Source organism: Protomyctophum bolini (assembly GCF_963924005.1).
Source record: "Protomyctophum bolini genome assembly, chromosome: 10".
Classification (NCBI taxonomy): Eukaryota; Metazoa; Chordata; class Actinopteri; order Myctophiformes; family Myctophidae; genus Protomyctophum; species Protomyctophum bolini.
Genome location: NC_137871.1, coordinates 4837962 through 4982140, shown reverse-complemented (window position 1 = coordinate 4982140; position 144179 = coordinate 4837962). Strand labels below are relative to the sequence as shown.

The 144179-nt window shown below is 43.8% G+C and overlaps 2 protein-coding genes across 2 annotated transcripts; one reads left to right on the top strand and one right to left on the bottom strand.

Annotated features, from left to right (window-relative positions):
• Nucleotides 1–85652: 85652 nt before the first annotated feature.
• Nucleotides 85653–102351, top strand: LOC308322121 (guanylate-binding protein 1-like; the record flags this gene model as incomplete). Its single annotated transcript, XM_080773316.1, has 12 exons — nt 85653–85681; nt 85857–86053; nt 90339–90466; nt 90825–90934; nt 91592–91776; nt 91902–92135; nt 92613–92890; nt 94123–94335; nt 94570–94672; nt 95045–95226; nt 95547–95644; nt 102252–102351. The coding sequence occupies 12 exons, from the start codon at nt 85653–85655 to the stop codon at nt 102349–102351; spliced, it is 1857 nt and encodes a 618-aa protein (XP_080629442.1).
• A 4980-nt stretch (nt 102352–107331) lies between these two features.
• Nucleotides 107332–130819, bottom strand: LOC308322120 (solute carrier organic anion transporter family member 2A1-like; the record flags this gene model as incomplete). The annotated part of the gene is made up of 14 exons (XM_080773315.1): nt 107332–107805; nt 114588–114712; nt 114856–114920; nt 115289–115446; nt 119383–119524; nt 119741–119927; nt 120310–120474; nt 121021–121108; nt 121248–121378; nt 123628–123726; nt 124774–124983; nt 125276–125438; nt 128583–128720; nt 130757–130819. The coding sequence occupies 14 exons, from the start codon at nt 130817–130819 to the stop codon at nt 107332–107334; spliced, it is 2208 nt and encodes a 735-aa protein (XP_080629441.1).
• Nucleotides 130820–144179: the final 13360 nt, after the last annotated feature.

The window sequence follows — 144179 nt, the reverse complement described above, 5'->3', positions numbered from 1 at the left end:
CCCCCCCCCCCCCCCCCCACCCAAACTTCCCTTCCCCCATCCATCGCCACACTCGTGGCTGCGCTGATCCAGGCCTTCCCACAGGCCCCCCCTCCCCCCCTCATGGCTTCTCCTGCCGAGGTCCCCCCCGCCCCCCTCATGGCTTCTCCTGCCGAGGTCCCCCCCGCCCCCCTCATGGCTTCTCCTGCCGAGGTCCCCCCCGCCCCCTTCATGGCTTCTCCAGCCGAGGCTCCTCCCACCTTCCCTCTGGCATATCCGGCCTTCCCACAGGCTCTCCCCGCCTACCCGCACCTCCCGGCCGCCCACCACCCCACACTGAACCTCCCCAGCGTCCTCTCCGACCCCTCCTACCCTCTCCCCCCCCGTCCTCCCAACTTCTCTCTCTCCACAGCAACCCCAGCAGTCGTCCCGCCCAAAGCCCCAGCAAGTAACCCCCAGAACATTGGCGCCGCACTCCGGAACCAGATCCTCCAAGGTAATGACATCGACCTGGCCACCCTCCTCCGCCCCTCCACCACCAACTCCGAGTCCCGCATCATCGAATGCGGAGACCTCTCCATACAACTCCGCAACACCACCCCTTCACGCTCTGCCATCCTCACCGTCGCCGAGTTCGGCCTGGCTTTCTCACTCTACAGGGACGTCATCTGCTCAACCTACCCAGCCCGGCGCCAGGAACTGGACGACTATTTCACCACCATCCTGGACCTAGCAGTGAGGTTTGGCGGCTCCTTGTTCCTCGAGTATCACCGCCAGTTTTCCGCCACCGCCGCAGCAAGGCTAAATCAACTCAACACAGCAACATACTGGGGCCAACTGGACTTGGAGCTCTACTGCCGGATATTTGCAGGAAGACTAGCCATCGCCTGCAACCTTTGCGGCAACCCCACCCACCCCGCCAGCCAGTGCGTCCACGCCGCCCCCCGCACCTCTGCCACCAGCCAGCACCCAGCCACCAACCAGTATGCCCACGCCGCCGCCAAACCCACCACCAAACCCACCACCAAACCCACCACCAGACCAGCTTCCAGTATTCCCCCCCTCTTCGCCATCACCGCCGCCCCGCCCCCACAACGACCCCCCCAATACCCAGCTTCCAAGCAATCTACCGACGTTCGTGGCCGCCCAGTCCTCTACTGCGGCACCGAAGCCATTTGCAACAATTTCAACAGCCTAGGGTGCTCCGCATCCATCTGCAAGATGTTCCATGTTTGCACCCACTGCGGGGGCGCCCATGCCCGCATCACCTGCCCCCAACACCCCACCAATCCGTCAAAACCCAGCTGACTATCCCGGCACCTCTCCACACCCATTAACATCCCCGCCCTAGCCGCCGCTCTTTCACGCCACCCAGACCCCGCAACCGCCTGCTTCCTCCTCGGAGGCCTGAACTACGGCTTCTCCCCCGGCCTCATCACCCTCCCCACCAACAGCCACACCTGCCAAAACCTCCAGTCCGCCATCACTGACCCCGACTCCGTCACCATCCTGCTCACAAAAGAAGTCGGCAACGGCTTCATGATCGGCCCATTTTCCACCCCACCATTCCCCACCTACCGCATCAGCCCCCTCGGCATCGCCACCCGCAAATATTCTGGAAAAAAGAGGATCATCCTCGACCTCTCCTCCCCCCACGGCACCTCCACCACCAGCATCAACAGCCTCATCCCCAGCCCCCCATACTCCATGCAGTACGCCACCATCGATGGCGCCATAAAACGTATCCGCCTCGCCGGCCAAGGCGCCCAGCTGGCCAAAGCCGACGTCACCGCAGCTTTTAAAGTACTCCCCCTCCACCCCGACAGCTGGAATCTCTTTGGGGTCTTCTGGAAGGACGCATATTATTTCGCCGTCCGCCTCACTTTCGGCTGCAGGAGCAGCCCAAAGCTGTTCGACACGCTCGCTGAAGCCCTATGCTGGATCCTACTCAATAACCACAAGCTCCCCTACGTCACCCACCTAGACTTCCTCATCGTCACTCCCCCTCACGCACCCCCAGCTTCCGGCCTCACCACCCTCACCTCCGTTTTCAACAACCTCGGCGTCCCCCTCGCCCTAGAGAAGACCGAGGGTCCTTCCACCTCCCTCGAGTTCCTAGGCATCACTCTGGACACCGTCGCACTCCAAGCTTCCCTGCCCCCCGACAAGCTCAACCGCATCATCCTCCTCCTCTCCAACTACATGAACCTCCCCCAGTGCAGCAAGCAACAGCTCCTCTCCCTACTCGGCCACCTCAACTACGCCATGCGCATCATCCTCCAAGGCCGCTCCTTCATCTCCAACCTCCTCCACCTCTCCACCTCAGTCCCTTCCCTTCACCACCAAGTCACGCTCGACTCCCCCTGCCAAATGGAGCTGCGCCTCTGGCACCTCCTTTCAAATTGGAACGGCATCACTTTCTTCTACAATGATTTAATCTCCTCCCCCGAAGACCTCCAACTGTACACAGACGCGGCCCCCTCAGCAGGCTTCGGCGGTTACTACGCAGGAAGGTGGTTCTCCTCCCCCTGGCCCAGCAAAATCCACCTCCTCGACCCCGACCATACCCAATCCTCTACCCTCTACGAACTATACGCCATCGTCGTCGCCGCAGCCCTGTGGGGCACCGAGTGGACCAGCAAAAGCGTCCTCATCCACACTGACAACCAGGCCGTCGTACAAATAATCAACAAAGGCCGCTGCTCCTCTCTCCCCGTCATGTCCCTCCTGCGCCGCCTAACCTGGCTCTCAGTCACCCACCAGTTCCTCCTCCGCGCTGCCCACGTCCCCGGCCACCACAACGCCATCGCTGACTCCCTCTCTCGTCTTCTCTTACAGAAATTCAAGACCTTGGCACCACACTCCGATCCCCTTCCGGTCCCGTTCCCTCCATTTTCCGACATCACCTTCCCATAGAGCATCCTCTCCACCACCTCATCCTCCAGTCCCAGCAATCTATTCTGCTGAGCATAGCAGACTCCACCCTCTCATCCTACCGGACAGCCTGGAACAACTTCCAATCCTTCCACCTCCGCCACAACCTACCCTTCCCTTCCCTCGATCTCCTCTCCCTCTCCGCCTACATCAGCCCTCTTCACCCGTTCCTCCACAATCCGAGTCTACCTCTGCGGGATCAGTTTCTTTACCAAACTACTAACCGGTTCACCCCATCCCTTCACTCAGCACCCCCAAATCCTTCTCCAACTCAAAGGCCTACAGCGCGGTGAACCACAGCTCCCCCTCGGCGCCTCCCCCTCACCATAGAGATCCTGGCCTCCTGCATCCATACCATCCGATCCGGCTACGCCAACCAAACCCTCAACTCCACCCTCGAGTCCATGTTCCTACTCGCCTTCTACGGCTTCCTCCGCTGCTCGGAGTTCACGGCCGCCAACCGAAACTTCGACCCCGCAATCCACCCCTGCCTCTCCGACATAACCTCCCACGACCACGACACACTGGTCTTCACCCTAAAACGAAGCAAGACCTCCCAGCATCGCCCAATTCCCATCTACCTCTTCCGCCTCAACTCTCCCACCAGTCCCTTCGAATCCCTGGCCAACCACGTCCGCCTCAGACAATCTCAGCACGCTCTCCCCCCGGACCCCCTCTTCACCGATGAACACGGAACCGTCGCCACCCGCAGCTGGTTCCTCCTCCACCTCCGCCAAATCCTCACCATCTCAGGCTACCCCACGGAAAACTTTTCCGGCCACTCCTTCCGCATCGGCGCTGCCTCCACAGCCGCCAGCCGAGGCCTCCAGGACCACACCGTCCGCCTGTTAGGTAGATGGTCTTCCCAGGCATACCTGACCTACATCCGCTCCTCCCTCCACGACATCAAGCAGGCCCACAACTCCCTAGCCTAGTGGTCGCCCCCGTAGTCCTTTTGGGGATCACGCCTCCAAGCGTACCGCGGGCTGACCGCCACGCGGCCACGCCCCCACGTGTACCGCGGGATGACCGCCACACGACCCCCTCCCCAAAGACTTCAGGGTCGGCGACCCCCCCGGAACCCACGCCTCGCTCTCCTCCTCATCATCACTCTTCTCCTCATCACTCCATTCTCTCATTCAATAAAACCTTTAAACCTTTCCACAATGGTGTGTTTATTCCTACTAGTGAAATGAAGTTGGAACAACTGATGTTCAGGAGGCGGAGAAACACACCATGACCATACCTTCACGCCATCCTCCGCCCTCCATGACAATCTACCTGAGCCTACTTATACCCGCCTCAGACAACCCAGCATCCTCTATGCTTTTCGTATCCCGCCACCATCCCCATCACCACCTCAAGACCAGCAGCATCTCCACTGCTCCATCTCCTCCATCTCTCCTCACAGTTCCCACGGGGGGATCACGCCTCCAAGCGTACCGCGGGCTGACCGCCACGCGGCCACGCCCCCACGTGTACCGCGGGATGACCGCCACACGACCCCCTCCCCAAAGACTTCAGGGTCGGCGACCCCCCCCGGAACCCATGCCTCGCTCTCCTCATCATCACTCTTCTCCTCATCACTCCATTCTCTCATTCAATAAAACCTTTAAACCTTTTCACAATGGTGTGTTTATTCCAACTAGTGAAAATACAAAATGTTGAAGGCTAAATATTGTTCTCCACATACTACAGAGTACAGACAGATCCATCCAGCATTTTAGCTGCTGGGAGGGTAGATCACACAACAGGTCACAGGTGTGTATTTGTATTTCTTTTGTATTTATTTATTCAGCACAGTATAAAAACAACACAGTGAACATATAAATATGAGAAGGGTAAGGTGCTAGGCTGAGGCAAAAAAGCCCAAGGGGCTTATACGAGGCCTCTACCTATATGAATTATAATGAAACATTGTACATGAGAATATCCAGAAAACATGATTTCAGTATATAAAACATAAACAAAACAACAAAACAAAAACACAACAAGAACATGATTAGAATTTCTGGTTATTTACATGATTAGAGAAAATAATAGATGATACAAAGAAATATAATTAGGTGATCTGGTCAATTAAGTGGGTCCTAAACTTATTTTTGAATTTTTTTAATTAAGTAGAATTTGATGAGATTGTTCCATAGCTGGGCCCCCCTGTATCTGATGGAGAACTGACACAGACCAGTACGGAACTTTGGGAGATGTAAATGATTTGACTGTCTCATATTGAAGTGGTGCACATCACTGTTGAACTGGAAAAAGTATTTACATGGCAAAGGAAATGAAACTGGCTGGAACAATACTTTGAAAATAAAGTTGCAGGTTTGGTATGTATTTAAATTAAAGATTGGTAAAATATTGAGTTGTTTAAAAAGAGGGGCAGAATGAGCAGACCAATCACTGTATGTGGCAATCCTGCAGAATCTTTTTTTGCAAAATGTGGGTTTTGTGAAGATGTGTATTATAAGTAGCTCCCCAAATGATATTGCAATATATAAGATATGGATAAATTAAGCTATAATAAAGAGTTGGGAGACAGTTTTGATTAACCAGACTACGGAATTTGCCAATAATGGATTTTGATATTTTCTTACAGACATGGCTAATGTGGTTTGTCCAGCTTAGTCTTTCATGGATAATTTCACCAAGGAAGGTTGTAACCTGAGAAATTGGATCATCTCCTATAGACAGACAGGTGTTAGAATTACAATACTTTTTATTTTTGATGTACATGTAAATATAATAAAATTAAAAATAATTATGTTCAGTGATAATTTGTTTAATTTAAACCATTTTGAAATATTTTCAAGATCGTGATTAGCCTTTGCCATTAGAGCTGAGAAATCAGTATGTGAAATAAATAAATTAGTATCATCCGCAAAAAGTACAGGAAACAAGAAGGACAAAGCTGCGGCCAAATCATTAATATAAATCAGAAATAAGAGTGGTCCTAGTATAGACCCCTGGGGGACCCCACATTTTAAGGTTGCACTCTCTGATGATTTACCGTTGATGATAACAAATTGTTGACCGTTATGAATATAATTTAAAAACAATGTATGAGTGATTCCAGCAAATCCATAGTGTAGTAACTTTTGAAGAAGAATATCATAGTTAACAGTATCAAATGCTTTAGATAAGTCGAGAAAAATTCCCAAAGCGTATTCATTATTATTGAATGCATTAGCCTATGAATTTTATCAACTAATTGAAGAATAGCCATTTCTGTAAAATGATTTTTCCTAAATCCATATTGGTGTTTGTACCGTTGTAACGGTCAGATATTTCTATCACTGCTACTAATTATTTAAATCACGGGTTGTGGATGACCTCCTCTTAGGACACAATTGATAAAGGGAATGTAATGAAAATAGCCTAAATAAACAAACATAAAACGCAGTCAGAAGCAAAGCTCACGTCAACCTTTTATCTATATGGAATCAACAGTTATACAGAGTGGAATGAAATGAATGAGTGAATGAATGAATGAAAACGAGTGTCCGTGTCTCACTCACGCACGCCCGCGCTTATTGTTTCGTATAGTTCCGTGGTTGTTTACAAACAGTCTGTTCCTCCAAGAGTTCTTTCTCTCACGTAACTCCCTCCAAAGCAAAATTATCCAAACGAAACTTAATCCATCCCCGTAGCGAACGTAATCCAAACTGGTGTACTCCAAAGGAAGAACAAAAAAGCGGATCCTCGCGGGATGTCAAAATAAATAAATAAACGATCTCACCAGGTACTTGAAGAATGTCTCGAGTCTCTTCCTACTGTGAGCATAATCGTTCCTGTGGCTAGCTTATTTAACGAGATATTAATGAACAAACTTATCCAGGTCCCTCGTAGACTCCCTATTCGGTTTGTCTCTCTCGTCCGGTTCCCCTGACAGGCCGGTAACCTCCGCCTACTTTATGGGCGTCAGTCCAACTCAGACCCATGTCACTCAAAAGATATCAAATCATAAACGTAGTCTTTAAAACCCCCCAAATAATAACAAAACTACACAATAGATAGCACAGAATTTATAGGACCTTACCCTTGAAAGATGGCGTTAATTAGAAATATAAAATAATACACTTTTAAATGATGATATTATTAATGATGATATTATTAATGATATTATTAATGATATTAAAATAAATCATCATTAACTTGTGTGGCAGTTGCTACACAGTATGTTATGGTCCTGCAGATGTTCGATCATTCTGTTAAAGACTAATTACTCCAGAATCTTTGAGAAACATGGGAGGACAGAAATATGGTGGTAGTTACTAAATACACTATGATCTCCAGATTTGTAGACAGGAACTACTTTGGCAATTTTTGATCGTGTGGTCACACCCAAAGGAAAATAATTAGACTTTGAGCTTGGCGTGACAAAAACCTGTTGTCAATCAATCTAACTATAAATGCACCACATCTGTCTGCCTGTACGGTCTTGAGTCTGTGGGATACACTATTTTCCAGAAACACCACAAAAGGCTCTAGGCAGTCTCTGCCAGTGGATTTAATGAGACCAAGTCCCCTCACCTGTAGAATTCCCAGCCTCAGCCAATTGATTTTCATGGCAACCCCACACCTGCCATTTGATTACTTACAGTCCAGTCAGTTTGCACTCTTCAGACACAGGCAGACAGATACAGAGATCTGAGGCCTCATTCACACATAGACTAAGGTGCTATTTACACGAGGATGGTGTTCATATAAAACGTAAAAATAAAGTATCGCTTGCGGCTGTCATGTAGACGAGAACCGTGTTCTCAGGAGGTGAAAACGCAACAAAGTGAAACCACCTTCCAGAGTGGAAATCTTTGAGAACGCCGTTTTATCCCTTCTCCGTGTAAACAGGCAAAACGGTGAATCCGCAAAACTTATGACATCATGGCTCACGTTCGCTCACAGCGCATATGTTTATTACATGCATGATGGTGAATGTAAAACCATGATGTAAATAAAAAGCCTTGTGATAGGCGGCAGCCGCGGCAGCAGCGTTTATGTAGCCTAATGTATTATAAAATATATAACCATCCCGTGGTGCGCTTTGCCTGTGTCGTATAATTCTATAAATGAACCAGCGAATTTGAAAGTGCTATCTTCAACAAGAGACAGTCATTTAAATCACACCTGAATCCCAGGCCATTGTCCTAAACCGTTTGAAGCTCTCCCTCCTGGGGGGAAGAGTCTAGAATTTTCCATTGTGTACTCTTGGTTACTACACTGAGTAAACTATTCAGTGAAACTTAAGGAAACTACTTTTAAACTAGTCTCCCTATTAGATAGTTATAGTCATATATAGTTAAATACGCTATAACTATTAATAGGGAGTGCAATTGATGCTGAGTTGAAAATATATTATGTATTGTGTGGCGTCTCGCGGCGGGACCGTGCGCCACAGCAGCGCCGCCCCGGAGAGAGAGAGAGCGAGCGAGGCGGAGCGAAGCGCCGAGGGCTGGGCAACGTAGTCGAAGGCAGGTACGTCCCAAATTACCTGAGCGAATCGTTTAGATGAACAACACCTGTGCAGCCTCACAAACAAATATAAGGACTCCGTCTCGCTGCTCTGCTCTCGGTGACAGCTCTCTCCGGTGATGGTGGCGTGCGGTTCTAGCGGTAAGCGAGTACACTTTTCCTAAATAACATTATACTGTCATATCGCACTAGACTGACTATGTGTTTCCTACCTCGTAGGCTGGGCTACGAGGATCTGACGCTCGGATGCCGCTGGGCTCGGATGGATAAGAGGCGTGCAAGAAAAGCTTGGTTTTCTAAAGACTGTCAGACTTATAATATAACGGCGGACCCGGGGAAGGACCCTATCCCCCCCCCCCCCCCCCCCCTGGTTATGAGAAAGCCCTGAGAGGGAGAACATTTGAGTTGATTCCTATGGAAGATTATTTAGTTAATGTTTGCCCCTGCCCAGCTGACTGATTTATGACATTATTGTTTCTTGACTGTTTAACAAAACCTCTGTTTAAATAAACGGGTGCCATATTTTGGGCTCAAACCCTGGTTCTGTTGGCCTCAATCCTCACAATATGCAAAGGGAAGAATTACTTCTGTCCGTGACAATAATCAATGCTACAGTTTGAATTCTGTACACACGCACACATAGAGCAAAAAATATGAAATATGAAAACTTGTTGAAGTACAACGCATGAGTCAAGTAGCTGCTTTTGTATCAAACCCTTTCCTCTTTACTGAGCCTACTGTCATTGAACTGCTGTCCGATAAAATGCAGGATGTGTTTGCATAACTTCAGATATTTAAATGGAGATTATTGGATTAGTAAGTGACTGTCACCTGCAGGTCAGAGCTAAAAGAGAAGGAATTTTGGTCTCTTGTGAGCAGAGAAGTATCCCCTGATTGTGTCGTGTGCACTCAAGCCTACTTTGGTTCCACGTACTTATGTGAAATGGCCTTTTTACAAATGAAAATAATAAAATCCAAGTTTAGAACTCGTATGACTGACTCACATCTTAATGACACCCTCAGACTGGCAATCACTAAATATTAACCAGATTTCAAAACGCTTGCAGATAAAGTGCAGTCACAGCAGTCTCATTAAAGGTGGGCTGACCCTGAGAGTATGTCACCATATCTGTGCAAATATATGGTCATGTTATGCCTATGTCATTTGAACATCTGCCAATGTGAATATTCATTGAAATGAGAAAAAAATTATTTCTAATACTAATTATTTCTAATTTGTCTTAATATTATTTGACATTGATAATATAATTGACTATAAGTATTTATTCTAATTTAAGCTTTAGTCTTTGTGTGGATGTGTGCACATGCATTGAGCCTGTCAGAAATAGCAAAAAAACAAGTGTTTTTTCTAACACGTTTTAGTGGTAGATCTTGGCTTACAATTGGGGATAAAATGGGCTCTTGGGCTTGAAAAGGTTGGTTACCACTGCTCTAGGGGTTCCTCCTGCCTCCCTCATTAAGCGGGAGGTTCTTTACCAGTTACTACAATAGCTTAGACACCCACACATACCGTTTGGCTGCATTTTTCACTCGCTGAGTCGCTGAGCAATAAACACATACAATACAAACCCATACAATGACTCATCTTCTTACACACATTCAATACAAAATACCTCACTGACAAAGGGGGGGGGGGGAATAGGGCCCTGAAAAAACAATACCTTAGATAAATGAGGACATGCTAATTATAAAATTGATGTTAAGTAACACTTCATCATGGAGCCCTTCTAGGTGAAGGGTTTGTAGAGTATGGATCCAATATGCTTCATGCTGTTTGAGTAACAGATCATGGTTCCCACTTCTTCTGGGCAGACGGAAATGGACAGCAATAGGATAATCACGGTCGCTTCTCCGAATGAAGCTCTTATGTTCACTGATTTGTTGCTGAGTGTGTAAAACCACGTACCAGACAGCTCAACTGTCTGGTACGTGGTTTTGCACAGGCCAGTCCACATGGGCAACGATTCAACGAATCATATAAACCACATGTGTGGAAACACAAGTAATGATGCTGAACTTCTTGCCTGTATGGGGATGAAATAAACACCTTAAAGTATTGATGCACTGAGCACAATTGCCCACAGGGATAATTGCCCTTGGGCAAGGGACTCAGGAGGGTCTGTGTGACCTTATAGGAGACTGAAAGTCAGCATGCACAATCTCCAGTTTTTTTTAATCACTCCGAGATAGCCCATGGTCTCGGACGGCTAGCTCTGATTCATAACCTTCTACTGCTTCTACGATTCTGCCATGCAGTACAAGGCTATGGGACTTTCAATTTTAAATCTCAAATCGAAATCAGACCAGCCTCTCCTCTTTGGCGAAAATAAAAAGAACGTTTTTGCTACTCACCAAAACAAAGGCGGGTTGTGTCATTAGAAAGACTACTTTCCTTAGTGGACGCACTCTGAGCCCCCCACCACACGTATAAACGGTACTTTTTGGCCAAAAAGGGATTTTTTTTCACCGGAGGAAAAATATTCTCTATGAGGCAGTTCTCTGGGCAATATCAGTAGAGGGCGCAGCGGAGTAACTAAAAATGTTTTTTTTCCGGTGGAAACAAAATCCCTTTTTGCCCAAAAAGTACAGTTTATACGTGTGGTGGGGGGCTCAGAGTGCTTCCACTAAGGAAAGTAGTCTTTCTATTGACACAACCCGCCTTTGTTTTGGTGAGTAGCAAAAACGTTCTTTTTATTTACACTAAAGAGTAGAGGCTGGTCTGCATTCATGCGAGCGGCGGACGTTGAGAGTAACATAGCTCTAATGCACGCATTAGAGCTATGGACCAGAGTTATCGGACGGCATACTATAGCATGCCGTTTTTCATCATTTTGAGGATTTGAAAAAAAGTTTGAAAATTCGAGACCATGATTTTCGTCTTTTTTTCAAATCCTCAGCATTTCATCCTTTTTGAGGATTTTTTTTTACAGTAAGCTGATTTATAAAATAGTGTGAATGGAGTTTCTAGGTGTGCCAATATCTGCCATTGAGACCCATTATACATTCAAATTTGAAAGCACTATATTTCTAATTCTAAACCGCAAGATTAACCTAAATAGGTTTGAATGGGGTTTCTATATGTATAGGACTAGTAGCATGCCAAAGTTTGTTGCCATTGAGAATGCATTGGGCGTTTAAGTTAAATAACTCATGTAGCAGGGGGGACTTTTGAGGGAATAATAATAAAATATACTTAATGCCTACTATACTACGCCACCTTTTTCTAGAGGGAAGGTCCTCTTTAACAATAGAAAGCACAGGTTCGTGTGACAGAAACTACAAAACATTAAAATGTGCAGCATGTGTGGCCACAGTAAGCTGAATTATAAAAATCACACCGGTGTGAACTGAGTGGTGCAACTCCCCTGTCTCCCCCCTCCCCCCCTCCTCTGTCTGTCTCTCTCTCTCTCTCTCTCTCTCTCTCTCATATTAGCAGGCAACAGTACAGCACTATCTCTCTCTCTGTTTTACTACTGGTACTAATAGTCATAATCATTAACGTCACATACATAGGCGGACACATAGGTGAACAACACGGACATTGCTGTTCCTTGGAGTGGTTGCACCACTCAAAAAGTGTGAATGGAGTTTCTTGGTGAAAGTGATTTTTTTGACGTGCCAACATCTCAAACATCTTCACGTGAAGGACACCCAAATGATATATATTATTAGATAGGCCACAGACGCCCATCTATGATTCATATAGATATATACAGTCTTGTCTGGATTTAATCATCAATGTATAATGTTCTCCAATCATTTCTAATCAGCCTTTATTTATACCTCATCTCTAACTCCCGCTCAGTGTGGCTATAGACGTGTGACACATATGGACAGAGTCCGTTAAATACACCCTGCTTCAAACTCCACTGAACTATAATGGCTGATTCACTGTGGTTTACCACATGTGCAAAGAATTTAGCTCTGCAAATGCACTTCCTTTTGCCCAGACTACACTGTCAAACAGTCGTTAGGCTGTTTCAAATTTCATGGTCGCCTTATTTACGTGCATTTTACTGATCATTGTTTCTATTACCTGGTATACACTGACACGGAGCAAGACAGGAACGCCCAAAAACGTCACATCCGTTTTTTTACCCTGGGCAGAATTTTCTATGGCTGCCAATGCAACTTTTTCCAATCCTTAATCACATACGGACAAACATCTATGCCGATAATATCTAACTTGCGGAGGTAACGTGCCTTGTCCACGGGCAACAGATCTTTCAACGTATGACATTGCAAATACGTTTGATAATCGCTACTCTGTGCAATATTGTTTTGGAAATGCCGCAAATTGCATTGCAGTGAACGAGAGCAAATCACAACTTACCCTGGGGGTGGTGACTCCACCCTGAATACGCGTTGTCGTGTCAGTGTATGACCTTAACCCATTCTGGGCGGGAACCCCTCTTGGTGTTTCAAGCATTATGTTATACTTTAGCTATTGAAAAATAGCAGATCTACAAGCTCAAAGCTTGTAGATAGCTTGTAGGTCTGCTATTTTTGAACAAATCGTGAAAATGTGACACACAAGTAATTAATACAGAGAACTACCAGTAAGACGCGCAAACGCAGCTGAGACCCTGCAGATCATGTCTGTCTGTCTGTCTGTCTGTCTGTGTGTCTGTCCCGCTGTTACTGTATATGTGGACCTGGCCCCTTTTGTGCCCATATATGGAGCTGAGTGATTTGTTTGTGATTGATGCAACGCACTCCATATTTGGACGTACACTCCATATTTGGACGTACACTCCATATTTGGACGTATAGCGGGACAGACAGACACACAGACAGACATGATCTGCTAGATCTCATAGTAAGTGCTCACTGGTTCGCAAAAAGTCAGCAGTACAACTTCTGTATTCTCAAGTGTGAGCGAGCAGGAAGGAAGGGAGCGAATTAACATATTGGTTTTAACCTCCACTTCTCTGTTTAGTTGGTGTGTGTTGTTGATCTGTTCTCAGTAGTGTCTAGATGACTGTTAATGTAGACACACTGGACTGGACAGACGATCTCTAGACAAGTGAGTATTTCTGAATTATACCTCACCGTAACGTGGCAGCAATGATACTTTAGCTGATATAATCACTGACAGGATTGTATCTTATACTGATACATGTTTGACAAACTAAATTAAAAAGACTAAGATAGTTCCTACCATGTCCTGCCATGTCATTCCTGCATCCGTCACACTGGCACTATATGACTTTCTTTATGTACGTTGTTTTTGGCAGCACATTTTGATTTTAGTTGTAGTCATATTATAGTCTCTTGAATAGTTTGCATTTAGTTTTAGTCACATGAACTAAACGTGACCAAACATCATAAGATTTTAGTCGACTAAATCTACAGTTTATTTAGTCGAACAAAATGCATTTTGGCGGGCCTTGATGCCGTCGTAACTGATCTACTGATGCCGTCGTAGCTGAACTACAAGGTCACAACTCGTCGCAGCGTGCGTTGTGAGCTTGTACATCGGCTATTTTCAGCATGCAACTAATTGTAAAATGACTTATAGGCCTATACTGGATCTCTTGTCCACTAGTCCCTTCCTAACATTTTAGTCTACTGTAGTTTTTATTTGCTGACAAAATTGTCAGTATATTTAGTCTTAGTTTTAGTCATCATAGCTTAGTTTTTATTTAGTTTTCGTGAGTGGAAAAAGGTGGTCGACGAACATTTTCCGTCTTAGTTTTAGTCAACGAAATCAACACTGTATGACATTTATTCTCCATTCACATGTTATACAATCCATTGATAATCTGCTGCTAAGTGATGTCTCTTACTTGCACAAGAGACTGAGCTAGTCTACATTATTTCTTATTTATTTATTTATAACATGTTATAGTAAATGCTATATTGCTTGGCTATTTGACATGTAGCCTACTGTACCATTTCACTAGCATTGGTGAGAATTGGTAAAATATGTATTATTTACTATCTTATATCTTATTACAGAACAGAGAGTACAGTAGTTTAACAGTAACATTACTAGTTGGTTGTTTTCATTGCAGTTTGATGCTGTGGGTCAGTTTTCACATCAAGATACCATGATGTTTCTAAAGAAATTCAGTGTGATCCTGGACATTCTGCTCTTGGTACCTGGTGAGGACAGTTTGAAATGGTTTCAACACATACGTACAGATAAATGTATGAAATATTGAGTTAAAAAACATATATTACCTGAAATTATGGAGAAAAAAAATCACACCTGTGTGAACTGAGTGGTGCAACTCCCCTCTCCCCCTGCCCCCACCACCCCCCACCCTCTCTGTAATTAGCAGGCAACAGTGCAACACTCTCTCTCTCTCTCTCTCTGTTTCTGGCACAACAGTGCCACCTTTGCCCCTACTGGTACTCTAAACATTGGGACATACTGTAGTCAGTCACATAGCCATATGTTAGGACATTGCTGTTCCTTGGAGTGGTTGCACCACTCAAACAAGAACAATCACAATATTTACCAGGGTTTATATTGTTGTCTTGTACAGGTGTCTGTAGTGGTCAGTGACCTTCACCAGTCCACCTCCATGTGTCCTCAGAGGATCATCAATAAATATTGGATGTTCATATGACTACCCAGATGATCAGGCTGTCACTGATACAAGGTGGTACAAGAACAAGAACAAAGTATTGCTTCTCCGTGGCTCTGAAACTCGAGGTCGTTTTCAATACATTGGTGATAACCGCCACGATTGCACCCTGAGGATCAATAACATAAAAGACAGTGATATGCAAAGTTATTACTTCAGGTTTAAGACAACAAAAGATGCGTACGGGACCAGTGGCAAGACTAGCTACACCAGGGGTGCCCATTACGTCGATCGCGGTCGACCAGTCGATCGCAAGCGCTGCGCAGGTAGACCGGCGCTTGTCCCTGACATGAAAAAAAAAAAAAAAAAAACAATCCTCGCCGCGGGCAGGCGGCGGCTTTAAAACCCCCCACAATGCAGTGCCTTGTTTTCAAGTGTGGGGAACGTCGGGTGTGTTCTGTTGTTAAACAAACAAATTTAAAGGATATTTATCCATCATTGTTCATAATTATAGCAAGATGCGCGCGGCAAAGAAGCCTAAAACATATCACTTCCATGCAGAGTGGGAAGAAGATTATTTTTTCACGATGTCACATTCCAAGTCCAACTGCGTTTGCCTTACTCGAGCCCATCGCTACATTCATGTGCTTCCCATTCAGAAGCTGATGTTGATTACATTGCCTCGAAAATAGCAACACTTTTTAACATGAACTCTTCTGCGTTGGAGAATGAGATCATGGCACTGCAGGCTGACATACAGTTAAAGTTGCGCGCCCGCGATGGAGAGTTTTGGAACTTACTCGTGGAGGAAAAGTATCCAAACATCAGGACTTGTGCAGCCTCGCTCACAGCGTTATTTGGCTCCACATATTTATGTGAATCAGCATTTTCCCACATGAAGATAATTAAGTCCAAATAACGTTCCACGTTGACGGACGATCATTTGGAGGCCTGTTTAAGACTAGCTGTCTGCAGTGACTGTCCGGATTACGCAGCGCTGACGGACTCCAATCAGTACAAGGCTGCAAGCAGTCATCTGATTAAAGGGATAGTTCAGATTTCTTTAATTTAAATTGTATGAAATACTTTCCATTAATATAGTGGTTGCAACTGTATTAATTGATTGCCAGAGTCCTGTGGTGGGAGTTCTGCTCTGGTTGAGTTGAGTGCATTATTCCTTCATGTGATTGTGTATGCTTTTTATGTGTGATACTTTTAATATTTGTAACATTTTATGAGCAATTATGTTATTACAAATTGAAATTGACATTATTACAAAGAGTAACTTTAACAAAAAATCTCTTCTTTGCAATGTGGGGTAACTGAAAAGGTGAATTGATTTTGAAACAGTCCTAATGCCTTAATGTTATTTATTTTGAGTATTTTAAGCAATGGGATAATATTTTTTTGGTTGGTAGATCACCTTGAGCTGGCAATTTTAAAAGTAGACCTCAAGTAAAAAAAGTGTGGGCACCCCTGAGCTACACACTATCTCTGTCTCTGTCCGGTAAATAACAGTACCGTTTTAAGCTTTCATGAAATCAAAATCAAATCTTTCCTGACAATCTCACCAACTGATGTCCATCTTGTTTTTATTCTTCTGATCAGGACTGACTGCAACACTGCAGACTGGGAACACTGTGTCAGAGGGGGGAGAGGTGATACTCTACTGTGACATATCTTGTAAACCACGTCCCACAATTGTCTGGTTTAAAGATGGACAACAAATACCCAGCCCACAATTCCCTGCCAAAATCCAGGATGCTGGGGGTTACCAGTGTGCTGTTAAAGGACAAGAGACATGGAAGTCTGCCGCTGTGAGGTTGGATGTGCAGTGTGAGTTTATATGAGTTGATTCTGTTTCTCTCTGTTCCATTGTTTCAGTCAGACAACTCAAGGAGGATGTAATATATATATTTATTGAATATAAGATAATCAATGCAATATATTTATTATGGTTTGGCGATGTATTGGATCTGCTTTTTAGGTACTCAGGATCAAGCGCATCAGTCCCGACCATAGGGACTCTGAATCCCCCTGTACCTAAAACAGTAGATCCAAAATGACAGGTGGTAGCTGGGGTGGAGGTGGGTGCGCACTTGTATACCGCAGCGTAGAGTATACAATAGAAAGCAGCAAGCAGAATTGAGCGCAGCCAGCAAGACGGCAAAGGATGTACAGCAGCACGCTGATACACCGGCAGTGGGCAAGCAAGAAGGCAGAGGAATGCAAACCTCTGGTTCAAGTAGCCGGTATGAGAGATGGGGTGAGCTGTGATTGGCTAAGTGCATCATGCGGATGATGCTGCGGTGGCCCAATTAACGGCCGGCGCGCTGACTGAGGTTCCCTGACTGAACTTGCTCTGCGCATGTCTACGACAGGCACAAATGCTCATTTCAGTCAGACAACTCAAGGAGGATGTAATATATATATTTATTGAATATAAGATAATCAATGCAATATATTTATTATGGTTTGGCGATGTATTGGATCTGCTTTTTAGGTACTCAGGATCAAGCGCATCAGTCCCGACCATAGGGACTCTGAATCCCCCAACAGCGCAAAACATCCGAATCCCCCAAAAAGCAGATCATCCAACACCAAACTTTAAGCTATGTGTACAACAGAGCACCTGTTGTTTCCTGAAACAGGAAAACCATACCGATATCCTTCCACAGGGAAAAGTGTGGGCTTGGATCAGACATAGGTCATGCTAGAATTATGTGATGACTAGTCAATGTGTTCAACAGTACAGCGCCTGTTGATCCCTGAAATTCATTATTCAGGAGTCCTAAATGGTGTCCTGGTTTGCTTGCTGCAATGCAATACCAACTGTACAGATGCCACCTGTACTATACCAACCCAACCAGGACATACCGAAAAGGACATGCTAGAATTATGTGATGACTATAGTCAATGTGTACAACCAGAGCACCTGTTGTTTCCTGAAACAGGACAACCATACCGATATCCTTCCACAGGGAAAAGTGAGGGCTTGGATCAGACATAGGTCATGCTAGAATTATGTGATGACTAGTCAATGTGTTCAACAGTACAGCGCCTGTTGATCCCTGAAATTCATTATTCAGGAGTCCTAAATGGTGTCCTGGTTTGCTTGCTGCAATGCAATACCAACTGTACAGATGCCACCTGTACTATACCAACCCAACCAGGACATACCGAAAAGGACATGCTAGAATTATGTGATGACTATAGTCAATGTGTACAACCAGAGCACCTGTTGTTTCCTGAAACAGGACAACCATACCGATATCCTTCCACAGGGAAAAGTGAGGGCTTGGATCAGACATAGGTCATGCTAGAATTATGTGATGACTAGTCAATGTGTTCAACAGTACAGCGCCTGTTGATCCCTGAAATTCATTATTCAGGAGTCCTAAATGGTGTCCTGGTTTGCTTGCTGCAATGCAATACCAACTGTACAGATGCCACCTGTACTATACCAACCCAACCAGGACATACCGAAAAGGACATTCTATCATTATCATTAATATCTGAAATCAGTACCCAGTAGTCTACCACCTGGAGCTTTTAGCTGCAACATGATCGCATGCATGATCATGATGCGGCAACGCTGCTGCTGCAAGTTCTGCCACAGTGCATTTTCTTTTTTTTTTTTACCAACGTAATTCAGAGCTCATTAGTTCTGAGCCTGAAAAATGCATCCGAGTTTAGCAGAGCATAGCTTTCATCAGCTGCAGAGGACCACCGGCCTGAGAACAGAAAGAACATACAGAAAACAGTTTTAAGAGTATTGATAATATCCTGCAGCAAAAGAGCAAAAATGAATATATGTAGCAGCAGCAAGGTAACCAACATAATTCAGAGCTCATTAGTTCCGAGCCTGAAAAAATGCATCCGAGTTTAGCAGAGCGTAGCTTCCAACAGCTGCAGAAGACCACCGGCCCAGAGCTTGTAGAGTGTAGCATTTGGAACTTTTGGTGCTGCTGTGCCGATCCTAAAGAGTGTGACGTGTAGCGATTAGGAGGCAGCCCACAGCCTTGACACAGAAGGAGCAGCTTTTGCAGGACCAAGAACTGGCCGATGCTTCCGGAATCCGCCGTGAATAGGGGCTCATGACATTTGCGGATGGACAGCATGGCAGAAAACGAGGCATGGAAGAGAAAGGACAAAGACCAGAGTTAGTTGCTGTCACAGATATACCTTAATGAAATTAGTTGTTTTGAGTGATTTTATGGTGGGCAACCAAGCAAAGTCAGAAGTGGAAATATCATGCATAGGATTTACCACATAGAAAGTACGAAACACAATTATAGGATTGCCAGTAGATTACTCACTGAAGGATCTGGAGTGCAGCTGAACGCCAGTTATAATGCCTTTGAGATTTAAAACAGTTAACTAAAAGCACTACTATGATAGGATACACAGAAGCACTTAGAAGATGAATAGGACCCTGCAGAGTTGTAGGTTTTAAGACGATTTGGCAAACCAAAAACACTACTTAAGTGGCTGAGCGACTGCATGTGAATATAGAATTAAGAACTTAAAGAAACAAATGCAGCCTAGGTGAAGATGCAGATTGATTAACTGAGGACCTGCCTCGTGGTTTCAGTAGCAGCAGATCCACGTATGCCACCAATGTGAGCGTATCCGATAATGGCTGCAGCTGCGATGAAGACTATGTGACTATGCGGCAAACCACAGGGAGGACCTTCCCAGCATCCAAGGTTCATCTCGTCAGTATGATCACTATGAAGGGCTGTCGCTCAGGAAATGGAGACAGAAGCAGTATGAGAACAGGCTGTGAATCGCTTTAAAATGACATGGATATAGCTAAAGTTGACGTTTAAGCGAGTTAGCTTCAGTCACATTATAGTATCATCTAAGCCATACGCTGATATAATTCAAATCAATCATTTAGCAGCAGTGTTAGCAACGCAGTAACACCATACCTATTTCCTGGGCTGAGCATAGGAGAAACACCACGCCTCTGTTCCTGGGCTAAGCATGCAGAAATATTAGCAATGAGCCAATGCCTATCTTTAAAGACAGACTGTGCGTTTTATTTAATGTTAAACACTTCCCTGGCGCACCATAAGTACTTACCTGTAAAACAGACCCATAGAGTAAGACAGAGTTACGAAAACTCTGTTCACTTCATGGGGCCAGTTCAATGGCGCGGCTCTTCTTCTACAAATGGGTAGAAGGACAGAAGTAGGCAGAAATGCATGGACCCAGGCAACAGCCCAGCTTTAGTATTCTTAAATCCATTATTTTAGATTGTTTGCAGTAATCGTACGACAAACACATTACAGAGACTTTAGTAGTCACTGAATAATACTTTTAAAACATTTGTCATGTTGCACACATGCCTAAATAGCTCTTATTTGCACCGCCCTCGTTGAAAACAATGTATTCAAACTCCACATCGAGTCGGGCGTGCTTGAGGCCTGAAGCACCCATTGACACAATGGGCACGTTCGGAAATAGCGCACTGAGCGCACTGTGCTGTCATAATAGGCCTACCAATTAAAATAATTGATGAGATTCCTGAATGTGCAAGCATCCACCTTATAGCCGGGTAAATCATTTATTTAAACAGCAGGATCAATTAGTTTATAGATAGTTAGCATGAATCAATTGACATGATATTGATTCCTCCAGCCAAAAATAAATATCCAGCATAGCTCTGCCCAACACTAGATGCATGATACGGTACAATTCACCCTGAAATATTCCTTGGGACCCAGGTGCCATGTGGGCCTATGCAACCAAGAGCAACCTCACTGCTCCCTCAGTTGCTCTGGTCAACTCCATTTAATTCTGACTGATGCTGCATTGGACGTTTCATTTCTGATCAGATAACTTGTGTTGCCATATTGGAAGAGACAAGCAGCCAGGTCCGCGAAAACAAGCCACAAAATCTATCTTGAATCATTATGAAAACAAGCCAACAACGTCAAATAAGTTTATCATCATTAAACTGAGGGTGCTTCAAATGAACCGCGGGTTTAAACAACAACGTTCACCTGGCAAGTGACTTAAATAACAAGCCCAAGACGCTTATAATGTGCAGACGTGGCAACATGCCTGACAGACGCGATGCGGACATAATCTCAGAGCAATCTAGTAATGGTGGCGACACTATAGTGTTTGACTCCCTTGCAACAATGGAATGCGGAAGTGCTAGTTCTATCTCAATGGGATAGTTCCGGCCAGGAACAATGTTTGGAACTATACAAGCGTGTCACCACTCTCCTACTCTACACTGTGGACAAACTAGTCGCAGTGTATACTTTTAATCCTGCTGCCTTGACTCTATATTACGTCCACATATTGACAGTAGCCTACTACTACGCAGCCAAAACAAGAATGCGCACCAAGCGTGACCACTGTCATAAACTGATTATAAAACTTGGCCTGGATTTACATGAGAAGAACGGCGGAGAGCAGGGCGGACGGCAGGTAAACTGCTTCCTTGACTAGTGTTGTGAGCAGAGGACCCGACGTGAAATTCATTGCTAACAAAAGCGATCTCGGTGTGATCGAGGCACGACGATAGAATGTCAACAGAAGAGAACATTTAAGCAGCAGCTTCAACTTGATCTAGGTTATTTCCGTCGATGAACAAAGCAGTGCACGTTCTTCCAAACAATTAAACTCACTGACTTACCAGGATTGTAATAAAAACGTGAAAGCAACGCTTAGTGCATAATCGCCCAGACGGCGAGACTGCATGGTGGCATTAGCAGCAGTAGAATTGCGCACTTGTATACCGCAGCGTAGAGTATACAATAGAAAGCAGCAAGCAGAATTGAGCGCAGCCAGCAAGACGGCAAAGGATGTACAGCAGCACGCTGATACACCGGCAGTGGGCAAGCAAGAAGGCAGAGGAATGCAAACCTCTGGTTCAAGTAGCCGGTATGAGAGATGGGGTGAGCTGTGATTGGCTAAGTGCATCATGCGGATGATGCTGCGGTGGCCCAATTAACGGCCGGCGCGCTGACTGAGGTTCCCTGACTGAACTTGCTCTGCGCATGTCTACGACAGGCACAAATGCTCATGTCTTTAATGCATTCAATTAATTAATACAACAGCACATTCAAAGAATAATCATATTCAATGAAAGCTGTGTCCCCTCATTCGTACCTTTATCCACAACAGGATGCATAGTATCCACTATGCTGTTTCTTCACAGCAACATGATTCCAAACATAGTTTGTAAAAGTACAACTTACAGGCCATTCTAGCTATGACTATGGTTCATGATGCCAGTAGTTGGTATTATAACTTTAACGAAATGTTGACACTAATGTCTAGTTGCATGTGGTAATCTAGTTACAAAGTATCCCCTGTTTCTTGACAAAATGTGGAAAATGATACAAACTCACAAGTTTGATCGCTTTTCATTATTTCAGTATTTTATTTACACTGGGGTTAGTTTGAAATGGATCTGATTATCCTCTCTATTATATTCTTCCTCCAACAGATGCTCCCCAGAATGTGGTTTTGTCAGTAAGTCCACAAGGAGATGTTGTCAAAGGAAACTCAGTCACTTTGAGCTGCAGCAGCAGTGGATCAAGTCCACGCATCCAGAGTTACATCCTTCTCAAAAACGACAACACTGTAGTGGCTCAGAAGAGGATGTTTACCATCTCTAACATCCAACCCAGTGACAGTGGAACATACTCCTGTCAGGCAAAGAACAACATCGCTAGAGTCACTTCACCTGGAGTCACTCTGAATGTTCACTGTGAGGTTTTCATTTCATTAAGATCAAAATGATATGGCATTATTTGCTTGATTCAAAAGCATTCATTATTATTGTCATTGCTCATATCAGGAACATAAAATATTGTAACGTATATTTGTGTAAACAGAGCTTAATATTCCTCCACAGTGACAGACCCTCCAGAAAATGGATCTGATTGGATCTGATTATGGATCTGATTATCCTCTTAATAATAGGTGTACTTTTACACAAACTCCTATTCTTTCTCCAACAGATGGTCCCCAGAATGTGGTTTTGTCAGTAAGTCCACAAGGAGATGTTGTCAAAGGAAACTCAGTCACTTTGAGCTGCAGCAGCAGTGGATCAAGTCCACGCATCCAGAGTTACATCCTTCTCAAAAACGACAACACTGTAGTGGCTCAGAAGAGGATGTTTACCATCTCTAACATCCAACCCAGTGACAGTGGAACATACTCCTGTCAGGCAAAGAACAACATCGCTAGAGTCACTTCACCTGGAGTCACTCTGAATGTTCACTGTGAGGTTTTCATTTCATTAAGATCAAAATGATATGGCATGATATGGACAAAAAACGAAATTCGTGACGTGACTTCCGGTGGCATGCACTGATTTGTTTGACCCGCACATGTCGCTCCTCAAATTCGTAAAATAAGTCAAGTCTGGCGGCATCAAAGTTACATTCATGCAGCGCAATATTTACTACAGTGTAGGCACTAAGCAAGTGTAAAGAAAAAGAAGGGGAAAAAAAAGACGTTACTGAAGAGGACTCCATGGCACCGCCGACGCGCAACACACCCGTGCCAACAATGGATGCAGAGACAATCAGCAAACTAATCAGAGACGTTGTCCGTGCAGAATTTATTATTGCACTAAAACCCATTTAGACAAGTTTGAACCGTCGTTGGAACAACGTAAGAATCCTTGGGCTGGAAAGCGGAGTTGAAGAAGGCAAACCAACAGCGTTTGTGCAGAAACTACTTTATAATCTGTTTGGAGAGGAGACGCTGGGTCCACCCCCCCTCGTAAGCATAGCACACCGCACCGGGCCAAAAGACAAAGGGAACCGCTGCATGATTGTTAGAATGCACAGCACGGAAACCAAGATGATAATACAACGCCTGGCAACAAGAAATGTAGGAAAACTCAACTACAATCACAAAAAGCTGAGTATATTTCCAGACATACCCGCAGAGCTGCGCGAACAACAAGCCAAATTCAACGAAATCCGAGGCTTGCTACGCAACACCACCTTAAGATACGGGGTAGTACACCCCGCAAAACTACTCATCACCTTGAACGAGGAGACCCACAGCTTCCTTAAAGCAGAGGACGCCATGAAGTTCTACATGGAAAGGATTAAACCAACGCTGGAACCAGCCGAAGGACGCGACGAAAATATACCTGCGGAGGAGGAGCGGTCCGACCATGCAGACGAGAAGCAAGCCAGCGCTGGAGAGGAAAAACAAGCCGAGGCTGGAGCACCCGCGGACGGAGGCGACGGCACCTAGACCCGTGGACGCGGAGGTCGGTAGGCTATCATTGTGTGGAGAAACTACGTTTAAGATTATTGCAAGATATAGGCAACCTACACCGCTACTCCATGATCAACGAATGTTGGACAGACAGAGTGTGTGGCGTTACCTTAGAACATACACTCAATTACTTTATCATACAGTACACGCTGCGTGACAGAAAGAATGAACTTGAATTACTGCAGAGAATGCTGCCAGATGAACTTTAAACAATTATATAATGTCGAAAAAGGAGTGCAACAGGTGAGAGTAATTTGTCTGTTGCTGCCCCAGCTCCACTAAATAGTGTGGAGAGATGGGAGTTAAAGAAGGGATGTATAAGTTATGTTTAAAGATTATTGTGACCTATTTATTTATTTCCTTTTTGGGGGTTGAGGGAGGTGGGGGGGAGAGGGGAGGGAGGGCAAGGTTCCATGAAGGGTGCGACAAGATAGACAATGGTATAATTTATAAAATGATGAAGAAAGAAAAACAAAATAAAATGAAACTTTATTCTACTTATAGTTGGTTTAAGAATTGCGGCTGGACTTATCAATGGCTAAGCTAATTATTTTCTCATGGAATGTGCGGGGCCTTAATACAGCAGTAAAGATCTCTAGTTGCTTAGACGTTATTCATAGAAAGGGGGCAGATGTTGCATTACTTCAAGAAACACATGTTATGGAACAAGATATATCTAGAATTGAAAACTCTAATTACAATGTGGTTTCTTACTCATCAGCCAACAACAAATCAAAAGGGGTTATCATAATTGCACGTAAAGGCCTTAAATTGAATATTTTGGATAAGGGTGGAGACCAAGAGGGTAGAATAACATATGTAAAAGGAACCTTTGGTGGTCAGAAAATTGCGTTGGTGAATGTGTATGCCCCAAACTCTTATGAACCTCTATTTTATGAATCATTATCCAATTATATGGTAGACATGACAGGTTACCAAATTATTCTCGGTTCAGACTTCAATGCTGTATTTAATTATAGGTGGGACAGATCCAACAACACTACCAATAATTCACTCTCCAATACAGCACTTTGCAATCTAGCTCAACATTTTAATCTAACAGATGTTTGGAGATCTAAAAACCCTGGTAAAAAAGATTATACATATTTTTCGGCAAGACACCAGACGTTTAGTAGGATCGATGTCATTTTAGTATCCTCAGGTCTACTACATTTTGTAAAAAGCGTTAGAATCATACATATGTCTCTTTCAGATCACCACGCTAATAAATGTGAATTTAAATTCCCGACCAACTCACCTAAAAGGGCACCCCGGTGGAGACTTAATGAAACATTATTACAAAGCCCTCAGTTCTGTGAACAATTTAAACAGGGACTAGCAGAATTTGTAGAGATAAATAGAAACTCGGTCACAGATATAAGATACGTTTGGAATGCCATCAAAGGGTTCATTAGGAATAAATCTATAGCATTTTCATCAGGGGTGAATAGAAGACAATTAAAAACTATATCAGACTTGGAACATATTCAGTCAAAATTAATTGAGGAACAACAGAATAACTTTAATAGAGAAAGAGAACGACAATTAGTTAAGACTACATCTGAATTAAATACATTAATTACAAAACGCTCAGAATTTCTGGTGCATAGAGCTAAACATTATTTGGATGGAAGCAAACCAAGCTTTCTACTCGCTTCGGTATAATGAAGGATTAGCTGATATAAATGAAATTTTTAATGAAACTGGCACACTGTTAAATGACCCCGCTCTTATAAATGCCGAATTTCAAAAGTTCTACAAGAAGCTATATACATCCAACACTACCAACACAATAGAAATGGAAACCTTTTTCACAGGACTAGAACTTCCTCATCTATCCCTCACCGAGGTAGAATGTTTAGAAGCCCCTATAACACTGAATGAAATTTATGACGCACTGAAATCGATGAATTCCGGAAAATCCCCTGGTTTAGACGGCATCCCTCCAGAGTTATACCAGACGTTCTGGCCTGAAATCGGACCTATACTACTAGAAATGTTTCAAAAAGCTACTAGGGAAGGAAATTTCCACAGAGATGTAAATACTGCCATTATATCTTTACTACATAAGAAAGGGAAAGACCCTAACCATTGTTCCAACTATAGAGCAATATCATTATTAAATTCAGACGTGAAATTGTACGCTAAGGTCATATCAAGACGACTAGAGACTGTACTTCAGACTTTGGTAAATCCGGATCAGACAGGGTTTGTAAAAAATAGATTAGCTTCAGACAACATACGTAGATTACTTCACATTATACATCTTGCGCCAAATATAATATCTCCATGTGCCATACTTTCAATTGACTGTGAAAAAGCATTTGATAGTTTACAGTGGCCATATTTATGGTATACATTTAAAAAAATGGGCTTTGGAGATGGGTTTATAGGCATGCTACAGACACTCTATAATAACCCAACTGCAATTGTCCTTACTGGAAACCAATGCTCAACACCACTCAGTATTGCAAGAGGCTGCCGCCAAGGTTGCCCAATCTCCGGATTATTATTTATCATTTCTTTAGAAGTCCTAGCACAAAAAATTAGACAATCAGAGAATGTGAAACCAATAGTAGTACAAAATATATATCATAAAATATCAGTTTATGCAGACGATTTATTGCTTTATATGAATGATGTGTCCTCCACACTACCTGCTGCATTAGAGATATTTGAACAATTTAGTAAGATATCCGGTTACAAGATCAATGCAAACAAATCAGCCCTTTTACCATTAAACAAGGCAATGATGGAGACCCAAATAGACACTACAATCCCCATAGTGCATTATTTTAGATATTTAGGCATTGACATATATGCAAATTTAGAAACAATAATATCAAAAAACTACAAACGACTACATAACGCAATCAAAGATGACTGTGATAAATGGGGTAAATTAAATCTTTCAATAGCAAGCCGTATATCAATTGTGCGGATGAATACACTACCCAAAGTAAATTTATATTATAATTATTGTCATTGTTCATACCAAGAACATAAAATATTGTAACGTATATATTTGTAAACAGAGCTTAATATTCCTCCACAGACCCTCCAGAAAACACTTCAGTGTCAGTGAATCCACCAGGAGAAGTGGTTGAGGGCAGCACAGTGACTCTGACCTGCAGCTGTGATGCCAACCCTCCAGTACTAGTAGACAACTACACCTGGTACAGAGACGGAGGAAGCACAGCTATCTCCACTGGTCCTCAGCTGGTGAAGGACAGCGTGTCTCGTGCAGACTCCGGACAGTACACCTGTCGGGGGACAAACCGAACATGGGCCTCAGACGTCGTCACCTCATTCCATTGATGTTCTCTGTAAGAGATACAGAAAGAAAATGTCATGTAGTCCAATGTCAATATTTATTTATATAACAATATCCTAACTATATGGTCAAAAGTTATTTGTCTTTAGTCTTTTTGACGTTTATATCAGTGTTGATTTCGTCGACTAAAACAAAGACGAAAAATTGTTCGTCGACTACCCTTTTTCACTGACGAAAACGAAATGAAAACTATAAGCTATGATGACTAAAACTAAGACTAAATATATTGACAATTTCGTCAACAAATAAAAACTGGACTAAAATGTTAGGAAGGGACTAGTGGATAAGAAATCCAGTATAAGTCATTTTACACTTGGTTGCAAGCTGAAAATAGCCGATCTACAAGCTCACAACGCTGCCCAGCGCGACGCGTTGTGAGCTTGTAGATCTGCTATTACGACGGCATCAAGGCCCACCAGAATACATTTTAGTCGACTAAATCAACTGTAGATTTAGTCGACTGAAATCCTATGATATTTAGTCGACTAAAACTAGACTAACACTAAGACATTCCAGGTGACTAACATGTGACTAAAGCTAAGCGAAAACTATTCAAGAGACTATAACTAAAACTAAAACAGAAATTTGCTGCCAAAAACAACACTGGTTTATATACAGATGCGCCACAACATCGCTACAGTCAATTCACCTGGAGTCACTCTGAATGTTCACTGTGAGGTTTTCATTTCATTAAGATCAAAATGATATGGCATTATTTGCTTGATTCAAAAGCATTCATTATTATTGTCATTGCTCATATCAGGAACATAAAATATTGTAACGTATATTTGTGTAAACAGAGCTTAATATTCCTCCACAGTGACAGACCCTCCAGAAAATGGATCTGATTGGATCTGATTATGGATCTGATTATCCTCTTAATAATAGGTGTACTTTTACACAAACTCCTATTCTTTCTCCAACAGATGGTCCCCAGAATGTGGTTTTGTCAGTAAGTCCACAAGGAGATGTTGTCAAAGGAAAGTCAGTCACTTTGAGCTGCAGCAGCAGTGGATCAAATCCACCCACCCAGAGCTTCATCATTCTCAAAAATGACAACACTGTAGTGGCACAGAATGAGATGTTTACCATCTCTAACATCCAACCTAGTGACAGTGGAACATACTCCTGTCAGGCAAAGAACAACATCGCTAGAATCACTTCACCTCGAGTCACTCTGAATGTTCACTGTGAGGTTTTAATTTCATTATTATATTATAATTATTGTCATTGTTCATACCAAGAACATAAAATATTGTAACGTATATATTTGTAAACAGAGCTTAATATTCCTCCACAGACCCTCCAGAAAACACTTCAGTGTCAGTGAATCCACCAGGAGAAGTGGTTGAGGGCAGCACAGTGACTCTGACCTGCAGCTGTGATGCCAACCCTCCAGTACTAGTAGACAACTACACCTGGTACAGAGACGGAGGAAGCACAGCTATCTCCACTGGTCCTCAGCTGGTGAAGGACAGCGTGTCTCGTGCAGACTCCGGACAGTACACCTGTCGGGGGACAAACAAACATGGGCCTCAGACGTCGTCACCTCATTCCATTGATGTTCTCTGTAAGAGATACAGAAAGAAAATGTCATGTAGTCCAATGTCAATATTTATTTATATAACAATATCCTAACTATATGGTCAAAAGTTATTTGTCTTTAGTCTTTTTGACGTTTATATCAGTGTTGATTTCGTCGACTAAAACAAAGACGAAAAATTGTTCGTCGACTACCCTTTTTCACTGACGAAAACGAAATGAAAACTATAAGCTATGATGACTAAAACTAAGACTAAATATATTGACAATTTCGTCAACAAATAAAAACTGGACTAAAATGTTAAGAAGGGACTAGTGGATAAGAAATCCAGTATAAGTCATTTTACACTTGGTTGCAAGCTGAAAATAGCCGATCTACAAGCTCACAACGCTGCCCAGCGCGACGCGTTGTGAGCTTGTAGATCTGCTATTTTCAGCAAGTGTAAAAACGGTCATTACGACGGCATCAAGGCCCACCAGAATACATTTTAGTCGACTAAATCAACTGTAGATTTAGTCGACTGAAATCCTATGATATTTAGTCGACTAAAACTAGACTAACACTAAGACATTCCAGGTGACTAACATGTGACTAAAGCTAAGCGAAAACTATTCAAGAGACTATAACTAAAACTAAAACAGAAATTTGCTGCCAAAAACAACACTGGTTTATATACAGATGCGCCACAACATCGCTACAGTCAATTCACCTCGAGTCACTCTGAATGTTCACTGTGAGGTTTTCATTTCATTAAGATCAAAATGATATGGCATCATTTGCTTGATTCAAAAGCATTCATTATTATTGTCATTGTTCATATCAGGAACATAAAATATTGTAACGTATATTTGCGTAAACAGAGCTTAATATTCCTCCACAGTGACAGACCCTCCAGAAAATGGATCTGATTGGATCTGATTATCCTCTTAATAATAGGTGTACTTTTACACAAACTCCTATTCTTTCTCCAACAGATGGTCCCCAGAATGTGGTTTTGTCAATAAGTCCACAAGGAGATGTTGTCAAAGGAAAGTCAGTCACTTTAAACTGCAGCAGCAGTGGATCAAATCCACCCACCCAGAGCTTCATCATTCTCAAAAATGACAACACTGTAGTGGCACAGAATGAGATGTTTACCATCTCTAACATCCAACCCAGTGACAGTGGAACATACTCCTGTCAGGCAAAGAACAACATCGCTAGAATCACTTCACCTCGAGTCACTCTGAATGTTCACTGTGAGGTTTTCATTTCATTATTATATTATAATTATTGTCATTGTTCATACCAAGAACATAAAATATTGTAACGTATATATTTGTAAACAGAGCTTAATATTCCTCCACAGACCCTCCAGAAAACACTTCAGTGTCAGTGAATCCACCAGGAGAAGTGGTTGAGGGCAGCACAGTGACTCTGACCTGCAGCTGTTATGCCAACCCTCCAGTACTAGTAGACACCTACACCTGGTACAGAGACGGAGGAAGCACAGCTATCTCCACTGGTCCTCAGCTGGTGAAGGACAGCGTGTCTCGTGCAGACTCCGGACAGTACACCTGTCGGGGGACAAACAAACATGGGCCTCAGACGTCGTCACCTCATTCCATTGATGTTCTCTCTAAGTAAAGAGAGATACAGAAAGAAAATGTCATGTAGTCCAATGTCAATATTTATTTATATAACAATATCCTAACTATATGGTCAAAAGTTATTTGTCTTTAGTCTTTTTGACTTATATCAGTGTTGATTTCGTCGACTAAAACAAAGACGAAAAATTGTTTGTCGACTACACTTTTTCACTGACGAAAACTAAATGAAAACTGTAAGCTATGATGACTAAAACTAAGACTAAATATATTGACAATTTCGTCAACAAATAAAAACTGGACTAAAATGTTAGGAAGGGACTAGTGGATAAGAAATCCAGTATAAGTCATTTTACACTTGGTTGCAAGCTGAAAATAGCCGATCTACAAGCTGACTAACATGTGACTAAAGCTAAGCGAAAACTATTCAAGAGACTATATCTAAAACTAAAACAGAAATTTGCTGCCAAAAACAACACTGGTTTATATCCAGATGCGCCCCAACATCGCTACAGTCAATTCACCTCGAGTCACTCTGAATGTTCACTGTGAGGTTTTCATTTCATTAAGATCAAAATTATATGGCATTATTTGCTTGATTCAAAAGCATTATATTGTCATTGCTCATACCAAGAACATAAAATATTGTAACCTATATTTGTGTAAACAGAGCTTAACATTCCTCCACAGACCCTCCAGAAAACACTTCAGTGTCAGTGAATCCACCAGGAGAAGTGGTTGAGGGCAGCTCAGTGACTCTGTCCTGCAGCTGTGACGCGAACCCTAGGCCTCCAGTAGACGACTACACCTGGTACAAGAGCACTGGTTCCAGCTCCCCGTTGGACCAGGTAGGGTCAGGACCGGTGTTGTTTCTGGCCTCTCTGCAGTCCTCCCACGCTGGACTGTACGTCTGTCACACCAGGAACTCACTGGGAAACAGCTCTACCGAGGTGCTGCTGCGCGTGGTCACACGTGAGTAGACAGAGGACGTTGGTATAGTAGTTGAACGTACACTTTACAGTCGGTGTAACCTGACAACTAAATCCACTAAAGTGTATTAGATGAGTGCATGGTTTTTTCTAGACAAACACTTGGGATGAACAACTGAATTGTATTACCTTTGTGTGCAGACGTTGTCCAAAGGACTTTGATATAACCAATTGTATTAAATATTACACACCACACAGAAAACAACAGAAATGCACATTCTAACTTCTCTCCTCATTTTCTCTGTAAAGCCAACAATGTTGCTCTCATATCTGGAGTGGCAGCTTCACTGTTTGTGCTGATTTTGGTTATCCCCATTGCTTTCTGGGTCAGGTGAGTGTGTGTGTGTGTGTGTGTGTGTGTGTGTGCGTGTGTGTGTTACACCCACTTTTATACTATTTGAACTTTTCATAAATTATGTAAATTATATCTTTTCACAGCAGATTCCATGTAAGACTAAACTAAAATGAACATAATCGCTAAATTATGTAAACAATAAAGTAAGTACTTTGTTTTATTTGACAAGAGGAAAAAGGCAAACGCAGACCACAAGGTATTTATTCGCTTGGGTTTTGCTTTGATTAATAAAAAAATGGAAACTTGCCAACAATGCTTTAGCGGGAAAAACAAATCTGCGTTTTCAATATTATCGCAAAATATATAATATAGGCTACAGCTAGGGCTATATATCACAATATATAATATACAGCTAGGCCTATATCACTGTATCACAATATACAGCTAGGCCTATATCAATATATAATAATAATAATATAATATACAGCTAGGCCTATATCACTGTATCACAATATATAATACAGCTAGGCCTATATCAATATATAATAATAATATAATATACAGCTAGGCCTATATCACTGTATCACAATAATACAGCTAGGCCTATATCAATATATAATAATAATAATATAATATACAGCTAGGCCTACTGTATATCACTGCAACCTTCTGATGTGTGACTTTCTATTGTGTCCCACTCCAGCCTGCATCCGTCCCTGGGGTCAGTGGGGGGGGCTTGGCCTCTGTCCCTGGGGTCAGTGGGAGGGGCCTGGCCTCTGTCCCTGGGGTCAGTGGGAGGGGCCTGGCCTCTGTCCCTGGGATCAGTGGGAGGGGCTCGGACCCTCCGATCTCACAGGTGCATCAAGACTCCTCCTATCAGTGTCCATCCACTCAGATCAACAGCGGACAGGTAGGTACTGTCATAGACATATGAAGGTAGACGACGCCCCTTTCGGCTAAAGGGAGGGCAAATAATCCCCCAGATTCGCGGAAGCATGAGTGTTTGTTCGGGTCTGATAAATCCCGGAAAAGATGCGCTGCGATTGGCCAGTATAGTCACTTGAGTGGCAGCGTGACGTACTGTATAGCGTACACTCTTCCGGCGTATACCGGTGTAAATTCTTCCGCCCTCTCGTCAACACACATGGCTCCGACGAACTGCAGCAGCCAATGAGGCATCTATTCTTTTTTTTTTAATATCTATGGGTAGGATACTGTGTCTAAGGCCCCATGTACACTGGCAGCTAAATCCAGCCTGTGCCACATCCAGATTTGGAATAAAAATAACACAGACAAGTCACGCACATGGAATCCAATTCTTACAAATGCGACTTGACTTCAGGTCTGAATCTGATTTCAGGAGATCCGTCCTGGGTATACGCAGTGACCTGATCTAAATCGGATTCCATTGTGACTTGTCTGTGCTTAGACTTATTCAAACAAATCGGATTCCAATCTGGATGTACGTAACGTGGCACAGATCTGATTCAGGCTGGATTCGTCTGCCAGTGTCAAATCAGTCTGAACACACACACGCGAGATCTGTGGCAGATCCGATGTCGGATTTGAGAAATAAATTGGATTTGGCTGCAGTGTAATCATCATCATCATCATCATAACCTTTATTTAAGCTCGGAGTACAATTGAGGGGCAGGCCTTCGTTTTCAATGAAGCCGAAATACAAAACACAAAATCAACAATATACATTAAATAAATAGCAATATAAAATATTTGATGAGAATCAAGGCCTTAGGGGGGTCTAAGCCTCCACCAGAGGGTTGCCCCGTCCCTGGTAAGAGGGGACCATTCCTGAGATGCCTTTGAGAATGAACATTATACCAGTGCTTGTCCCGCCTCTCGCACAGCGAGGACACGCCTGCGTTCCCATAGAGTGTACAGTGATGGCTACCATAGCTGTCACCAGTAAACGGGGCCCATAATGGTCTTTGATTTACACTTGAATCCTTTACCCAAGAGACCCTCCAGAACACAGTTTAATGTCTGTGTGAGAACAAGTGTCGTTCAGAAACGAGATCCCTTCTCCTTTCTACATGTACAGAAATTGCATTTTAAGATTTTAAGATTATACACTGCACTCGTCTGACTCATAGCAGTCACGCAAACTATACTTCTCTTTTCTTGTTATCTCGATCTTCTCAAAGATGACAGTTATATTGCATCATTAAGAAGAAAAACAATATGCACATCCCAGTTTCAGAATATAGGCGCTGGACCCAAAAAATGACTGAAGAAAAAATTGGAATGTCCGCACATGATATATAGTTCCGCTCCCCGTCCTTTTTATTTCAACCTAAATACAACAACGTTTCGCCGAAAAAAGACGGGGAGCAGAACTATATCGTGTGCAGACATATATTCCACTTTTCCTCTTCATTCAGTTATATTGTATCAACTATATCACCTATTAGTTATTCAACATAATACGTTGACATTAGGCTGATAGTGTAATTGTACTGCATTGGAGAGAAAACATATATTAACCAAAACATAGCTAATTATCTGATAAGATTTCTGAGTTTCAGCATTCCATTCCGGTACTGATGACTTGTTTTTTTGTCTCTTCCTTTTCTGTTGCATTGCTCAGCAAGAGCAGGATGTTCACTATTCTTCCGTGACGTTCAAAGCGTTGCCCAGGACTCATGCTGATCAGAACAACGCAGACCCGTAAGTTAAAACACATTCAGAACGGTGTTTTAAGCATTATGTTATACTCTAGCTATTTTTTGGGGGGGAAATCGTGAAAAAGGGGCCGCAAATCTTTGAATATATACTCAAATCTTTGCTTCTGGGTGGGTCCTTGGAACAACGTATTTTCAGATGGGGGTCGAGGCGGCCAATTACTTGGGGGTCCTTGACATGAAAATGTTTGAGAACAACTGACATAGAAACAAACAAAAAACCTTTAGGATTTAGAAGCCCTTTTTTCCCTTTATTCCACTGTGAAGGCAGACGACTCTGCAATCTATTCCACTGTGGATAAAACACGTGTGAATGAAGACGTCTCTGCAATTTATTCCACTGTGGATAAAACACGAGTGAATGAAGACGTCTCTGCAATCTATTCCACTGTGGATAAAACACGAGTGAATGAAGACGTCTCTGCAATCTATTCCACTGTGGATAAAACACGAGTGAATGAAGACGTCTCTGCAATCTATTCCACTGTGGATAAAACACGAGTGAATGAAGACGTCTCTGCAATCTATTCCACTGTGGATAAAACACGAAAGGCGAAATTATTAGATTATGACAAAAAACTAAATCCTGAACATGTGTGTACAGTTTGAGGCTTTGGCAATATTAATCACTTGTGTATAATATTTCTCTCTCTCTCTCCTCTGTTGTTTCTGCAGCATCTATAGAACACCCTTCTCAATCGCTCTGTGTGGTTTGACAGGCGTCTCAGTTTTTTCCTACCCGATTTCACACCAGTGAGGAGTGGGAGGCCTGTATGCAGATTCAAACACCCTGTACTGCCTTATTGACCACAATAAACAACCTTTACAATTGGTTTAGTCGCCTTAGGTTCAAGATTCATAACTTGTGATATGCTATTGGCCGTTTGTATTCTTTTTGGAAAAAATATAAAAAGATACCGAAGGCTATATTATTTTACTTATTTTGACCCTATAAACAATTTAGTATAATTTAGTAAAGGTAAGGTTTTTTACCCCCACTCAAATGGTACCTCGTCAGATAATCCCCACAACCCCACAACAACTTGAACCAACTTCACTGAAGCCTTAAAGGAGAATTCCATGCTAGAAGGCTTTCTTACCTGTCTTTGTAGTTGTTACGTCCCCACCAAAGAGGTCCAGGTGTTTTTTGTGCAAAAGCTCCTTATTGGCTATTTCCCCTACCATAAGCGCTCAATTAATTGAATTGAATTGAATGGGGCTATGGGGTGTTGTGCTAATTCGCTTATTTCCATCGAAATAGGTAGTAAACTGTGCCGCTTATTTACACTATGAAGAGAGGATATATACAAAAAATATATAATTTTAAGCGAATTAGCCCAACACCCCATAGCCCCATTCAATTCCCATTCAGTTCAATGCAATTCATTTAGGGCTTATGGTAAGGGAAATAGCCAATAAGGAGCTTTTGCAAAAAATATCACCTGGACCTCTTTGGTCGGGACGTAACGACTACAAAGAAAGCAAGAAAGGTAAGAAAGCCTTTTAGTATGGAATTCTCCTTTAATCATAATATTATATTTGTACTAAGTTAGGCTGTCGTGCAAGTTTATAGTTGGAGAAATTCAAAGTTCCAACTTCTAACACGAAAGTATAGTAGGCCTACAGTAGTTGTTGTGAATTAGAAAACTGGACATTTGTACTGAATGTTTCCTTTATCCTCGTGTTGCTCTTCTGTTTTTGTTCCGTTTGTCCTTCAAGTTCCACAGCCGTCTGCTATACTCCCTCCCAGCCCACTGGTCCGAAATCGGGTAGGAAAAACGGGGACAGCGTTTGGCAGTAGCCTATGTCAAACCAGTAAGTGTCAAATACAGGCAGAGTCCAGTTTCAAACTCCCATAGCTCTGAAGTCAGATGACAACCTAGCGATTTCAGTGTGGCTATATAACCACATGCATAGAGCTTATAGCTCTGCGCATGCACTCTGTTGTTCAGACACTTGGGGCTCCATTTTCGTCACCGCTAAACCCCTTATCCCTAAACTTCTTTGCCCTTTTTTTCTTTTGGTACTATTTTGTAAAAAAAAAATGGAATAGTTAAAATGGCCAGTCTACAAGCTCACAACGTGTCAATGTAGATTGGCTAGTTGAACTATTAAAACATGTTTTTCAAAATAGTAAAAAAAAAGGGGCAAAGAAGTTTAGGGATAAAGGGGTTTAGCGATGACAAAAATGGAGCCCTTGATCTTACACATCTGACACAGATGTGCATCTCATACACAGATATATAGGCTATGCATGCTTTTGCAATTAGCCTTCATCGTTCATTCATTATTATATGCTTTATTTTATAGTACTGCAGGTCCTGATCTGAACTTGTTTTTATGGCTAGCCGTGTGTGTGTGTCCAGAGATATAATCTCACAATCCAATGGACCAATCATTTAGCCTGGCTAATAAACCAGACTCAAATCACACTATCGGCAGGCAATTTGTTTTTGCCAACGGCTGATTCGGTCTGGCTTAATAGCCAGGCTACCAATCATTGCCACCATTTGTCTTCATGTGTGTGTTTTTTTTTAAATATCAATTTGTTTACTTTTCACGGTGACGGCCCTGCCCCCTTTGCCTCACTGTAGGCTAGCCAGCAGCCTCTGTAATGGCAGAGTGGGGAAGGCCGTCAGCCCAATTGTGCTCACCTGACGTGGGTGGAGCTTAGGGCACTACATAGGGCTGCAGCTCACTCTCTCTCTGTCCTCCCTGCAAACAGGACCTGCTACGGGTTGCCACCTGGCTCAAGGGCCTATAACCACCCTTTTGTTTGAGTTATGTTTTGCACCAACTAATCCAACACGCACCCACCACTCTCCACACATCCATACACTGCAGACATTACCGATAACTGATATCCTCATGTCCCACACTATTATTATTTTGCTATTCTTTAATTATCTTACCATAATAAATATCATTACAAAACGTTTATGCTCTTGTGTGGACTCCCTGTTTTGCCATGCGTCCCCCAGCTAGTGCATGACAACAAGCATATACAGCTCAAAATATGTACTGTCATTTCTGTCTCACCAAATATGCAAACAGCAGTTTCATCAATGTATGTACTCCAATCATTTCTAATTGTCCGTTAAATACACCCTGCTTCAGACTCCACTGAACTATAATGGCTGATTCACTGGCTGATGTGCAAAGAATTTAGCTCGCTCTGCAAATGCACTCTGTTTTCTTACACGCACACTTCCTTTTGCCCAGACTACTGTCAATAAGTCGTTAGGCTAGTTAGTATAGACGTCATAAATGTCATGGTCACCTTATTTATGCTTTTTATACTCATCATCGTTTCTATTCCCTGGTATGGCCTTAATGGGTTTTTTTCCCCTTTCCAAGTTCTTGTCCTTTAGTCTCTGGGTTAGGGTCGATTCATACTCCTATTTTACCGCTGTTTCGGCGCTGTAGTGCCGAAATGATTTCGGCTCGTCAGAAATTTTCAGTAGCACCGAAGAGACGACTTTAGGACGGTATACCGTCCCCCCCAACCTCAAATGACGTCACATTGTAGGCTCTACAGAGCCGAACCGACTTTTATTCGGCTCTAAAATAGGAGTATGAATCGGCCCTTAGAGTGGGGCACATATCCAGGCCTTTCAGGGTCAGAAAAGTAACTCACATCCTCCATTTGGTGCTCAGCCAAGACTGTAGAAACAGTAAACAATAATAAAAAAAAGCAGGGGACGTCACTTTAAGATGCTCCAGAGTTTATTTAGCGATAGCTAAATAAGGTTTGGGGCATCTTAACCCATTTTGGGGCGGGAACCCCTTTTGGTGATTTAAAGCATCATGTTAAACTTTAGCTATTGCAAAATAGCAGATCTACAAGCTCATAGCGCGGCACCGAGCTATGAGCTTGTAGGTCTGCTTTTTTATATTGTGAAAATGTGCCTCAAATCTTTGAATATATAGTATTACAGAGTGAACATTTTAACTCAAATCTTTGCTTCTGGGGGGCCCTGGAACAACATATTTTCAGATAGGGGTCGGCGGCCAATTACATATATTTTTTGGGGTCCTTGACATGAAATATTGAGCACCACTGATACAGAAACATTATTATACATTATTTAACATTATAGAATACATATTTCAGGAAACTGTCAGGATTTAGAAGATTTTTTTTTTAAATTTCGACGTCAGGCCTAAATTAGTTAAGTGAGTTTTACAGATCCAGGACTTCTCATGCCATATCGCCTCAGTATCAGCTTGTACGATTTCTTTAACACACAATTAATTAATATAGAGAACAATGTTCACTGAAAGCCAGCAGTATGAATAGGCTACATACTGTACGTTCTCAACCATTGTAAAATCAATGTTAAAAGAGATAGTTCAGGTTTTTTTTAACTTAAGCTGTATGAAATACTTGCCATTAATATAGTGGTTTCAAAGTGATTGCCCGTGTCCCGTGGTGGGAGTTCTGCTCCGAATATTAAGTAGTTCCGGTCATTTTGTGGGGCCACCAGTAAAAGTAAATGAATCGTTGTTGACCTATTTCTAAAATATTAGCGCAACTTTCATTCAACTTTGACCCCTCTATAACAACAATCAACTATTTTTTGGGTGTAGTGATATGGACACAAAAAACATAGTTCTGTGTGATAGAGGGGTAAAAAATGAACGAAAGTTTGTAATGTGTTGAGCAGGGAGTAGCCTATAGCTATAGAATAGATGTCAGTCCAGGTATTTCAGCAACTATATTTTACTAAGGTTAAGGTTAGGGTTAGGTTTAGGTGTAGGCTGTCAGTCACAGCCATTTACTCAAACCCGAGGCAGAAACCATATTAGCCTCCTGCAGTCTACAGATTGGACAACATGTCTTCTGAGTCTATAACTTACCGTAACCATTCAGGGCGGGAACCCCTTTTGGTGTTTTAAGCATAGGTTCTACTTTCTACAAGATATACAAGCTCATAGCGCGCCACCGAGTGCTATTTTTGAAAAATCGTGACAATGTGTTGCAAATCTTTGAATATATATTCTTTCAGAGCAAGTGTTTTTAACTCATATCTTTGCTTCTGAGGGGGCTCCCTGGAACTACATATTTTCAGATGGGGGTCGGCGGCCAAATACATAAAATTCTGGGGGTCCTTGACATGAAATAGTTTGAGAACCACTGTTATAGAAACATAGGTTTTTTTTTATCGACCTCAGTCCAAAATGGGATTATATAAGGCTTAAATGAAGTCATCTTCTCAGACATGGTCAAAATGACGGCATGGATTCCCACCCAGTGCATCTTTGTCTTTCCTAAATTTGATCTAAAACTAATCTAGAAAAATATGGATATAACCTCTACAATGAGACGATGCGTCACAAGGGGTTTATCCTTTCAATAAAGGTATATATATATTGCAACCAGCAGAGGGCAGCATTATCTAGCCAGTGATTATTTTCTGTTCTGACTGCAGTATTTAAGTGACTGATAAATAAACAGTGTCACATGGTGTAGGCCTAGAAGTCTAATCAGTCTTATTATAGTTATATTGTAGGCATAGCTGTAAAGTATAGTACTATATTATATTCAATCATGTTTCACATTTCCCACACAAGATATCAATATTAAAGTGCCAAACTTTGGTGAAATGTATAAGGTTAATATAGGCTATACTACAACTATAGTTTCATTTGGACTGAATGAATCCCACAATTCAGAACAGTGTGCAGTGACAGTGCTGTAGAAGACAGTGGTTCCCACACTTTTTCATGTCAAGGACTCCCAAATTGACAGCCTGCGAACCCCCATTATAGAAAATATATGCCAGGGATTGAGATTTGTAGGGGCTCTAGCAGGTTTGACGGACCCCCATTTAATGGCATTTCTATCTCTGGGACCCCAACGTAGCCTATATCGTACAGTCAAAGACAAGTTAGAGAGTGGACCCCTAGGGGTCCCCCGGACCCCACTTTGGGAACCACCACTGCCTCCCCCCCATTGATATCATGGTGACTTGTTTTTCCTGTACCACGCGCGCACACGCACGCGCGTGCATGTGCGCATCGAATCGCGGCATGCACACAGAACAGCTGAGCCTAGTAAAAAGCCTATGATAGTTTTAGACACACAAACAAACAAAACACAAAAGTAAAACTTCAAATATAGTCAGACAAACATCTTTACTGCACACCGCAGCGAAACAAAAAAGTTTGCTTTGGACGAATTAATCTGTCCTTCGATGGAGGAGGAGGAGGCACGTATCCACTTGTAACTCTCCCGAGGGTGCACAAGTGTAACCAAGCGGTCCATTTGGTTACATTCTGTAGGCCTATATACAAACACCCTCGGAGTTACATGAATATATACTGAGGATGTGGATGTGTTGAGAGATGCACTTCCTGGAGGTTATACGCACACATTATGTTGGACTGACTAGAAGGACCCCTTCTAAGCCCTTGGCCTTAACGGTGGTTATGTAGCGCTATATTGGATCACTCCAATATATGATAGTTCCGTCCGCAGGCGGAGCGTCGAGCGGACTTACCGATGATCCCGTGCTAACAGCCACGGGAAAATGACGTGTGAGTGAGGCACCGCCTCCCGAGGTTACTTTGCTCGCACACGTCATTTCCCCTTCCTCTTTCCTTTCCTCGGCGTCGTCGATTGGTAAGGACTAAGGTATTTACCGTAAGAAGCGTATAACTCCTTTTGAGCAGCCAGCTTGGCTCCTCTCTGAGTTGCCTTCTTGTATCAGTGTGTTGGAAGCTACTAGCTAAAAACACCACCGTGCTACGGTGGCACGAGCCGGTCGCTCGCGCTACGGCGTCATAGGAGGTTGCCCTTGTTGACTAGCTGTCTTTCGTTTGTCTGACGTCTGTCTGCTTTGCCGGTCCCTCACGGCTCTTACTTCGGGAACGGACGCCTTCCCTAGACGGCTGCGGAGCGGGTCTCGCTAGCCACTCGGCAGCTAGCTCGTCTCCCAGGGAAAGAAGGAGACGCCACGCGTTCTCTGCTCCCCCCGTCTCGTTACTGTGACTCGCTCTCCGTGAGGAGCTGTGGTGATTTAAATCCGTCAGAATAGCGCGGGTATTAAATCGACCGCTCACATGACGCAGTACACCAGGCACAGCTGAGATCGAGAGCTCAGTTGGCTGCGGTGCTAATTCACATTGCAGTTGCACAAGCACTACACAAAGTATTGTTACTTGTTTTGTCCTGTCTTGTCCCTCCGTATAAAGCCAAAGGCTAATAAACGGTGTGTGATAAGGTCTTCCTATACTATATCATTAACACAAGTGTCTGTATATCATATGGCTTTTATCATGTGTGATAAAGCTTTGTACATTTGTAAGTTTCATGAGCAACTGGTTATTTGTATTCTGTCACCCCTGTAAAGCCCAAGGCTACTAAGTGGTGTGACACAGTTTCTCTATACTATACATTGCAACTAAGTGACTGTATATTATACTTATTTACACATATTATGAAGTTAACATGGAAACTGTACATTTAACTCTTTGTGTGCTGTCACCCATATGAGCCGAGGGCCAATATACGGCGTGTGATACAGCCTTGTATATTTATACATCGCACAGTTGTCTCTTGTTGGTATTCTATCACCCGTATGAGCTAAGCGCCAGTATACGGTGTGTGATATAGTTATATTGTATATACGTACGTCATTACATGGGTCTTCTGCGTATATAATGTTTTCTGTGCTGTCACCAGTATGAGCCAAGGGCCAATATACTGTGTGATACAGCCTTGTATATTTATACGTTGCACAGTTGACTCTTGTTGGTATTCTATCACCCGTATGAGCCCAGGCCGGGCCAGTATACGGTGTGTGATATAGCTATGCTGTATATTCTATATATACACAGGTCTGCGTATATGATGTTTTCTGTGCTGTCACCAGTATGAGCCAAGGGCCAATATACTGTGTAGTACAGCCTTGTATATTTATACGTTGCACAGTTGACTCCTGTTGGTATTCTATCACCCGTATGAGCCCAGGCCGGGCCAGTATACGGTGTGTGATATAGCTATGCTGTATATTCTATATATACACAGGTCTGCGTATATGATGTTTTCTGTGCTGTCACCAGTATGAGCCAAGGGCCAATACACTGTGTAGTACAGCCTTGTATATTTATACGTTGCACAGTTGACTCCTGTTGGTATTCTATCACCCGTATGAGCCCAGGGCCAGTATACGGTGTGTGATATAGCTACGCTGTATATTCTATATATACACAGGTCTGCGTATATGATGTTTTCTGTGCTGTCACCAGTATGAGCCAAGGGCCAATATACTGTGTAGTACAGCCTTGTATATTTATACGTTGCACAGTTGACTCTTGTTGGTATTCTATCACCCGTATGAGCCAAGGGCCAGTATGCGGTGTGTGATATGGTTATACTATATATTCTATACGTACACGGGTGTCTGCGTATATAATATTTTCTGTGCTGTCACCAGTATGAGCCAAGGGCCAATATACGGTGTGATAAAGCTTTATGTATACATTTGTAAGTTCAATAGTAACTGTTCATCTGTATATTTATCTCTCTGTGCTGCCTGTCACCCATATGAGCTGAAGCTAGGCCAATATATGGTGTGTGATATAGCATATGTTGTATATTATATACGTTACAGGGTAACTGGGTATATAATATTCTCTGTCTTGTCACCCGTATAAGCCACGGGCTAACGTACGGTGTGATAAAGCTTTATACATTTGTGAGTTCAATAGTAACTGTTTATCTGTATATTTAACTCTTTCTGTGCTGTCACCCATATGAGCTAAAGCTAGGCCAATATATGGTGTGTGATATAGCATATATTGTATATTATATACGTTACACAGGTAACCGGGTATATAATGTCTTATCACCCGTATAAGCCACAGGCGAATGTACGGTGTGTGATACAGCTTTATGTGTTCCTGTGTTGCACAGCTGACAGGTGACTGTTGTCTGTAGACTATCACCCGTATAGGCCAGGGCCAATATACGGTGGGTGCTGAGGTTTATCTGCCAGTATATTGCACGTTACACAGTAACTATGTATTATACTTCTACCCTATTATGCGTATACGCCAGGGGTCGATATGCGGTGTTTGATGCAGCTTTAAATGCTATATATCTGACTTCTGTCACCCGTATAGGCCAAGGGCCGATATACGGTGTGTGGTGAAGTCTGATGTGTATGTGTACGTTACATTACATCAGTGACGGTGTATATTATACTTCTGTCCTATCGCCTGAATAAGTGCGATGAAGCTTTATATATAATATACTGTACATATTATATTTCTGTCCTGTCACCCGTATGAGCCGAAGGCTGATATACGACGTGTGATGCAGGTTTATACAGTCTAGCTTTGGCGATAGCCTTCGCTGCTTGTTAGCTTAGAGCTGGCCACAGCCCATCGGGCACTGTGTCTGCTTTGTTGCCTGGGTCTAGAGCATGCACACCCAGTGGTGGCAGGACTCTGGCCTGGGCCGGCCTTGTGGTCCAGGCATCTAGGCTGGTATCCCGGCCCGACAGCGTGTCGCGGGCTCGAGTCCGATCCCGACGACATTTAGGCGTGACCTAGTAGGGAGGTGACTAGGTAGTCAACCTTTCCCCTTGCGCTGTCGAGCCTGCGACCTGACGGGCTCTATTGGCTCGCTTTATGCATCCTGGCTAGAGGCCGTCGACCCACAAGGCTCCTTCCCTGGTGACAATCGCCTCCCCCATCTGGGACGGTGCAGCACCGGGATGGCCACTTCCCACCTGTGAGTGTGGAAGATTATGGGCAAGACCCCACCGGCGGTGGCAGTCTCCCTGCTGTGGGCACTCCGGCTGTCAGACGCCGTAGAGAAGTACGATGGTTGCTGGGACCTGCGACGAGTCGACAAGTCACCAGCTCCTGAACGGCACGTTAATGTCCTGGCCGCTGTGGCCCGCCTTAATGCAGCCATGCTGCTGGGCTCCTATGTTGCACACTTGGTCTTTACGCTCCAAGGTGCCGGCCAAGCCAGGACGGACAGAGCAGTGAAAGTATTCTGTCCTTTCTCCACCGGTTCCACCTGGGACGGATGGTCCGACACGTCGACGTCCTAGAGCTCAGAGCTGTGCGCCTAGCTCTATGGGATTTTCCTCAGTGTTTGGAAGGCCGGCATGTGTGGGTCGAGTCAGACAACACTACGGTGGTGGCCTTCAACCATCAAGGTGGATTGAGATCCCGCCGTCTCCACGAGATGACGCGGGAGCTTCTAGTGTGGGCTCATGAAAGAGCCCATCCATCCAAGCCACTGGAAATACCTCCGGTTCGCCTTCGAGGGAGAGTCCTACGAATACCAGGTACTTCCCTTCGGGCTTTCTCTTGCACCACGCACCTTCACAAAATGCATGGATGCGGTTCTGGAGCCCCTCTCCTCCATGGGCATTCAGGTATTGAATTATCTCGACGACTGGCTCCTCTGTGCTCCGTCGATAGAGCACGCAGCCAGGGACACCAGCCTCCTGTTAAAACACATCCAGGAGCTAGGGTTGGTCCTGAACGAGAAGAAGAGCCGTGTGTCCCCTTCACAAGACGTGGTCTTCGTGGGGATGGCTATAAACTCATCTCTCATGAGGGCGAGTCTGCCCGCCAAGAGAGTCGAGACGATTCTGTCCTTTCTCCTCCGGTTCCGCCTGGGACGGACAGTGTCCGTCGGGGACTGCCAACGCCTACTGGGCCTGCTAACAGCGGCCTCGTCGCTGGTCCCCTTAGGTCTCCTTCATCTCAGGCCGCTGCAGCGTTGGTTCAATGCCCACAAGCTGCATCGGCGGCGACACAGACATCGTCGTCTCCTGGTGACGAAGTCCTGTGTGCTCGCACTCACTCTGTGGCGTGCCCGCTCCTTCTTGGAGTCAGGGAGGGCGCTCAGCAGGATGACACGCAGGGAACTGGTGTGCAACGATGCCTCTCTGGAAGGTTGGGGTGCTGTGTACAGGGGCATGGCGGCCAGCGGCCGCTGGAGTCCGCCATGGTCTGTCCAACATATCAATGTGCTGGAGCTCAGAGCTGTGTGCCTGGCGCTTCGGCATTTTCTTCGGCATCTGGAAGGCCGGCATGTGTTGGTGCGGTCAGACAACACCTCGGTTGTAGCCTACATCAACCATCAAGCTGGGTTGAGGTCCCGCCGTCTCCACGAGATGACGCGGGAGCTCTTAGTTTGGGCTCAGGCTCACTTCCCATCTCTTCGGGCCACGTATGTCCCGGGGGTCCAGAACTCTGCAGCGGACATGCTGTCCAGAGACGGACCGAGAGAGGGGGACTGGCGTCTCCACCCTCAGGTCGTGCAACAACTGTGGAACAGGTTTTGGAGGGCACAGGTGGACCTGTTTGTCTCCCAGGAAACCGCTCACTGCCCCAGTTGGTTCTCACTGGCAAATCCTCCAGGGCCTCTGGGCCTGGATGCCGTAGCTCACGACTGGCCGCTGACGCGGCTCTATGCCTTCCCTCCATTTCCCCTGATCCAGGCTGCGCTGGACAGAGTCGGGAGGGAGGGACATCGGTTGCTTCTGATAGCCCCACGCTGGCCGAGACGCCTTTGGTTCAGGGTGCTACTGTCTCTGGTCAACCGTGGCAGTTGCCTCAGAGGCCCGACCTGCTTTCGCAGGCTCAGGGAGCCCTGTGGCACCCCCGCCCCGATCGCCTCCAGCTATGGGCTTGGCCCCTGAGAGGCGCAGGTGGTCGGGTCTAGGTCTCCCAGAGGGAGTTCTACATAAGTTGCAGAGTTCCAGAGCCCCGTCTACGGTTGCAACATACCAGGTTGTTGGCGCCGGTTCCGCACTTGGTGCGCGACCTGTGGTGCTGACCCGGAGCACTGTGATGTTCAGATTGTGCTACACTTTCTGCAGTCACTGCTGGACGAGGGCAGGGCGGCCAACACTCTAAAGGTGTATATGGCCGCTATCTCTGCATGCCATTCTGATGGCTTTGACGGACGGCTGGGTAACCATCCATTGCTGTCACGCTTTATGAAAGGAGTAAGGCGCCTCCACCCAGTGAAGGCTCTTCAGGTCCCCACGTGGGACCTTGGCTTGGTGCTCTCAGCACTCGGGAAGCCTCCCTTCGAGCCCCTGGATACTGCCTCTCTTCAGCACCTTTCATGGAAGACTGCGTTTCTCTTGGCAGTCACCTCTGCAAAGAGGGTTGGGGAGCTCCATGCGCTCTCTACGAGCGCAGAGTGTCTCCAGATGGGTCCCGGTAAATCGAGTATTACTTTGCGACCCAATTCTTCCTTTCTGCCGAAGGTTCTGTCTGTGGGACATGTGAATCGGCCTCTTCACCTGTCTGCCTATGTCCCTCCCTTGAGTGGGGAGGGCTCGGGTGAGGCTCCTCACGTCCTCTGCCCGGTGAGGGCTTTGGACGCCTACATCGTGCGAACGAAGGCGGTCAGACTGACTGATCAGCTCTTCGTATGCTATGGTGATAGAGTCTTGGGCCAAGGGCTCTCAAAGCGAAGACTCTCACATTGGCTTGTTGATACAATTGCCTGTGCTTACCACACAGAACCTACCACGGGGCAGGTTCTGCCGCCCGCGGTGGTGGCGCACTCGGTTCGGGGCATGGCTACTTCTTGGGCGCAGCTTAAGGGTGTCCCCCTTTCGGACATCTGTGCCTCAGCCAGCTGGACGTCGCCTAGTACCTTCACCAGGTTCTACCGCGTCAATGTGGTCCCTGAGAACCGGTTGGAACAAGCCGTTTTAGGGGTTGCCTCTGCTCCTTCGGAGACAGTGGGCCCCTCTCTGTGATTGAGCTGGGGCTGGCCGCTTCCACTGGGAGGGCCTGGCTCTTGTTCTCATTGATAGGTCTCCGACTGATCTGGTAGTGTACTATCATATATTGGAGTGATCCAATATAGCGCTACATAACGAAGGTTACGTAGGTAACCATGGTTATGTGAGCGATTGGATCACTCCAATTATAGTCGCGGAGATCTATCACGCCTCGGAAAGGGTACGAGGAAGGGGAAATGACGTGTGCGAGCAAAGTAACCTCGGGAGGCGGTGCCTCACTCACACGTCATTTTCCCGTGGCTGTTAGCACGGGATCATCGGTAAGTCCGCTCGACGCTCCGCCTGCGGACGGAACTATCATATATTGGAGTGATCCAATCGCTCACATAACCATGGTTACCTACGTAACCTTCGTTAAGGCCAAGGGCTAAGTTCTGACTTCTGACTGCAGGGCAGGCGCTGCGTAAGGTGCGTAATATTCATTGACTATGCCATCATGACGATTTGTGTCCATAATATTAGGGTTACATCATGTGCCATGTGGCATAGCCTATATACACTGCCATGGATATAATGTTAATAACGTTTGGTAATCAATAGCAGATCCGATATATTTCTATTGGGAGGAAATAGGATTTGGTGCAGGGGTGCATGCTTACGGTGCTGTCTAATCAATGCCAAAGTTTTGAGTAGACCTTTGCTTAATGTAACCAATCTCAATTACATAAAATGAAAATGAGTGAGAAGTTATAGCCTGCTGTTATATACTGCGATCTCGTCTGGCATCATTGAATTCTTCGTCTGATAGCGTCGCATGAATCAATCGATTGGCCATGCACGTGCAGCTGTCTCACTTAATCGAGACAGCAGCTGCACGTGCATGCATGGCCCTGTTTAAAAACGTTTAAATTGAAAACCGTCATCACATCACAACGATATCAATACATATCAATATACACAGATCAATACATCACAATAATCAATATTGAATAAAAGTAAGAACAATCCTAACTTTGCTGCAACCGATATAGGCCTATATAGCCTACACTAGGCCTGCATTGTTTTTTGAGTGGTGCAAGTCAACCACTCCAAGGAACAGCAATGTCCGTGTTGTTCATGTATGTGACGTTAATGAGCACGAGTATGACTATGAGTACCAGTAGGGGCACTGTTGTGCCAGAAACAGAGAGAGAGAGAGATAGTGCTGTACTGTTGCCTGCGGGGTCATACCTATTGTTGTATTATAGTGTTCTGATACTTGGTGCTGTGTTCGGATACTCGGTACTGATACGTGCAATGTACTTATATGTATGGTGTACTGCCTGCCTGAATGGTAACATACTGTGGAGCTGTGTTAGAGCACGCTGAAGGCCGCTGCTGGCAGGCAGTGATTGTGATGTCTAGTCTGTGACGTCATTAGGACATGAAGTATCCAAGCTATATATGCTGCTGTAAGTGTAATAAACCTTGTGAACGATTTAATGTGACCATGTCTCCGTGTCATGTTAATTTCTTCTCCCGGGCCGGCCTGTCTGTCTGTCTGTCCGGGTCTTCACACACCAGAACCAGATGAGGGTCCAATACGTAGAATACAGTTAATCATAACACCTATGTTCCCTCAGCCCTATGTTCCCTCAGCCCTATGTTCCCTCAGGGGGTCAGGAGAGGGTGTCTGCCCCGGGGGAGGTTAGGTTTAGGGTGAGGGTTTGAGGTAGGTTGTCGATCGGACCGTCGGCATATTGACGCGGACCCGAGGGAACATAGGGCTGAGGGAACATAGGTACGGTCCCTTGCCTGCTAATTATGAACCTTTATTGAGAAAGGATATCCCCTTGAGATGCATCATCTCGTTTTCGAGGGGGTCCAGCAACATACAGTAAATACAAGACAATACAACAAGTACAATCATACATACATAATCGAGGACAAAACAAACAACAAAGCTCTCCTAAAACTAGCTGCTCCCATCCCACCTATTCAACCACAACATGGTATCAATAAGTCAATATAGTATAGTATACAAGATGATGAACATACATCGGAAGAACATCAGGCCGAGCATCATGACAGACGTGAGAATGCATTAACAACATTGTCAATACATCATAACAGAGTACAAACATGCACTTGAAAATAGTAAATAGTAAATAGTAAATAGTAAGTAGAACATTTGCCACATGATGTAAGGAGAGAGAGAACAATCCGAACAATAGGAGGCATTTAGAAGCAGGAGCATGGTATTTGGAGATGGGTAAGGATAGACACTTTAAAAATATTGAAGGAGTTAATGGATCTGAGGGAACTGGGGAGATTGTTCCAGTCGACAGGAGCTTTGAATTTAAAAGCACGCCGACCAACTACTTTTCTGATGTTGGTGGGGACTGTAAGGTAAAGATGGTCAGTGTGCCTCAGGTTGTAAGGTGAGCTGAAGGGACGTAGATATTGTTTTAAGTATTCCGGGTAATTGAAGTGTATGCATTTAAAGATAAATAGAAGCCAGTGAGAGTGTCTTCGAGCTTTTGGTGTTAGCCAGTTGAGGGACTCGTACAGGGTACAGTGGTGGGTCATATAGGGACACCTCAGTATAAATCTACAGAGATTGTTGTATGTTACGTTGAGGGGATAGAGGTGTGTATCGGAGGTATTTTGGTAAACAATGTCAGCATAGTCTAAGATAGGGAGAATTAGTTGAGAGATTATTCATTTCCTGACCTGAAGGGTGAAACAGTTAATTGATCGATATAGAATTTTCAGGCTGAAATTAACTTTCTGGATAACAGAGGTGATGTGAGGCTCGAATGTCAGTTGAGGGTCGAGCCAAAGGCCGAGATATTTAAATTTGTCAACCATTTCGAGCTGTGTGCCGTCAGCAAATGTAATTGGTAGAGGCAAAGAAGTTGGTCTTGTGGAAAAGACCATGCTAACAGATTTCTTTTTGTTTAATATCAGCTTGTTAAGATGGAACCATCTTTGAACTGCATCAAAGTCAGCCTGTAATGTACACTGGATTTGGGCAATGTCGGAATTTGATGCGTGGATGACTGTGTCATCGGCATATAATTGAATTTGGCAATCGGAACAGATTGTGGGTAGGTCATTAATAAAAATGGAGAAAAGCAGAGGCCCCAGGGAAGAACCCTGGGGTACACCTTTCTCTATAATTTTAAATTCAGATCGGTTCCCCTGAAACGAGACACACTGACGTCTAAGATGGAGATATGAATTAAACCAGAGAACTGATTCTCGGGAGAGACCAATGGAGTATAATTTGTCAAGGAGTAGGTAGTGGTCTACAAGATCGAATGCCTTGGTAAGGTCGATAAATATAGCACCTGTGTGCATGCCGTTTTCGAATGATGAAAACATATCATTTGTAAATTTTATGAGTGTTGTAGTGGTGGAAAAATTGGGTCTGAAGCCAGATTGAAATGGAGATAGAATGTGAAAGTTATTGGCATACTTGGAGAGTTGTTTAAAGATTAACTTTTCAAAAATCTTTACTGTGCTATTTATAATAGAAATTGGTCTATAGTTGTTGAGATCATGAGGATCTCCAGCTTTATGTAGGGGGGTGACACTGACACATTTCCAGATTGACGGAATTTCACATGTTGATAAAGAAAGATTAAATAAATCAGAGAGTGGGAATGAGAGAATATGAGGTGCAATTTTCAGGAATTTGATCTCTAAACCATCAGGACCAGCAGCACCTGACCGTAACTCCCGGATTGCCAGTTCGACATCAATTGGAGTGATTTTGGCAAAAGAGAAGGAGCTACCAACTCTGGGATTATTCGGGGGGGCATGAGAATAAGGTGGGCCCGATTGGGAGCTGCAAACAGAGGAGAAGTGGTGACTAAAAGCATTGGCTATTATGGAAGGATCGCCAGTTAGCCCGTCATTGATCTTAATGAGATTTGGAGTTTTACTTGTTTTATTAAATATGTTATTAATTCTGTTATTGAACTCATTATTTAGACAGTCCTTGTAGAAATTTGCTTCGGCATTTCTAGTTTTGGTTTTACATGTGTTCCTTAAATGTTTATATGTGTTCCAGTCAGACGAATCATTTGATGATCGATATTTTAGCCAGGCCTTGTCTCTCTGTTTGAACAGCTGAATGAGTTCACCATTAATCCAGGGTAAGTGTCTACCTTTAACCTTGATGGAAATCCAGGGGGCATGTTTATCTATGACTTTGTTAAGTTCTGTATAGAGGAAGTTCCAAGCGTCTCCAACCGAGGGTATTAATTGAAAGCGATCCCAGTTAATGTCGAGTAAATCATGGGTAAAGAGTTAATTGTTCAAATTTTTAAGCTGTCTTACTTTTATATATCTTGGTGGTAAACGAGGTAATTGGATCTTCCACACACAGAAAATAATTGAGTGGTCACTAAAGCAGTCGGGTAAAACCCCAGATTTTGTAATTCTGTCAGGATGAGAGACAAGAATCCAATCTAGCAGAGATTTAGTTAAATGAACAGGATCGACTCTGGTAGGTTCGCTAATGAGTTGGGTGAGATTACTGCTGTTGATAGTATTACGGTCATTGGATGATGACCTTTCAAGCCAATTTCGGTTAAAGTCCCCCAAAATAATGTTTTCATTTAGCCGATCTATGGAATTGATAGTAGACAGGATATGTTGTATCGATTCAGCGGGAGCATTTGGAGGTCTATAAATATTTCCTATCACCAAGTGTTTATTTTCATGAAAAAGTATCCTTATGAATAGACATTCAAAATGCACAGGATTCACATTTGGGTTAACCAGCTCAGAGGCAAAGTGAGAAGAAACATATGTAGCTACACCACCTCCTCTTGTGCCTCTATCAGCTCTATACAACACATAGTCATTAAGTTGGACAGCATTGTCAGGGATAGAGTCAGTCAGCCATGTCTCAGAGAGAGTGATTACATTAGGTTTATTATACTCGACCCAAGCCCTTAAAAGGTTGATTTTTAGGAACAGGCTCCTGATGTTAACATGAATAATATGTAAACCTTTCATAGTCTGATTATAGAAAAAATAAAGATGACATTATGACCATGAGTATGTGTAAGAATGGAATACATTGAGCTGGGCTGATGGTGGGAAGAGCAGCGCACAGGAGAGCACGAAACACACACACGCACGCACAAACGCACACACACACACACACACACACACACACACACACACACACACACACACACACACACACACCGACATCACAAGCGCACACACAAAAAACAAATAAAAATACAGACTGGGTGGAGCAGAACAATATGGAGCTCAGCATCTAGCAGAACTCAGTCTGCAAAATTAATAACAGGGGATAGCTCTGGAGCAAATAGTTTCAATATTTACTGGAGGTTTTCTTAACAAAAGATAAAATAAAATGAATAGTAAATTAGTAATATTAATAATAATAATAATAATAGCAATCATCGATAAATAAATAATAAGGAGAGGGTAGAAACCAAAGTCATTTAAATAAATGTGGGGTCTAAGGTCCCGAGTGTTTATCCCCTTTGGCAGGCTTTTTGCAACTTGCCTATAGATCCTGTCAGAACGCAGAAATCAGGTGTCGCGGTATTATTTCACGACAGTTCACAGCACAGGAACTTACTTCACTGCAAGACGATTTACGGCACAAACAAAGATGGCGGCCTCCGGCGCCACAGCAACATGCCGTTTTATAACAAACTAATACAACAAAAAAGAGTCATTTTTACGTCTCGGGACCACAGTGCTGATAAGCGATCTGTATGCAACTAGGCAAGTTCATGTGGAGAAAGTATAAATAGGCCTTACATGACGAGATGGAGAGAAAAGATGAAGTTTATCACCAGCGGTGTATGGAGATCAAACCGGGACGTCGTGGAGGAATATCTCGGCGTCTTCTGGACAGGAGAAGAAAACGGGTTTGCCTTTGAACGTTATTTTAAATCTACACGGGTAGAGTAGGGAGTATTGGAGGGTGCGTTCTTGGCATTTTTTCTTGATGGGGTCATACATTCGGCGCTTCTGCATCAGGGCAGCACTGTAGTCTGCGTAGATATGGATACGACGCCCCTTGAACAGCAGCTCACCCTTCTCCCGGGCAAGTCGAAGGATCCTCTGCTTATCCTGGAAATTAAGAAATTTCACCAGGATTGGCCTCGGGCCCGCTTGGGAATCCTGGCGACGAGCCGTCGGGTTGCGGTGTATTTTCTCGATGACCGGCGGGACGGGGAAGTTCTCCTTGCCGAACAGATGGGGGATCAGTTGGTTCATGAAGCCCATGATGTCGTCGGCCTCTTCCCGTTCTGGTACATGAAGGAAACGAAGGTTCGAGGACCGACTTCTATTCTCAGCGTCGTCGGCCTTCTCCCTCAGGTATTCGTTCTCTTTCTCCAGCTTTTTCACCCGATCTACAAGTTCTATTATGTTATCCTGGTTAGCGCTGACTCTTTGCTCAAGCTGTTCGACCTGGTCACCCATCGTGGATAGCTTTCCATCAATAGCTGTTAGGCTGGTATGGATGTTGTCCATTTTTGTGTCGAAATGGGAAATCATTTCAGTCTTCATTTGCTGTAGGGCAGCCCAGATGGCTTGGTTGGTGATGGGTTCAACCATGATCAGCTGATGGTAATGCAGTCAGTCAGAGTAGTTAGGTTATGTACACTGAGTTAACTGAGTTAACTTGAGCTACTAGAGTCAGATTTTTAAAGCTGGGTTATCAAAGTAAGGCTGTGTATAGTCAGGATAACAATAGGAGCAGCAAAAAGGTCTAATAGTAAGTTTATAGTACAGACTGAGGCTTCAGCAAACGCTCATGCTCACACCACGGTGGCCATCTTGAATTTAAGGCCCCAGCATGATCAGAGCCTAATGAGAGAGAGAGAGGGGCGGGGGGGGGTGCACACGGGTGTGATTTTTACTTTCTTTCTAAACGGCTGTGGCACAGGTTTCTGTACAATTTCCACAGTAAAAATACTTTATGGCTGGATGGGAACCGCAAGGTTGCCAGTTCGAACCCGCGGGCTCCCCCAGAGTTAGTGTCGTCGAAGTGTCCTTGAGCAAGACGCTGAGCCCCAAATTGCTCCTGATGTGCCGGTTGGTGCCTTTGCATGGTTTCAGCTGCCATCGGTGTGTGTGAATGTAATGTACAATCTCTGTAAAGCGCCTGGGATAAAGGCGCTATATATATATATATGCACCATTTACCATTTATGCTTTACATTATACATCAGTGCTTCCCAAACGTTTAAAAATAATAATAATAATAATTGACACTAAATAATTAGCCCCTCGTGCGGACCCCCATTTGAAGAGACATGACAGGGACCCCTCATATAAGATAAGTTTTTTTTCCCCGACTCTAGCAGTGATTCTCAACCCGTTTAATTTCAAGGACGCCCACAGTTTGACATGCGTTAGTCTTACGGGACCCCACATTGAATGGCATTTCTATCCCTGGGATGCCCAGTTTATAATTGTAAAATCAAACTATGTCATTTAGCTGGGGACGCCCTTGAACTCCCTCAAGGACCAGGGCAATTTTTTTTTTAATTCAACATCAGGCCTAAATGGGTTAAAATGTATATGCAGAATATAGCATAATGCTGAGTATATATGCCATATTCAGGTTCATTATTATGTGCATAGATATGGGTGCATGGCCAAATAGGTTTGGGAACCGCTGTTATAAGCTATACTTAAACCAACACATTAACCCATTAACCCATTTTGACCTTGCATAAAAAAAAAAAAAAAAAGCTTTCTAAATCAGTTTTCTGAAATACCAGTTTCTATATCAGTGGTGCTCAATAGGCCTAGCCTGGCTAATATTATAAGCCAGACCGAATCAGCCCTTGGCAAAGAATAATTGCCTGCCGGCGGATGTGTTGTGTGATATTAGTCTGGCTTATTAGCCAGGCTACAATAGGCCTATATTTCATGTCAAGGACCCCCCAAGTATAACATAGTGCTTAAAACACCAAAAGGGTTTCCAATAAATGGTACTGTGACAGACTAGTCACCATGAGGGCAAGGAAGGACACAACACAGGGCATCATTCCTTAAGTAGACAGTTTTATTCCTTCACGTGCAGGGAATTACACACAATAATATCACATTACACAGGAGCGGCGATCTCCCCACTGTCCGGACAGAGGCTATATCTCCTGAGCGTTTGTGGAGATGACTGATTTATCCTGTTGTGCCTTGATCAAGTCCATGATGCACAACAGGTGCGCAGCCACACCCATCTCTGAGTCCAGTTCTATAGTTTGACTCAGGCCCAGGTGTGACCGCTTAAATCAGTCACCCTCCGTCTCACAGGTATACCAAACTCCTCTCTCTCACGTAAATACATCTCTATATCCTCCATTACATGCCCACACAGACCCGGTCGTTCTACCATCAGCGGACCACATACGGGAGGAGCCAGTAGATATGGACGGTGGCCGCAGGGGTCCGCCCGGGCAAGAGGACACGGGGCCCAAGTGGGCAGGTCAGAGAATGTTCCCACTGTACCATTTATGCCCTCATCATATCATAATATTCACCCCCAATGCTTAGGCCGTCTATACAGGTTCACTGAACTTGTATAGGCTCGGCAAGTTTTGCCTTAAAACGATCCCTGGTTAATAAGACTTATATATGCCTTAACCCATTTTGGGGCGGGAACCCCTTTTGGTGTTAGCATTACGCTATATGCTTTAGCTATTGAAAAATAGCAGAACTACAAGCTCGAGCTCGTAGGTCTGCTAGTTTTGAAAAATCGAAGAACGACTGACATAGAAACATGGCTTTTTCAGAAAACTGTCAGGATGTAGAAGACATTTTTAGAATCTGATCTCGGGTCAAAATGGGTTATGCATTATGCTTGCCCTCTGTAACTATAATTAAAAAAATTAAAACAACCTTAAATATTTTATATATCTTAGAAATCATTCATTAGAATTCATTGTTCACTCAATATATGTAAAAATCCTGTCGCAGGTTTCCCATCATGTGTGTTCCTGCCCTATGGATTGTGCTAATAAAATGTGCTAATAAAAAGTATTTAAAATATTGCTTTGTGATGTCCCGGTCTAGGGGGAACCGAGACATCAGGTTTGGAAAACCGACCTTCCCAGCTCCCAAGAAAACCGCCGTCCAAACAGTTTTTCGATTGTATCTTTTTATTTGTGTTCCCTTCAGGCCATGTCGGATACAAAATCTCCAAGAGCGGAGGACTGAACATAAAAACAAGCTAGAACTAAAAAAGTGATTCTTACCTCAAAACAAAATACAATCGCTAACCTCCCTGTCAGAAAAACAATATATAAACTGGAAAAACAAAAGATCGATCAGCCCCCCTCCCTTATCTTTAGCTGAGATACCCGCTAGCGAAGTGGAACTTGGCAGGAGGCCATTTACGTCAGACGGATCTGTCCGTTACATGCTGAATCAAATGGCACAGATTACATTTAGCTGCATCTCTATTCAGGCTACACAATACACAATGACTAGAGCAGCTAGCTAACAGTGGAACGGGCGGGTTGGGAGTCAGGAAGGCACGGGTTCGCTGTCGCCGCCTCTCTGACAGGCCTTTAAACTTGGCGTCTTCCTCTGTGCTCCAATCCGGCGAGGCTGCGTCTTTTCTTGGTCCTCCCCCTGTTACAATCACCCACTCACACCACGACACGCCCGCACGCGAGCCTGCACACACAGGCACGCGCGCGCACACACAAGCTGTCACCCACAGGAGAAAACACACTGCCCGACTTCCTCTATACAACCTGTAATATCATCACAGCTTTCATGCTCATCTGAACCGTAGGAAGTATATGAAGTTGTTTTTTATTAGCACATGCATTCCATAAATCCCATAGGCCGGAAATAGCGGTATTTCCGAACGCGCCTCCTCAATATCATCAACTTGCGACGGGAGCGGCTGCTATTCAGTGAAAAACATACTATTTCTAGGATAACATATAAAATATTTAAGGTGTTTAGTTATAGAGGGCGAGTATAAGGTTTTAACCCATTCTGCGCGGGAACCCATTTTGGTGTTAACACTATATGTTATGCTTTAGCTATTGAAAAATAGCAGATCTGCAAGCTCATAGCGCGCCACCGAGTGGTGCGCTACGAGCCTAGCGTAGATACCCTCACAAAAACATGCAGTAATCCTGGTCTCTAAACTGCCTCCCCCTGGCCAGCCGGGGCGCCTGATGGAGGGGAAAGGAACTGGTTGGAATAACGTGTTCCTTCCACGCGCTACGTCCAACCAGGGAAACTCCCCCCTGTCAGGTGTAAAGGAGCAACTTGGACACTCAAGCATGAAGGAAGCATGAGTTAAGTCCGTTGCTCTCCCCAGGTTGGCGGAGGGTGTGTAGAGCCCAGGATCACATTAGATGATTGACACAGGGGTGAAAAATGGGTTACAAAATCGTGGGATAAAAAATATATAATATATATATATATTCTGCAAACAGAACTGGACGCCAAGTGGAAGACCTTGAAGGTCCTCAAGGCCATGGCCAAGTTGTCCCTGCTGGTGGCATATTTCTACATCATCGTGTGCTCTCTGCACCTCCTGAGCATCGCTTTCCAGCTGATCGGACGTATAAACAGTCACGTCACTGAAGTGGTTCCACACGCAGCACATGCATGAACCCATGAACACAAACAAAAGCAAGATGTTATTATTTTGATATTGTCATATTGATTATTATGAGTCCACTGTCATGGCCATAACGTTGGCTGTATAGTCCCGTGGAGGTATAATATAGGCAGCTAATAGGAAGTCGTTCTGTATATAATTTCTGACTAAGTGCCACGTTGACTGTGTTAAAATGCAACTTAGCACAAGTAGGCCATGCTACATTTCATTTGGTAATCTTCCCCTTTTGAAGCAATGCCTGTGTTTTATATTAATGTTTAAATAAATATACAGTAAGCACTTTGTACGACATGCCATTGTTCTTTATGTTAGGCACGACCTCAATGCTATAAACATATTATGATTGTCAATATTGTTACATTGTATACATGTTTAGTTCACTTCAGTACACACTGAGCCAAAATGTAAAGCATCTAATGCAATCATATAATCATACAAACATATATATATACATGTATACATGTCACCCATTCTTGAGATAAGGGACAAAACTTTTTTCAAACTGGATTTTTTTTTTTTTTAAGATACATTCAAATCAAAAAGATGTATTTGTAGACACAGGTCTCAACTACCAATCTTGAGAAGGAACAGGTTTTTCGCATAACATTTCTTTCTAAAATGGGACATTTATGCACTTAATACCTGATTCATGTCAACTCCGTCAGACACACTAAAATCCCTTTTAATTGAATTTTATCATTTCAACAATAATATAAAGTCCTCAGTTATCTTATAATGGCTTTCAGTAATCAAGTTAAGTAATACAAATCTTTTAATATTATTTTGTTCCAATATCACACTATTATGAAATATCCAATTTCTCAAAACCGTCATTTCAACCTTTATTTTCAATATTATAACATGAAAACCATGTAAAAAAAAAAAAAAATCATCATTACGTATCATTTCAGTTGGTGTTTCAATACATAAGCACAAAAGATTTGACAGCGAATTTTCTATTTCTTTGGAAATTAACAAAAACATCACGGGACGAACGTCTGACGGAGTTGACGAACATCTGACGGAGTTGACAAGTTTAACTGATTTAGGTTCTAGACCACCTAGGATCTTGATTCTGGTGACTAATCCCACATTTTCAAGGATGAGGAATACAGTGGTACTATTTAGATTTGCCCTGTGAACATGGCAGCCATTTTTCAAAATGGCCGCCAACTTTCTGTTATTTCCCAATAACTCAAGTTCTACACCACCTAGGATCTTGATTCTGGTGACTAATCATACATTTTCAAGGATGTGGGATACATTGGTACTATTTAGATTTGTCCTGTGACCATGGTAGACATTTTTCAAAATGGCCGCCAACTTTCTGTTATTTCCCAATAACTCAAGTTCTACACCACCTAGGATCTTGATTCTGGTGACTAATCATACATTTTCAAGGGTGAGGAATACAGTTGTACTATTTAGATTTATCCTGTGACCATGGATGGTAGACATTTTCAAAAATGGTGGACCTGCTATTATTTTACCAATTTACTCAGGGAATATTATCAGAATAATATAAAATCTGTGAATACATTTCTTACCAAGAATTTTCTTCACCGATGTTTGTAAAGGTGTCTACTAACATATCCCACATTGGTTTCTATTTGACCACCCTAGGGGCATGTTTGACAGCTGCTGAAAGTTGGGTACCATCAACAACCAATATAAGGCTAAATGTTCTAAATTTCATTATGCTTTAAGTAGCATGTGGCATGTCAAACTAGGGGCTTTTCATGATTCTGGATCCATTCCAAGCATTAGTTTTGCACAAAAAACACTATGTTGGCTAAAAACGGCCATAGCCATCATCACAGATGTGATGAGGTCAGCACATGTCGGCACATTTGGACAAGTGGCTATGGCCAAACTAGGGGGTCTATGGCCAAACTAGGGGTCAAACTCCTTGGGCTAAATTCGGTGAGGTGAACAGTGAGCAGTGAACAGTGAGCGAAAGACTGAAGACAGAAGATTTGGCTTCAGGACCATCAGGCAGGATGTGCAGACACTGAAGGCATCAGTGTCTTTCTCTGTGTCCCCAGCATGTCAACCAAAGCAATGTTACCAAATCAAAGGAGCCTTCACCTCATGTCACCTGGGGCTGGGTGAGCAATCGTATCCTGTATCTAAACTCACAACTAAATACAGACACTTGGCCAGACTGCCGTTTGAAAGGGTCAAACCCCTCATCCTGATTGGGGAAGACCACCCCACCTAATCACACCAACCGAACAAGTGAGGTTGGGGCCTCCAGGTGGGCCAGCAGCCATCTGCACAAGACTGGGCTGGACCCTGCAGGAAAGCAATCTCCAGCCAAGACAATGTAAGTTGACTATAACAGAGCCCCAGAACACAGAGCTCAGGAGAAGGATGGAGAAACACTGGCAGGAGGCCACCAAGATACAATGCCCCAGAGACCCAGAGTGTGCCACCACTGGCAGTAAGGAGATCAACTGCTGCAGCAAAGATGTCATGAAAGGCAAGTCTCCACCAAAAAAAACCCTGAACCTAATCGGGGTGTCAAGAGACCAAAGTTTCTCCCCCACAGTTCCCTGCAGTGGCCAGTGAAGTCAAACTGTGCATCTGTACCTGAAAGGGGCAAGTCAAAGGCCAGAAAGCCCACCTCCTTTTAATGTCCTGTCAGTAGAAACTCAACCTGCACCTGAAATAAGCCCTTACCTCTCCCAGAGAAAGTTTATCCTTGAAAATGTAATGATTAGTCGCCAAAATCAAGATCCTAGGTGGTCTAAAACTTGAGTTATTGTAAAATAACAGCAGGTGGCGGCCATTTTGAAAGAAAAATGGCTGCTATGGTCACAGGACAAATCTAAATATTACCAATGTACCCCACATCCTTGAAAATGTATGATTAGTCACCAGAATCAAGATCCTAGGTGGTGTAGAACTTGAGTTATTGTAAAATAACAGCAGGTGGCGGCCATTTTGAAAAATGGCTGCCATGGTCACAGGGAAAGTCTAAATTGTACCACTGTATCCCTCATCCTTGAAAATGAGGTCTTAGTCACCAGAATCAAGATCCTAGGTGGTGTAGAACTTGAGTTATTGTAAAATAACATCAGGTGGCGGCTCTTTTGTAATATGGCTGCCATGGTCACCACGAGACAAATCTGTGATGGCCCCATAGCCAAAAATGTTCCTTAAGGCATGCTCTAACTGTGTGCCAAATTAGAATACTGCCCATTATTCAAAAACAATAATTTTATTGTTTTAGGAACACTTTTGTCAACTCCGTCAGATACACGTCAACTCCGTCAGACACAAAATCTGACGGAGTTGACGTCTGACGGAGTTGACAAAATGGCATTTGTTTTCATCTTAACCCTCTTTAGTACAATGTAGCCATTTTGTTTTTGCTTAATTTTGTTAGCTAAACCTAACCCCTAAACTAAAATAATAAACATTATTTTGGAATTCTTAACAAAGATCATAAAAATGTGCAGACGGAGTTGACATGTAAAAGCTGTGACCACATTGTTATCAACATTGTTTGTTTAAAATATCAAACAATTGAATGCTTGTCAGACCAGGTACTCCACTGTTGCAACAAATATAAATGGGACTTGGAAAAGGAGTCTTCAGGCTAAATCTGTCGACAATATTTTCTGATTAATTTAAGACTTTTAAAAAAACCTGACGGAGTTGACGGAGACGTGGGACGAACATTTGATATGAGATATTTAATAGAAAATATAAATTAAAATTAACTGTGTATATTATTTGCTATGTTGTTGACAATCTACTTTAATTTAGTATGTATATTTATGTGATTGTGACAGTATTAGACACTTTTTTGGCAGTTTGAAATTGTGGCCACTTGCTGGGGACAGGCTAAATACAGGCCTTTTTGGGTACAGGGCCTGCTTTTAACTAATTCAGATGGAATATGAAAACAATTATAATGAAATTAAGGGCATAATAATACACAACTGTATTACACTTAACTTTGCAAGTGCTTTTATTTTTATGAATTAATTTATTTTTTACATAAAATAAGGCTCTTATGTGTGGGACATGTTTTTTCCACTTTTGTCCCTCATCTCAAGAATGAGTGATGTATATACATGGAGTGTTACTGCCATCTAACAGCTGTCTGGGAAGTGCACTGTAAAGGTTTATGCGCATGCGCCAAACTTGTTTTGTTAGTGTGGAAAAGTTTCCATAGGAGATCAGACCTGGAATTGGTAAGTACAGTAAATGTATATATATATATAACGTTGTTCCAAATATCCCAAATAAATAGTCATACTATCGATAGCATGCTGTGCTCATGGTCAATCTTTTCTGTATCCTACAGTTAAATTACCTGCTACCTGCTGCAACTAGCGATGCTGAACTACAACAAAGAAATATAGACTAGTTTACTAGGCCAAAGCAAGGCGCTTATATTACACAGACTGGCACGTTGTATATTTTCCTTCTCCAGTTTATTATCAGGGTTTATCTGTATGTGTATATTGTGTATGAGTGAGTGCGTGAAAGGCATAAAAAGTAAAAAGACACGTCATCGCTTTGTTTGGTTTTTATAGCACAGTGTAAATAACAGCCGAGTGATTTCCATATACATGTGTCTGACCATCGGACTCCTTACGGAGGGATCACACTCCCAAGATAGGAACGTTTTATAGCCCTGTTTTGGTAAAATTCCGTACAGTTATGTTTATTATTGTTGTGAAAACTAGTCGCCTCTGTCCAGCTTATGGCTAGATCGAGGGGTGATTGGTGCTCCAGTCAATCAATATGGTGATACTGTCAATACTGTGAAGTTATGTGATGCACTGCTTTGCTGCTGTATTTTATAAAGGGTAAAATAAACATTTTATTTGTTTAATGCAAGACTTATTTTAATTGTTTCAGCCTTATTTGAAGTAGACAATGGGTCTCATATCTAGGACAATATCACTTTTGTAGAGCTTGCAATAAGATGCATACACCTGAATTGAAATGACTAGGCTTACCAAACTGGGCAAAATGTCTTATATTGAGACAAAAAGAAGGTCCCAATACTAGTAACACAATTTGAGTATTCCCAGCTAATATTTGATCAGTCATATAACTTACTATCAGCTAATATAGCTAACAATGAGTTTTCCTCGCTAATTTCAAGTTCTATTTTTGTCTAGATAGCCCACATATTACTGTACATCTTATTTCAAGGAATCTTGACAAGCTAAAATATACTAGTTCCATTGGCAGAATATTTTGCTTATTTTAATCATAATACATCTTGTATTATACTTATAATTATTATACACATTATACTTATTTTTGAAGTGTTTTTTTTCCCAGTGAGGTATTAGTATTGGGGGTGATTCCGGACCTAATAGAGTCAACCTTATTAATAAAGAAGTTGAGAAACTCGTCACACTTTTCTTTGGAGAGTGTGTTTTGGGAGGAGGTCTGATTGGTGAGTGAATCTATGTCTTTGAATAGGGTCCTGGGGTTTACATCTTGCGTCCTTAACCGTGTTTTCATACTTTTCCAAAATATCTAACGAGATGTGGAGCTTGTCGTGTTTCCACTTTCTCTCTACTCTTCTGCATTGCCTCTTAAGGCATCGAGTATGGTCAGTTAGCCACGGCGTTGTTTTAGCACAAGGTCTAACTTCTCTAAGAGTCACTATGCGATCCAGAATGGATCTTGATGTAGTGTTAAAAATGTCTAGGCCAATCAGAGGCAGGCAGGGCGTTACCATGTCTATGCTCAGCCGCACATTAGATATATACGCCACAGCCAACGGCTCCAAAGCCACAGCAGGTATCGCTAGGTGATTCCTTTTCACGTGGCGTCCCATACAGCAAGTCAGAAGCCTGGTGAAGAAAAATAACTGACGGGGTGGCTTTTCACATTGCAAAGGACCAGGTCCCGATCCTGATTCCTGCAGTTGAAAAGCCTGGGTTCATAAAGATGCTGCAAGTGATAGACCCCCTACGAGGTACCAAGCCGAAACTACATAAGCAAATACATCTATCAGACCATGTACCCAGACACACGTGAAAGTGTGACAACGAAGCTGTATGATGTGTCATCCTTCTCTGCTACGACCGACCTGTGATCCAGTCGGACGATGCAACCATACATGAGTTTGACTGCACTTTATCTCAGCCGAATGGAGAATGGAAAACCTCGTTCTTCCCAACAGGCATTGAGAACCCACTTGAGTCCTGGCACCTGAGTGAAGACGGTCTCGTTTGCATGACAACGGATAGCGGCACCAATATGCTAAAGGCAATGAAGAAGAATGAATGGCCCAACCTACAGTGCTTTGGGCACAAACTGTACAATGCCATTGGTAAGTGTTAAAACAGCAATGCATGACATAATTGCATATATTTATCTGAAGTGTAGTGCTTTAAAACAAGTTACTCCTTGCTAGATTTCGAAGATTAATGAAGCAATAATAATAATAATAACTAGCTTAAAAAAATCTGCGATAAGGCAGGACCAAGCAGGAAGGCAATAAGCAACTAGAACCAAAATTTCAAGAATTTCTTCTGGGTGCCTGAAGCTCGCCAAGTCTGTGCAGCATTTGAGCCACGGACCACCATTTGATGACATTTAGCCTCTCAGACCCTGTAAGGGTCCAACATGCTAACATGCTAAGATGTCTGAGCTGTAAGGGTCCATTTGGTTTCGTTCAGGGGGCGGCCCGGTTCCGGCGAGCCGCCCCGCGTCTGAAACGGTCGAGAAATGACAGAGTTACGTGTTTCCCCGATTTTCTCCATTGACTTTCAATGTGTGTCTGTGCGTGCACATGTGTGCATGTGCGTGCATGTGCGTTCGTGTGTGCGCGTGTGTGAGAGGTGGTCAACTTGACCTTGAATCATTAACAAAGTATCAATTTCACCTGGGCTAGGGCTAGTCTATGAGAATGCAAACACTATTGAAAGTTAAAAGCACACTGACTCAGTGAGAGAACGTATGTCCGAACAAATTGCTCTATCGCAAAAAGTAAACGTTGAATGCGATTTTTGTTTTCGCCGTGAGTGACCCGAGACATTAAGGTACGCCGTGTGCGATCGTGGTATTGGTACGATAAAAAACGTGGTTATAAGAGCGAGTTAAGAAATTGTGTTTGTGATGAAAAAATTGCTGACTCAGTTTTATGACACATTATGATGGTACACCTGTCGCTTTCAGGGCTGTAGTTCACGTACCGTATGCATCTGGGCTTTGGTTGTGATATTGGGTGAAAGAGGACGAGTGTGGCTACAAAATTACCGAAACCCATGCGTGTAAAGTTAATATTTTGGCCGTGAGGACGATTTGTTCGGAGAATTTCGGTACAGTCTTTACATTGGCTTCTCACTCTGAGCCGGTCTCTCTCTGGGCGTGCGACACTCTAAGTCGAGATTTTTGCTCAGACCACACACACTTTGAACTGCAATAGTGGGCAAACCGTGCAACGTATTCGAATTCCGTCTGAACCACGACAAAGTCGATTGCCCCGTGTGCTGTTTGACGTTCAAATCGTGTTTCTACGTAACAGTATGCCAGAGCAATGTGGCTCCAAAGTAACGTGTCGTTTTCTGTTTTTACCCGCGTTTCCCCATTGACTTTGAATGGGGATTTTTCGCGTTTATTGCAAATTACGTCGGCACGGTAACGCGAATCGGAAAGAAAAGCACAAGCACACCATTCCCGGCCGAGCCGCACGTTTTGATGTATATATTGCGGGGCTTTGGTAAACGGCCATAGCGGTCAAAGTTTCGGAACATATATTTCGATTACGATTAAGTATGTGTTTCGGATTTCAACCTGTGTTTCTGCCATTGCATGGCAGGCACCCAGAATGACAAACTGTGATGTGTCATGTGTGTGGGGTGTCTTGACCGGTTGTTGTCTCTGTCGGTGGTGAAGAATCCCGACAGCGAGTATCACAGCACCTGATACAGGCCGTTGGAAAAACCTTGTCGTCACCCAGAAACGGCGCAATGAATGTCGTTTCTGAGATACAGGGCTTTGAATGCAGCAGCCCATACAATGCAAGTGGATGCGCGCAAGTGAATGCATCTTCAAAATGGCCACGGTCACTGTCCCACTTTGACTGTTATGCTAACAAACGGAAGCTAACGATTCCATCGGATAAAAACATGGATTGATAGTGGCCCTCTGGAGTGAGTGTGGAACTATAGTGGCCCTCTGGAGTGAGTGTGGAACTATAGTGGGCCTCTGGAGTGAGTGTGGAACTATAGTGGCCCTCTGGAGTGAGTGTGGAACTATAGTGGCCCTCTGGAGTGAGTGTGGAACTATAGTGGCCCTCTGGAGTGAGTGTGGAACTATAGAGCGTCGCAGTCCCTCCCCCTTTCAGAACGACGAGTGGAATATGGTGATAGAGTCCATGTTTCTGATGTCAGGGGGGAGAGATGGGCTGGGAGGACTTTCAGGGTGAGGGAGGAGGCAGACCTGAGAGACCGGATGGGGATGTTGACGTGGACAAGGTCAGACAGTTATGGGGGGGGGGGCGAGGTTATGGATGGCCTTGAATGTGTGGAGAAGGATTTTGAAGTCGATACGGTATTTGATGGGGAGCCAGTGGAGTTGGTGTAAAACATTGTCATGATTTGTCACGATCCGAGTTGGCTTTGTCCGCGGCGTAACCGTCTTTAAATAAATACTTAAAGAAAATCCTATGGGAGAAATGCATTGCATTTTATTTCCTGGGCCACTCGTCGTTCTGAAAGGGGGAGGGACTGTGACGCTCTATAGTGGTGATTTTTAGCTGCGTTTTTCCGTCGGTTTTCCGAAAAACGCGCCCAGTGTGCAACCATGTTTAGTTGCTTCAGCAGACACTTCAGTACTTTCCATTGGTTCAATATTTCCGGCAACAACCTCGAAGACATGAAGGGTGTTTACACTGCGCAAAAAGCATGGAATACGGATGTGTATATTACAGGAAACTCCTGGGTTTTTTATCTAAAAAACCCTCAAAAATATAGTTTTCCTCCCGACAGCAACGGTTTTCTAGTTCTTTGGTTTCAGGATGGTGGCTGCTGTCACAGCGTGGAAATCACACCCACATACAGACGCAGAGCGCTTCTACCAACACCTGTGTACCTCCTTAGAGGACGTTCTCCACCTAGCAACCACCTCACAGCTGTAACTTACCACCAAGCAAACACCTCACAGCTGTAACTGACCACCTAGCAAACACCTCACAGCTGTAACTGACCACCTAGCAAACACCTCACAGCTGTAACTGACCACCTAGCAAACACCTCACAGCTGTAACTGACCACCTAGCAACCACCTCACAGCTGTAACTTACCACCTAGCAAACACCTCACAGCTGTAACTGACCACCTAGCAAACACCTCACAGCTGTAACTGACCACCTAGCAAACACCTCACAGCTGTAACTGACCACCTAGCAACCACCTCACAGCTGTAACTGACCACCTAGCAACAACCTCACAGCTGTAACTGACCACTTAGCAACCACCTCACAGCTGTAACTGACTACATCAGGGATACAAATAATTGATAATAAATGTCCATTTATCAAACAGGCCTCCAGATTCCTAAGGCCGCCCCTGTTTCAAACGGGCCCCTAGATTCCTAAGGCCGCCCCTGTATCAAACTGACCTCCAGATTCCTAAGGCCGCCCCTCTATCAAATGGGCCTCCAGATTCCTAAGGCCGCCCCTGTATCAAACAGACCTCCAGATTCCTAAGGCCGCCCCTGTATCAAACAGACCTCCAGATTCCTAAGGCCGCCCCTCTATCAAATGGGCCTCCAGATTCCTAAGGCCGCCCCTGTATCAAACAGACCTCCAGATTCCTAAGGCCGCCCCTGTATCAAACGGACCTCCATTCTTAAGGCCGCGTAAAGGACTCGGTGGAATTAGTGTGGACATTATGTTGAGAAATTAAGTAAACCACATGACTGTCTACTGCTGTGCAAATGTTGACTGTATGAAAGTGCTACTTTTCATTTTTAAACTAAAGAAAAAAGGTCCAACTACCCAGCCTACTATAACAGTAGCTTACAATGTACATACTGTATGTATGCATTATATGGTGTTGTGTTGTCAAGTAAACCTTGATAACTTTATTAGAAATTGAATAAACGTAAAGATTGTCCAATCTATGGTAGAGTTTGCTATTAAAACTTATACAATTGGGGTGGTTGTATTCCATCTCCCTTCTCTTCTACTAAGACATTAAGAAAAACCTCATGTTTCTGTGTCAGTGGTTCTGAAAGGGTTAAAACCCCATGTTTCCGTGTCAGTGGTTCTGACACAACCCGAGACGTTGCCAAAGCATTTCAGGGGGTCCCCGGCCAAAAACGTTGAGAACCCCTGACCTATAGACACAGGATCTGACACAAAGTCTGACCAAGATTGACATTCCATGCACTTTACTGTGCATTCCCATACTGGTCAAAACATGGGCCGCAAATGAATATACTATAATATGGCTATTATGAAATCTATACAATCTCTGAGAATGGTTGATACTCATTATACTGGTGCTCATTAACCAGCACATAGGTGAACACGGACATTGCTGTTCCTTGGAGTGGTTGCACCACTCAAACATAGATGCCTCATTGGCTGCTGCTGCTGTTCGTTGGAGCCATGTGTGTGGGTGGAAGAATTTGAGTTTGGGTTTTGCACCCCAGCCTACTGACAGGAAATATGCTGAGCCGTGTATCGGACGGTTATTCTCTTGAAACCACAAGGTTTCATGGAAATCATCCACCGACCCACATTTCTTATCTCTTTACACAACTAACAGTAAATAAACAGGAGAGTAAATTATGCCACTCAGTCACACATCATCATTATGATATCAGATTATCAGATCTAATTGTGAAAGTACAACAGAGGTTAACGTTATGTGTTAACCTGTGTGTGTGTGTGTGTGTGTGTGTGTGTGTGTGTGTGTGTCAGGAGGTAGAGCTCTTATCTCATCTTATCTCACCTTTGGACCACTAGTTGGCACTGAATGCCAAGTCAGGGTGAGCATGGCACAGCTTGGGGGTGTGTGTGTGTGTGTGTGTGTGGGGGGGGGGGGGGGGGATCGTCTCAACGTCATAGATAGCCATAGATGATAATGATACATGGCCATCAGTTAGTTTATGATTAGCCAAAGTCTGCATTGATTTGGCCAAATACACAGTTTGTGCCATATAGGGACCCACAAAGAGAATATTCTAGATTTAAACATATAGGCCTACTGTAATTCTGACACACACAAACAAACCAAAAAAAAAAGAGAGAAGAAAAGCTGATCTACAAGCTCACAACATGTTGCGTGATGACCATGTAGATCGGTTATATAATATATCATTAAACTGGGTAAACTGATTTTGATGCTATATTAACGCCCACTCAAGGAACCCCTGGGGGTCCACGGACCCCACTTTGTGAACCACTGATCCATATCCCCCAAATAGACATTCCCCACAATCCCCCCCAGAAGAGTGTTGTCAATGGACAGACAGTAGATATTGTCACCAGATGTAAATATCTAGGCACAATAATATTGATGACAAGTTGAAGTAGAGTAGAGTAGAGTTTATTTGTTTTGGTCATTATAACAAATCAATCAAATCAATATATTTTTTTTTGCAAAAGAAACAGACCAAAAAGGTGTAGGCTGAAGCCAAAGCTTATAGTGCCTACCCTTCTAGAAAATAAATGGCTTTCATAAGTAAAATAATACAAAACAAAACAACAAAACAAAACAACAGAACACAAAACGAGAAAACAAAACATCATATGAATGTTCTATATGTTTCTACTATTTTTGATCTATACAATTTTTTAAATGTATTTATTGTACTACAGTCTTTTTAGTATCTAATCCATTCCACAGCTTGACCCCTCTGACCGATATGCACCTCTCTTTGATGTTTGTTCTAGTATGTATTTGTTTGAAAATGGAAGTGCCTCTCTAGGCCAGAACAGCTCCTGCAGGATACAGCTTGGGACCAGGTGATTGTGTGCCTTATACATTGTTATTGCGGTATTTAGATCTACTATATCTTTGAGTTTTAGGGTGTTTAATTGAATGAATAATAGTTTGGTTGGTGCGTAATAATCAGATTGGGTGTAGGAATATTGGCTGGATGGTTGTTTTGTAGTTGTTCCCCCATACCTCCACACAAGTTTGACCTAAACACTGACGGGATGCAAGAGATCAGCATCAGCCTATACTGTTTAAGGAAACTGGCTAAATTAAATAAAAAAAATTAACCTTTACTTAACCAGTATGATGGTTAAATCTTACTGGTTGGTCAATGTCCCCTCAAATATCACCACTCTGGATGGAGTATCCATCGCATGGGTTAAGTTGTATGAACATCTTGGGATTTGTTCGGACCATAAGTTAAACGTTAAACACCACATCGATGCCTTTAGCAAAAAAGCTATAAGTTCATGCTGAGTTTCTTCTACAGAATGAAGTCCTGCTTTTCTAATGCTTCTCGCAAAAAGCTGGTCACAGCTTGATTATGGCGATGCTGTCTCTATACCGTGTTGCTATAGTTCCTCAACTCTGAGCAAATTTGACCCCTTGTTTCATGCTGCATTGAGGTTCATAACCACTGTACTCTGTACGCCCTCTAGTGGCTTGGTCCTCCTTAACGTCTCGCAGGCTGCTACATTGGTATATTCTCACTTGCAAAACCATTATTGGTAATCTCCCACTTCAAAACTCATATATATATATATATATATATATATATTGTAGAAGGGACTGCACACTCCAGGGAATGGAGACGGGCAACTTGCTGCATCATCAACATATTTATTAGGTGACGAAGCACCTGACAATGCACTTTATTGTACTTTATTGGTATCTGCTATGTCTACTGTATATGACTTGAACCTTGAACTATTAACCCACAGTGAGTATTTCCAAGAAATGGTCTGACTTCTCGTGAACAGCAGGCTCTCTGGCTCCCCCTCCTGAAGGCATTGCAGACTGTAAGCTACTGTATATAAGATCAAGCAGCCAGTGAGCTCTACAGACCTACTGTCCATCAGCACTTCAACACTGCATTGGTGATTAGACTTCATAGCCTGTCTTTATACTTCCTCTGTCTCTCCAGACCTACATCACGACTTCAACACTGCAGCAGGTAAGACCCTGAGACCATTTGTCTTTTAGTGCAGAAAGAGTAGCCGTATTTGCACAGGACTAGTATTACCTTAATTGGAACCTCTGGTGATTTGTACTAATTACAGAGGTCATCTGTTATCTAATATCTTTTGTGAATCGCTCGTGTCCAACTGTTGGTCCATTTTGTATGAAAAAGGGGCTTAATCATTCACCAAGTGCTTTGACAGTTCAGATAAAAGCGAGATAATTTTCGAGGGTCGGGAGGACGTTGACCGTGGCGTGCGTCGCCAACACATACCAGTACACATGCAAGCCTTCATCCATATGTTTATGATTCGTTCATCAATGATCAAATCACTCCATAAACGTTGATTATGACTGCCGTGACGACATGATAGCCTATCTCTCATGCAGGCATCACTCACCCACAGGACTTATCACAGCAGTGCGAAGTCTCACTGATCGCCTTCGCCGTGCACTGCGCACGAAATCCACGAATGGGTCAAATTAATATATGCCAGCCTACAAACGTATTGCATTCATGGTGATGCGATGTGTCATGTAGCCTTGAGGTGCGTGCGTGCGTGGACATGACAGCAAGGCAAGCGAGGTGAGAGGGAAACAGACAGGATAGGCCTACAGCTTTATTTAATTCATGCAGGTGTTCATTCTTTATTTATTTAAGATACAACACACCAGTTAGTTTGTCTTGCAAGTTGCGTGTGTGTGCGTCTGTGTCTGTGTGTGTGTGTGTGTGTGTGTGTGTGATAGAGGGGGGTGAGGGGGGCAAGGCACGGGGGATTTTTTTTCCTCCTGTAACCATGGTTTCCAGGTCGTATTGCAGTGTTCATGTCGCAAAAACGAGGGCGAGGCTTGACTACGAAAGCTACACTCGAATTTTTATGGAAGATTTTACACTCAATTGATAAATGAGGGCCTAACTGTTTTTGTACAGTGCTTTGAAAATGTGTTGTTCATTTACCCACGTCGCCACGGCATTTATAAAGTGATCGCAAACAGCTGATCCTTCCTTCATTTCGTTCTGACGTTAATAAATGTGACGGCTGAAATCTATCTGGCACGCCCTATAAAATCAAGCCTCGCCCTCGTTTTTGCGACATGAACAACTGCAGTACGACCTTGGAAACGTAAGTTATGTCTATAACTATGGATCTATGAGACCGAACGATGACCGTCACTCGGTCAGAACAAATGAATGATGCCCTCATCTTCCTCTTTTCGAGATCAATATATCAAAATAGTCATGCCCACATGACCCATTAGGAGGCGGTCTCACCGTATAAGTTATGGCCGGTGCGGCCGGCTCCGCCTCCAGCCTCGAACGCCTCATAGCGTTCCGAGCGACAGGAGAGAGTGACGGTCATCGTTCGGTCTCATAGATCCATAGTTATAGACATAACTTACGATCTATATCGACCTCACTCTGACCGTCACTCGGTCAGAACAAACGGATGACTTATACCAACCGGGTCGCGAGGAACGGGGTACTCAGCCCCATCACCATCTCGCTGGGCAGCTGCAAGCAGCACGGTGGACCCCAGCGATCGCTGGGATTCCACGTTCAGTCTGTAAAACCTTGCAAAAGTGCAAGGCACAGTCCATTAAGCCGCTGCACAAATGTCCTCCATGGACACTCCTTTCAGTGCAGCCCAAGAAGTGGCCACCCCCCTTGTGGAGTGGGCCACCACATTCTCAGGGACCGGCTGGCCTAGATCGACATAGGCCGCCGAGATTGTGTCCACAAGCCAATGCGACAACCGTTGCTTGGACAAGGGAAGTCCCAACCTCCTGCCCCCATAGCAGACAAACAGCTGCATGCCTGTGCCTCGTATGGCCTGTGTGCGATCCACATAAGCACGGAGTGCTCGGACTGGACACAATGTAGACAGGCCCTCCACAGTTTCCTGGGGGCCCAGAGCAGAACGCAATGCTGTAATTTCCAGCACTCGGTTCACCGTCTGCAGCGTAATTACCTTGGGCAGAAATGCCGGGTTAGGCCACAGTGACACCCCTGTGCCATCAGGTTTCCACCTCATGCAGTCCTGACTGACTGACAAGGCCTGCAGCTCACCAACGCGTCTGGCAGAGGAAAGTGCCAAAAGAAATGCCGTCTTACGAGAGAGGGATTTCAGATCGGACTGATCCATCGGCTCATACGGGGCTCCCATCAAGGACCGCAGTACCAGAGGGAGATCCCAAGCAGGGGCCCTCAGGGTCCGTCCGGGAACTGAGTGACAAAAATATGCCTACCAACTGGTAGCCCATCAACCTCCCCATGCGGCGGAATACACCCTGATGGTGCTGGCTGCTCTGCCAGCATCCAAGAGGGACTGGAGGAACGTAAAACTAGGGATACGTTGCAGGTGACAGGATTCGCCTGCTGGGCAGCACACCAGGCCGAGAAGCACTTCCACTTGTGGTCGTAACAGGCACGGGTGGATGGCGCCCTGGCATTACGCATTGTGTCAAGGACGGCCTCATCTAGCCCCTGCGGGAGGGGCTCAGAAGAGGCCAGGCCCAGAGCTGCAGAGTCCTCGGCTTGGGGTGCCAAATCTGACCCTCTGCCTGGGACAAGAGGTCTGCTCTGGCCGGTAGCGGTCATGGAGACCCTGAAACAGCTGAAGGAGGTCTGGAAACCAGTGTCTCCCTGGCTGTTGGGGTGCGATCACTGAATTCTGTAACAACTCCGCCTCACCCGATGCAAACTTGAGGAATCAGGGGGAGTGGAGGGAAAGCGTATAACACGCCGTCTGGCCCCTCTCCTGACAGAGCATCCAGGCCCAAGGGGCCCCCCTGACCCGTCAGGGGGAACCATTGCTCGCAGTGAGCATTCTCTCGAGAGGCGAACAGGTCCGCTCGGGCCCGGCCGAAGCGGGTCCATATCTGCGAGACCACGTGTGGCCCCATCAAAGTGATAGAACCTCAAGAACGTGCAAGGGGCTGTCCAAGACGCCGCCGCACAGACGTCCGCCAGTGACACCCCTCTCATCTCCGCCCAGGACATGCCAATGCCCCTGGTAGAATGGCAGATGACCTCGGAGGGGGCAGGATTACCAGGTGCTTCATAAGCCCTTTTAACCGCATCCACTACCCAGTGGGATAGCCGCTGTTTAGACAGCGCGCCTCCTCTATTCCTTCTTCCGTAGCACACAACAGTTGCTCTGAGCGTCTAATATCCCGTGTTGCCTGAATGTACAGTTGCAACGCGCGGACTGGACACATTAAGTGGGCCCTTTCCTCCACCTCGGATGTAAACGGGGGAGGATGGAATCCCGCCAACTCTATGGTCTGGTTAACATAATCGGGGGCAGAACCTTATAGGCAAAAATGACACATTTGGCTAAAGTGTGACCCCAGTGCCGCTAGCCTTCGACCGAAGGCATGCAGGGCTAATAGAAAGTGCGTGGAGCTCACTCACACACTTAGCTGTCGTAACTGCTATCAGAAAGACAGTCTTAATCGATAAAGAGCTCAAGGACGACCCAGCCATAGGCTCAAGGGCGCCCTGCTCAATGCCCGCAGGACCAGAGGTAGGTCCCAAGCTGCAGTACGCCTCACCCTAGGGGGGCGTAACCTCTTGGCACCATGCAGAAACTGTCACCCAGTAATGCGCACCAACTGACCTGCCATCAATATGGCCATGATTGAAGGATATAGCGGCCGTGTGCACCTTCAAGGTGGATGCCGCACGGCCGGCATCAGTAGACACTGTAAATAATGTACGTGTTGTATAGGGCAAGAGACTGGGTCCAGACCCCTGTCGCTGCACCATGATGAGAAAGCAGCCCAGCAATTAGAGTACACCAACCTTGTGGAAGGGGCCCTTGCATTCCGCAAGGTCTCACATATTGAGGGGCCTAGCCCACTCAAGAGTGACTGATCCCTTTCAGTGGCCATACCCAAAGCTGAAGGAGGCTCGGCGATGGATGCCACACCTTCCTGTCCAGCTGGGACAGGAGGTCTACACTTACTGGAGGCTGCCCTGGATCCCCGTCCAACCGACTGAGCGTTGAATACCCTATTCTCGAGGGCCACCAAGAGCACTCGTCGTCTGACGATCCCACCCTGTGAAGCACAGGGGGATCGGTGGAAATGCATAAAGGAGCGTTCTCGGCCAAGCGTTGGCGAGAGCGTCCATCCCGAGTGGGGCACTGGTCTCTGCCAGGCTGAACCACATAGGAAAATTAGTCGTGCCTTCTGAGGCGAATAGATCTACGTAGGCTACCCCGTGTCGATCCCAAATCAACTGTACCACCTGGGGGTGCAATCTCCACTCCCCAGGGGCAGTCTCCGACAAGACAGAAGTCTGCCACAGAGTTTGCTCTGCCTGGCAGGTGCATAGCCCTCATCGAGGGAAAATAAGGATAAGCCCACGTCCACAGGCGATGGGCTCCGCTCAGGGACTCCAGAGACCTGGTCCCACCCTGATGGTTGACATGAAACACCACTGAGGTGCTGTCCGTCTGAATGAGCACGTGCTTCCCCCTGAGAGGGCAAGAAGTGCTTCAGCACCAAGGAAACAGTCCGGAGTTCTAGCACATTGATATGGCGTCCTCTCCATCGAGAGCACCATCCCTCCTGGACTGACCTCTGCCATACCGCGCCCTACCCTTGGGGCGAGGCATCATCTCGTCTCACCGGGACCGAGCCGAGAGAGACTCCACTCAGCAGGAATGCATTGTCCCGCCAGCGGCGGAGCTAACCAAGGCACCTGCGAGTGACTCTGACCTTGACCCGCCTGTGTAGACAGGGGTCCATGTGAAGGCCATTGAACCACCCCTGTAATGGGCGTAGATGTACCAGCCCCAGAGGTGTGATTGCTGAGACTGCGGTCAGCATGCCGAGTCTGAGCTATGTTAGGACGGTCAACCTCGCCCCTGGGCGGAAAGACCGCAGGAGGTTCTGTACTTCTCTCCACCCTCTGTGCAGTCGGTCGTGCCTGCATCGATACCGAAGCCAGGGACATGCCGAGGAAGGTGGTCTGTTGCGTTGGGAGCAACGAGCTCTTTTCGAGGTTTACGGTCATGCCCAGTACCTCCTAATAATAATAATAGGGAGTCACTATCAGGCTTCCCCCAGTTAGTCATTAGCATCCCCGAATACCCCTCTGCTTCCGGAACAGTGGGGGACGAGTGAGCCTGGGACACCGCACTGAAGACACCCGCCGAAGAGGCGGACTTCGGGGCTGTAAGTGTCATACTCAATAGCTTAGCTGCCGACAACACGTGCAGCACCAGTGTCTCACTAGCCGCGACGTCTGGAGCGGACTCCGTGTAGAGCGCAGATCTGGTGCTGCCTGACACTGAAGCGTGGTCCGCCCGTGGACCGCTAAAAGTAAGGGAGCCAGGCGTATGGATGGAAGCACATCTGGGTCATCCTCCGGCCCAGGCACCCCCCCGTAAGGTTGTCTGCCTGACAACAGCAGCAGACGTAGGAGGCCATAGTAGCTCAGTTACCGCGCACTCACAGTATGCAAACGTACCTAGGGATATGCAGGAAACCCCAAACCGCTTGCGAACAGCAGTATCAGGGGCCGCAATATATATATATATACCGGTAAACACAGCCTACTCACCGTACCTGCCTATGGCCAGGCCCCGGTTCTGGGCCGGGGTGCTGACTGCATAGGGCAAGTCGATGGCAGCAACACAGGGGTCCTCGACGCCCCGCTGCACATGGGCTCTGCCCAAACAAACGGGACATTCCCGGTGGCCGTCACGGGGGTCCATGGCTGCCTGACAACAGCAGCAGACGTAGGAGGCCATAGCAGCTCAGTTACCGCCCACTCACAGCACGTGAACGTACCTAGGGATATGCAGGAAAACCCAAACCGCTTGCGAACAGCAGTATCAGGGGCCGCAATATACCGGTAAACAAACCTACTCACCGTACGCGCGCGTACTTGAGGGAGCAGAACGCCGAACCCAACCCGCTGCGAACAGTGTGGTAACAGGGTAATACTAGGCGAACTCAAAACACCCACTCACTATACATAAACGTATGAGAGGGGATTTAGGCTAACAAAAACCAACCCTGCCAGCTGCGTACAGCGTAGCACCAGGGGTAGCGAACAGCAATATGCACAATGTATTACAGTATTTAATCAAACGTCCACTCACTATACGCGAACGTATGAGGGGGAATAGTTAGCATAACAAACACAACCCCGCCAGCTGCGGACAGCGTAGCACCCGGGGTAGAAATAGCCGTATGCAACACTTTATAAACAATATTAGCCAAACAGCGTCTACTCACTATACGCGCACGTATGAGAGGGACTGATTGTAACAAGGAACAAACCCTGCCCGCTGCGGACAGCGTAGCATCAGGGGTAGTAAATGGCAGTATGCACACAATACTAGCAACGTTAATCAACGTAACTCACCATACGCGAACGCATGAGAGGGAATAATCAGCCACACAAGAACCAAACACCGCCGGCTGCGGACAGCGTAGCATCAGGGGTAGTAAACGGCAGTATGCACAAATACTAGCAATGTTAATCAACGTAACCCACCATACACGAACGTATGAGAGGGACTAGTTGTAACCAAACAAGCCCTGCTAGCTGCGGACAGCGTAGCACCAGGGGTATTAAACAGCAGCATGCCAAAATAATAGCAATGCTAAGCAAGTATACTCCCTATACGCGCACGTATGAGAGGGGAATTAGGAAACCCAAAACAACCCTGTAGGCTGCGGACAGCACCGGGGGTAGAACATAGTAGCATGCACAAATAACAGCAATGTTACTCAGTATACTCACTATACGCGCACGTATGAGAGGGACTGGTTGTAACAACACAAACCCCGCCCGCTGCGGACAGCGTAGCACCAGGGGTAATAATAGAAATATGCAATAATAGCAATGTTAACAACGTACACCCACTATACGCACACGTATGAGGGGAACTAGTTGTAACAAAAAACAAACCCCACCCGCTGCGGACAGCGTAGCACCAGGGGTAATAATAGCAATATGCAAAATAATAGCAATGTTAACAAACGTACACCCACTATACACGCACGTATGAGGGAAACTAGTTGTAACAACAAAACAAACCCCGCCCGCTGCGGACAGCGTAGCACCAGGGGTAACAATAGCAATATGCAGAATAATAGCAATGTTAATCAAGTATACTCACCATACGCGAACGTATGAGAGGGGGATTAGCAAAACCAAACACAAACCCTGTAGGCTGCGGACAGCACCAGGTGTATCAATGGCAGTATGTAGCAGAGTATAACAATCCAACTCAGTTACTGAAGGGATTAAACAGCTTCTTCTCCCCCACTTACAATACACTCAGTATGAAGGGAGGACAAGTTAAGAAATCTCACTTAGTGACTCCACTAGAATCAACTAATGTGGATAACTACAGTCTACATCGCATGTGAACCCACGCGGAATTGACCGGAATGCCACCAACTTGGATGGAACCTGTCAGTTTCCCCCCGCAGCTGCAAACAGCGCAGCGACGGGTACAAACAACAACATTAAAATCGCCGTATCACGGCCGTTCCGTAACAACGGAACTCTTAAGGTAGGGTAGCCTAACTGACGGGAAACCCTGTAGGCAACCCAACAAGTATACCACAACGTGTTACAGTTTAGCATTAGCAAACAAACACAGTCGTCTATAAAGCCACACAAACACTGCAACCCACAGGGACGCCAGGCGCCTGCACCGAAGTGTACGGGTTTCCAAAGCAGTGAGTGTGGAAAAAAAGACTACTAGCGAAAGCCAAGCAGTCAGCATTAACAGTAGATCTCAAAGATACAATACCATTAATACTTACCTTCCAGATCTCATGAGGCGAGAGAGGCAAAGAGGCGGAGCCGGCCATAACTTATACGGTGAGACCGCCTCCTAATTGGTCATGTGGGCATGACTATTTTGATATATTGATCTAGAAAAGAGGAAGATGAGGGCATCATTCGTTTGTTCTGACCGAGTGACGGTCAGAGTGAGGTCGATATAGATCCATAGTTACATGACGAAGAAAGTAAATAAAAAAGTTTCCCTGCCTCACCCCCCCCCCCTCTCAGCTCTCACCACGCACGCACACGCAACTTGCAAGCCCATGGTTTGTGAAATAAATAAAGAATGAACACCTGCATGAATTAAATAAAGCTGTAGGTCTTTTTCTCCTCTCACCTCGCTTACCTTGGTGCCCGCCTCACCCACACACACACACACACACACGCACATATCGCAACTTAATTGCAAGCGATTGTCACTGTGTGTCACCGGCAGGGACGAATAGTTTTCATAAACCCCCTTGGGCCCCCCCCCCCCCCTCCCGTGCAGCCCCGTCAGTAGTTCAGACAATGCTGCTCAGCTTGTTTACGACAGAAAAACAGCTGATGACAAAGCCTATACGACAACTCCCGACCTAACGTGATTTTTCTCCTGGCTCACTTTCAAGTTCAAGGTTTTGCGGAAATGATAAATGCCGGAAGTAGTGGGGAATTCAGGCGTGCACCCATATTTTGGCGTACGCCGCTTTGATAAATGAGGGCCTAGATCTACCCCCTGCCAAGGCCTCACTCACACTGTTGCAACATGCATACAACATTTGTCTTGTGTCTTGTCCTTGGCCGCCCCAATGCATTTCCAATGGAAGTCACATGGTTTGACAAAACATTTTTGTTTGATGGCTGTGTTGTGCCCCCCTCCCCCGCATCAAACCATTTTTTTTTGTCAAACCATGTGACTTCCATTGGAAATGCATTGGGGCAGCCATTAAACACGGACAAGACAAATGTTGTATGCATGTTGCAACAGTGTGAGTGAGGCCTAACAGTATAGGGCAGTGATTCAACTGGACCCTCCCCCTGTTAACAGCAGCCTATAGGGCAGTGATTCAACTGGACCCACCCCCTGTTAACAGCAGTCTCCTGAGTCTCAACACGGCCCAGACCCGCCCCCTACCAGGGCCCAGGAAATGATTCCCCATTCATTTTCCTCATAGAGTATTTATTTATCAAAAAGTTTTTATTTGAAGACCTTTTAAGCCTCGTACAAAGCCAACTCTTGTCGTGACAAATATAACAAACACAAATTATCTGGCCCAACAAATAATTAGAATGAAGAAGAAAACGGCAGGTTACAACACTTTCTTTGTTGTTTTTCTTCTTTGTAATTATTAATTTGGCCCAAAATATTGTGTTTGTTGTCATGATTTGTCACGACTCGAGTTGGCTTTGTACGACGCTTAAAATGTCTTTAAATAAATACGTTTTGAAATGTCTATGGGGAAAAATGCTTTGGGAATTATTTCCTGGGCCTGGCGTCGTCATGAAAGGGGGCGGGACTGGGCCTGGCGTCATCATGAAAGGGGGCGGGACTGCGACGCTCTATAGATTAGTGTGTGGAGGGGCGGTGTACGAGGCGCTCAGTGAAGTTTGGGGCATTTATTTAGGTAGCAGTGTACATTATTATTGTCCTCATGTCTCTCGCTGTGTTGTTTGTGTTCTCTCCACTATAGAGCGTCGCAGTCCCTCCCCCTTTCAGAACAACGAGTGGCCCAGGAAATGAATCGCAATGCATTTTGACCATAGGCATTTCTTAAATTATTTATTTAAAGACCTTTTAAGCGCCGTACGAAGCCAACTCTTGTCATGACAAATCATGACAACACACACAATATTTTGGACCAAACAAAGAATTACAAAGAAGAAAAACAACAAAAAAAGTGTTGTAACCTGCCGTTTTTTTCTACTTTCTAATTCTTTGTTTGGTCCAAAATATTGTGTGTGTTGTCATGATTTGTCACGACAAGAGTTGGCTTCGTACAACGCTTAAAAGGTCTTTAAATAAATAATTTAAGAAATGCCTATGGTCAAAATGCATTGCGATTGCCCCACTATTAATGGCCCTGCGCATATCAACTTCTCACACCAATTATCGCCCCTGGCGGTTCAACTCTTTATTGCTCTCTGACAATGCGTCTGTTGAACTTATTTCGGCTGAAATGACCTCCTTCCGTGAACGGAACCAGACCCCAGGAATGTCCTCATCAGTAGTATGGGAAGCAATGAAGGCGTTTCTCAGAGGGCAAATTATATCGTATAGTGCTCGCATCCGAAAATGCCTTAACGAAAAACTTGAAAAATTGACGAATGACATTTTAAATCTAGATGCAAGGCTGGCACTCGCCCCATCTGATGATCTCCTTAAAAAACGTCTGGTCCTTCAAACTGAGTTTAACCTTCTATCAACTAGACAAATTGAAAACTTAATTAATAAAACACAAAGCAAGACATATGAATTTGGGGAAAAGACTGGAAAAATCCTGGCACACCAACTACATCAAAAAACAGCAAATCGAACCATAGTGGAAATAGAGGATGAATTGGTCGCGAAACACCTTGATCACTCAGAAATTAACATGTGTTTCAAGAAGTTTTATTCAAAACTGTACACTTCTGAATCTCTCCGAAACAACTCCCTGTTCGACTCATTTTTTGAAAAATGTGACACTCCCACAATTGACGAAAGAGTTGCAGCAGGCATTGAGCAAAAAATTACAACTGGAGAGCTTATATTGGCAATTAATTCCATGCAAAGTGGTAAGTCCCCTGGCCCTGATGGGTTCCCAAGTGATTTTTTTAAGAAGTTTGTTGTTCAGTTAGCTCCTACTGTATCTTACTTTCTGTGTTTGAGGAGTCCTTTAATGCTGGTTCACTCCCTCCAACCATGCGACAAGCAGTTATATCTCTCATCCCTAAGAAAGATAAAAACTTGCTGGAATGTGGTTCATATCGTCCAATTTCGCTCTTAAACGTAGACAGCAAAATTCTTTCCAAAACTCTAGCTGGTCGTCTGGAAACTGTTTTACCTTCGATTATATCGGATGATGAAACGGGCTTTATTAAAAAACGTCATTCTTTCTTCAACATCAGGCGCTTATTTAACATCCTTTATGGTCCCACCCCGCCCGACATACCGGAGATATTAATATCGCTCGACGCGGAAAAAGCATTTGATAGGGTCGAGTGGGACTACCTCTTTTACCCTTTACAAAAATGTGGCTTCGGTCCGAGGTTTGTTTCATGGATTAAGGTGCTTTATTCCTCTCCAATGGCGGCTGTTCGAACGAATAACAACCTATCCCCCTATTTCCCTCTTAATCGAGGAAATCGTCAAGGTTGCCCACTGTCTCCCCTTTTATTCGCCGTCGCTGTCGAGCCGCAATTGTGCAATTGAATTGCGCTACGTGGATAAATTGGTATCAAAAGAATTATAAGACACGGTTCGGTACATAAAGTAAGTATCCCTTTATGCTGACGACATGCTCCTTTATATGTCTGATCCTTTAGTTAGCCTACCTAAAGCACTGGATTTGTTAAAGGACTTCGGTAAAATATCAGGATACAAAGTCAATATACAGAAAAGTGAGATAATGCCTGTGAATGATGCCGCCAAATTAGTTGTGCTCGACTCATTCGCCTTCAAAGTAAGTCCACATAAATTTAAACACTTGGGAATTTGGATTGCGCATGATTTTAAAGACCTTTTCAAATAAAATTTCCCCCCACTGGTACTCCGTTTGAAACGAGATATGGAACGTTGGAACATACTACCTCTATCATTAGGAGGTAGAATAAACACGATCAAAATGAATGTTATGCCCAAATGTCTATACTTGTTCCAATGCATCCCTGTCTTCTTATCCAAATCATTTTTCTCTTCCATTGATAAGCTGATATCGGAGTTTATATGGAATAAGAAAAACCCTAGAATACGTAAAAAAGCATGCTACAGCGGCACCGACAGGACGGCGGGTTATCTCTCCCTAATTTTCTATATTATTATTGGGCTGCCAATATAAAGGTGATGTTGTGTTGGAGGGAACTGCCGTCACAAGACCCTGTCCCCAAATGGCTACAATTGGAAAACCTGTCATGCGGCCCCACGTCCCCAAATGCTTTCCTCTGTTCCAAACTCCCGTTAGCCGAACCTGTGTCCAAATACACCTCAAATGTAATTATTAAACACTCTGTTAAGATCTGGGCACAGTTCAGACGTGCCTTCTCACTTACTGACTTCTCAATTTGTGCTCCTATAGTAAGAAATCATACTTTCAAACCTTCAATTATAGATGGCGCATTCAACATTTGGACTGAAAAAGGCATCACTTCAATCAGAGATCTTTTCATCAAAGGCGTTTTTATGTCTTTTGACCAGATACGGTTGAAATTTGATATCCCCCACTCTCACTTTTTCCGATTTTTGCAGCTTCGTAATTTTGTAACATCATCTATTACGGATTTCCCATCACAACCACCAGACTCCCTCTTAGACTCAATTCTAAAGCTCAATCCACATTCTAAAGGGGTAATTGGGCTAAAGTTTACTCCTTATTAAACTAATTTGACCTGGAACCACTTACCTCACTAAAGAATAAATGGGAGGGAGACCTGGGGACAGAAATTTCTGATGATGTTTGGAAGGAAGCGCTGGATAGGATACACTCCTCTTCAATCGGTCTAAGGCATACTATTATTCAGTTTAAGGTTACACATCGCCTCCACTGGTCCAAAGTAAAACTATCTAAGTTCGTTCCTACCATGGATCCTATATGTGATCGTTGCAATCAAGATAAAGCTACCCTTGCACATGCTTTTTGGTTTTGGTTTTGCCCAAAGCTAAATACATTTTGGCAATCAATATTTTAAAACATTTTCAGATGTATTAGAAGTGCCCATAGAACCCTCTGCCACTATTGCAGTGTTTGGAGTTATTTCCCAAGATCTTCATCTTAGCCGGCAAAACAAGAATATGATAGCCTTCGCATCTCTTTTGGCTAGGCGGCAAATACTATTTAAATGGAAGGAGAAAATACCACCAACCTTTAAATCTTGGGTTAATGATGTTTTACATCATCTGACTGTGAGAGTGTCGAGCGGCCAAGGCAACAAATAAATAGAGACCAGTCCAGGGCACCTTCAATAAGGCTTTATTTCTCCATTGTTTCTCAATCACTTTGACAGTCATATGCATAACAACCTGTCATATCTCGGGTTAAAGACAACTGACTGCTTTTTATAGGGCAGTCCATTACCTGGTTAGCCCATACCATTCCCCATGGGTAACCATAACCATATTCCCCATTCTTAGAATCACACAATGCCATTTTATATAAACTTACTCCCTGTATATGCACCCTCAATACCTATTCACAGTTAGTAGTTAGCATAGAATATATACACAACACATACAGGATTACATTCATTATAGTCCATCCCAATCTCAATCCCAATGCTATCCATTTCCTACTTGGTCCCTCCCGGAACTATAAGAGGGGTGCCTATACCCGGAGGGAACTCATTTGCCCGAACACCACCCTGAGAGGAGGATGAGAGTAAACAGAGGTAAGTTTAGACATCAGAGATTTACATTCCTTCTTCACAAGTCTTCTCATTATACTGGTCAATTAGAAAGTATGCTGTCCTATTTATTCCTAAACTAAATGTGCCTTATATCTGTTCATTTGTAGGTGTATGAGGAGATCCGCCATTTCAGAGAATCACCGACAACTCAGTGTCCCCCCTTAACTTCAATAAATGCATTTGTTACAATTTGTGTCCTTATTTACATTATACCCTACATGTAGAATTGTTTTAGCATCTGCATTAGGTATAGTGACGGCATCCGCCGTTACACTGACATTGGAAAAGATTCGCTACTCCACAAGAGGGTACGCCGGTGCCATAACATTCTACACCATTTGGCAACCTTTTTTGACATACATTGAGAGGATGAACGCGGCTGACATCAACAATCCTTAACTTGTTACACTGACCCTACTGTAATTGTTTTTTTAATTTTTATTATTATTATTATTTCTTTGCATACTTCTATTATTCTATTATGTCTATGTATATTTGTATGTGCCTTTTATTTCATATGGTGCAAGATACCGGGGTTGTGGCTCTTTCGGAGTGTGAACTCTGGGGGGAGGGGAGGGGGGAAAAAATGTTCGAAAAATGTGTGAAAAATTAATAAAAAAACTTTGATAAAAAAAAAAAAAAAAAAGCATTGCGATTCATTTCCTGGGCCACTCGTTGTTCTAAAAGGGGGAGGGACTGCGACGCTCTATAGCAGCGTCATGGCAGCATGAAGGATGTGTTGTGTGTGTTCTCTCCACTATAGCAGCGTCATGGCAGCCCACAGCATGAAGGATGTGTTGTGTGTGTTCTCTCCACTAGCAGCGTCATGGCAGCCTTCAGCATGAAGGATGTGTTGTGTGTGTTCTCTCCACTAGCAGCGTCATGGCAGCCTTCAGCATGAAGGATGTGTTGTGTGTGTTCTCTCCACTAGCAGCGTCATGGCAGCCTTCAGCATGAAGGATGTGTTGTGTGTGTTCTCTCCACTATAGCAGCGTCATGGCAGCCCACAGCATGAAGGATGTGTTGTGTGTGTTCTCTCCACTAGCAGCGTCATGGCAGCCTTCAGCATGAAGGATGTGTTGTGTGTGTTCTCTCCACTATAACAGCGTCATGGCAGCCTTCAGCATGAAGGATGTGTTGTGTGTGTTCTCTCCACTATAGCAGAGTCATGGCAGCATGAAGGATGTGTTGTGTGTGTTCTCTCCACTATAGCAGAGTCGTGGCAGCATGAAGGATGTGTTGTGTGTGTTCTCTCCACTATAGCAGAGTCATGGCAGCATGAAGGATGTGTTGTGTGTGTTCTCTCCACTATAGCAGCGTCGTGGCAGCCCACAGCATGGAGAAGCCAGTATGTCTGATAGAGAGTGACAGTGAAGGGACAGTCCGTGTGGTTCCCAGTGCTCTGAAGATTTTACAGCAGATCGAGCAGAAACTGGTGGTGGTGTCAGTAGTGGGAATGTACCGAAATGGGAAGTCCTACCTGATGAACAGGCTGGCTGGGGCAAACAAAGGTGAGCTTTTTCATCATAAGGTATACGTCTAATTCCATTATAAGGCATATACACATACTCACAGTGTGTGTTCCAAAGTCCTCAAAATAGAAAATCCTACTTCAGATCATTATCACTAGATAAAAGCCATCTTTTCTTGGACATCAATTTGGTATTTCTCTTTAAGATTCGATATCAATAGAGCACCGAAGTCTGACGTCAATATTGGCAGAGGGCGCTGTTCCCAGGGTTTGTTTATTTTTTCCATTTGTATTATAATCCCTCATATCCATATGAGTGAAACGGCTGGTCTGATTTGTTTATTTTTCAAACGCAGTTCTTATATGAGGCAATGTAAGTTCTTACATCGCCTCATATAAGAACAGTTGTATTTGTATTATAATCCCCACAGGGGGGATCTTAGATCACCTCATATAAGAACTGTTTTATTTGTATTATAATCCCCATAGGGGGATCTTAGATCACCTCATATAAGACCTGTTTTATTTGTATTATAATCCCCATAGGGGGATCTTAGAATTTAGATCACCTCATATAAGAACAGTTTTATTTGTATTATAATCCCCACAGGGGGGATCTTAGATCACCTCATATAAGAACAGTTGTATTTGTATTATAATGCCCATAGGGGGATCTTAGATCGCCTCATATAAGAACAGTAGTATTTGTATTATAATCCCCATAGGGGGGATCTTATAGATCACCTCATAAGAACTGTTGTATTTGTATTATAATCCCCATAGGGGATCTTAGATCACCTCATATAAGAACTGTGTAAACAAATCATCCTGGCTGTTTCACTCATATGGATGTGAAGAATCAGCTGACTGAGTACTGCTGCTGAATTAGTTACATTTTCGCTAGATTCTTCAATTCTTATGAGATGATTTTAAAGGACCATTCAGTGATTTGGGTGATTTGGAAAAGCCCCCGGTCCACCCTGGTAACAAGATGTGCACATGCATGCACTAAAGTGGGGGGGACACGCAACAGGCAAACAGCATGCACACCAAGGCCCGCCCTGCTCGATCGTGATTGGTGGAAGGCCCCTCTCTATCCTGATTGGATGAAGGCTGATCCTTGAATATACCTTTAAGATGACCCCATGTTATTCTCTATAGATAAATTATATATCTATAAGGATAGTCTAGTTGAAATATTTTTCATGAAATTAAGGGGCCAGGCCTGAAGGGACTTAAGGGTCTTTGGTCCCTTATTGTATTTATCTGTTTTTTTCCCCTTCTCTTTCTTCTCCTTCCACCAAAAATAACAGTGCTAACTTAACCGTGCAGGCGGTTTTCATAAAACTTGGCAATATGGTAGAGGGCTATACCAAACGGTGATGACGCAAAGCCCACAACCATTGGCCAAAGGGTGGCGCTATAGCATTTAATTGAAAATGCAAACTTTGTACTGGCATAGCTCATGAATCGTTTGACCGTCATCAATGAAACTTTGATACACATGTGTCTGCATGCCAAACAACTTTCATGTTCTGACTTTTTTTTTTTTTTTTTTTTTTTTATCCCACGATTTTGTAACCCATTTTTCACCCCTGTGTCAATCATCTACTGTGATCCTGGGCTCTACACACCCTCCGCCAACCTGGGGAGAGCAACGGACTTAACTCATGCTTCCTTCATGCTTGAGTGTCCAAGTTGCTCCTTTACACCTGACAGGGGGGAGTTTCCCTGGTTGGACGTAGCGCGTGAAAGGAACACGTTATTCCAACCAGTTCCTTTCCCCTCCATCAGGCGCCCCAGCTGGCCAGGGGGAGGCAGTTTAGAGACCAGGATTACTGCATGTTTTTGTGAGGGTACCTACCCTAGGGGACACGGGGAGAACATGCAAACTCCACACAGAAAGGCCCTTTCGCCAACCCCGCCTTCGGGTATGGGCACTGGTGACGCGGAGGAGGAAACACACCGCCAGCACCCACAGTGCCCCGAGCGGGAATCGAACCCAGGACCTTCTAGCTGTGAGGCGACAGCACTACCAACTGTGCCACCGTGCCCCTTATGTGTTATGTTCTGACTTTTGATCTCTGATCTTTGGATCACCCGCCCTTTTTAATTAAATGAAAAACAGTTAAAAGCTATCTTCTCCCGGGATCGTTGATCAAAATGCACCAAAATGTCTACACGTGAACATTGGGCCTTTATCGACCAACAAAAAACGGCCGAGAATTGTTTAACCCAGGGTACGATACCTGCTATTTACAACATTTCTGCCTTTTGTTTTATGTGTTTAATCCGCCGTATTGTAATAAATAAAAATAAACTCTGTCTTTGCCGCGGAGCTGGAGACTAGATGGTTTCGTTTTGATGACGAAACCGGAAATCAACACATGCTGTGGGCTGCTAGGGCTTCTGGGAAATTGAGGCCAATGCAAATGAATGGACTACAACTCCTCATGGAGAAGCGGCTTGTGCTGCGATCGCACCACTCGCCAAGATGGCAGGTGGTGCGATCGGATCATAACAAACGGGGGAACCTTTTTTCGCCGGATTTTCACGGATCAAAAGCCCAAATAATTCAGCGTATGCTATAAAGGTAATACAACAATCTCGGCAGCGTAGGGTATTTGATTAAAATGCGGGTTACGCGTTTTAATCAGTCAAACTGTCAAACTTTAGTTTTTTTCAACCAAGGTTCATGTTTTAGGTTGTTTTCAGAGAAAGTAAAAGATAAGTGTTAATTAAGACTTAAGAATTAAGACACTTATTGTTTTTGTGTTTATTTGTCTTCTTCTTCTCCTTCTTCCGCCAAAAATAGCTGTTCTGACTGAACCGTGCAGTCGGTTTTCGCGAAACTCTGTAATCTGGTAGAGGGCATTGCCAAACGGTGACTATGTGAAGCCCATGACTATTGGCCAAATAGTGGCGCTATAGCACTGAAAATTAAGTTGAAAATGCAAACTTTGAACGTGCATATCTCATGAACCGTTTGACCGTTGGCAATGACACTTTGATACACATGTCTCCTCATGCCGAACAACCCACCATTTTGAATTATATGAAAACCATTTAAAATGTATCTCCTCCCAGGATCTTTGATCAAAATGCACAAAAACGTCTACACATTCTTATTTATGCATATTGTTCTTATTGCGTATTGTCTTTTTTCTTGGTCCCGCCTTATCGCTGCTTGCAGCTGTATATATATTTTTCATTTGCTGCTTTCTTTCGTTTTAGGGATTTTAGTTGTTTTTGACAGAGGGGCGGGGGCATTCGAGCATGGGGCACATTTTTTATTGTATGGCAATTATTATTTATTATTTACTATAGTCCTACTAGACCCCAATAAATTACATCTGGCCACAAAAGATCACGAGATCTACTGAATGTGTCAAACTGACATATTGAGCCTACGGCACACAGTGTGGCTTCCCCCCAGTAGGCCTCCTTCACATTCAGTAGATCCTGTGATCTTCTGTGGCCAGATGTAATTCCCTGGGGTCTAGTAGGAATATAGTAACTAATAAATAAATAAATCACCATAATATTTTGTAAAAAAAATACATATTTATTGCCATGCTCGAATGAAACGAAAGAAAGCAGCAAATGAAAAAAAATCTTTTACTTTCTCTAATAACAACCTAAAACATGAACCTTGGTTGAAAAAAAAACTAAAGTTGTCCTTTAAGTGAAAGAAAATGAAGGTTTTGTGAGCAAATGAAAATAACAGTTTTATGGAAATCCTTCTGCCCCTAATACATACATGCAGAGCCACAATTACGGTATGGTAGAGAGGTTGTAACAGTTAGATATTAACTCAATGTCTGCCAACGACCTAATTGACCTCTTTTTTAGCAACTCCCACAGCGCCAACGACGTCTTTGTCGTCTTTTTCAGACGGGTATAACATTGGACCAAAAAACAAAAAAATGAAAATTTAAATTAAATAAAAAAATGTATAGAGACTGGCGCTTAGGGACTTTTTGGCACTTCTTAAAAGCGATGAATGAGTTAAATATAAACAATTACTCATTTTAAATCACGGGTTGTCAATGTAAGGACATGGCCTACAATACATAACATAAACAAGGAAATAGCCTACAATACATAACATAAAAAAGGAAATAGCCTACAATACATAACTTAAACAAGGAAATAGCCAACATTGACGTCAGACTTCGGTGCTCTATTGATATCGAATCTTAAAGAGAAATACCAAATTGATGTCCAAGAAAAGATAGCAATACCGCTGTAATACCGCTGTAACCCCGTCTTATCGCTACTTGCAGCTATATTTTGGTTTGTTATTGTCCCATTCCATCGTCCAGGATTCCCTCTGGGATCTAGCGTCCAATCCAAGACGAAGGGCATCTGGATATGGTGTGTACCTCACCCCAAAAAGACTGACCACACTCTGGTGCTGCTGGACACAGAGGGACTGGGAGATGTTGAGAAGGTTGAGACACCATTTTGATTCATGTTCAAATCACATTGCATTTAATCATTCACGTCAGAACCTGGGGGTTAGTGGAGTTGGACATTCACCCCCACCACACTTATTCAGGGCCGATTCATACTCCTATTTTAGAGCCGAATAAAAGTCGGTTCGGCTCTGTAGAGGCTACAATGTGACTTCATTTGAGGTTCGGGGGGGCGGGTACCGTCCTAAAGTCGTCTCTTCGGTGCTACTGAAAATTTCTGACGAGCCGAAATTATTTCGGCACTACAGCGCCGAAACAGCGGTAAAATAGGAGTATGAATCGGCCCTAATACTACATAAAACATGACTTCCGAACAATGTGTTGTGTTTTCAGGGAGATACGAAGCATGACAACTGGATCTTTGCCATGGCAGTTCTGCTCAGCAGCACCCTGGTCTACAACAGCATGGGAACCATTGATAATAAATCCATGGAGAACCTTCAGTATCCTTAAAACTATTCACTCATTATTCACTCTTTTGATACTCTTTTTATATTTATGACTATTGTCCTATATTTGGCATGCTTGCACTTGTTCATTTATTAACTTATTTTCCAGTCCAATTAGTTTTGGACAAGCTCAAGTATATTATTTTGGGAATGCTTAAATGTTCTTTAATCTTTTGAAACATTTGAACCAGCCTCATGCTTAGAGCTTGGTTGTTCCAATAGTTAGTCCAACCAATTACTAACGCTATCCTAAATCCTAACATCAGTCTTAACCGGCCACTTAGATCACTAACCTCAGTCTTAACCGGCCACATAGGTCACTAATCCTAACCTCAGTCTTAACCGGCCACGTAGGTCACTAACCCTAACCTCAGTCTTAACCGGCCACGTAGATCACTAACCCTAACCTCAGTCTTAACCGGCCACTGGTCGGATTAACGCAATGACAGACTTATGGGCAGTCCCCGGGAGGGGCACATTTCAGGGACAGTTTTCCTCTTAAACAAACATTTATTCAGTATTTAATACTAAATAAATGTATCTCATGTAGGCATTTCTGTCTTTATCTGCTCAATCTACCCTTCTGTAAAAAGGTTTACAAACCAGTGTTGTGTGAGGTTCTCTAGTCATCCTTAACACCACCCCTTACAGCTATGTGACAGAACTGACAAAGAATATCAAAATTAAGTCCAAGGAGAAGGATGATGATCGTACGATTGTGCGTTACCTTCCCTCCTTTGTGTGGGCTGTGCGAGATTTTACACTCGATCTGGAGATTAATGGGAAACCCTGTACAGCAGACGAGTACCTGGAACACAGTCTCAAGGAGATACAAGGTTTCATGAACTGCTTAAAATGATTTGAATATAATTGAGATTTAAAGAGATTTGAATCATTTAAACTATAGGCATCAGAAGGTCTTTACACTAAAAGGTCTTGTGTTCTGTTCATTTTGCCAAAGGCGGGAAGCCGCAGTACAACGAACCCCGTGCCTGCCTTCGAAAATTCTTCTTGCCTCGCCATTGTTTTGTGTTTTCGAGACCGGCCAAGCCTATGATATTGAAACGAATGGAGGAAATGACTGATGATGAGCTGGAGCCAGAGTTTGTTGAAGAGGTCAACATGTTCACTGAACACATCTACACCAAGTCTGACACCAAGTTTCTCTGGGATGGTATAAAGGTCACTGGCAGAAGTAAGTGGGATTTAAATAAATGTACACTACATTCACTGGGTGTCTGGCATTTCTGTCAGCCAACAGCATTTGAGGAATTGAAATAAATGACTACTAAGTACATGCTCATTTTGCATTCTGTTGTCAAAATATTATTGTGAGATGGAGGATGACTGATTTGAGCAGTCACACCTAGCCTGAGTCAAACTAGACCTGCTCAGAGCTGGGTGTGGCTGCGCACCTGTACAGGATAAATCAGTCATCTCCATCCATTAATCCTGTTGTCCCTTGATCAGGTGCATCCACAACAGGTTAAAAAGTGCCTTTGTGTGAATAACATGATATTCGTTATACCTGCCATGCAGGCTCCCCTGTTTTGCTATTGTAGGTGATATTGGAATTGGCAACATCTGACTTGTCTGCTCCAGCATAAACATCAATCTCTGAACTATCATGACTAGTTATAACACACTTGCTGAATGGGTCTATCTTCCACAGTCCTTGGTCAGCTGGCAGAGACATACGTTGAAGCCATCCGTAGTGGAAATGTTCCCTGTCTGGAAAATGCTGTGGTGGCTCTGGCTGAGGTTGAGAATGCCAGAGTTGTTGAGCAGGCCCGGGTCCTCTATGTAAAGAGCATGGAGTCAGTACGCTTCCCCACTAACACCTTGGAGGACCTGTCTGCAATCCATGCGTCCAGTGAGAGAGAAGCCCTGGTACTCTTCATGGAAAGTTCTTTCAGAGATGACAACCAAGAATATCACAAGAAACTTGTGGTATGTGTTCACCAGGTCGAAGGCATGGGGAGAGAGTATGTTTTGCACTCCGTCTGTGCGTGCCCGTCCGTCTGTCCGTCCGTCACCAGCTAATCTCCGGCACCGTTGGCCCGGTTGATGCCAAACTGTGCACACACACGCCCTGGATGCAGCCAACGACGAACCTTTGCCCCAAATATTCCAAAATGGCCTGTTATAGCGCCCACATGAGGCTGATTTTCACCATTTCCCATCTTCCATCCTGATTGGCTAAGATTGGCTTCCAAAGCTCACATGATTGGTCAGTTTCCAACAAATTGCCACAAATCACAAACAGTGTAATTTCCACTAGGCCGAGGACAATATGCCACTAATTTATTTCCAAATCAGCCTCACGGTGGCGCTATAACAGGGCAATTCCTGTTTTTAGCTATAACTGCATCGATCTGTCTACAACGTATGTACAGTATGCGCACTCCCTAGAGTCCATGGAAAAACATTGTCCCTGCATCCCTCCACATCTGCCGGTTATAGCGCCACCATGAGGCCAATTTCTACAAAACACAATGTCATGCAAATCGGTACACATGATCTCTGTAGTCATGTGATCAAGACAAGTCTCTTGGATTTCTCAATTCTACACTGATTGGCTAAGATAGCCGTCCAAAGTTTTCTATCCTCAAAGATGCTGAGTGATCTGGCTCTGCATTTCCTCAACAAACTGAAGAAAATTGTTGCAAAAAACAAACAAACAAAAATAAATACATGTTTACAATACTCCTAAACATTTTGCCAAACATCACACACACTCATATCCTCCTGGTGGAGACCTGTGCCCAGAAGGGCACTTTTTCTAGTTTTCATATTGTGTGTTTGACATTATTTACAATTCTGTGCCATCGGGTTACAACTCGGACTTTGCAACGTTCGACACGGCAACTTGCGTGCTCTACACGTGCAGTGTCTCTCTTGGCCAAAGTTCGGTATATGGCCCCTCTGTCATTGTCTATGGGGAGGATTTCAGTGTAATACGTAGGTGCGGATTTGGGGGTTTTCTACTAGTGTATGTACGGAATTGCCAATCCGTGTTATTATATAACAGCAGTGTAGTATGGGAAGTTGGGAACGCATGATTACAGGCATTTAATTGTGTATGCATTATCCTAAAATAAGTGGAAGACTGCATTGTCGCACCCATGACCAGTGCACCTCTGACCAGTAAACCGTGTTCATTGTTACCACTGTGTTTTTAGAATCGTATTCTGGAGGAATACAGTCAGATCTGTCAGAAGAACCTCAATGAGTCCATGAAGGCATGTGAACAAAACATCCAACGAGTCTTTGGACCTCTGGAGAAAAACCTGAGAGATGGTCTGTACATGGTCCCTGGAGGATACAAGACGTTCTGCCAGGACCTCCAGGAGATGACTGATGCATACAGACGTGAAGAAGGCAACGGATTTATGGTGAGTCTGATTCCTGACAACTTCTGATCCGAGTCAGAGAATGTTAAATTAATTTAACCATACTGATGAAGTGTGTGTGTGTGTGTGTGTGTGTGTGTGTGTGTGTGTGTGTGTGTGTGTTACGGACTGTTCTGAAGTCTATCTCTATATATTTATTGCTACTAATCGAACATAATAATAAATACTGTGTGTGTGTGTGCGTGTGTGCGTGCGTGCGCGCGTGCGTCTGACCAGGTTGAGGAGGTGCTGAAGACATACCTGGATAAGAACGAGATCGTCTGCAAGACCATACTGGCAGCAGATGAAAGCCTATATGAGATAGAGCGCAGAGAAGAAGGTAAAGTATAAAACGGGACAAACGTGGGTGTGATTTAAAGAGTCATGACTCATGTTTACTGTTTGAGCGCCCCAACACACTGACGACGCAGCTGAACATACTGTATTACTACTATATGATTGTTTGACGACAGTTACTTGTGGCTGTATTAAGAGAACAATTCCTTTAGGTCTTAACTACATTTTACCAGATGCCCTTAAAAATCTGAATCTAAAAAGAAAATCTAAATCAAGATCTCAAAAATTTAATTAATCGCCCAGCTGTGAGAGTTTGGGTTAGGAGTGTGGTTATGGTTGAGGAAACACAGGGCTGATGGGACATAGAAGTACAATCCTGACTCTGTAGGACGGTTCTGTCTTTGGTTTCCTACAGAGGTGACAGCGAAATTGGAGAAGGCAGACAGAGAGGCACAGGCCATGGAGAAGAAACAGAAGGCACTGGATGTGGACAGGGCTCAGCAGAAGAAAACCCAAGAGGAGCACATCAAACAGCTCAATGAGAAGATGGCAAAAGACAAGAAAGATGCCGACGACAGGCATGATCAGCTGATAGCTGTAAGTGATGAAATTAATGGCTTAAGGCCGAGCTGTTTTTCAACCTGAAGATCCGTAAGGAACGAAAAGTAATTCATAAACCTTTCTGTACAGAGCAATCACATACATGTGATGTATGGATAGGATTATTTACCTTTCTTATTATAAGTCGTGTTGATAAGAGTGTCTGCTAAATACCTACAAATTCTAGATTGTCAAAAGAAAACACCACACACACACACACACACACACACCAATAATTGATCAGAAATTAATATTGTGTGCCAAGTGTAGAAGGACTTTTTATATCTTATGGTGTCGTCTAATGTGTTTTATTTCAGGTTTTGAAGGAACAAAAGGGAAATGAAGAACAGATAGAGGCTCTCAAGAAAGAGAAACTATTGGCTGAACAGAAGAATACAAGAACATTCGGGGAATGGTTTGTTCAGTGCATCCCCTTGATAGGGACGCTTTATGAAACTTATAGAGTCAATTGTTAGAGCAAAAACAAATTAACTAAATTAATACGAGAACAGTCTGAATGCCTCATATAGGCAACATTTGCAGAAGGGATAAACACTGGGCTCTGATGAATGGAAAATGGAGGACCCTGATGTAAACAAGTCTACATTGTGACAGATTCTGACCTTCAAAGTACATAATTTTTGTTTTGATTGTATTGCTGTATTGTTGTATTGTTCTTTCTGCTTTGGCAATGTAAACGTATGTGTTCTCATGCCAATAAAGCCCTTTGAATTGAATTGAATTGTCTGTATTGACATCAATCAAGACAGCTCGGACAGACTGAGGATCACAAGATCGAAACGTCAGTCGTTTCTTGTACTCACCTGAATGCAAAGAGGCTTAACCCATTTTGAGCGGGAACCCCTTTTGGTGTTTTAAACATTATGTTATAATTTAAACATTGTTATAATTTAGCTATTAAAAAAACAGCCCTCCTATGAGACACAGACTGTTGAACCGCCCACAGCCCTGACACAGACTGGTTTCTGAACTGCCCACAGCCCTCCTATGAGACAGACTGGTTTCTGAACTGCCCACAGCCCTCCTATGAGACACAGACTGGTTTCTGAACTGCCCACAGCCCTCCTATGAGACACAGACTGGTTTCTGAACTGCCCACAGCCCTCCTATGAGACACAGACTGGTTTCTGAACTGCCCACAGCTCTCATATGAGACAGACAGGTTTCTGAACTGCCCACAGCCCTCCTATGAGACACTGACTGGTTTCTGAACTGCCCACAGCCCTCCTATGAGACACAGACTGGTCGATGCCAGTATACAGGGAGTTGCAATAATCAAGTCTAGAAGAAATAAAATCATGGATAACCATCTCCAGCTGTTGTGGGGGAGGTAGGATTTGACCTTGGCAATGACAGACACACACACACACACACACACACACACACTCTTATAGTTGTCTACGCTCTTGTAGAGCCCTGTAATTAAATAGGTTTCCACACATTTTTCCCTGCGTGTAAACCAGATTAACTGGGAAGTATACAATTAAAGGCATTTGAAATTAAATACAAATGCAACTTTTCAGGATTCCAGTTGAAAAATTCCAAATTTCAATTCAAATAATAGCAATAATAGGCTGATCTACAAGCTCAAAACATTTCGCACTGTGATGCGTGCTGAGCTTGTAGATCGGCTATTTTTGCTACGACAGTAATATGCAATGTGGCCCTTTGGAGTGAGTGTGGAAATATAGTGGTCCTCTCCATTGTCAAAGTTGCACCACCCCTGGGCTAGGGCTTCAAGATGGTTTGCTATTGCGTTGTGAAATACTTGCGTTTTCGCATTTTTTATTCACTAATAAATTAATTATTAATTTATAATTTGTTAAATTGGAAAAAGGGCTCCTTTAAGATCTCCATATTATTATGGTCAATGCCTGTGTGAAAAGTGGGAGGGGTTGGTGCTGGCAGTGAGGAGCTACTGCAGTCACAGTGACACACAGACATTCAGACATTGTCAGAATTATAGTATGATGATGATGATAGGACCCATCTTAGTTCCGTGCATAAAGTGTGATGTGATGCCTCTTGGAACTAGTCTGGATCCAGCCCAAAGACCACGCCCACTCTCTGAGTGGACTGCATCTCTTGGGCTGCATCCGAATTGCTAGGGTTGTTCCCTACTCCCTATCCCCCATATGGGGATCCAGACTCTAGTGGACTCTATAGTGATGATTTCTGACAATACTCCCTGTATGGGGAGCACCGACTCTTGACGTCAATATCGGTAGAGGGCGCTGTAGTTCCGCGGGTTCATGTACTTTTTCTGGGTGCCTGCCATGCAATGGCAGAAACACAGGTTGAAATCCGAAACACATACTTAATCGTCGTAATAGAGACACAAAACTTTGACGTCTATGGCCGGCCGCACGGTTTACCAAAGCCCCACAATATATACATCGAAACGTCCTCTTTCACCCAATGTCACAACCCAGATACATACGGTACGTGAACTACAGCCCTGAAAGTGACAGGTGTACCATCATAATGTGTCATAAAACTCCATGTTAACTGCCTGAATGAGTCAGCAATTTTTACATCACAAACACAATTTCTTAACCCCCCCATGGCTAATGACGTTATTTCTGACGTGGTATCAACAAATCCCTCGAGGCCAAGTGATTTTTAGACTTTTTTTTTATTTTTTTTATGTAATCTACCAAAAACCGGCCGAAATCCACGCGATCGTGCACTATCGTGCACGCGCGCCGTCTCTATGTGAATCGCGGCAAAAAATCTGATATTTTGGGATCTTCTGGGCTCGATTTGGGTGAGTTATGACAAAGTTATGAAATAGCTATTGTTAGTTTAGCAATCCGAAGAGCCAAGCTATATGCTGAGGGTCAAACTGGCACAGGTTGTTTACTTCCTTTTGAACCGGAAGTGATTTTCCAGATTATACTTTTTAGCCATTTTCAGCATAATGGTGCGTTCCCGCCATCTGGTGGCAATGCAGGGTATTTCACTACACTTGCCAAGTATTGGCAAACAATATTATTTAGACCGCAGATCTTTCTTTTCCCTAAAATAAATACTGCTGCTGTAATTAAAGAGAGAACATACTCTCAATAGTGGATAGACTGAATGATTAACTACCCCAAAAATATAGTTTACATTTTACCACTACTATTAACTTTAAACAGAATTCTTAATATTGTAAGCATAATTATATTGTCGCATTGTGATATTTGGCCATAACTCCCTCCTCTGAGGGAGCTACCTTTGGGGAAGGGGGTTGTTGTCCAGACAGGGGCCAGACTGGTGAGGGTCATGGTTTGTGCTATTGCCATTGAGAATGCATTGGGTGTTTAAGTTAAATAACTCAGAAACTACAAAACATTTCAAAGTAAATAGTTCCAGCATGTGTCTCCACAGTAAGCTGAATTTTACAAAGTGTGAATGGAGTTTCTAGGTGAAAGTGATTTTTTGAAGTGCCACTATCTGCCTATAAATGTCTCAAATTTGAAAGCACTATATTTCTAAAACTATGAAACATTTCAAAGATTCCTTTTCAGGCACACATGTCCACCGTAGGATGAACCTAAATAGGTTTGAATGGGGTTTCTAGGTGTAAGTATGTAGGACTAGTAGTGGGTGAAACGTTACAATGGTAATATTTAGTGGTTTTCACTTTTACTAAAAATAATAATGATATAATATAATAATTATTCTTAACCGTGCACTTGCACGACAGAAAACCTATTCATGGGGAACATTCACCAAAAGCAGCTGATCTACAAGCTCACAAGCTGTCATGATGTTGTGCAGCCTATATATTTTGGTTATTTGATTTTATATAGTGCTTAAATTAGTCCTTTAATGCAGACCGATACAAATAAGGCAACACAAACCCATAATAATTGAATAAATCTGGAAAACATCATTGGTTTGTGATCAGTTTGACTGCTTAATGAACAGTAAAGACATCAGGATTAGGTTAAACCTGGCTGTTAGCCTGGTCCGGAGCAGGCTAAGTCCAAAGCATAAGTTTCCATGGTAACTAATGTAGCATCACTTTCATGAAACCGAATCAAGCCTCAACATATCCAGGTTCAAATACCCTCGCTCCATTTTGGAACGAGGAGAGAGACCATTTTTGACATGCCCTCCGGGGCATGCCAGATCTAATAGTAAGTAATATGCTGTATGAAAATCTTATTCTGCCTCTCATGAATCAAATAATATAATGGCTAAAACCTCTTGGCTGTGGACTTCCCTTCTTTTGGTGGAACTGGTATTCATCTTTGTATTTATCAGGTAAACATTTTGGTATTTAAAAGGTAATTCTCCTGAAGTAACATTTTTTATATTAGCTATTCTCTTAAAGTATTCTGGTTAAAACTAAGTAAGTAAATATTGCAATTTGATTACTTTCTAAAAGTATTTTGGGAGTTCCGGAGGATCGGAGCTCCCAGTCTCTATAGCTCTCGCTGTCGAAGCTAATTATAAACCATTTTAATACAGTCCTTATTTTCATACAGTCCTTTTATATCTTAATGGATTTTTATATCCATCAGCTATCTTCTATCTTCTCATTAAATATCCATCCGATTGTTTGTGGAATCTCACTTGTATGAAACAGTGACAACATGCACTTATAAAACACAGTTAGAATGATGAAAAAAAAATTAACATATCTGTGGGAAGTGGGATTCGAACTGTCTTTGGAATGAACCAAAATAACCTGGGAAGCTGTGAGCAACACATCACACTATGATGCGCTGACAACTGCTGTAGGAAACGATCTATTTGATCCTATGTGTGTCTGTCCAGGTGTGAACTTGGGAACAGTATAGTCACAGCATGCCATCTCATCTTGTAACTCTGGTTTTTTAACAAATATAACCACTCCGTTGAACTGATCAATGAATAGCTGTAGAAACAAGTCAATGATGTTGGTATAGTTACATCATGAAACACAAAGGGCCGATTCATACTCCTATTTTACCGCTGTTTCGGCGCTGTAGTGCCGAAAATGATTTCGGCTCGTCAGGAATTTTCAGTAGCACCGAAGAGACATACAGTGCCTGAGATCTGGAGAAAATCAGTGATATAGTCCCAATCCCGAAGAAAGCATGTCCACTAGAGAATAACGATTATAGGCCTGTGGCTATAACATCTAATGTAGTAAAAGCACTGGAGAAGATCCTGACAGAGGAACTCCGAAAGGAGGTAGGACCGCCCGCTAGACCAGTATCAATTTGCATATTCTAAGAAACGCAGTACATGCGATGCAATATCTACAGTAGCTCATCTCACTTTGAAACACCTGGAAAGTAAGGTGGCATACGCCAGATTACTTTTTATCGACTTCAGCTCTGCTTTTAACACCATACATCCAGATATTCTGTTGCGTAAATTAGCTCAGTTAACTCATTTATGGCCAACCTTAAATTACATCTTATTGTGCCTTAGGCCAGCTTTACCCGACTTTTTTTAATGACAATAGAAAAATATGCGATATCACCACAATGTCACGAAATATCTCATTTAAAAAAATATATATATATGTTTCTAGCATGTTCCATCGTTGACTTATAAGCATTTTAGTACACCTTGGTTTCACTGTTCACTGAAACCAAGGTGTATTAAAATGCTTATTACTAAACAATGGAATATGCTACAGTCATAATTATTTCATTGTAAAGTACAGACATGCAGCTTGAAAATGAGACATTTCATGACATTGTGGTCATATCTCACATTTTTTGATTGCCATTCAAAAAGTCGCCAAAGCTGGCTAATGCTGGCCAATGCCCCATTTCTTAATTCGTCATTTTAATGCAAAAAGAAAGATCTGCGGTCTAAATAATATTGTTTGCCAAGATTTGGCATGTGTAGTGAAATACCCTTAATTGCCACCAGATGGCGGGAACGCACCATTATGCTGAAAATGGCTAAAAAGTCTAATCTGGAAAATCACTTCCGGTTCAAAAGGAAGTAAACAACCTGTGCCAGTTTGACCCTCAGCATATAGCTTGGCTCCTCGGATTGCTAAAATAACAATAGCTATTTCATAACTTAGTCATAACTCACCCAAATCGAGCCCAGAAGATCCCAAAATATCAGATTTTTTGCCGCGATTCACATAGACGGCGTGTGTGCACGATAGTGCACGATCGCGTGGATTTCGGCCGGTCTTTGGTAGATTACATAAAAAATAAAAGTCTAAAAATCATTTTTTTTGTTATAAAAAGACGTAATGACAGGGCAGTACGTCTACCACGTCAACCACGTCACTTGGCCACGAGGGATTTGTTGATAGCACGTCAATAATAACGTCATTGGCCTTAAAGGAGATTTGTCACTGTCACTAGTAATAATATTAACAGCCCTAGTTGCAGCAGCAGCCTCACTGGTACTAGCCGATGGTACTACTGGGGCCCCAGTAGTACCATCATCATCATCGTCGTCTTCATCATCATCACTGATGCAGACGCAGTGATGCTAGTAGCAGCCCTAGTAGCAGCAAACTCACTTGTAGTCAATCGACTAGTAGTTGCAGCCTCAGAACCAACCTCATTGTTATTGTTAGTGTCTACATTAGCCTCCTGGTGCAACACTTCCTCTTGCTCTCTCTCCTCTAAAAATTGGGTTTGGTTCTTCTGCTGGCTTGAAATAACTTAGCTTGGGTAAAGAAGCCCGGAGCATTTCAGCTTTTTTCTTTTTCTTGTCTTTTTGAGATCCACTGGGGTAAACTCGTTTCATGATTGGTGTTGCTCTTAGTTGCACTCTGACTCACTCATTCAACTAAACTAGTACAAACGCAAATTAACAACAAACTGATGCAGCAGAAAATGCAACCAGAGAACATATGTGACAAAATGTACATTATATTATTATTATCTGCTTTTTCCAATGTGTGTAATTGTATACGTGTGATATGAATACATGCCAAACCCTGTGATAGGTGCACTTCCAATTCATGTGGGAGGTAATGGGCCTGATTAGCATGACAGTGATTTCTGCCACACGCCACTTGACAAATAGAGGGTGTGGTGCAGGAAGAAGGGAGACCTGTGTACTAGTGTGAAGGAGGAGGAGATCTCAGAGGCGCCAGGGTCGGTGGTTAGTGGGAAAGTTACATCGACTAACTACTGGTAAACCTGCAGCCTAAACTACAAACTGTCGGGCTCAGCCAAACGCGGAGTAAGCGGCCGTGTTGGAAGGCTGGGGAGACTGTGTCGTCTGCGCTGGATCCAGGAATGAACTGCCGGTCAACGAGGAGCATCACGGGTGAGATAAATCCGTGTTCTGTTGGATTCCTAAAGGATTAACGTGCGCTTCATGTGGATCTGAGGAACTATGCTGTGGGAGCGTACTGAGAGGACGACGGTCGCGGGATCGTTGTTGATTCAGAGCGCCTGCCTCGCGTGACGAACTTGTTGTGTTTGTTGTTTACAAATTGACGTTGGGTTGAAAGGGGATTGAGGAATTGAGTGTTGATTTGTTTTGTCTGTTTATTATTTTGGGTATATGGTCAGAAGCGAGCATATTGTATTACCTGATTGTTTCGTTTAGTTATTAAATACGTGAGATTCATTGAGCTAAAAACCTGCCGATCCCGTCTTTTTCCTTTAGTTAATGATTCTCCTTTCTAAACAAAAGGCCGATTGTTAGGGCCGATTCATACTCCTGTTTCGGCGCTGTAGTGCCGAAATGATTTCGGCTCGTCAGAAATTTTCAGTAGCACCGAAGAGCCGACTTTAGGACGGTACCCGCCCCCCCGAACCTCAAATGACGTCAAATTGTAGGCTCTACAGAGCCGAACCGACTTTTATTCGGCTCTAAAATAGGAGTATGAATCGGCCCTAACACATATGCATGACACACTCACTGAACACCCTATTGGTAGAGGAAGCCTATTTGTTGTAATTTCAATTGGTATTAATACCCAAACAATCATTTTCGACAGGAGAATGATCTGCAATTTACGTCACTGAAAACTTTCATAATAAATTAATTTACTCACCTAGGGCCTGATTCACAACGGCGTTTACGATGATAACATGACGTGAAGCTAGCGGAAAGGCATTTACGTGGATTTCCCACATTAATTTGGAATTCATGGAAATGGCCGTGAACTTGACGCTCACGTAGGTTGGTCGGAAACTCCGTCAAATCCTACGGGACGTCTTTAGGTGGCGGAGACATTTGCGGAAGCATACACTTGCGTATAGATTTATTCAGAAGGCTTTAGTCTTCATGCTGAATCAATACATTGTTCCCAAATCTGTGTCCCCAACATATTGGTCGATCAGCACAAATGATAGCCTATATATATATGAAAGCAGAGTGCACTTGTATGCCTATATGCATGCATCTATAGGCAAGTTAGCCTAGAGTAATACAGAAACTGCCCCTGCATGCAAGCTTAACAACTTTTTAATTATTTATTAGGATATTTCTAGCATGCTCACTCTCAGAAGCCTCTCTCAAAATAAAAAAATAAATAAAGAATGTGCGCTAATCAGGACCAGCTTGTTCTAAGTGATCAATGGCACTATATAAGAACCCCGGGGAGCAGTGTCAAACCGGTGTGAAGAGAAGAAGATTACTAACTTACTAACAAAAAAATTGATGATTTATTGCTGATTGCTTGATTATTTGGCGAACCGTGCCATGAGGAGAGAGAGAGTATTCAGGGACCGGGCCAATTTTTTTGAAGAGGACGACGAGTGGCTACGGTGCCGGTTCCGTCTTCCAAGGCACTGCTTGGTCGAGCTCTGTGATGCCCTGGAGCCAGAGCTGACCAGACAAACGAACAGGTTCGAATTAAAATGTTTAGAACAATGGTTTCAATTGGATTATTTTTGCCCAGATTTAGACCATGCCTGCAGCAGTTATTTGTTTACAATGCATATAAAATAAATGAAGCCTGTTACCATTATTAATTATTATTATTATTATTATTATAGGTCACATCCCATCCCTGCACACGTGCAGGTGTTCTGCACATTAGGATTCCTGGCCACCGGATCCTTCCAGCGTTTGGTGGCCAATCGGTCCGGCATATCCCAGCCATCCCTCAGCCGCACGCTCCCCAAAGTGCTGGATGGCATCCTCCGCATGGTTCCCCGATACATATCATTCCCCTTCACAGCTGAACAACAGCGAACAATAAAACTGGACTTTCATTCTACAGCAGGATTCCCAAACATCATCGGGGCAATAGATCGCACCCATGTGCGCATCAGGGCGCCCAAGGACCCATTCCCATTTTTAAATAGGAATTCCACAAATTATTTGTGACGCCAACATGATTTTTTTAAATGCAATTGCCCGTCGGGGGGGCGGCAGCCACGATTCTTTCATTCTGCAAAATAGCAGTGTCGGCATGCGTCTCGCACAGGGGGCTGCTGGAGACGCATGGCTCATTGGTGAGTGTTTTTCCAATTGTATATATATTTAGTGCCATTCCCCCTCACTTGGCTCATGGAAATGAAATTGACTGGATTGTAGGCCTATATGGCTAACCATATCTATCTCATTCTCTATGCAGGTGATAAAGGATATGCCGTGGCAACATGGCTGATGACGCCACTTTTCTCGCCCATTACCCCACAAGACAGGGCATACAACGACAGCCATGTCAGAACGCGGTCAGTTGTGGAGCGCGCCATTGGGAGGCTGAAAGGCCGTTGGCTATGCCTGGACACGGCAGGAGGGACGCTCCTCTACAAGCCCGATAAGGTATTTAAATAAATAAAACACACGCAAACACACACACACACACACACACACACACACACACAGTAGACCATCATGAGCTGAAAACGGATTAAGGCATGCTATAACAGAACAGGTTTTGTTCAGTCTAATAATTTGTTCCGATCTACCGTATATTACCAAATAGTAGCCCGGGCCGTTATTATGCAAAATCGATTCGGACCCCGGGCTGTTATAAGAAGCCGGGCCGTTATTCGCCATAGGCTGTTATTTATTTTTGCACCGGCCTGCACAAGGCCATTATTTGGTTTCAGTATAAACATACAGTAACATGTAGTGCAAATATTGTCTGGAACTGGTATTACCATAATAATAATTAAAAACAAACAAAGCTACAGTGTCCCCCTGAGTGCCTCCCCAGTGTCCCCCTGAGTGCCTCCCCAGTGCCTCTCCAGTGTCTCCCAGTGCCTCCCCAGTGTCTCCCCAGTGTCTTGCCAGTGCCTCCCCAGTGCCTCCCAGTGCCTCCCCAGTGCCTCCCCAGTGTCTCCCCAGTGTCTCCCCAGTGTCTTGCCAGTGTCTCCCCAGTGCCTCCCAGTGCCTCCCCAGTGCCTCCCCAGTGTCTCCCCAGTGTCTTGCCAGTGCCTCCCCAGTGCCTGCCCTGCAGTGTCCCCCAGTGTCTCCAATAACAATACAAGAGCAATAATATACAAATTAATCTTAATTTATTAATCAAATTAATTAATCAAATTTTTCAAAACCCCCCGCTCCCAGCACCATGCCAAAGCTTTTTCCTGCAGGAAACACTGCAACCTAACAACATAGTGTTAGTTAATTTTTTACATCTGTTCTTTTTTCCATGTTGTCTTAGCATACAATATCCTCATTAATGCATAGGCCTGGAAATGGGGTAAAATACATTTGGAAATGTTGTAGAATATGAATTGTTAAAAAAATAATTGTGGGAACTAAACTTGTGGGACTGTAGCAATCTCAATGCTATACCAATACTCATCATCTTCCTCCAATTTAGTGCAACAATATTGTACAAGACCTACAAGCTCACAACGCGCTGAGGCTTCTTTGCACACCGGCCACGGCTTTTTGCACCGGTCTGCACCTGGCCATCATTTGGTTACATACAGTTCCATGCAGTAATCTTTTTTTAGTATGGTAAACAATAAACATTGCAGGCAATGCATTTTGATTTAATTGTAAGAGGGAGCGTATCAACACACAGGTGTAACCACTGTTCTGATTGAGCATGGGAAAGCAGCGGACAAATACATGATTTCATTATAAACTGTAAGCAAATAAATAATAATGTATGCACCGGTAGATTCTCACCCAATGAAAACTTACACTTCACAGATTATAGGCCATTTGGAATTAGAACAATCGGTTAAAGATTGACCGAGAATAACACGATTTAAATATCAACTTTTTTGTTGCGTGAGGATTTGTTGCGCTGAGGTGTTTTATAGTAGGCTACTATACTTGTGAGGACATGGCTGCACGCCGCGCACCAAACTCACAAAGCGCTGTCATGATGCAACACTTGGAGCTTGTACTACACGGATGACAATAAACATTTCACAGACTTTACAACTTTACATTAAAACAATTGGTTGTGCATAGGCTGCATAGGCACTTGTGAAACTAAAGTATATAGCCTAGATTTATTGTATAGATGTGGATTGTGGAGGACTGTGTTGCGCTGCTGTGAGGTGATGGCGTGCGGAGATCTGCAAACTCAACACGGTGAACACGCATATAATAATATAAATGAGGGCTGAGGCTGATGAAGTTTGCATATAACGGCCCATGGGCCGTTATATGGAGGAGGGCGGTTATTTGATGGAGGCGGTTATTACGCAAAATGGTGTCGGAACCTGGGCTGTTATAAGAAGCTGGGCGGTTATTTGCGCATGGGCTGTTAATTGGTAATATACGGTATATAGGTTTGCAAAATCACGATGGCCTGCTGCGTGCTGCACAACATTGCAGAAGTGAATGGTGTGCCCCTTCCAGAGGGAGCACCTGCACTTCCCCCACCTGCAGACATGCCGGTGGACCCACCCATTGGCGCAGAGGCCAACATGGCAGGACTGGCCCTGCGCCAACAACTGATCGCTCGTTTTTGAAGTAAGGATGAATATAGTTTAATTTAATTTATCATTTTAGTTTACGTTTTTTTCGTCTCTAATTCAGTTAGTTTTAAATATTTTAACGGATTTGATATAGCCAGTTTGTTTCTTGATAACATGGAAATAGTTACACAATATACAGTTTCGTATCCGTTTTGTTTTCGTTGTAATTAGTTTTCCCCTTCAGTTTGTTACTTCGTTAGTTTTAGTTAACTATAATAACCTTGAAGTAGACACATGAAGCAAATTCAACATTTAATTATAGTTTTATTTATTCATTTCTCCTCCTGGCAGTGGCTATGGATTCGAGGGCTGTGGCGATCCTGTCTAGAATCCCCACACCCCTCTGCACCGCCCTCACACCCTCCTCCACGACAGACGCAACCCTCTCCACCGCCCTCAGCAAATGCTCCTGGTTCTGCAAGACCTCAGCTGAAATAACTTCTACCCGGGCGTCCCGGTCAGCCATGGGGGCAGCCTCCGAGGCTCGCCGAACTCTGGTTCTTGCAGAACCAGGAGCAGAAGCCGAGGTAGAGGGCACCTCGCCGTCTGGTGGAACAGCAGCCGGTGGTGGTGAACAGCAGCCGGTGGTGGTGAGCAGCAGCCGGTGGTGGTGGTGGAGCGCTGAGCCCGAGCGGGTGGCCCTGCAGGCGAGGCCTGGGTGGTGGTGGTCGTGGAGCGCTGAGCCCGAGCCCGAGCGGGGGTCGAGGACCGCGTGCGAGCTGCCTGGGAGGTGGTGGAGCCTCTGGAGCACCGCGAGGACCGAGTTAAGGATGTATTAAGGAAATAGCAGGAAATAGCAGGAAATCTTTCAACACAGCCGGACACGCAGCTACATAGCTTTTTCATTAGCTGTTGATGAAAGCACAGATATCACGGATACAGCGCAGTTAGCAATTTTTATCAGAGGCGTGAAGTCGGACCTCACTGTCACTGAGGAGCTGTTGGATGTGGCTGCTTTGCATGGGACCACAACGGGACAGGACATTTTTGATGCGGTGGAGATGTCCGTGAGTAAAAATGGATTGCCCTGGGAAAACCTGGTGGGATTAACTACAGACGGAGCACCCGAAATGTGTGGAGGAAACAGGGGCTTAGTTGGACTAATGAAGGGTAAAATGCAAGAAATGAACTGCCACACGCCTCTGATAACGTATCATTGCATTATCCATCAAGAAGCTTTGTGTGGGAAGGTGCTGAGGATGGATGGCATAGTGACCACGGTCATGAAAACAGTGAACTTCATTCGCGCTCGTGGCCTGAATCATCGTCAGTTCCGTCAGTTTTTGCAGGAGATGGACTCGGAGCACGGAGATGTGCCGTACCATACAGAAGTTCGGTGGCTGAATAGGAGCAAAGTCCTCAAAATATTTTTTGAGCTCAGGGAAGACATTGCTGTTTTCATGCAGCGTAAGGGAAAACCCTTGCCTGAACTGTCAGATGAACAGTGGCTGTGTGACTTTGCTATGTTGTGTATATAACCCAGCATCTCGCCAAACTGAATCAGAAGCTGCAGGGACGCAAACAAGTCATCACACAGATGTCCGACACGATCACGGCTTTCCAGTGTAAACTGGTCCTATGGATGTGCCAAGTGAAACACGACGATCTTGGTAACTTTCCTGTTTGTCAGAGAATCTCAGCCTCATTTCCCCTTACTTTTTCATGTGCTGAGTTGGCTACCAAACTGAGCCTGATAAGGAATGAGTTTGATCGGCGCTTCTCTGACTTCAGAGCACAGCACACTGGCTTTGTCCTCTTTGCCAGTCCTTTCACCACTGTCATCGACACTGCACCCCGACACCTTCAGATGAAGTTAATTGAGCTTCAAAGGGACAGTGGCTTGAGAGCAAAGTTACAGGATGCTGCAATGCAGGACTTTTAGCTTCTGCTTTGATGCCACAGCTTCGACTTCATGCTGTCCGTGTTCTCTCTATGTTTGGGAGCACCTACCTGAGCGAACAGTTGTTTTCAATAATGAATTCAAACAAAAACAAGCACAGATCTCGCATCACTGATGAAAACCTCCATGCTGTTCTATGGATTGCCTCAGCACAGGACCTAAAACCAGACATACTTGTAACGGGAAAACGGTGTCAGACATCTGGTCAGAAAACATAGGTAAGCATTTTTTTTAAACTAATTAGAATATAATAAAATGTAATGTAACCAAGAAGAAGACTAGTTAAACTGTGTGCAATTTAATGATTGTGCTTGCATTTTGTTTTGTGTTTGTTATTTTCAGAACACGAGTTTGAAAAACGAGTTTGACACCCCTGAAAACGAGTTTGACACCCCTGCTCTAAGGTTAGGTGACCCTGTAATTGTAAGAGATTTGATGCAGAATGGATCCAGACCAGTAATATGGTGGGAAAGCAGAACATAATGAGGGGCTGGAAAACATTGGGGGGACCCTCTGTGCAGGAATGGCTGGCAGACCTGGGAAAGGTTGCAGCATATATTTGAAATATATATATTTTTTTGCAATTTGATTTTTTTCCCCCCAACTAGGAATAAAGTGCTTCTTCTTGAACAAAGAATGATTGAATTCCTGAATCTGGGATGAATAAAGTGCAAACTTTTTCTTCAGATTGTAAAAAGTGCAAAACTTTCACCTTTTGAAAAATAAAAAGCTGTTCATTCCAAGCTTCAAAACGCAAAAGCTGCTCTGCATAGAGATAACATGGGACCACGAAGCTAAAGCAGAAGCTAGCTTCTTTGGTGTGAATGGAGCTTTAAGCCCCGTTCAGACCTAAAGAAGCTGGAAAAAAAAGCAAAGCAAAACTCATTTCGACGCAGCTTTTTTTCCCAGAAAGTGGGCGTGTACAAGGTAGCCTACCTGTCACTCAAGCTGCCTGGACTGGCTTTAAGACGAGGAAGAAAACAGGCAGTTTGAGCAGATGCGCATTTGAAAGTCTAAAATGTAAAATAGCGACTGTAGAGGAGAAATAATTATATATTTAGTTACATCATAACCTATTTATCGATGAATAAATAATATAATCTTGGTAATCTTGTTTATTCATTTAATATACAACAATATTAGTGAACGAAAACCTGAACCTGTGATTATGTGAAGCATTAATTAAATATCATTGCTCACGTCATTGGAATGAGTTTCAGCCCGTGACAAATGCTGTTTTGCAACTCTGCATCTCCTCCTCCGCTCCTGTTCTGTCTGTCACTGTCGTGACCTGCATGCACGTTTATGACATTAGCCTACTGTATATTAGGCTCCATGCCTCGCAGCCTAAACCTTATGTGGTACTGGTGGTAGGCTGTAGTGGTGGAGGGCCGTGAATTAAGTTGGCACCCCGTGATTTCCATATGACGGGGAAAAAAAGAAAAGATGCGGTCCCCACTTTGCTGCCTCGGCACTGTCGGCATGTCACATTTAGTGGCATTCGAGTGCGTCAGGTTTATCCTTAATTAAAAGGACGTGGCTGTAGACTTACTTATCTGCGAAAAGAAAAGCTAAAAGCTGGCACTGCAAATGCCTCTCGATATATCATGGGGGGGGGGGGGCTACCGGTATGCGCTCATGCAAAACACTGTTTAAATGGCTTAAGCATGACTTGCAGCATTGTTTTTAATAAGCTTGCACACTTGGAAATATGATAATATCCTACCAATTTCATATATGACATGCTTTATGCTTTTAGGACATTTTAGGAGTGAAAACATACAGTATGTTTAGATGCCTGTGACAGCCTCTCAGCTGGTCAAACAATGCTGCTCCGCTGTTCTACGACAGAAAAACAGGTGAGGACAAAACGTACGACAGCTCCCGACCAGACGTGAGTTTTGTCAAGTTCAATTTCAAGCTTTGGCGGAAATGTTAAATGCCGAAAATGTCGGTAATTTCGGTGTGCACCCATATTTAGGCGTACACACGGTTGATAAATGAGGGCCTTAGTGTTTACATGTTGGAAATGGCTTTTTCAATCTAGGCTCCCATCATGGTATAGAAAAATGGAAACCCAAATACAAGTGAAAATAGTGAGACACTGACAGTCAGTCTGCTTTCGAATTCATATTTTTATATATAATGTACACCTTTATTGACCCCAGAATAACTACTATCAAGGAAGTAGGGTGCAGCATGGACATTTGTCGAGTGGAGACTTTTTCACTTTCTCCTGCCGTTTGGCAACCCAGGTTGGTGCCCTGCAGCACCTAAAGCGCTTACATTAAGGCGGCCCTGGTCATAAGTATCCAAATATACTCTAGTACTCTAATACTCTAGTAAAGTACAGATACTCCAAAACGTACTTAAGTACAGACAGTCACTCAAGTAAATGTGTAATTAGGTGCTGTCCACCACTAGGTGGACGGGCAGTGGCTGCCCCTGGAGCCATCCCCATTGTGCATACATAGTCAAGTGTTATTTCCCTATACCGGACTCTCAGAAAAAAAGCTGTCAATTTGATGGTGAAAGACATTAATTTGCTCCAAAGGAAATAAATACGAATACATTTGTGCACTAATGCCCATTTTGTAAAATATATATGTCATGCATTGATCAAATGCATAAATTTATACAGTAATGTACATCTAATCAATAATATCTGTTAATGTATTTTCATTCGTCAAATGTATTTAAATACATTTAGAAAGTGCATTATACATGTATCAAAAGCATTCATCAAATGTATTTAACACATAACGTAACACATTTGATGAACACGTTTAAAAATAAATGTTACATTTGTGTTTCCTTTAGCTCATAGGGGTCCTCTTCTCTTGTCTGCCTCCGGACGACCAGCATGGACAGCACGAAGAAGATCAGCCCTCCAATGATGAAGCTGAGCAGAGTGCCCAAGAACCTACGGAGCAGCAGCACAGTACAATGCCACTCAATTCAATCTTTATTACAGACTCACGGTCCAGATCACATACAGAGGAACAAAAGACAGTAAATAATAAAAAAATAAAAAAAATAGAAAAATTAAAATATACATACATACATACACAGTGCATATGCACACAACCTGATGACACAGTTGTCAGACTCCTCTAGTCGACACATGAATTTGTACATTACGTTTCTTAGAAGGGCTTGACAGCTGATTGGCACTGTGCCATCTTGGTACCCTCACTAGTAATCGTAATGCATCATTATATGCAACCTTAAGTTTATGCATGCTACTCACCTTGTAGTTACTCCACAGGTGAGCAGTATACAACGGTGTACAGAAAGCTTTAAACAGTGATACCATTGTAGTGTAATTTGTAAACACACACACAAATCTGATCGACCAGCTAATGATGCTTACACATACTCACATACACACGCATACACACAGGCACGCACATACACAGACACAGACACACACACACTTTCACATATACACACACCTACACACACAAATACATACACACATACCAACCCTCATGTGTTTCACAAAAGTATTGATTATGTTCTATACTTCACAATTATTGTTTGCCGTTTAAGACATAAAAGCACAGTCCAATTGTAAAGTTGAGAGGGTCTCCTAAGAGCTGATATGAGGAGGTCTATTCAGGAATGTGGGGGACTAAATAACATGACACTGAGACCATCTGGTTTCTATCGGTCCGGAGTGAAATTGTGTGTTCCTTGTCTTAGACGCTCACACAATCGGGCACGCCATACATGGACACTTGTGTTTGCACGCGCACGCAAGTCACGTGTAATAAGAGGCCTTGACATGTGTTGGGAAAGTGTAAACAATTGGGTTGTAAGAGCCGTGCTCTGATTTGGTTGGGTAAAATCTAAAGTTGCATGTAAAAGTATATTCACGTGTAATAGAAAGTTGGACATGAGATTCTGTAGGAGGATCTTATTGGCTAAAAGCCCAAACGTGGGTGACCACCCCTATCAAATATATACACATGATAGAACAAAGGACAGTTATTGCTTGTTCGTGGCGTGTCGTGAAGTACTCATATTCTTGTGTTCCCCTTTCCCCATTTTTATCCCTCCTTTCTGATTTTTGGAAAACCATGTTAACCTTTTTATTATATGGAAATAAATATCCTTGTTATAACTTTTACACCCTGACGTTCTGAATGCATCATTTCCGACGGATGGCATCCTGAGACCAGTATCTGAGTTACCACACCATGACATCTGAAGAGCAATTATGCCATTTCCTCATTAAAATGTTTGCCTGGGCATACAGTTTGCGCCTTTGTCTATGAATGTCTTTATCATGTGTGAGGTCATCAAAGATATAGTGCCTGAGGTACTTAATCTCTGCAGACAAGGAGAATGTTAGCACTGAGAATAAAGTTAGGATCCTCTTTACTTCGCACAATCAGGATGCTACTCTTCTTGGCATTATACTTAAAGGAACACTTTTCAACCTATCTTCATATAATAGGTCCTCACTAATAATCATGAAAAAATGGCGCAATTATTTTTTACTCAGTCTGTGTCTCATAGGAGGGCTGTGGGCAGTTCAGAAACCGTCTTCCAGTGACATCATCGATTAGGAATCCGAGCTAATAGAAACGGCAGGCTTTCTAGTCCTGAAAAGAAAATGGAAGCCATCGTTCTCACGATAATGAAAATCTAAACATTTTTGTTTAAAAAAAATCTGCTCAATGATGATGTCACTGGAAGACACTTTCTAAACTGCCCACTATGAGACACAGACTGAGTAGAAAAAAATTGTGCCATTTTATCATGATTATTAGTGAGGATCTAGTATATGAAGATAGGTTGAAAAGTGGTGAAGTGGTCCTTTAATATTAAAGTTAATACCATACTGGGAACAAATCCTCAAAAGCTGCTGTAAGCCTGCACTCTACGGGGAAATGATAACCAAATCGTTAAAGGTAGACGGTGCATGTGTATCATATCATTCGTATGGCTGCCATTTTGAGCTCTAATATAGCAGGCACAGCACACTGTCGCTGCCACTCAAAGTCACTACTGGCCAATCAGAGCACGTCTTTTTCGAAGGCTTGTCAGAATCATTACTTCCTCCTCAGTGACATCACTTCCAAGACCGGGAAAAGACGTGCTGTGATTGGCCAGTAGTCACTTTGAGTGAAAGGGGGGCCGTGCCTCCACCATATTGGAGTTCAAAATGGCGGCCTCCATAAAATACATACGTCGCTCCAATGAACTGCAGTGGCGAATGAGGTATCTAGGTTTGTTGTCGCTTTTGAGTGCTTTTTAGGCCTTTTTAGGCCTTGGATGCGGCTTGTCGACACAAACGTTAAAATCACTTTTGGTGTGTGTGTGTGTGTGTGTGTGTGTGTGTGTGTGTGTGTGTAGGGTTAGAGTTGAGATAAGGTGAGAAGCTCAGCCATCCGGAGCTGACCCTGTTTGACGGTCACTGTTACATGACTTCAGAGATCATTTGTACCCAATTTGGTGAAAGTCATGTTTCTGGAAGTCTGGGGTCTGCTACGGGACCTGCTACACTGTTGAAGATGGATGGATGGATGGATGGATGGGTGGGTGAGTGGGTGGGGACTAGGACAGTTTTTACCATCAGCTGATGTATTGACAACCCTGCTTGGGAGGTAGTGTACTTGCCTCTGTCTGAAGTTGGTCATGTCGTAGTAGAGACAGGAAGTCCTCTGGCCACACCTCTCACCCCACAGGATGCAGGTGGTGTCTATGACACTACCATACAACACCGGGCCTGGCAAGAACGCTTTATAGAGAGAGTTGTGTGTGTGACCAAAAATCAAGATAAATTGAATTAGGCCCTTTAAACCTTCACAGAAAAATACTGTTGGTTTAACTGTGTAAATATTGACCTGTGAGGGTTAATTTTGTGTTGTGTGATGGACTCACCCAAGACCCTCCAAAGAAAGTGCTGGACTCCAATTGCAAAGGACTTATCTTCTGGAGGTACTATCCTGAGAGAGAGAGAGAGAGAGAGAGAGAGAGAGAGAGAGAGAGAGAGAGGGAGAGAGAGAGAGTATACTTGTGTGTTTCTTGGTGTGTTTTAAGAGGGAGCATGTGCACGTGTTAGTCCATCTCTTGTAGTGTTTCCATTGCAGCCATGGTAGCACCATTTGAATTTGAAACAACTGCATTGACACATCCTGCTATCATAGTTGTTCTGAAAAAAAGGGATAATGGAAAATAATCTGTGTTATGTCATGGTGTGTGTGTGTGTGTGTGTGTGTGTGTGTGTGTGTGTGTGTGTGTGTGTGTGTGTGTGTGTGCGTGCGTGCAACGTGTGTGCACGTGTGTCTCTCCATCTGTCTCTCCATCTGTCTACCTGAGTATCATCATGAAGGAGGGTGTATGGGCGGTGGAGGCAAGGAAGCAGGTGACAGCGGCTAGCGCCATGAAGACAGGGAGGAGGTGGGTGCAGTCACCAAGACAAGCCCTTGGCATCGCATGGCCTTCGTCCACACACCTGCATGATGTATAGTTCTGTGGAGAGAGTAAAAAAAAACATGTCAAAAACACTATATTCTTTTTTGAAGTTTCACTTCAAAATTTGCAGTTTTAAGCTGGTCCAAGTGCTTTAATCAACGCAGCATTCAGGTTTTTGCTTTGGAACAAGTCACTGGGGTCATGGAAGGAGCGTCCACGTCGCGGCCCTAGGAGTATTGACGAGATCAACGAGATCGGCGAGATCGACAAGATCAACAAGATCGACTAGATCGACAAGATACTGCTAATCCTTTCACCACTACAAGCAACAGTTACAAGACCACAACAGCCACAAGCTACGCCAAAGCTGCAACCTACAAGCCACAAAGCTACAGAACACCCAAGAGAAAACATCATGCCTGGAGATAGACACAAAGATCAACGTCGAAAACGAGGGACCTCCTCAAAACCGGCACTGACAGTCATATCTGTGAACATTGAAGGGTTCTCCTCTGCAAAACAAACCATCCTAGCCGATCTATGCAGCAAGCAACAATGTGATGTTCTCTGCTTGCAAGAGACGCACAGAGGGAGTGAAAATAACCGCCCCACTATACCAGGAATGGTCCTGGCCATTGAGCGACCTCACCGGCAGTACGGCAGTGCTATATTTGTAAAAACAGGCCTAACTATAGAAGATACAGACATGTCAGATGACCATGATATCGAAGTCCTGTCTGCTGAGTTAAGCAGTGTTGTAATAACATCTGTCTATAAACCACCACCTGTAGACTTCATATTTCCCCAGCCAATCCCTAAAGTGCACAGTAAACCACAGATCATAATTGGTGACTTCAACAGCCACAGTACCCAGTGGGGCTACTCTGAAATGAACAAGGATGGAGAAGCAGTAGAGGACTGGATGGATACTAACCAGCTAAGTCTTATCCATGACCCCAAGCTACCACACTCATTCTTCAGTGCTCGCTGGAAACGTGGCTACAACCCAGATCTCACCATGGTCACAAGTAACATCGTTGGACTGTGTAAAAAAACTGTGCTGGACCCTATTCCATCAACCCAACACCGTCCCATTGGGATCCTAATCAATGCAGCTGTAGTCCCAACCATCGTGCCCTTTAAAAGGCGTTTCAACTACAAGAAAGCAGACTGGAAAGGTTTCACCAATGGGCTGGAAGAGAAGATCGGAAATATAATACCAGCTAGCAAGAGCTACGATCAATTTGCTAACCTGGTGCTGAAAACTGCTCGGAAATACATCCCACGAGGCTGTAGAGTTGAATATATACCAGGACTTTCAAAAGACTGTGCAGGACTCTATGACAACTACGTCAGCATGTTTGAAGCAGATCCCTTCTCAGATGAAACAACTGTCCAAGGCGAGAAGGTGATGGAAAGCATTGCCGAAGAGCGAAGCAAGACCTGGAACGCTCTTATTGAGTCCACAGACATGTCAAAAAACAGCAAGAAAGCATGGACACTTATTCACAAGCTACGGGGCGATCCTAAAGCAGCTCCTCAGCACCCAAAAGTCACTGCCAACCAAGTTGCCAACCAATTGCTCGAAAATGGAAAGAGTAGAAAGAGAGGGAAAAAGACCAAGCTGAACCGCAAGCAATACACCGAGGACCCTGCTTTTACAAGACAGCTTACCATGGAAGAGCTGGAAGAGGGAATCTCTATCCTCAAACCAGGAAAGGCAATTGGACTGGATAACATCGCAACAGAACAGATCAAGCACTTCGGTCTCAAGGCAAAGACGTGGCTTCTACAGCTCTACAATGAGTGCTTATCAACACACAAGCTCCCTAACATCTGGAAAAAAGCCCACATTATAGCACTGCTGAAACCGGGGAAAGATCCATCCGCTCCCAAGAACTTCAGACCAATCTCACTTTTGAGTCACACCTACAAGCTCTTTGAACGTCTGATCCTCAACAGAATTGGCTCCTTTGTTGACAAACACCTCATCCCTGAACAAGCAGGTTTCCGCCCTGGCAAGTCGACAACTAGCCAAGTACTCAACCTTACTCAGCACATCGAAGACGGTTATGAGGAAGGGATGGTAACCGGTGTGGTGTTTGTCGACCTCTCAGCTGCCTATGACACAGTCAACCACAGACGCCTCCTCAGCAAGATCCTGGAGACCACAAGAGACATCTGTCTGACAGAGCTGATTGAAAGCATGCTTGAAAACAGGCACTTCTATGTTGAACTAGGAGGAAAGAAAAGCAGGTGGCGAAGACTCAAGAATGGCCTTCCACAGGGAAGTGTGCTTGCACCACTTCTCTTTAACATCTACACCAACGACCAACCAAAAAGTGCAGACACTCAGCGCTACATCTATGCAGATGATCTCGGCATAGCTGCACAAGCCACTAACTTCAAAGTTGTGGAAGACAGACTCTCTAATGCTCTGGCAGAGCTAACACCCTACTATGAAGAGAACCACCTACGTGCAAACCCATCTAAGACTCAGGTGTGTGCCTTCCACCTGCGAAATTGTGAAGCCAAGCGCCAACTGAAGGTCAGCTGGTCAGGAACCCCCCTTGAACACTGTGAGCACCCTGTCTACCTAGGGGTAACCCTGGATAGATGTCTCTCTTTTAAGACCCACACAGAGAAGACCAAGTGTAAAGTGAGTGCGAGGAACAACATAATCCGCAAGCTCACTGGCACAACCTGGGGTGCTAACCCACAGACTATTAAGTCAACCGCACTAGCGCTCTGCTACTCAGCTGCTGAGTATGCCTGCCAAGTGTGGGAGCGATCTGCCCATGCCAAGAAGGTGGACCCCGCCCTTAATGCTAGCTGCCGCCTTATCACAGGCTGTCTGAAACCTACACCCACAGACCGTTTGTACATCCTGGCAGGCATAGCCCCACCAGAGATACGACGGAATGCAGCAAGCAGAAAAGAGCGGCTACAACAGTCTACCGACGAAAGACACCCTCTCTTCGGCCATGTGCCAGCCAAAAGCCGTCTTAAATCCAGGAAAAACTTCCTGAATAGCACCCCTCTGCTCGGAACACCGAGCATAAGTAGTGAGAGAGTCACTCAGTGGGAAGAAAGGACTGGCAATCTCCCACCAGCTACAACGATGGAGCTAAAGGCTAGCGAGGCACTACCCCCTGGAGCAGACTCAACATACGCAGTGTGGAAATGCCTTAATAGACTAAGATCTGGTGTTGGGCGAGCAAAAGCCACTCTCGTAAAATGGGGTTTTTCTGATGACGAGGACATTGTGTGTGACTGTGGCACTGAGCCGCAGACCATGCAACACCTCCTCACATGCCCCCTGCTGGAACATCCCTGCACAGCAACGGACTTGGCAGAGTTCAACGAAAAGGGACAGCAATGTGTTCAGCTGTGGCTGAACCACATCTAGCGTGTATTGTAACTAACTGTATTGTGGACACGATAAGAAGAACTGCAAAAACAGCTGAAGCAGAACCTGTTATCCTAGTTACTTTGTAGTAGAGGGGTTATAATAGTACTTTTAGAATGCCAATCTGTTTAAAAAAAAAGAATCTAACTGTATTGTGAACCATTGAGTGTTTAACTTCACATCAGTTGTATTTCCACAGCTCCTGTTGCTGTCATTAACAGCTCCGTTGCTGTCATTAACAACTGTACCAACTACCAATTGGTCTATTTCCACGACACTATTCTCTTTTTAGCTTGTTCAGCAATACCACTGATGTTTGTAAGGGACATTTATGTAATATGTTGGAACAAATTCAACGTGTTCCCACTGTCTGTTATTTATAACCTTTTTAACCAATCAGATCTCGTAATGATCATGGGTCCATTAAGTTTGCAAACAATCTTCCCTGTCATTTGTTGACAATGGTTTGTGCCGGTTTAATTTTACCTTGCACTTTGTAAGAGTGTCTGCTAAAGACCTAAATGGAAAATTGCCACACATGTTTCCTTCCTGTTTCCCTCTCCTCTTGCAAAGCAAGCACCTACCATAACTTTCATGTCATCCATCTCCATAGACTGACAGCCCGCATGACAGGGGGACCTGAATTCTACTCCATCTGAGCCACATACTGGGTTGAATGCCTCCTTAGGACATGCACAGTCAGCATTACATAACATGGGATCATTGCTAAAGAAACAAATACAAACACACATTAGTAGGACAACAGAACATCAGCAATGTGGCAATTGCTTCCTGCTGTTTCAAATATACGAAAACATGCATGTACTGTGTCAGTCTGTGTGTACTCTCTCACACCCACCCACTCACACACGCACATACACAGATCTTGAACCAAGGGCAACATACAGAAAGCAACCATGTAATCCTCCATAAATACTTTACTGGGGGAATACGCCACCAACTGTCTGTGTGGGGCAGCCAATCATTAGTAGCGGGATAGCCGTGCACACGGCCAGCAGTACGACTGCAGAACACAGCTTGCCAGCGCCAGTCAAAGATAGATTCAACTTCCGCATCAGACCTCCACCCAGCAAGATGCCCAGCACAGCAAATGGAATAACGACTCCACCTGCGTGGAACAAAGTACATGTACATGTCTATGTCTGTATATGATACTACCTGCATTAAATACCCAGGTGCAAATGCAACCTGATGTGATGGCTCCCACAGTTTTCAAATACTTCTGCCTATTAACAGCATGTACTTCGCAAGCTCTGAAAATGAGCATACAATAAAGCAGCTGTCCCGCCTTTCACCCCATACACTTGTACACGGAAATAAGTCTAATTGGAGAACAAATTAGTCAACGCCTAGCTGGCCCCCCATACACTTGTACGCGGAAATAAGTCTAATTGGAGAACAAATTAGTCAACGCCTAGCTGGAGAAAATTGGGGAAAAGAAGGCCCATTTCATGCAGACTACTTCAAAATTAAGTGCAGCGCTAGCTCACCTATCATCATGTTGGCGAAAGAGAAAGACAGGCTGAACTGTTTCCCAATGAACTTTCCCATGAAGACGGCAAAGCCGACCACCATCGCTGCCATGCACACTTGGGCAAACACTACCAACAGGAAGACGGGGCTTCGGAACGTCCTCAAGGCGATGCGAGGGAAACCTAGTGGAGGTAAGGATAAGAAATTGGATGAGGATGAGCAGAAAGGAAAAAGTACTTAAATTGATGGGAAGAGGAGAAGGGAAAGGGAAGAATGTGAAAGACGAAGCAAGAGAAAGGGAAAGAGGTTATGAAAACATTATTTTCTCATAAAGACTCTTATCTATACTGTAGTCTATTCACAGCTATCCTAACATTTCTGAAAACCTTTCTGGGGCCCAAGCCTATTAGGAGAAGTGTGGAGAAATCATGTCCTTAAGCCCCCGCTTACCAATAATAATTTAATATAATAATTTAAAGATGATTTACGGCTTTGATAACTGCGGACATTTCCCCCCACTTGATGTCTATGTCTCATATTAAATAGGCATCTAAGTGTGCATGCACGCACGCACAGGAGTGCACACATTATCTCAGTCCCTGGCCTTTGGCCTGGTGGAGATGCTAAATTAAAAAGAGATAATCTAGAATTAATTTGGTGCAATCATCATGCCCTGTGGAGTCACCTGTACCCTGCAACAGACTCAACAGGTAAATTGCAAGTCTCACTTTTGAGGAACTGAGTGAGGGTTTGTTCCTGCTCCGGGCCTGCTGGCTGCTCCTTCTCCGTTGTTGGGTCATCATCCTCATCACCATCCTGAACAAAGGAAACAGAGATGACACAGTGGTTTTACGCACACAAACACACACACACACACACACACACACACACACACACACACACACACACACACACACGCACGCATTCATGCATTCACGCACACACTATACTACACCTTTTTGGGCATCTCCCTGGGGAAGAACATGTAGGGCAGCGCTGTGATGAAGAGGAGGATGGCAGATCCTAAGAAGCCCAGCCACCAGGCTCCTACGAAGCGCTGATCTGTAGGGTCCAATTGGATCTCATCTGGAGACAACAGAGAACCACTAAAGAATCGATGAAAACAACTAAACAATCTTATTACAGTACATCCGTCTGTTTGCTTGTCTGTACAGAAAGGTTTGCCAGATTGCCATGAAACCTTTTGTGCACTTTCATGATCCCAGAAGGCAGAAACCTATTTGTGATACCACCATGACCTTTCCTTTAGTGCCAAGTCAGCATCCAGCAAACTGTTTGTCTCCATTGAGTGCATTTCTGTCTCAAAAATAGATAACAGTCCATCCATCTTTGAACAAATTGATACCCACAAAATGTAAAGAAAAACAAATCTAATGCTGAATCATGTTCCTGTTACTGCATTAACTATCCCTCCTCAAAAGTTTGGAAACATATTTTACTGTACTGTTTATGCTTTACAAATAGGTCAAATCTTGTAACTTCGGCAGCCATTCAATATGCAGCACTGCCCTCTAGTGTCTACCATAATAAATAGCTGAATCATAGACTGATGGAGGATTTGAGTCCATCTCAAGATAATACCTGTTGACATGAGCACACTGACAGATGACGGATAGATGAAATATAAATGTCCTTGTTTTTGCATAATGTTACTGTATGTCCACGGATATGGTTTAAAATGGTGAAAACATTCATTTATTTTTGAGAACCAAAAGATTCCAGCCACAATAAGTATTCCATGCAGCTGGTTAATGAGTGGAGTTGCACTTGATCATGAGTTTCACAATGTCCCATTTTTTCATAGGCCTATAGACAGACAGGGTCAATAGGAGTAATAATGTTTTGTGTGTATTATCAGAATATTTAACTGGTGTACATCCCCCCCCCTATGCTTCACTGTGAACCACTTCTTCCTTCCTTTATATATTTTTTTCCCAATTCCGTATTATTTATTTCTCCCATTTCCGTTTTATTTTTCCCCAAATTCAGTTTTTTCCGTTTTAATATTTCTGAATTCGGTATTTTGCTTTTTATGCAAATTTTTAACATCGTTTTCAGTAACAACTCCCCTATCAAATGCAGCTTTAATTGAATTAAAGTGCAAACATGTGCTGTAGCAGAATATGGAACATAGTGCTGTATGAGGTGCAGGCAGAGGCGTAAAACTTTTTTTTTTTTTAATCAGGGAAAAATAATCAGTTTATATATCCAAATTGGTGATCTTACTACAAGCCCACAGCACATTGCAGCATGACATGTTGAGAGCTTGTAGATCTGCTGCCCAAACTCCCCAAAGCCATGTGACCTTGTTGTTTTTACTCCACCACTGAAATTTTCTCATAATTTTGTATGTCTCAAAACACTGGCCTACAGTTAAATTATTGTCAACTAAATAAATATTAATTAGAAATTAAGACAAATACTGACAATGCTACTGATTGGTTCATTCTTCATTGGCTTGCAGTTAGTTATTGCACATTATTGCCGAAATGCAATAATAATAACAGGCTGGTCAGGATGGGGGAAAAAAGTTGTCCTTTTAGAAAACATTCAGTTGGCTCGCATGCATGCATGCGCGCGCACACGCACGCACGCACGCACGCACGCACGCACGCACGCACGCACACACACACACACACACACACACACACACACACGATCAAATAACCTTTTACAGCTGCTGTAAGTTAGCAGCGTTAGCATAGGAGCTAGCGTTGGCTAATGTAGCCTTGTAGGTCTACCACTGTTACACCTTCTGTCCCTCTCAGTGTGGATTTTATTTTTGTTAATGCAAGATGAAAATGCTTATGGTTACAAGGTTAGTATTACTCCAAGCCCTGGTCCTCTGGACCTCTACTCCTCTCTATCTTTACTCCGTGTGTGGAACTGGGAGGGAGGGAGGAGCAGGCAGCGTGCTGCTGTGCTGTGTCTACTCCTCTGTGTTACAGACACACGCAGCTAAGCTATACATCTCCTTACAACCGTACTCTACCGGATTTTCAATGAGAGTGTAGTGGTTGTTGTACTTTTTGCGCATTTATGACAACACATAATAATCGTCCGTCTTCACTTGATTTCTGAACAAAGCTGACCACTGAATCATGTTCCATTTTCTCCCGAAAACTGAATTTCAGCCCAGATTAGGGCCAATTCCGCAATATTCCGCGTTTTATTCCAATTCCGTTTTATTGGTCATTTCCGCGATTCCGTCCGCGATTCCGTTAACACGGATTTCATATGGCTCTACCTTTATATTCATACTTATCTAACTATCTACAAACAGCTATCACGTATAATGACAAATAACCTCATACCTGGCGACAGCTTGTCGAAGTCCACGTAATATCTTAGTGTGAAGCCACCCACAAGGAAACTAAGAGCCGGACCAAAAGAACTCACTGCCAGAAGAACACCTACAGAGAAGAGAAACCACAGCCAAGGGTTAGCCCCACAAGCAGAACCCAATGGTAGTAAAGTTTCTGACATTTTTAAGACTTTATACCATGGGGTCCTGGTCCAGGGCCGGCTGCCACCTGGTATGCACACATAAATACATGTAAACACGTTCGGAGAAATGAATCTGCGCAGTTTTACGACGTTTTTTCCTGTGATGGATTCTGAATGTGCGAACTATAAGTACCTATACATACCTCTGAGAATATCTCCTGTGTCGCGGAAGCCGTTAAGTATTTTTAATCTATGTTTGATTAGAAATGTCGCTTCTTCCTACCTTGTTTATTGACACCTCATTGTACCGCCTATCTGGCTAGCTAGTGGCGCTATAGCTATGACGGAGCAGATCAGAGGCAGGGACGTAGCCGGCAAAGCCAACCGCACATCGGGAGGTGGTACAATAAACGGTAAATAAACAAGAAGAATCAAAGCAACATTTTTAATCAAACATGGATTAAAAATACTTAACGGCTTCCGCGACACAGGAGATATTCTCAGAGGTATGTATAGGTACTTATAGTTCGCACATTCAGAAGCCATCACAAGAAAGAACGTCGTCATAGTGCGCAGATCGACTTAACGCGGAGTTTGTTTATGTCCGTGTTCCAACATCCGCATTCGAAAATGTAGTAATGTCCAGGAACCCTACCTAAAGCTTAAAGTCCAAATTTCATAAAAGCTTTATGGAGGGTTCCGAGAGGGGCTAGCCAAGGGTAAGAATTGAGTTGCTTTTGACAGAGAAACATGTATATAGGCCTACACAAAGGTGACCTTGTTGTAAATGACAATGTCACTGTTTGTTTTCCGTGTTTTTTATTTCTCTAATGTAACAAAAAGTGGAGAAAACAGTTCCTGTGTTTGTGCATCAAAAACTCTGTTGTGAATCTATCATGCGGCTGGCTCCCACAATATTCCCTACAAGGTTTGCCTTGGTTTCCTCTATGGGTCTAATCACTGATCTACCCTTCCAAGTAATCAACATTTGTTTTGTGCACAATAGCGCATACCAAGGTATATCGGTGAGGCCTTCTTGCTGGCAAAGTCATCAATGTAGGAGATGCCAAAGGGCTGGATAGGAACAGTGCCAACACCCATCAGTAGCTGAGCCATGAGCAGGACAAGGTAGATCCACTGCTCTGCTGTGCTTTCCTGTGATGTGCAACCCTGATCGGGTGACACTGTGGCGTTGTCTGCTTGGCAGAGGCCAGAGCTGTTTGCTGTTTGAACACAGAGAGAGAGAGATAGAGACAGCAGGTAGATGGAATAGAACTGTCCAGAGCCAGAACATGAATACATCGGGCAGATGTGGGTAATGTATGTTTTTTGTAATAATAAAGTAACTAGTAACTGATGTTTTCAAATAATTGTAGTGGAGTAAAAGTATATTTGCCTCTGAGATGTAGGCTAGTGGAGTAAAAGTAAAAGCACAGAAAATTTGTAGTGCTCCAGTAAAGTAAACATGTGACACCACTGTAATGTATGTGTGAACATGCGTGCTGTGCGACTCACAGCTGACGTGGTCAGTGTATGTGTAGCGATCTCCCAGGAAGTGAGGCAGAGTATTGAGCAGGGAGGCCAGGCTGCAGATCAGAGCTCCTGCTCCGATGAACTTGGGACGGTGAACACGGCTCCCCAAGAAACTCACAAACATTATGAGCAACAAGCTCCCCACCTGCACATTACATCCAGGACACAGCCCCAACAAGAGAAATATTTATTCAGAAGGGATTGCCTCTAGCCTATATGGCAGGCCAGTCTGGTGCATCTCAGAGGCAGGACAGGTTACAGGAGGCACTGGACCAGCTCAGACAGTTTAAGCCCTTATTTTATTAACATGGTGCAAGTAATAAAGCGACAACGTTTCGATGCTTCAGTTACGTCCTCGTCAGGTCATGAGAAATATTTATTGTATGCTCTGTGTAGGCAAGAAGGGAAACTGAATGCCGGTTCAGCTACAAGCAGGATCTGATGTAGTATAAGGGGGTGGACCATTTGCGGACATGACATGAACATGACCTTGTAGAGGAATTGTCTGAGTTCCAAAGAAATGCTTCTGTGTATAGCCCCGTTCAGACCTAAAGAAGTTAGAAAAAAAAGCAAAGCAAAAGTCATTTCGACTTTAGAAAGTGGGCGTGTACAAGGTACCTGTCACTCAAGCTGCCTGGACTGGCTTTGAGACGAAAAAGAAAACAGGCAGTTTGAGCAGATGCACATTTGAAAGTCTAAAATGTAAAATAGCGACTGTAGAGGAGAAATAATTATATATTTAGTTACATCATAACCTATTTATCGATGAATAAATAATATAATCTTGGTAAACTTGTTTGTAAATAACGGACCGGATCTCAATCCTCCCCCGTCTTCAGTGCTCATCTCCCCCCCACTCTGCTCTCCTCTCCCCCTCTCGAGCGAAACCCTCCGGGCATTTTTTTAAATAGCGGCTCTGTATGTAATGTTAATATTGATTTAGTATATACTGTATCCAGCACGTCGTAAAAGCAATTGAAACAGCTTATGTTTACGTGTGGTTTCTGGACATTCAGTCCCAAGTCTCCCGGGGAAGGGAGCCCCTATCGCGGTGCTGTCTGTCTGTCACTGACCCTCCTCGGCTGGCTATCGTGGCAGTAGGAGACCGCTCCTCCACCACCCCCCCGGACCCTCACCGTTTACACTACAGCATCAGCACATTTAAAGTTTGCTTTTAATTAGCAGATGATGTGAAACATTGTGCCAACTAGTAGGCTAGGCATACTTTAATTACTTAATTAATAATCAATATCACCGGAACGGAGTCCAGTGCAACGGGCGTGTGTGTGTGTGTGTGGGGGGGGGTGTGTGCATGAGTGAGAGAGATATCGTTTACTTAACATCAATAGTTAATAGGGCCAGTATATATGGTATATGGCATGTATATATACGGGCCATTATATCTCTCTCTCACACACACACACACACACACACACACACATTCATGCGATAATACCAATACAAATTATTCCCTCAAGAAAATATCATCTATCTATGCGATTGGTTTATCGATGGTGCATCAAGGATGCGGAACGCAGCAAACCAATCACAAAACAGTGACATTTTCACGGGGAAAATATTCCATATATATAGCGGGGGTTTAAACCCTCTTGTCATAGCGACACCATGGATCTTCAGCTGAGACGTCGGAGGCTCCTGATCATTCTTGCCGCCTTGGAGGAGGAAGAAGTTCGGGAACATCGCCCCCGCTGTATCTGGGTCCACAGTATACTTCAGCAGCGTCTGCGTTTGGGTACGTACTACACTAGGCATGCCACGGTATGAGATTTTACAGTACGGTACGGTGCCGGTATTGATAATCTATACCTCGGTATTCCACGGTATTTATAAAAAAATAAAAATAACCCCCCCCCCCCCCCCCCCCATGTCTAGAGACTACCCCCACCTCCTTATAAGCCCTTCTTTGTTCCCCAACCTGCAGGCCTACATATATATATATATATATTTTTTTTTACCTTTTTTGATCATTTGAATTTTGTTATTTGTCATGATTATGAATTGATTGAAAGTCTGAACTTTTTTCAGTGATCCCTTTGTAATGTGTTTGACTGTACCCTACTGATTACATTTCTGCCAATAAAGTATTCAATCAATGAATCAATAGATATTCCCCACTGTATTTCACTGTACTATGGCTCCCCCTAATGGCCGTTTTAATGGCGTACCAGTGTACGCTGTAGCAGAGGTAGTGCAATCTGTGCATGCTATCTGGCTGTCTTTCAGCAACACTAACTCAAAGATAGGAAGCAACTTTTCAATCTACTGCAGCTGTGTGGTGAAAATAAATGTTTTGCCTTAATGTGCGAGTGGAGTTGCTTTGCATATGCGCAGCATGCGCCGCCCACCGACGCTGTATTAAAATACCGTATGCTCGGAAATCTCACGGTATCAACACCGTGGCTGTTCCTGTCGCGGTATTACCAAAATTTGGTAAACCGCGGCATGCCTATACTACACCCTGGTCCAAGAGCAGTGACTGGACCGAGACCGCTTTCAAGCGGCGTTCAGGATCACCGTCGACCAGTTCGACGAGGTCTTGAGAAGAGTGGGTCCAAGTATAGCCAGGCAGGACACCAACTTTCGGCGCTCCATACCACCTGCTGAACGGCTCGCCATTTGCATTTGGTGAGTAGCCTAGTCTATAGTGTATTATAATATTATAAAGGCCCAGGCCAGCATAGTCGCATATTTCACTTTTATGTGATAAGTAAAGTAAAGTGCTTGATAGTTTGCTTCTGTGGTGGAAATGAACAATATATATATATATATATATATATATATATATATTGAGATGAGGGACAAAAGTGGAAAAAATGAGAGCCTTATTTATGTTAAAAATAAATTAATTCATAAAAATAAAAGCACTTACAAAGTTAAATGTAATACAGTTGTGTATTATTATGCCATTAATTTCATTATAATTGTTTTCAGAGTTTTCAAGTAGATTGTCAACAACATAGCAAACAATATACACAGTTAATTACGCAGTCAAAACTGCTGAGATACACGAAACGTCTGCTCTCGTGGAAATCAAAAAATCGTGGCCATGCCCAGTTGATATCGGAATCAGAAATTAAAAGTTGGACAAATATCGGAAAATCGGACATTGGGGGGGAAAAGCCAATATCTAAACATCCCTTATGTGAAATGCCAGAGAGTGCTGTCCCAAGACATCTTGCTCGTAATAATCAAATAATGTTTGACACACCAATTCTTCTCATTGGTGTGTGGGCTAGTGAAGTGTGGAGATAAGATAACTAGGGCTCACCTCATTGAAACCAGACAGGAGGCCAGATTCCGTGCTGGAGAACCCATAGCGTCTCTCTATGGTGGGGATGCCACCCGCCGTAAAACCAGACACTAACATCAGAGCCAACTGCAGCAGTCCATGGCAGAAGACAAAGAACTAAACAAAGTGGGGGAGAGAGAAGTCAGATAATTAGAATACTGTATACAATTAATGTAGCTCTGTTATTACATCATGGATCTTCAGCTGAGACGTCGGAGGCTCCTGATCATTCTTGCCGCCTTGGAGGAGGAAGAAGTTCGGGAACATCGCCCCCGCTGTATCTGGGTCCACAGTATACTTCAGCAGCGTCTGCGTTTGGGTACGTACTACACTAGGCATGCCACGGTATGAGATTTTACAGTACGGTACGGTGCCGGTATTGATAATCTATACCTCGGTATTCCACGGTATTTATAAAAAAATAAAAATAACCCCCCCCCCCCCCCCCCATGTCTAGAGACTACCCCCACCTCCTTATAAGCCCTTCTTTGTTCCCCAACCTGCAGGCCTACATATATATATATATATATTTTTTTTTACCTTTTTTGATCATTTGAATTTTGTTATTTGTCATGATTATGAATTGATTGAAAGTCTGAACTTTTTTCAGTGATCCCTTTGTAATGTGTTTGGAGAGAGAAGTCAGATAATTAGAATACTGTATACAATTAATGTAGCTCTGTTATTACATCATCTGTCTATGGTCTCTTAGAACAGCAATTCCCAGAATGAAGTATATCTATCTATAAAGAGCATATGTTCTAAATATCCACAAGTTGACAAACTAGAACATCGTTTTCTTGGGTGAGTTCGGAAATGCGCACTGGGAGAGTACTCACGTATTAGTTTGTTCTATATCCAAACGCAGTGGCGGGGGCAGGTGCTCAAGTGAAAAAAGGGCACCTTGTGCAGCACGTGGAACCGACCGGTGTGAGATTTATAGATTGTGTGGCCTAAATAATATATTAGAAGCTTTTTATCAAGAATTGATCAGTCATTGATAAAAAGTATAAATTAATATTAATTATGATTAAAAAAGCATTGATCAAGGGGCACGGTGGCACAGTTGGTAGTGCTGTCGCCTCAAAGCTAGAAGGTCCTGGGTTCGATTCCCGCTGGGGACGCTGTGGGCACTGGCGGCGTGTTCCCTCCTCCGCGTCATCAGTGCCCATACCCGAGGCGGGGGTTGGCGATAGGGCCTTTCTGTGTGGAGTTTGCATGTTCTCCCCGTGTCCCCTAGGGTAGATACCAATGTTCCCCCAACGTGCGCCCGTGCAGCCAAATGCTCTCGTGCACAACTGAAATCTGTCGCGCATAGACACCGACACTGGTGTAAAAGTTTTCTTTAAAAGAACAAGGTGTTCCCCCCGAGTATCATCTACATTACAGTAATAATACCTATCCCGAGTCGACATTTGCCCACACTGGTACACTTTATTTCTATTTACTTCACAGTTTATTTAGATTACACAGGCGAGGTGACAGGCAGGTCTCCTCCCCTCCTTTTTTGACTCTTTGCTCTCCTCTTCTCCTGTGTATACTGCGCCGTCTGCGCGGCGAGTGAGGACCTTAGGTGGAGAGTGGAGACGTAAGGGACATTTAGATTTAAAAGGCGAACGGATGGAAGTGCGGCTGTGCGCAACAAGGAGAGGGGGAATAACGTTAGCTTCGCATTAGCTGGTTAGCTAACGTTGTTATCACTACAGCACAACAAGCCTCCAGTCCAGTGTACTTGTGAATGAAACAACATGTGGAAGTTAACGTTAATCTCTAGCGGTCTAGACCCATATGGAACCTCTCTCTGTAATTATCCAATCTGTTAATACAGCTTTCTTCAATCAATCAATCAATCCCTCTGGGGGGGGAGGACCCCAGATGACAGTGAAGTGACAATTTAAGGACTTTTAAGACTTATAATACCTCAAAGGCTCTAAAAGAAAAAATACCATTATTAAGTAATCAGCAAACCATGCTATAAAAACTGGTCAAACTGGTGAAAATAGCCGATCTACAAGTTCACAACGAGCTTGTAGATTGGCTATTTTCACAATATGTATCTGTGGAACCATTTTGTTGCTTGTCTGGGTGGGGGTCCCCAGTTCAAATATGATTACTTTGGGGGGTCACAGCCTGCCTCTTCCCTGTGTTGCTACCTTGCCGTGGTGGGGAGGCTTGTGTTCCTCCATGACCCTGAGGGCTATACCGGCAGGGGTCATACCCCTGGCAGGTTCTACCAAGCCGGGCAGGTTTTAGGGTAGAGGACAGACGAAAGGCAACACCTGGCCCTCCAGGTTGGGAGTTGGGCGTGGGGCTAACAACCCCACCCCGTAAAAAAAATCACATGTTACAGATACGTCAAGAAGAGAAAACCAAGACATCACGGCCCTAGGAGAAGATGGTCCTCCACCAGAAGGAACTATGACGCAGGGTGGTGAAAGCCGGAAGCATCTGGAAACCACTCTGCTGAATACCATTCTTTCAACCAGGGCTATCACCACCTTCGGCACATGGAACGTAAGAACCATGTTCGAAGCTGGGAAGACAGCACAAGTTGCCGCCGAGATGAAAAAGTACAACCTTGCCATCCTCGGAATCAGCGAATCAAGATGGACAGGTTCCGGACAGAAGAGGCTTGCCACAGGAGAGCTGCTGCTGTACTCAGGCCATGAGGAGGACAACGCACACCATACCCAGGGAGTTGCATTTATGCTGTCCAAGACCGCACAGAGAGCACTCATGGGATGGGAGGCTCATGGGCCTAGAACAATAGCAGCGTCTTTCAGAACAAAAAAGGAAAGGATAAACCTAAACATTATTCAGTGCTATGCCCCAACCAATGACAGCGATGGAGCAAGGAGGAATTCTATAACAGACTGCAGACCATCATCCAGAAATATTCAGGAAGAGACATCATCATCGTGATGGGAGACCTCAACGCAAAGATTGGAAGCGACAACAGAGGATATGAGAGAATCATGGGGCAGCATGGTCTAGGAGAGATGAACGAAAATGGAGAGAGATTTGCAGACCTATGTGCTAATAACAACCTTGTCATCGGGGGAAGCGTCTTCCCTCATAGACGAGTACACAAAGCCACATGGGTATCTCCGGACCTCACCACCGAGAACCAAATAGACCATATATGCATCACAAAGAAGTTCAGGAGGTCCCTCCAAGACGTAAGGGCCAGAAGAGGTGCCGATGTAGCTTCAGACCACCACCTTCTGGTTGCCAAAGTTCAACTGAAGCTAAGGAAAAACTGGACAGGGGAGAAAAGCCAGCGACAAAGGATCAACACAGCCTTACTACGAGACCCAACAACAGCAGAGAATTTCAAGATCACACAAGTTCCAGGCCCTGCAAGAGCTGGATGGAGAGGGGGAAGGAGACATTGACAGGAGGTGGAAGGCGGTAAAGGAAGCCATAACCACGACTTGTAAAGTAACACTGGGTCCACAGAAAGACAACCACAAGGCGTGGATATCAGCAGAGACACTGAAGAAGGTTGAGGAGAGGAAAGAACAGAAGGCAGCTCTAAACAACAGCCGTACAAGAGCAGGGAAGTTGAAGGCTCAAACACAGTACAGGGAAGCAAATAAGACAGTGAAGAAAAGCATAAAAAGGGACAAGATTAACTACGTAGAGGCGCTTGCAGCGGAGGCTGAAGATGCAGCTAGACATGGAAATCAGACCAAAAAGCTGTCAGGAAGGACCAGCAAACCACAAAGACCGGTAAAAGACAAAGAGGGGAAGCCGATAATTGGGGAGGAAGGACAGAAGAGAAGATGGTTGCAACATTTCGAAGAACTGCTAAACAGACCACCCCCACAGGACCCACCACACATCCAACAATCAGACAGGGACCTTCAAATAGACCTCAGTCCCCCAACAAGGGAGGAAATTCGGAAAGCCATTAAAAAGCTTGGAAACGGCAAGGCCGCAGGACCTGACAACATTCCAGCAGAGGCGCTGAAGATCGACACAGAGACCATGGAAGAGTTGCTCCACCCTCTCTTCCAGAAGATGTGGGAACAGGAAAACATCCCATCCGAATGGAAGGAGGGATATCTCATAAAAATCCCAAAGAAAGGAGACTTGAGCAACTGTGCTAACTACAGGGGAATCACACTACTATCCATCCCAGGAAAGGTTTTCTACAGGATCTTACTGGACAGGATGAAGGACGTGGTAGACCACCAGCTTAGAGACCAGCAGGCTGGCTTCCGCAAAAACAGATCCTGCATAGACCAGATCGCCACTTTGCGCATCATACTGGAGCAGTCACTTGAGTGGAACTCCCCGCTATTTATGAACTTTATTGACTACGAGAAGGCTTTTGATAGTGTGGACAGGGAGACCCTCTGGAAGCTTCTAAGGCACTATGGGGTACCAGAGAAGCTAACCAACATAATTAAAAACACGTACGAGGGAATGACCTGCAGGGTGATCCATGAGGGCCAACTTACGATGCCTTTGGAGTAAGAACGGGAGTGAGGCAAGGGTGCTTGCTATCGCCTTTCTTGTTCCTGCTGGCTATGGATTGGGCAATGAAGCAATCCACAGCAGACAAGAGAAATGGAATACAGTGGTCAATGTGGACGCAGCTAGATGACCTAGATTTCGCGGACGACCTGGCCCTTCTATCCCACACCCAACAGCAGATGCAGGAAAAGACCAGCACCATCGCAACCAACTCCGCTCGCCTAGGCCTTAACATTCACAGAGGGAAAAGCAAAGTCTTGAGAGTGAACTCTGCCAGCACTGTACCCATCATGCTGGAAGGCGAAGCACTGGAGGAGGTTGACGAGTTCACCTACCTTGGCAGTATTGTCAACAAGAAGGGAGGAACAGATGCCGATGTGAAAGGCAGGATTGGCAAGGCCAGAGTAGCTTACCTCCTTTTGAAAAACATCTGGAGCGCAAAATACCTGGCCATCACAACAAAAATTAGAATATTTAACAGCAATGTAAAATCAGTCCTACTCTACGGTGCAGAGACATGGAGGACAACAGTTAATACCACAAACAAAATCCAAACATTCATCAACACCAGTCTGCGACGAATCCTCCAGATCCGCTGGCCAAACACCATCAGCAACAAGGAGCTGTGGCAACGTACCAACCAAATGCCCTCAGAGGAAGAGATCCTCAAAAGGCGCTGGAGATGGATAGGCCATACTCTCCGAAAACCAGCCTCAAACACCACAAGGCAGTCCCTCAAGTGGAATCCCCAAGGGAAAAGAAAGAGAGGTCGGCCACAGAACACATGGCGCAGAGACTTGGAGGCAGATGCAAAAGCTATGGGCCACACTTGGGGACAGCTGGAAGTGTTGGCTGAGGTCCGGGATGCTTGGAGAACTCTTGTCGACGGCCTAAACCCCAGAAGGGGTAATAGGCTTAAGTGAAGAAGTGAAGGTCACAGCCTGAAAAGGTTGAGAACCACTGATATAGACTAACTGAATATTTCTAAAATTGCTAGCCTACCACCTTGATATAAAATAAAAATAATGTAACTTGCGTAACCTTATGTAACTATTTCATTTCAATCCATTTGGAAAAAAGAAAAAAAATCACACCTGTGTGAAGTGAGGGGTGCTCACTTCGCATTATCTAACGTTTGGATAGTTGGTGTCAAGGTGACGTATGTTTGCTCAGTAGTTGCTGATGTCTGCTCAGGAGGTTTGAGTGTTTGCTCAGACCGAAAAAGAATTAGAGGGAACATTGGTACATACCCTCACAAAAACATGCCGTAATCCTGGTCTCTAAAACTACCTCCCCCTGGCCAGCCGGGGCGCCTGATGGAGGGGAAAGGAACTGGTCGGAATAACGTGTCCCTTCCACGCGCTACGTCCGGCCGGGGAAATTCCCCTCTGTCAGGTGAAAAGAAGCAGCTTGGACTCCTCATGCATAGAAGGAGGCATGAGGTCAGTCCGCTGCCCCCCCAGGTTGGCAGAGGAAGTGTAGCGCCCAGGATTACTTAGATAATTGGCACTGGGTGAAAAGAAAAACTGGGTTACAAAATCGTGGGATAAAAATTTAGAAAAAAAAAAAAAAAAAGAATTGATCAATGTCCCCATGGTCCACATACTGTACTGCCAAAATGGCAGGGGGTGCTCTAACTGTTAGAGCACCCCCTGCCACGCCACTGTCCAAAGTTCCAAATGCACCTCTAAAGCTCCGTTCAGACCGAAGAAGCTGCTTTAAAAAGCAAAAGCAGAACTCTAAAAGACGCAGCTTTTTTTGGAGAAAGTGGGCGTGTACAAGGTACCTGTCACTCAAGCTGCCTGGACTGGCTGTCTGGCTTTGAGACGAGAGACGGGCAGTTTGAGCAGATGCGCATTTGAAAGTCTAAAATGTAAAATAGCGACTGTAGAGGAGAAATAATTATATATTTAGTTACATCATAACCATTCATCGATGAATAAATAATATAATCTTGGTAAACTTGTTTGTAAATAACCGAACGGACCGGATCTCAATCCTCCCCGTCTTCAGCGCTCATGTCTCCCCCCCACTCCGCTCTCCTCTCCCCCAGCTGGCCACGAGCGAAACCCTCCGGGCATTTTTTTAAATGGCGGCTCTGTATGTAATGTTAATGTTGATTTAGAAAGAGCATACCGTAGAAATACAATTGTATATATCCAGCACGTCGTAAAAGCAATTAAAACAGCTTATGTTTACGTGCGGTTTCCGGACATTCAGTCCCAAGTCTCCCGTGGAAGTGAGCCCCTATCTCGGCGCTGTCTGTCTGTCACTGACCTCGGTTGGCTATATGTGGCAGTAGGAGACCGCTCCTCCACCACCCCCACGGACCCTCACCGTTTACTGATATAAACTTTATATCAGTTGTATGATATGCATGTGCATAGAGAGATCAATAATTAATAGCCTTTATAATAAAGGCTATTCATTATTGATCTCTCTCGCGCACACACACACACACACACACACACACACGCGGTGCATACGACGCGCTGGGGACTCTGGACTTTAGTTCTTTGTCTATAGACTATATATATATATATATATATATGCTCATTTATAAACCGTGTGTGTGTTTAGTCCACGGTCAGAGACAGCTACGGGGTTCAGTTGTTCACCTCGGTGGGAACCGGGAGGGGGTTATTACTGCAGGGGCACTGAGAGAGAACTGGCTCGCAAGTGAGCCCCGTGTCGGCTCCTCCACGGTGCTCAATATCTCTCACACACACACACACACACACACACACACACACACACACACACACGTGTTCTATCTATCTATAAATATAGGCTATCTACTATCTTTCAACTTTTGGTATGAGGTTCATCGATAGGCCTACATGAACGCAATAGACCAATTTAAATGATTCCCTCAAATAAATCTTATATGCGATTGGTTTATCGATTCAGAACGCAGCAAACCAATCACAAAACATGGGCAACATATTGCATAAATAGAGGGGGTACATACAACTGATATAAGGTATGATCAAGGCCCCACTCCTGTAGTACATTACTAGCGCCACTGTACCACGGTGATAGTGCCTCGCGTGACCTGCGGCCAGACCCCGTCGTCGAGGAGAAACCTCGAGCAAAAGTGGACCGACTTCTGGACCCTGTGGCCCGGCCCGCGGAGGACCCCCTAAATTGAGACTGGGTGTCGAGGAGCGTACACCAGTGGTCAACTCCCTGTGCTCAGGGCGAGGTCCCGCGACAAGGGCAATTAATTTTAGTGCGAGGAAACGTCCAGCAAAACACACGAGGACCGGCACAGAAACGCGCTGAGAGCGGGCTGCTCCTCCACTCTTCTCGGGGAAGGTTTTGGGGAAAACTCCGACACAACTATATTGTTTAGTTGTTTGTCTATCTATCTATATCTGCTAATTTATCAACCGTGTGTGTGTGCGTGCACTGTTTAGTCCACAAACAGTCCACAAGCGACGGATAGCGTTCTGGAGAGTTCAGTTCAGTAGTCCATCCATAGCTTCGATGAGAACCGGAGGGGGGGGTGAATGCACGATCACTTGTCCCCAGAAACGTGACACTCGCGACGGAACACGGAACACAACCTGTTTTCACCGCTTCGACAACTTGTTTCTCATATAAACTTTAATTTCTATCACTAAATATGCTATGGTCTTGCCAAATATCCATTCATATTTCATATACAGCCCATATTTAAAAAGTTTATTTTTTAATGCGGACAATTGGCTCGGACAGCTTTTCCAAAGCTTTTTGGTTTCGTAAAATGAGCTCAACTCCGCCTCCTCAAACCACGCTGTGCTCTGATTGGCTACACGCAGATTTTTAAAGCTCCAGCTTTTAAAAGCTGCTTTAAAGTTAAGGTTCGGTGAGAAAAAAAAAACGCAAAAACAAAAAAAAGCTATTCTTCCAGCTTTTAAACGCAGAAGCTGTTCTGCATAGAGATAACATGGGACCACGAAGCAGAAGCTAGCTTCTGCTTCTTCGGTCTGAATGGGGCTTTACACAGTATGAGGACAGCTGAAAGTTGCATCGTGTGAAAAAGACATACCTCAAGGCTCTTGAATGGACTGCGACACCTGGCCATCTGTCACACAGATAGATGTGCTTTGTCCGAAATCTGTTGATGACATACACAATACGAATATGCTACTAATTATTCTATAGGTAATGAATCTTGTTTCAGTGTGTGATATTGGAATTAACCTTTTTCTCTCAATGTTTAGGGAAATATTTGCGCATAAAAACTGAGCCTATGACAGAGTCAATGTTTGATTAATAGAGTTACATGTGCTTGACATAGCAGCATGTAATGCTGTGCATAATGATGTAATTATATTATTGCCTGTAACAATGTTACATAATCTAACAATCAATCTGTGTTTCTCTCCCTTCCTCTTTTGACTCTGCCTTGTTTAGATTCCCAATTTTGTACTGTAGGTAGGTGGAAATGGGCATTGTTGTCTAATATGTCTACGGTAAATGGAAAGTTGTGTTGTGAAGCAAGGAATTCAGGGGAAATTTGAGTCAATAGCTATTCTATTTTTTATTTCCATCCTCACGTCCCTCACGTCATTTCCTTAAGTCTTATATTGAAATCGGATTGGTTTAATCAAGTCTGAACAGCAAAAAAACAACAAGGGAATCAGATTTGAATAACGTTCAGACTCAAAACTAATCTGAATCCAATCTGGAGAGAATATCAGATTTTGGTTGTATTTTGGCAGCCAGTCTGAATAAGACCGTAGTCCCTCCCTCCCCTGAGGAAGAAGGCGAGGATTAGATGCACACTCGACTAACTTTAGAATGGGAAAAAATGCCATCAAAATCAGAAAAGTCAACCAAAGAACAAGTTGTCTATCCACACTTTTCCTGGGCTGTGTGTGCTCCAGTTCCTGTCGACTTGATCCAATGAAAGCCAATGAAACTGGTCAGATGACCAATGATATCCAATGAAATCAACAGGAACTGGAGCACACACAGCCCAGGAAAAGTGTGGATAGGATCTCCTCAGTGGTCAGTAGGAAGTAAGGAACACACTGTGGACACTAGCAGAAGCACTCACCTAATCAGCCCTGAGGGCTTTTTCTTTTTTGGCTTATCCTTTAAGCATTTTTGTGTATAATAAATCTGTGCCACTGTGTAGTTTTATTTATTTTTAGTATGTCACGGCCCCTGCAGGGCCTATGCTGTCTATATGGTGTACTGCCCTGTCTGTGTATTCTCCCACAGATCATGTGGGCGTCGGTCCACTTGAGACAACTCATTAGGTGCATTAAGAGCACCTGATCAGTGCTCCTGGAACTCCTATAAAGAGGGCTTGCCAGCCATTCTCTTGGTCCCACTCCAGATGACAGCACCCTTCTGTTTGCTGCTCCTCACTATTTGATTTGCACACTACAACACACCTTCACCATATTAACCACACATCCACACTGACACCACTGATCTTACTGACTACCACATCTCATACATTCTGTAAGCATTATCATTTATATAAAGTTATTATTAGTTATCTTACAAATAAATTATTGTTATTTTGAACACTGCTCTGTGTCCTCAATTTGTCATGGCCCAACGGGCCGGGTTATGACAAGTATTAAATCAAAATCAATCAAAATTACACCAAATATCTAGTCATATCTAATCATCTAAAACTACTGTAATTTAGGTGTCTGCACATAAGGGATTGGTGATCTCCTATATTTTTCGTCTGGTCATTTCGTGATGGTCATTGTCTCCACCAGGTCGAAGGCATGGGGAGAGAGTATGTTTTGCACTCCGTCCGTCCGTCTGTTACCAGCTAATCTCTGGCATCATTAAAGGACCACTTCACCACTTTTCAACCTATCTTCATATAATAGGTCCTCACTAATAATCATGAAAAAATGGCACGATTTTTTTCCTACTCAGTCTGTGTCTCATAGGAGGGCTGTGGGCAGTTTAGTGACATCATCATTAGGCAGATTATTTTTTTAAACAAGATCTTTTTACAAAAATGTTTAGATTTTCATTATCGTGAGATGTCAACGATGAACCTCTGCCCAAAATTCTCCAGAACGGCCTGTTATAGTGCCACCACCAAAAACCATTTTTAATATATTACTCCTCCAGATTCTGTCCAAAAATCCCGCAAATCATTACACACTATCTCTATAGTCATGTGTTCGAGATGGATCTGTCCGATATTTCAGATTCCATCGTAATTGGCTAACATCGGCTTTCAAATCTTGCATTATTGGCCCGTTTTGAACAAAAAGCCTCAAATCATGAGCGTGTAATTTACGTTAAATCTTTCACAGACTTTCATACTAGGATGAGGAATATATCCCACCCTTTTCACATTGGCCTGTTATAGTGCCACCAACAGGTGGATTTTTGCAAAACACATTTTTGGAACAAAATGCCTCAAATCATCCAATTGCCATCCAAGGCGTAAGAAGAAATGTCACCCTTTTCACATTGGCCTATTATAGCACCACCAGGAGGCCACAACCCTGGTGGAGACCTGTGCCCCGAGGGGCACTTTTTCTAGTTTTGTTTGAGGTGTGTGCTTTGAGAGAGTACCTCTCTCTGCTAGAGTGCAGTGCACATTGAATAACATACGTACACGTACATATGAGTAGATTTACTACTGTATGTCCTCAGACTCTCCTGGCACTTTATGTTCGGTTCTTTTGGGCCTTTGGTTAAAAACATAAGTAAAATTCATGGGTATAAAAAAGTTCTTTATAAATAATGGGAACTGTGGGGTGTTTAAAAATGATTACTTCATTATTGTCCTATTTCATAACTCCATGTCACTAATTTCATGTTTTACATCATGCTTAATACGTTTGTTGTATTACTTTGTCAGTATGATGGTCATGATTTATGTAACTCTGATGGAAGTGTTTTGCGCATGCGTGACTGCACAGGTCATTCGTATGAAGGGTTGATTAGTAGTATCAGTACTCTACAATCTGTTGTCAGGAGCACACAGCCTGTTGGTACGTTTAACTTGGAACCTTGTGAAATGTATAATGTTTGCTATGAGCTACTGGTTACTAATGCAGCCTGTGCAGTGTAAAAAGCATTTGTGCAATTATGTTATTGTGAACATTTATCATGTGTCCGCATTTGATATATACCGCAAGTATTAAGCGAGCGACGCATGGGGTGCAGTGAGAGTGCTCTGGCTAATTATATGCTGTAGCAATGCTAGCAATGTTAGCCGTGGCCAACGCTGGCTGTTTGGACAGGTTACTCTGTCAACACACTTAGTAGACGGCAGCATGGTAAATGGTGGAAGAGTCCTGTAGCCTGTAATGTTGCGTGGTGGTGGTTTGTACATATATGTCCATAAAAACGAGTCACGTTGGTATCAACACACGGACTCTGTTGATAACTATTAAAACACCGTGCCGGCCGGCACGAGTGAAATGCATTCTGTGTAATGTAGTTATTCACAGTCTGCTCGCTGTAGTAACAGTGATTAAGTTATGTTTGCTTTATTGAATATATTTCAAGGTACATGATGTGTGTGTATGATATATATTATAGTATGTTTGAGCATACTGTGTGTGCATTATATATATATATATATATATATATCCAGGGAGAATATATTTATGATACAGTCTGTTTATATAAGCAGTGAGAAACTGAGATATGTTTGCATTTAATTCAGCAGTTATATTCAGTGAGAGTTGAGTGAATATATATTGTAAAAGTATATTGCATTGACATATTGTAATCTTATTTGATAATTATTGCATTGTGTATTCAAACAAATATTCTTGTAATACTGTTTATTTCCTTGATTTTCCAGGTTTATTACCTGTGGTCAGCTTGTAGGAATAAAAATACAAGACATAAGACAAACACTGAGTAATGACATTGTGTGCTGCCTGTCACTAGCCCCTTCGGAGGGCTTCAACCCGAAAACTCCGAACACTGTATATGTACAGTAGCAATGATTGCCAATGAATCACATGAATCCTCTGCTAAGCCTGATCGTGATGAGTAGTGAGCTGCTAGATCAAACTTTTGTGCAACAACATATAGATCAGGTGATACAGGGCCAGGGTGGTCAGAGTTAGTGCTCACCAAGATTTGTATTCCTCTTGGCACTTATGCTTTTAAATCTAAAGAGATCAAATGTGGACACAGTTTTGGGTGGATAACTTAGGGTAATTTCATTCATTATGCAATGCTGTTATAACAACGTAGCTATATAAACAGCAAAAGCAAACAGTACAAAAAGCCATGTGTCTTGTAAATGATGCATTTTCTTCTGAGAGCTCCCCCCCCAGTTACCTGGCACAACAATATATTTACTGACATTAAATGTTAGTTTTATTAGGGTTGTAATTTGGCTGTAGGAGTAGAAACCTAATCAAAGTCACAATCAAAGTCACCAGAAAGAAACAGCTCAATCAGACTCACTTTTGTAGCTTTTTGCAGAGACACCGGTGGTGGTATTGTTTCCCTGGCAGCTCCTCCCGTTGTAGTTGTGCTGTTGGACTTAATATGTACAGTGGAGTGGTGGAACTTGAACCCATATACTGTATGGTTTGTGAATCAATGGTGCAGTGTGGGAAACCCTTTCTTGGCCACCACTTTTTATGTGTTAGTATACACGCACGCACACACACACGCACGCACGCACGCACGCACACACACACACACACACACACACACACACACACACACACACACACACACACACACACACACACACACACACACACACACACACGGAAGAATAAGTATTACTTTACAAGGAAACAAAACAAAGAATGAGTCAATAAATTCATCCGATTAATAAAGGTAGGTTCAATTCTGAGTATCTGAAGAGAATAGATTTATGCACATCAACAATAATGTTGTTATGTGGTTTTTTGTAATCAACTCAATCACCTCAATAGGCCAATCTGATCACTTAGTAGATGTATGTGTGAACATCCCTCAGAGAGGCTATTTTTAACAATCAACATTATATAATCAGTCAGTCAATCAATCTGACAGACAAACAGACAGACAGACAGACAGACAGACTGACTGACTTATGGTTAATGTGGTTTAATGAAATTCCTTCATGTCAAGGTCATTATTAATATAGAAATGTTCTCTTAAGCCCGCCTGAAGCCTTATTGACTCCGACACTGTTCCAGGGTCAAGGGTTCCAAACCAGTAAGTAGCCTTCTTGTGTTTTGCAGACCAGTCAAAAATGTAAACAGCACGAGGTACAGTCAGACATTCAGAGGACATTGTTTCCATTGTGGTCCTACTGTATGTAGGCCTATGTATTCAATTCATCAGCATAGCAAAAATAAAGAATATGCATCAACGAATACAAAGTGAATGAGACCTTTCTATGGGAGAATGGACTTCCTTGTGGTCACCTAATAGATGATTTTTCAGGCCCGTTTTTAGTGATTTCTTTTTTTTTTTGTGATAATAGAAAATAAAGATATGGACTGCACACCGGATGATGCTCCAAAACTTAAGTTAATGTATGGTCTCATTCTACTACTCTTCATCAGAGTAGTAGAATGAGAATTGTCCCATGTTTGTTCTATATATGCGTAGTACCAGATCGTTTTAACCGCCTGTAGAATTGTGGCTGTGGGTGTGTCACTCACTTTGGAGAAGTTATTAGTCAGGTATGAGGGTATTGAGGGCACTGCCCTTTTGACTTTCTTAAAAACCAAAACCATTTTTAAATGCAGTCATAATCAGTTATGGGATAATGTATTCATAGTAACAGAATAGAAACATTCATTAAGCCATTTGCACTTTAAACTCTGATAGTAACTGCGCTATCGTACTTTACGACTGCACTGATTAACTGACATCATGAATGCATTTTATGACTGTACCGTACGTCATGTTCTACATAGAACACTATCACTTGAATGCAAGGAGTAAACATACTATTCCAATTCATTTTAAATGTCATTTCTAATTACATTTAATCTAGTAAAACAGTGAGAGTCTCTAATGAAATGCAGAGGATTCTAAAGGCTCATACATAGTCTGGATTTTAGGTGATGGGGTGACCACCGCTCCGGTGGTGAACTGACCACCGGAGCGGTGGTTTGGTGGTCGCTGCTCATAGTCTACGATCACAGTCACCGTGCCCCCCCTCCCCTCTCCTCCCCTCCCTGCCGTCTCCTCCCCTCCCTGCCGTCTCCTCCCCTTCCTCCCGTCCCCTCCCCTGCCTCGCCACCCCGCCCACTCTGAAATCGGTCTTCAGGATAGCTCCCTATGCATTGCATTGTGGGTAGAGAATTTGAGAAAATGGAGGGAGAAAGAACAGCAATGGTCCATGGATGAAGCAGAAAATAACAACATGGATAAATTGGATATGGCAGCAAAGATGGCGGTGGTGAACGAGTTGTTGGTGGAGGAGGAGGAGGAGGAGGAGGAGAGGCTCCTATTTCAGAGAGAGGAAGAAGAGGATTTGGCGTTGCAGTGTTTGGTGGAGGAAGAGCGGGAGGAGATGGCGAGTGAGCGGCGGTGGTATGTGAGGCCGCTGAACACAACACGACTGGGGTCTGTTGGTCAATCAAATGAGGGAAATGGACGAGGAGAGACATTTCTCAACCTTTAGGATGTCAGCAGTTCGTTTTGACGACCTTGTCCGACGAGTCCAGCCGTTCATTGAACATGGTTCAAACCACAAAATCCCAATTTCCCCGGCAGAACGAGTGGCAGTCACCCTGGACATTCTTGCTTGTGGCACGTCCCATCAAAAGGCTGCCACAAACTATAGAATGGGTGTCTCCACGGTATGTTCCATTGTTTCGGAGGTCACCGAAGCCATCTGGTTGGCCCTGAACGATGAGTTCGTTTACTTTCCGTCAGCTACACAATTCCGGGACATTGCCGTTGACTTTTGGAATCTGTGGAATTTCCCCAACTGTGTCGGAGCGATCGACGGGAAACATGTAAATATCAAGGCTCCACCAAATGCTGGAAGTGATTACCACAACTATAAAGGACACCACAGCATCGTATTGATGGCAGTTTGCGACGCACGCTACCGTTTCACGATGGTAGACATCGGGGCATATGGTATGTCATATCAAAACTTATTTATTGTCTTTAAAAAAGTGTTGATAGTGA